The sequence below is a fragment of the Anser anser genome (assembly GCF_964211835.1).
Source record: "Anser anser genome assembly, chromosome: 1".
In the NCBI taxonomy this organism is placed as follows: Eukaryota; Metazoa; Chordata; class Aves; order Anseriformes; family Anatidae; genus Anser; species Anser anser.
The window spans coordinates 4074931-4219109 of NC_139720.1; the positions used below are offsets into that span (position 1 = coordinate 4074931).

At 42.9% G+C, this 144179-nt stretch overlaps 1 protein-coding gene and 1 long non-coding RNA gene across 6 annotated transcripts; one reads left to right on the plus strand and one right to left on the minus strand.

Moving 5' to 3' along the window:
- Positions 1–6220: 6220 nt before the first annotated feature.
- On the minus strand, positions 6221–67366 carry PRKCQ (protein kinase C theta). 5 transcript variants are annotated; one of them, XM_083820186.1, is made up of 21 exons: positions 67047–67366; positions 64633–64843; positions 48592–48746; positions 48347–48500; positions 47083–47208; positions 41629–41828; positions 39852–39912; positions 37940–38102; positions 37413–37444; positions 37188–37273; positions 36005–36134; positions 35229–35338; positions 33182–33305; positions 31122–31300; positions 28477–28650; positions 19091–19182; positions 16715–16777; positions 13030–13168; positions 9648–9836; positions 9052–9180; positions 6221–8228 (listed from the first exon to the last, which is right to left on the minus strand). In XM_083820186.1, exons 5-21 carry the CDS (start codon positions 47198–47200, stop codon positions 8073–8075), a joined length of 2145 nt encoding a protein of 714 aa, XP_083676312.1. In that variant the 5' UTR covers positions 47201–47208; positions 48347–48500; positions 48592–48746; positions 64633–64843; positions 67047–67366; the 3' UTR covers positions 6221–8072. The 5 variants fall into 5 exon arrangements, with proteins under 5 accessions (XP_083676312.1, XP_083676311.1, XP_083676314.1 ...); XM_083820185.1 differs by having other exon boundaries at positions 67005–67366; XM_083820188.1 differs by lacking the exon at positions 64633–64843.
- A 60488-nt stretch (positions 67367–127854) lies between these two features.
- On the plus strand, positions 127855–131577 carry LOC310892833. Its single transcript, XR_014578507.1, has 2 exons — positions 127855–127947; positions 130626–131577. It is a non-coding gene; the product is annotated as an uncharacterized lncRNA (long non-coding RNA).
- The last annotated feature ends 12602 nt before the right edge of the window (positions 131578–144179 follow it).

Genomic DNA, 144179 nt, shown 5'->3' on the forward strand with positions numbered 1-144179 from the left:
ATGGAGATCTTATTCTCCTGTATGCTCCCATGATGATGAAGAACCACTTCACAGCTACCAAGAGGTCCACAGAGGACCTTCCATTTGGAAGATGAGATTTGCTTCAAGATGTTTGCTGCTGCTAAAAGTAATGGCTTGAGTTGATATGTCTGTATCCCTTGAGCAGCTAGCCCATGTGAAGGTATGAAATGGTTGCTGTTTTCCATCAAGAATTTTAACTGAAATCTTAAGGCAACAGCTCAGGTAGCAGGTTCTGACCCTGCTTTTGGCCCAGATGTGGCTGATGTTCTGCCAAATCTGCTGTGGGGAATTTCTATTTATTCCTTTCTTTTTTTGTCCACCTAAACAAAGACAAGCAAGTGTGTGATTTGGTGTGGAGACAGCCCAGCACAAGGAAACAGCTAATGTTCCTCTTCCCATCTGAATTCCAGCGTCACCAGACCTCCAGGAGAACTAAAATGCATTATTAAGTTTTAACATCATCTTTTTCAAGAAAGGTCACTTTGTGTCACTGCTGACTCCTACCTCACTATCTCACAAATGCCACTGTGGTATGGGATTTATTATCCTTATGATAACAGCGTGCTCCGTTTTCCCTATTCCATCATTTTTTTACTCTTTTCATTATGCCTAGTATGACCAGAATTGACTTGATTTGCTGGGTGGATTATTGTTTCTTTTGAAAAAGAGTTGCTATTTTGTCCCTATTTCTCCACTACTTTGGCCCCATGACATTTTGGGGACGAAGGAAGGAAGCAATGAGAGGTTATATCTTGAAGAATTTCACCCTGGTGGAAAATACCAGTGATTTAAAATAAATATACTCTCCGAGATATCACATTACCCTGCTGAGCTCATGTACAGCAGAGATAAAATGGCTTTTTTAGAACAGATTTTTCTTTCCTCACCAGCTGAATGGAATATCAAAGTACACAATTTAAAGTAACTGTTAGAAAAAAAAGGTTATACACAATGTTATCAACAGAAAGGAGTTGAAAATTAAATGGAAATGATTACCAGAGAACTCATTTCCTTTGCTACTGGGAGGCTAACAACAATAATAAAAAAGAATATTGAAGTGAAAGCTGAGATTCTCCCTTTGATATCTGCATATTTTCTGTTTATGTTCCTTTAAGACAAAGGGCCAGAACATAAATTAGTTGCAATGCTTAATTTTTATTTTCTCTCCACTCAAATAACAGGTTTTCCTCTAGGTGACTGCTAAAATCATAGTTTACCTCTCCGACTGCCGTACACCAGCAGGGTTTTGTTTAGGCAGTGGAGAAACATGGTTTGAGAGCAACAGTTGGGTCCCAGACAGATCCCAGTTGCCTTCTGCAGGCAGGCTACAACTGGGCTATGTCCTGGCATATAGACAGACATGCAGGGCTATTATTATTATTATTTTTTTTTTTTTGGAGTGATTAAGCCCTATCTCATTAACCTCCTCTTCATATGGTGTGGAGACTAGAAGAAAACAAATGTCACTCTCATCTTCAAGAAGGTCAGGAAGGAGCCTGAGGGGGACTACACCACTATTCCTGGTAAGGTGGGGGAGAAAATCCTCTGGGAAGTGATTTCCAAACTTTCTGAGGATGAGAAGTTGATTAGGAGGAGTCTGCGTGGATTTATAAAGTGGTGATCATGTTTGACCAACCTGCGTAAAGATCTGCTACGAAGAAATGAATGAGTGGAGAGCACTTGATGCCGTTTATCTTGACTTTAAGGCTTTCAACAGTGTCCATAACAGCCTTATGGACAAAGAGATGAAGTCTAACCTAGGCAATTGGATGGTGAGACGGAACAGCTCTTTGGCTGTTCCTAGCTCTGGTTACCAAACAAGAGTGTCACAGCAAAGACCTCAGTCCCATCAAACAGCACATTCATTCAGGACCAGTCTTAGAACATCCAACTGTCATCTGCAGCCAGCTGAGGCAATTTTATTTATTTCTTATTTATATAGTGGCAATACTATATTTGTCCAAGAGTAAGGCTCCACTGAACCCCAAGGTGATGCACAACGTGATGTGCAAATACACACAGGACAGGACTCACTCCTCTTTCTGGAAGGAGAAGGTAGAGAAAGTTCAGTGGACTACTCTGGGTGTCTGTCTTAAGATGGGATGAATTACAGTCTTAAATTATTTACGCAGACAATAGAGGAAGCTTGGATGATTAACTTGGATGCACCTATATAAGTCCTAATGAACTTTAAAGATGAGAGACTTTTAGGCAACTCTGCTTAGTTCAGCTGTTCCAGGACAGTTGAACAACTAGGAGCAACAGGGCATGAACTATGCCTACTCAGAGGAGGAAAAGTTAAAGCCTTGCAAGACAGTTTGCACCGCGTCACAAGAGATACATATAGCAGAACTGGGTAATAAACCTAGCTCTACAGAGACTCAATAGCACCTTAACCACAAGATCTTCTTTCCCCGAAGTCATGTCTCTTTGCGAAGTTGTGTTGAATATTGTTAGTTCACAGTCTTGCTCTAACCTAAACCCACCGAGAGATCAACTTGACCTTTTGAGGAAATTTCAAGAAGTGTTAAGGGTTTACAATGAGCTTCTACAAGTTTTTCATGGAGATGAGGACAAAGATTTATGGCAGTGTTTTGCTTTGAATTTTTGACTCAGCAGAACTTCAGATTCAAAATGAAACTGAATGTCCTCGTGGAGATTGAAACCAAAGGCAGTCCTCAAAAGACCGTAAATCCCGAGCTTTGTGCCTCTCTGGTTATCAGCGCTTGAGTGTGGGAGAAGGGAAGAGGCTTCCCAAAGGGAATGGGGATATAGTGTCCTCAGGTACCCCTTAATGAAGATGTACCATGGTGACTGATAATCTCCTTCCTGAAGTCTCTTCAGTAACCACAGGCGACATGCTCATGACTCATTTTTGATGTCACTTCTTGCAAGGCTCTTCCTTGACAGCAATAAAGCACGATGGCATTTCCAGTCTATAGGTCAGCCTGGTTCACAGTACAGTGCTGGTAAATGTCTCCCAAACAGCCCTTGCATGGATGCAGATCCAGCCCACCTTCCATGGGTCTCATGCCAGTCACTGTTGGCAGTGACTGGTTTCCTCTGGCTGGAGGGCTGGTGAGCACCACGGTGAAGGCAATTTGTTTCTGGTGCTTTTCAAGACATGAAGCATCCCATGCTGCCCTTTTCACTTACTTTCAAGAAGGTGGCCTTTTATCAATCCATGGAATCATAGAATTATTAAGGTTGGAAAAGACCTCCAAGATCATCTGGTCCAACCGTCCCCCTACCACCAATATCACCCACTAAACCATGTCCCTAACCGTATCCAACCTTGAACACCTCCAGGTTGCTGTAGGGTGCACTCAGTCACTGTCTGGACTCCACTGCCTGCACTGAGCTTGATTCAGCTGCTTACAGAGGTGTCCAGCTGCAGTTTGGGGTGTTTTGGTGTAACAAGGATGAGGAACAAACAAAAGCTTGTAGGAGACACCCAGGTTCATGGAAGGGGCACTGGGATGTCCTCCATGATATCCCAGAACGTCTCAGTGAAGATTCCTGACTTAAGGTAAAATGCATTCCTATGCTGTAGACTTATTCAATTCACTTACTTGAATTGGGATCTGAACTCAGATTCAGGACAGAAACTGAAGGAGATGTCAGGGTAGAAGTGCCTGTCCTGTGTCACCCAGGAGGACAGATTAGAGCTGTTCAGCTGTTCTAATCTCACCTCTGAAATCTCAGGAAATCTTGTGCTTTGGAGTTACTACAAATGCATCTCTGGGAAGATACTGGTGGCTTTGAAGAAAAACAGCAAAATTGTAGTTAAAATCATTGAATGAATTTAAGTGTTGCACAAAAGTATACCAACCTGTATCCCTCCCTTTTCCCCTACTTTCCTTTCCTGTGACTGTTTCATCTTCCATAACTTAATGGTTTTTTTTCTTTGTTTCCCCTTTCTTTTTATTTTCCTATTATTTTATATCCTTGTGAATATAAGTATTAAGTTAACACAGATGATAAAAGACTCCATTGTGCCTGTCCCCAACAGTACACCAGACCTCAGCACGCTCAGGTACAACTGCTGAGCCGAACAGGACCATTGGCTTACAACCAGCACCAGTTACAGAACAGCATGAGCCACGTTAATTCCTTATTTCACAAGCTGCACATGCATTGTCTTGACTGCTGTGATACAGCAAAGATAAAACTTCTTTGTAAGCAAAAAAAGCGGTAAAGCTTCCTGTGGTCTGCACTGAGACCTCTACTGGCTTCACGGCACCGCAAGGCACACTTTGGGCACATGCTGATTGCGATCTCAGCTGCTTTACACGATACTCTAGCTGAGCTGGCACCTCGTGGAGTGAGAGATCGGTTTAGATCACGGCTGCGATCTCTCTTCTTGGGTTTTAAGTGTCTGAGGTGCAAATACAAGAGTAAAGGGAAGAGCATACCTACCTGAAGCGCGTGCTGTTTGGAGTTGTACTGATACAAGTTCAAGATGTGTCTGGTAACCATGGGGTAAAGTTGCCTCTCCTCTCAGCACGAGCAGCAAAAGGCATGGCAGGGTGCAGGACGGAGCTCGGTGCTCCCTGTGGGGTGGCAGCCCTACCTCCAGGCTTCGTGCCGAGGAGCTGAGAGCCAACCACCCTTCTCTGCAGCCAGCTTGGTCCTTGCAGGAGGGCTGAAACCCCAGCTGTCGCTCGCTGGTGACTTCCTTTTAGCTTGACTTATCTATTAGCCTGAGGTTTAGTTTGGTGAATGCCAACTGCAGGGATTTGTGCATCCGTTAAGCAAAGCAGTGAGACTGGCTCCCAGAGCCTGAGCTGAAGCAGGTGGTGCAGGAGGAAGGACCCTGATGTTTGCAGGCACCGTGCTCCTACAGCCGTGCTGTGGTCCCACAGGGCTCCAGAACAGGGCTGGGGTTTTAGCAGATGAATAACCGAACCTAGCAAGCCCCATCTACTATGCCAAGATCGTTATTTGGAGGAAGAGAAAGGAAAAAAAAAATAGAGAAGACAGCTGTGGATGTGCCAGGTTTAGCCAAGGGAAAGGAACGGTTCTGTGAGTGCCTGGGCTCCTGCTCATTTCCGTGCGAGTGTTTGGCTTTCAGCCCTTGTCAACTCCTATCTCTCCATCGCTCTCACCACAGGAAAACGCTCGCTGCTCGCCACGTCACCCCGCGCACACCACAGGCACAGCTGGGAGGGTTCTCAGGCTGTGGCCCCGGTGAGACGTACGGCACACGCGGTGGCTTGTACCCAGCCCTCCTGCCTCCCTCCCCCCATCCTCTCTGGGTCTCCTTTGTTTTTTTAAACCAAAGATGCTCTGCAGAGAGAAGCAGCCACTTCTTGTGGTTTGTGTCGAAAGCCCTGCAGTAAGCCTAACAATGTATCTGCCCTAGCAGTTAACCAAACATAGACTTGCTTGCAAATCACTCGTGTTTGTCTGCTTTTGATGGACAGGACCACAGCTGGAGTGCAGAGAGCCCTCTGTGGTCAGAGAGGTGTTAAACCCTGCTGAACTTCACTTATGCAAGCATGAGAGGTGATTCAGCACCTTCGCTCCCTCAGCTGTGTTCCTAGGCTGTCCCTGCACTGGTGTCAAACATGAACCACCACGCCGTTGCAAGAAAATATCCCCAAAAGGCGTTTAAAGAGGGATGCTGCTCAACTATCTTCAAATGCATTGACATGCAACCTCTGGTTTTGCCATCCAGGCTCCATAGCATGTAGACATTCAAGCTCTCCCAGGAGCTGGCTGATCCATCGTCATTTGCGTGTTGAAGGAAGGTGGCCTAATTGCCCTCTAACACTGCCCATCTCCTCACATCCGGTTCTGCAGCCCCAGTTACCAGCTGTATCCCCTGCTGATAGTGAAAAGGGTCATTTTACTCTCTTCTTGGGCACCTTTCACAGCACCAGATCCTTGCTTTAGATACTGACCTGTTGTTGATGTGAACTACAAGCTCCACGCACTTGTAGAAATAAACACGGTCATATCCAGGGACAGTTTGATCCTACAGTGTGTTTTGTGGCATCAGTGGAAAATGCAGGTAGCATCTGGCTTTTTAATTGCTCCTGCAGCCACAGAGTAGTTACAGTTCTCCAAATGCTTGATGATCCCGTGTATTTATGGGTTGAAATTCCCCTCGGGAACATCTCCCAGAAAGCACAGAGCCTTTTTAACAGCTTTTCCAAGCATCCTCATTTTTTGTCCCCATTTAATCACTTCTACATTTTCCAATTGTACACAACATTTTATTAAACTGTACAAACTGCACTGGCATTTTAGAAATCCATGTTTACCATTCAAATTAAACATGATGATCAGCTGCACAAACTGTGTGTACACAACTCCATTACTCCATACAGCACGAGCAAGGATTTTACAAAAGTCACCAGGATGAATCCTTTCTCAAGGCAATTTGCTTTTCTCGTTGACTTTAGGCACTTCTGCTGTTGGTCCTGCAGGATTCAGTGCCTGCAATTGCTGCCAACGATATCCCACAGTGGCTGCACAGCCTGCAAGGCTGCATTTGTCCTGTTGGGAGGTCCATGTTAAGTGCCCATTCCAGTGGATCCAGTGGAGGTGCCCAAAAATAATCCGAATTTGGGATGACTCACCTTCTAGAACGTCTCTTCTTAATGGGCTGGAGGAGTTCTTGCAACGAAGCTCCAAATTTACATGCCTCAGTTGCAGCCTAACACCAGTTGGGATGACTGCTTAATTCCTTAAGCAGTTATTACATATATATTACAGAATCCTCATTTGGGGCTTTGATTTAATTTTGACCCAGTATTTTTCTAATGTCTCCGTGGCAAGCAGTAATTGGGAGGTTCTGTATTTCTCCAACCTCTGAAAACAGTGCATTTTTATTTAAAAGGATTCTGTCATGAACGGATCACAGACGAGATTGTTTTTAACCCACCAACGTATCCACAGACTGCAAAGAGGTAGAATATGCAGCAAAATATCATGGGGTGAGGGAGAGGGCCACCCTCTCCTGGTGTGCTCTCCTGCGGTGTGCCCGTCATGTCTGCAATGCCCATCATGTCTTCAAGGAGTCGGGACACCATTTAGAGCTATAGGAAGCATATCAACCTTTACAAGGACTGGTTATTAGCATTCCAGGAAGATATGACAATGCTGTGATTGAAAGGCCAATTTTATGATACTTAAAGAATGGTTTGAGGAAAACTTTTCCATATTTCTGATGCACATTTAGAGTAAAACTCCAGAAAAAACAGTGCAGATTTTGCTCTGAATCTGGTGAGTCTGAGGACAGTTAAAGCTTTAGAAAAGGGGTTTTCAATGCTTTCTTCTGTACTGCAGCTTCCCATCTTTTCTGCTCAAGTACTAAGATAAAACCTCTGGGTTTCTGTATGGATCTTGACACTTGCTATTGTTGTGATCTTCCTTCATGGTTGAGCCCTTAGTTTCATGGCCTTTGGTTGAGACATATGAGTGCTGGAATGTGCACCTACAAAGTTTATTTGTCTGAGTAGACCTTATGGCACAGTATTAAATCCCAATACCTGCGAGGGTTATTTTTAAAGTGTGAGGGGAGTTAATTTGCTTCTTCAAAACTCAACACAGACACAATTCTGCACATGTACAAATGGAGGTTGCAAAGACACTCAACCTGAAGTCTTCCCAGATGCCCTCAGGCCCCGAGTTCACCACTCATCCTTCAGAAGGAGGTGGGCGTAAGTGAGAATTGCAGAAATGGGCACTGACAACACTAGAAGAACAAATATGCTTGCTTTTTCTTGTAGAGAAACCCATTGGCTGTAGGTACAAGTGAAGACGAACAGATTTTGGCACTTCATTTTCAGATGTTCTCAACTTCAAGAACATTCAGAAAAGAGAGAATAGAGACCAAAAGATACCATGAAGAGACTTCATTATTAGTGAAGCGTGGCTGGCATCTGCTACAGACTGGAACGAGCTGAAAGCCTCCAGGCATGGTATGAATTTTCACTGACGTGTTTTTCTGGTGGGTTCTTGGTTAAAATAACCATGCCCAGTCTTCAGCTGACAAAGTGTTACTCAAACCATTACAGAGAATTTCTTCAGTAAGACAGATCTCAGGAAAATATTTTTTCCATTTTAGGGTTCACGAAAGAAAAGTTGCGGAACATATTTTGGTCCATGCTGTTAATCAGTGCTCTGTCAGCACAGGATAGTCTAGGCTTTTCATTTAGAAATTCCTTGTCGAAGTTGCTACAGTCACTTGGCGATTTCTTCAAGAAAAGGAAAAAGAAAAAATATTCAGGTCTTCATTATAACAGTATGAGCCATATCAGGCTGTTTCCTATGGGCTCAGCTCAACTAGCTGGAAGCAAGCTTGGCTCAGCCACGGAAACCACAGAGTGTTTGCTCTCAGTCTTTTTCCACAATAGTTGGCTACTGCAGCCCCAACGATGCACAGTAACTTGTTAAGCTGCAGTGAACTGCTGTCTGTCTGAACTCTCAATATTCATCAACCAATGCTAATCACTTGCTTATTACTGTCCTGTTGAAGTAGTGATGGGAATACATCTTATGCAGGAGGCACTGAGGCTGTGACCCGTTAATTCTGCCTTGAAGGGATGTTACAACATTGTAAAACGGCAGATTGGTCACATCAGGTAAAGAATGCTTGTGAAGGACTGCAAAATGGAATTGCACTTGTCAAGTTAAATTTTATTATTGTTATTAATAGGACTGATTCCATCCTGACTTAGCTGACCACCTGCATCTGCTGGATGTGCAGAACAACTCTAGAAGATGGCCCTGAAAGTTTGAGGGCATTTTGAAAGCCTTATCTTGGTGCCTTAAACTCCTAGTTTAAGTATAAAGTCAACACATATCCATCTTTAAGATGCTAGGAATTTGAGGTATGTGACATTAAAGACCCATGTCTGAAGAGTTTGGATCCTTAAATAAAGTGGTTTAAAGTATTACTGTGGGTTCTGGGTTTGGTTTATTGCATGCATGTGCTGGAGGGTATAAATATTTGGGAAGGGAATGATTCAGGAAAGAATGGCATGAGATGGGTGGAAATGAAAAAAGATACATCCTTACCACTCTTGGTTTGAAAGGAGGTTCAATCCTTCTTTCTTCTAAAGCCTCCCAGTTTATTTCCCGGAAAAAGGCATGCTGGCGGATGTTCCCTTTTGCTCCCAGTCTCCTCTCAGGTTCTCTCACAAAAAGCTAAAATTTTGAAGAAAAATAAATACTTTACTCTTTATCAATAACAGTGTATTCATTGGGACAGTTCTACCAGATAGGATCTCAAACTCAAGCAACGTTGGTGAGAGTGTGAAGACTCTTCTACCTTACTAAATTTCTGATTGGGATTCTTAGACTAACATGCCAAAAACAATGGCCAAGATCTGGCCATATTTCATCTTCTCAAGAGAGAGAGTACAGATTTGATGCAGTGATAACAACATAAGTGTCTGAGTGTGCAAGTATGCAACTACATAGCTGAAATCTCTGTATTGCACTTGAAAGCTTTTGTCTGGATGAGCTTTGAGGTGCCCAAACATGAAAGAGAAAGTGACTCTCACTGGCCCTATCATACTAAAGCTGTTTCTCTGAACAACAGGTGGAGATACACGAGCCAAAGATGACATTTCTGTCAAAAAGACTTTTATTTGATGTATGGTAATTCTTACCTTCACCAAAATGTCCTTCGCATCCTTGTCAAGCCAGCGAGGGTAGAATGGGTTATCCATACGGATAGACTGGAAAAGCTCCTCTTCATCTTGGCCATGGAAAGGAGATTGGCCAATAAGCATCTCATACAGAAGGACACCAAAGGACCACCAGTCAACAGAGGTGTTGTACTTCTGCCCCAGCAATATCTGCCCAAAGAGAGGAGTGAAAAAGACAGACACAAAATGTCTGTCATCAGTATTTCAACTTCAGAAAGGTGGCCAGGCCCTGATCCTTCAAAAGCTGCTTTGCACTGAATGTGATAGCAGAGACGTTCTCCCCTACCTGAACCCTGAGCCAGAGCATCTGCCAGTAGAGGTTTTCCAAGAGGTTTCAATTTCAGCAAAAGGAATTTCGAACAGCATACCATGCAATTGTCAGTTTGATGGAGAATAAACTATGTGCTAAGCAGGGAGATGGAACTTTAGGTACATTTTATTTAGGCTAGTGGGATGGGAAAAGAAGACAGAAATTAAATGTCAGAACTGAGTTACAGGTAGAGCAATGAGAGTTTGCCTTCAGTCAGTCCATTGGGTTGTGCTTTTCTGTGACAGCTATAAAATGAAGGTTACATCCAGTGTGCAGTGACCAGGACAGGTTGGTTGGGGTAATGACCTCCCTAAAGACCAGATCTGGAATTTTCTTCCCCTGCAAAATTGGCCAGATACCACCAAACTTTCAAACTTCCCTCTGGTTGAGCAAAATTCTTTTTAGATATACGGTTTGGAAATCAGAAAACTATGCAAATTTTAGACATCCAGCTAAATATCTACCCCCGTTCATCTCCTTCAGTTACTAAGGAACCTTGACAACTTGCTCATATATAGATAATTACATTGCAGATGTCTATGATACATATGAAGACTATGATGTCTAGGATCCTCACTGCAGTTTTAGAGCTGGAATTAAAGGTACTAAAATTAAAGTATAAATTAAAAGAACTAAAGGGTAATAGGTATTTTTAAGCCATGATCTTTGCTTTTGCACCCACAGCCCGGCTGCATTGCCATCCTCTATACTACAATTACAGTGTAGGTATCAATAGCAAAACATGAACATGGCATAACACCAGTGAAAACAATTATCTAGACTAGTGTATATTAAATTGCTGATAGCTGAAAAATTGTGATTTAGAGAATCTTTACTCCTGGCTCTGAGGTATTGTAGACTTGTCTGAGTCATTTTAAAGTGATTTCATACCTTGTCTTCACTGCTTGTAAATGCTTTAGGACAGAGTTTGCCACTTGGGTCTGGATTCATCTTATTTCCTAAAAGTTATTTGTCTTATTATTAAGCTAGTTATCCAGAGTCTTTCTACAGTCAATGGAGGAAAAATGGTGATTTATCTGACTTACATATCTAAGGTAGGAAGGGATGACTCGGCTTCTGGCAAAGCTAGCCCTCCTACAATGCTATAAGGTGCCATCTGATGCTTCTTTTTTAGATGAATTTTCTCACCTAATGTGAGAAGTATCCCCCTTTGATGTACCTGCGGCATCTAGAAAAGCAGGACCTTAATATCAGAAGTCTAAACACAGCCTGATGTAAAGTGTTCATGGTTAACACATCTGTCTCCAAAATTCCAAAAGAGAAAAAATGATGACAAAATAAAGCAGAACAAAAAAAAAACTATTTGAACTTGAGGCAATATAAACAATATGTTTCATCCAGAGTGAAAAAAGGGAAGCAGCAAGTCTCCCTAATACATTTCTTCTGGGCTGCTAATAAACAAAATCATCCAAACCTTTCCTCCTGAAAAGACACATTTCTTTTTTAAGGCCTTACTTTTCAAAGTTTAAAGTATCTGGAAAACTAAATTAAATGATTTATGTTAGTCAAGGAAAAAAGTTATTAGCTTTGTGTTCTCTAAACAAAATGAACTCTAGAAATTTAATTTAACTCTTTTTTTTTGGTCAAATATTTTTTGAGATAAAAAATTGCTTGCCTGCTGACCCCAAATCCCCGTATTTGCACAGCTGTAGCCAAGGTGCTGTGCCTGCAACAAATTACAGTGCTAGCAGCCACATTGAAATACTGACAAGAAGTCCATGGCTTCAGCCTCTGGCAGGAGAGGTGATCCATAAACTCTAGCAGTTCTTTCAATTTGGAGGTAAAACATTTTATACGCACTTGTTGAAACTCTAAAATAAATGATAGCACAGAAATAAAACCTCTGAGCTATTTTCAACTCTCTCCTATGAGTAAAATCACAGATAATGGATTATCACTCAGCTCTCTTTTAGGATCAGAAAAAATAAAGGTTTTTTTTTCTTTCTTTCTTTTTTTTTTTTTAATTTAATAAAAGCATTTTGAAATGGAATAAAAGACAATTGCAGCTTGATGGAAGAGCACACTTACACCTGTTCTCAGGCAATACAAATCCAATTACTGAAGAGACCTGCCCCTGTGTCAGCAGTGGTGTAACTTAGACCAGAATCGAGGCCTTTGGTGCATGCTAAATGATCAATGAATTATAGAGAAGGGGAAAAAAACACGAGCTTTAAAAGCCATTTGGAAAGTACTGATATCCATCATGAAATCATGAAATGGGAGCTTGAAAGGCAAATAAATGGATTTCAGAGTGATGTCGAACATGATGCATGGATAACTCTTAGTTTTCCTCCAGGATGAAGAATGTCTTCTTTGGCCTCAGTTTGCCATCTAATTAGTCAAAGTCTCTCCACAGTGAGAGCTGTCATTGTTTGAACTCAACAGGTTAAGGGAGTTTGTTCTTTTCTGGATGGACCTAGACCGAAAAATCTACATTTGCTAGAAAAAGAAAATGAGAACAAGCTTCTGTGTGGGAAACATGAAAAAATAAGGGGAAGGGCAGGGGATCTTGCTGTGGGAAAACTGAAGTGTGGTGTCTGTGACCATCCAGCTTTACTGCAGGGACACATGAAGGCCAGCTTCAGCTTTTCTCCACCAAGTGTATCAGCTGGGGAAGAAGAAGAGCACCTGTTGATATGTCTACAATGCACGGACCTTGTAGACTGTCTCCAAGCAAGCCCCAGCCTCAGCGGGCAGTACCTCACATGTAGCACAAATATCTTAAGTAAAGAGGGCAGAGCAGGCCCTTAACTCGAGGTGTGAGCTCTGCCTTGCCCTCATTAACTCTAGCATGGCCTGGACCTGACACAGCCACATCACCTATAGTTTTAGGGTCTCCCTCACCTGGAGGCAGCTTGTGGAGTCAAGCTGAAATCTGGTTCCTAGCCTGAAACCATCCACAAGCAGGTTATTGCTTTTTGCATGCACCACCACCACTGACCAACAGCCATGTCTGAAGATGAGTTCTCTGTCCCACGGCAGCTTGCTGACGTCCCCAGATCTGGCACCTACCTCCGGAGCGATATAGTCAGGAGTCCCACAGAAAGTACTTGTCTTCGCATCTCCAAACATGTTCTCCTTACACATCCCGAAGTCAGCAATTTTGATGTGCCCCTCATTGTCCAAGAGGACGTTGTCTAGCTTCAAGTCTCTGTGGAGGAAGAGAAAGGAATCCCTTCTTTTAAAGTGTTACAGAGCCATGCAAGTGATTTTAGCAAAATAGACTCATTAATTCACTAATTGCCTACATGTTCCAATTACAAAAGAAGGCTGAGGGCTAGAGGATGAGCTGCTCTCTCTAGAAGTTCAAAATTCATCTTCCTCATTCCTCCTGTATGAGCACTGACTCGTTTGCTTTATCTAACTTTATCCAAGATATTTGCATCTCTCCTTGGAGGATGCAGAATAGTGAAGCTAAAAATCCTTTGTCCAGGTTAATACTTCTGCTCTAACACTGCCGGGAGAAGGGGAGCAAGAAGGGACTGGCTAATTCTCACTCCCCCCCTTTCCTGGGAGCTTCAGTACTGTCTCTGAAGCTACTCCCATATTTCTCTTCCAGTGTAGGCTTTAGAAATGCTGGATGAGGTAAGGACCTGCGAGCCTTCCATGGCTTGCAGAGGGTAAGAACAATGCTGGACATCAGCAGAACATCTACCAACTTTTCACTCATGCGCTGTACTATCTGAGCCCCAGAGATTTACAAGCCCTTCACACGTAGCTGCCAAGGTGCTATCAGAGGTTTCAGGCTCTGAGAGCTGCTGTGGGAAGCAAAGATCCCAGAAAGAGAGAAAAAAATAATAATCGAATATTAAAAAAAAAAAAGAAGAAATAAAAGCGAGTGAGCTGATGAATCATGGTCATTGACAGAGAACAAAGAGGTCCCCCCATGTGGGAATAACTTCTGAAAGGATAGAAAATAATGTAAAGAAATAAAGAAAAAGGCATAAAGAACAGAAGGCTGGCATAGCTTCTGTGTTAGATTTTTGCATCTTACCTAAACATTTTGATTTTCATTGTAACAATGATTCAGGGAGATGTTTGGATCAGTGATGCTCCACCTCACCTGGGATGTAGGTAGAATTTGCATACCTGCTCTTGGAGCACCCATGCTCCTGTACTGCCTGAACCATGCTCTCAATCACTGCTCCCTCTCAAGACTCCCAGTGCACACAGATAAAACAACCGGATTTGTGCACTGCTGAGGTGACAACTGGTCTTTTCCAACATCTGCTGATTCACAGCCTATACACATTTTCCACATCTCAGGCAAGAGTCCTTACCACGGGGCTGCTATATAGCCACGCTCCTGGTGACAACAGTTTTACAAATACATATTTTTTTTTCTCAGAAATGACCTTGTCCATTTGACTTTTTCAAGAAGGTCACTTCTAATGCACAATTTTCCTCAGTCACCTACAGTTGTGGGGAAGATATGTCTCTTCTTCCTCCCTCTGCAAAGTTCCTTTGTAGTGTCTACAAAACTGTTGTCATCGGGCAATAGTTCGTTGCTGCTAGAATACAGCCAAAGAAAAAGTAGGAGTCATCAATCAAAAAGAAATATAGAGACAACCAAGACATTTGCTTTCCAAGTGGCAGACACTCATGTTGTCACAATTTCCAGCTGGAATGACTTATTCTAGTTACACCATTGAGATCAATCTCTGGCTGCCAGCACTGCTTTTATTCATCTGGTAGTTTGAAGCGAAACAAAAAACCCATCACCTACAGTTCGCTTTCATTATTTTGATGAGTCTCAAACTCATTGGCTCAAGGGATTGGATTTTCTGCCAAAACTGTCTCGGCTCATTCATTAAAATTTAAGCCAACATTTCCAGACGTGGGTGCATGAGACAGAACAGCTGGATTCGTTATTCTTACTACATCACAAGTGATGTAGTTTCAAAAATGATTTCTATTCACTTTTCTAAATGCTTAGTTAGCTCTGACTGAGATACTGATGGTTGTGAGTTCTCAAGTGACCTTGTGGTCATTGCCTTCAGGAAAAAAAAAAAAAGGAAAAAGGAGTAGGACTGGTCAAATATTTCCTATCAAAGCCTGATATCCAAAGCAAAGCCACACTGACTCCTGGGAATAAGCTATTTCTTTGTACCGCCATGTCTAGCTGTCCCATTTTGCCCCCACTTCCCAGCACAGTCTCTCATGATCTTTTGTTTCATGGGAAAACGGGCCCCAAAACCTGGCACAGTATCGGTATACCAGTTTCAAATAAAAATGTGAGTTATAAGAAAAAAGTCATCTTTAACAGTCCTGTCACGAATTCAAAACATCCTGCAGATATTTTTAATCAACTTTTCTAAGAAGTCTAAGTAAGAACAACAGACACGGCTAAGTGGTTTGGGCACTTCACAAAATGCTGAGACCCCAGAGATCATCCTGGCTTAATGTTATTGATATTGATCTCATGTTTACGCAGTCACCCTCACTGGTCAATAAACAGCTCTCACATGAGTACTAATAATGAATAATGAGAGTTTATATGAATCAAAGCTTGAGTTTAATGGGAGAGTGAATTGTAAACAAGCCATTCACTTTCAGCATTTTTCTAGTGTTCACACTATGTGACAAACATTGAAATAAGCTCATTTTGGTTTCAGCAAACATTGCTTTAGTGAACTTGTGTTCTCATGTGTTTGTGACAAGCTATTTAATTCCCTCTTTCACAAAATGCTGCAGTGTAGTAACTAATGGTTGCCAAGAAGATGAGTTAGATGAGTGTTCCCCAGAAATTCAGTTTCTCCTTTCAGCCATCGGAAAACAGACCATTTCCTGATTTCTGCGGCCCTTCTTGCTTCCATCTTGTCCCTTGCCCTTTCATATAGGTCTCAAGCACAACCTTTGTCTATTAGATCAAAACATTCATGCATAACTTCCAAGCTCTTAGGGAAGTAAAGAAGAAACTGGAATGGGCAATTTTACAGTAGAAGATTTTTTCTCTGCAGGATTTGGCAGGCTGATGAATCATGGACTAAGTTCCTCCCAGTTTTGGAAGTCTGGGAGAAGATTCTTCTGTCTGAGTGCAGCTGCCTTTAGTGCCTGACCTAGCATCCATCTGCTCTCTACAGAGCCCACTGATAGAAAGCTCACTTCTCATGGACAGTCTAACACAGGTTTGATGAACTGACACCTGAAAAAATGGATTTTTCTCTGTTTACTCCACTTACTCCAAGAAAGGCTTGGGTGGCTAGCTCAGAGTCATGATGATAAGATGGATTCCATGGGGCTGTGTAGAACAAACCTGTTAATAACTCCCAAATTAAGGTACATTGCTGTCTCCCCATTGCTGTTACTTGAGCTGACCTTTTCACCACTGTTCCAGCGTAAGCAGCACAGCAGATATACCACGTTTCTCATGGCTAGCTTGACCTTATGTATCTTCATCCATGGAAAGCTTAAACTGTGTGCTTATGCTGAGTGCTAAATGAAAGACTTGGTGTAAATGCATCAAAGAGTTTGCTTTAATGTTAACTGAAATAGGACTGAATTCCTAAGAAGGGCTCAAAACTGCCATTTTCTGAGCTCTCTCTTCAAAAGAAAACAGCAGGCCATTGTCAAAAGTGAATCTGCATAGATGTTTGATGACAGTAAGTGCATCCAAGGGACAGTCTCTCAGTCACAATTAGTGCTTGCAGGGAAAGAAGAAAGGTTTAACTTATCGGACACTGAGGAGTAAAATTACCTGTATATTATGCCCTTTGAATGAAGGAACTGCAGCCCACATATGATTTCAGCAGCATAGAACCTGAGTGACAGAAAGAACGAGTTAGAATGGTTGCTTTCCAGCAGCTGCTTTCAGCTAGACCCCCAAAAGATGGAAACTTTGCCTTCACAGGAGCCAAAATTTCATTAAGTCCCCAGAAAGCTTGGAGTGTCTCCAGAAGGCTTGGAGTAACTGGATTTTACAGGTAACCGATGGACAATGCGGAATTCCCAAAAGCACTCCATGTAGCTAGCCCTCCATCCAGCACTGAAACCACTCTGGGAAATGGCAGGGATTTGAAGCCCACTAGTCTAGGAGACAACAAAACATGGCTAGCTGACATTTTTTGATGTGTAACAGTTTCTGAGTACATGCCCTTAAGTACCTAAGGATGTCTCAAGGTCATAAATGAAACAAACAAAAAAACCATTACCCAGCTCCAATTGCGTACCCTGCCTTGCCTCAAGAGATGGTTCCTGTAGCAAGGAAGGAAGAGCGGGTGGTGTCTGCCTCTCCCTTATTTACATATTTCACGTAAATCACTTACTTACAGCAATGCACCAGACTGCATCAGACTTACAGCTAATGCTTCAGAACTCAAACAGGCAGCTGGAAATATCTGTGTTCAGTGGCTGCTGCACAAAGAGCTGAGTGGTGCCAGCATGGGGACAGGCAGGAGGACATCTGGGCTTGGGGACAACAAGCTCCTCAGCTTGTCACACAGATCTCCTCACTGCCCACATCAATGACTTGCTTTTGAAATTTTACCCAAGATGTGGACAAGCTAGCAGCTCAGTGGCCTTCCTGTGGAGTCTTTTAGAGTTTTAGAACTTTGTTCTTAACACGTTTCTGCCTAAAGGACAAAAACACGTCCTGCTGCAAAGAGGCAGCATAAAGCTGAAGCATCACTGCACGATGAAAGTGCTCTGCCCAGAAGGGAACGTAACCGCAGGTCATATCCTCCAGGTATTTGTATCCTTTGCTTCACCAGTCTTCAGTGCATTGGCCTGAGGGCTTAATTCTGAACATTCACATGCTTTTGGAAAAGAAAACACCCAGCAAATTAAACACTGATTTAAATGATTATTTTTTTTAAATTATTAAATAAAAATTAATTCTTATAGTGGTTTCAGTGTTGACTTTTCAAATACCTTTTGTTCGCAGAAGGATTAAAAACACCTTTCATGTATTTGAATTCTTCTGTTTACTTTAAACAGAGCTAAATACATTTTTAATTCTCCTTTGGTGTATTAATTTTTGATTTGAATTTACCTTTTGCAGTTTTGATGAGCTTTTTTTTTTTTTTTTTGACTCAAACCTTTAAAGGAAAACCGAGCATATTCTATTACTTCTAACAAACAAGCGTTTTGCCTCTGATCACTGGACTGTGAACTTCATTTGAAGTGGTGTTATAAAGAACAAGAGGTTGAGATGGCTGAAAATGCATCTGTGGGATTTCTTTGATGATGGCAAAGCCAGGGTGGAGGTTGGGTGCACAATGTCATTTCTGGGGCCTCCGGTGCTGAGCTGAGCAAGAATTAAATGAGCGCAATTGTAGAGCGACCCCAGGGTTGCTGTAATTCAAAGCAGGCACCTGTAGGTTGCTTTAGTATGAACCTCATCCATGAGCCATCTAAATAAGATCTCAGGCATGCTCAAGGCTTTTTGTAGACACTCAAGGCACTTTCAGAGGTAAGATTTCAGGTGAAGAGCCCCCCGGTGAAAGGGACTGATCCAGCAAGCAAAGCAGCCTAAGGCACAGCTTCCATCCAGCCCAGCTCTTGGCTGTGAGCAAGTGTTTGGGGGAATATTCTGAGGTTAGCACAAGCTATGGGAGCCAGTTCACATGCTGGAAGGAGGCCCCTTATTTGTAAGCTAAAGGATGAGACTGCCAGCAGATGTAATGCTGACGAGGGTGTAGCAGCATCTGTAATGCTTCCAGACAGAAATAGCTTCCCTGGTTGACCAAGAATGCAAAACGAGTTCACATCTGACTGCAATGAACTGCGTGGAAGTGCTCTAAAAAGCCTTCTGTAGGAGGGGAAAGATGACAGGGAGAGGAAGTGACTTGCTCCAAGTCAGCCAGTGAGTTGGGGTGGTGACCTGTGCGTCTGTTTTGTTCGTTTTGGAGAGAACTGGGATTGGAAGTGGTTCTGTTTCCAGACTAAAATCCAGCTGAGAGCATTTTGAAGACAGGGATAAGAGACAGAGAGGTCAAGGGATGTGCCCAAGGTTACCCTCACAGGGCAATGGCAAAGCTGGGAATAAAACTAAGAGCCCTGGTGTCTCCAGCTGCTGCCTTTGCTTCTACCATGTGTGAGAGCTGCAAGCCAAAAGGTAATCATAACATCTTACGTGGCTCTGGGAAGGTCGAACTTATGACAATTCTGGATATGGAACATGAGGTCTCCTCCGTTGAGATACTCCATCACAAAGAAGAGATTTTCCTAGAGAATAAAACAAGATGAACATTAGGGGTGGGGAAGGGGGAAATAAAGTTGAAAAAGCACACCCAGAAATCACTCAAAAAGAGGAAGGAAAAGATTACAGCCAAGGTTTTGGAGAGAAAGCAGTTTCTTCTACAAATTCCTCATTTCTGTTCTTTGTTCTCCAAGCCTGTACTCACCCTCTGTGCTTTAATTTGTATAAACAGCATTAGCAAACATTGTGAATCCACTTAATAACCAGTCAGTGCCATTGTTTTTTACCATCAGAGCTCAAGGGTCACTAAAAGGGGATGAGTGACTCTAGAGTGCTTGTTTAATGCAAGGACAGAGGGACAAGTTCACTGGGGGACAAGGCAGAAGCAAAACCCAGGTCTCCTCTGATCCCAGCCCTGGGCATCATCCATCCAGTGAAGTGATCTCAGGCTGGTGTTACCTGCATTCCCACACGTCTTTTATAGGTGAACATGGGTTTGCCCTTTACAAGTTACCAGAGACACTGGCCGAATGAAGCAAGTTTGATTTTAAGCCTGGGAGCTGCTCTGTTAAATAAGGCAGGATTTAACGTGCTAGTGGGAATACTCATGAATAACTCATATTTCTGGAAGCTCATTGGGTGCTTGCATGCCAGAGAAGACTGAGAAAATATCCAGCCCTCCTTCCCAATCACTTGCAACCATCAGCTATTCTACCAGGGCAGTGGAAAACTCGCTTCCTGGTACATAAGAGGGATGGGGGGGATCTCTGAACTGAAAAAAAAGAGCGGAAAATGTCACCTAGGTCTCCCTTCCAGCCCTTGGTGCATGCCATACTGATCCCCTCACTGCCTTCACCACCAGGGAGATATCAGATATTTTTTTTTTTGATTCAAACCAATCACTTTACCTATAAAGCAGGAGCAGCTCCATTCTCTGTATCTGTGCAATGAGCTATGCTCTCAGTCTAAACTTCTATTTCAGTAATCTCAGCTTCTGTGCATAAATCCATGAATAAAATAAATGGATGCCTTATTTTCTCTGTTTATTAAACATCTGAAGTTAGTTATCTCTAGGCTACGCTAAAGTTTATGAATATGCTCCTTTTGTTGCCTAGCACCCATCACAATTTGGAGCAGGGGGGAGAGATCTTTTCATGTGTATTTTTAACAGTTGAAGGAAGATTTTTGTCCATAAAATCCAATGTAAGCATCTCTGGCAGCAAGCCAAGAGCTGGTCATTTAAAACCAAACAAAACAACAACAACAAAACACACAGCATTTGTTCTTTTCAAATAACAGCTGTCTGCTCTAATTTGTGCAATTTCTTTAGCCAGCTCCTTTTAATTACAGTACTCTTATTTAAATGGAAGTCTGGCTGGAAACCCCACCTGTCATCCAAAAAGCACAGGGCCAGAGCTGGTCTCCCAGGGTAAGAATAGACATTTTTTCCAATAAACAACTGGGTGCATATTTTTCATTTTGAAGGTCTGGCATCTGTAGAGGTCTGTTCACAATAAGTCAGCTTAAGGAAGTAAGAAGACCAAATGGAGATGGGCAATTTAGTACAGAAATGCACAAATCTTGGAAACATGAGTTCAGGAGCCAGTTAAAACACTTAACTGATGTTCACTGTGAAGATACACAGGGAGATGATGAGGTTTAGCTAACAACAAACCAGAAGCTGCATGGATCACACTGAGACAGGAGGAACCTCATGGGTCTTCATATGGCCAGATTCAGCTTCAGTGGACTGGGAAGGACAAAACCCTGGGTTTTCCTGGGAGGTTCACTGAGTTTGGCCACATCTTATCGCTCCTCTTTAAGCATAAATTGAAGTCCACACCTAGCAGAGCGAGGAGTTATGCTCTGCTTGCTCATGGATTTGAGCAACCATCTAATGCACGCATTTAATTGAACTGGGGACTCTTATTACATCCTTCTGCCATGATGGGAAAGAAAAAGTGGACAACATCTCAGATTAATTGGCATTCAAAAATCATTATATGAGCTCAGCCTCTGAACTGTCTAAAGATACGAAGCTGAAGACTACAAACCTGATTTGGGCATGATTACTACTGTAGTTCATGGTCTGTAGGGTGCTAGGGATGTTACTTAAATGCTGATGAAAAGAAAGATGGCATAATTCTGAGTTTTTTAATCTGAAATGGGGAGTTCCCCTTTCTTCTTACAAAGGTCCATTGTCTGGCATGGCCTATGGAGAAAAACTGCTTGAGATCAACCTTAAGTACACAGTTATGAGGAGCAAGATGTAATTAAGCAGTGCAAACTGCAATGCACTATTAGAGACAGCTTGCTAAGCCTGAGATCTGTGGAGCCATAGAACAGCTTAAAAATGGGAAGTAGAAAAAACCATGCTTGAAACCACTGAAAATTTAACAGTGTGCTAGAGGGCAAAAAGGATTAGAATGGCACGGAGGACATGTATGTAGACAGGCTGCAACCTACATTTCCTCTTGTCCTGAGAAAGTTTTCTGATGGCTCCTTCTCAAGGAGGGCTCTGAAGTCTGCTAGTGCCTAGAGCAGGTGGGAGAGGGTTGAGAAGGTACGTCTGAAGTTGCAGCTGGGATGGCAAGACTGACAAGAAGATAAGATGCCCGTATCCCCTGTGATGGCCCCAGGTCAGAGGTGCTAAGCAAGAAAACATGAATGCTGTCCCTCAGCGATGAGACCTACAAAGCTCTGAAGGAGCCTTGGGGGGAGTCCCTCCTTCACCCTTGCTGGCTGCCTTGCAGACAGACCATGGACAGCTTGCTGACCCCCTTTGAGAGCATCCTTGGGTAGAAACACTCAAGCTAAACTTCTGGTCACTGTTCCAAACTCATGATAGAACAGAACAAGTCTGCTCTTACAGCAGTTTCGGGCCATCCTTTATAACCACAGAGTTCAAGGTAGAGGAAGGGAATTTCCTACACTCTGCAATGGGTGCTGCCCCAGGATAGTTGGCACTGCCTTGAGGACACCAGTGTGTCAATTCTTCCCTACAAGCAAGTCATCTTCTAGAGACCTTCTCCATTGCTGCAGAGGGAACATGACAAACCCCTCTGTGGGAGGATGAAGTTCTGCTCCTACAGCAGACAGAACTGTACAACACGGTGCCGTCCAACACAGACATATACAAGCACGCATCCTGAACGCAAAATAACACAGTGACCTGTTGAACTCCATCCCACCAGGTGCTGAAAGTCTTGATTACTGCAGGAATTTAATTTCTTGACCTATAAGTCTCTCAGTGCCTGCGCTGAGCTGATCTTTCTGCAGAGCCTCCTGATCTCCCCAGGACGTGGCAGGGAAGGAGTTAAACCAACCTGCTTCTGTTCTGCACGCAACTGTGAGAATGAATAGTCACCATCAGAAACGCTTTCAACTTTATAAACAATGAGTACAAAGCAGGCAGCATTTAAATCGATCTTTTGAAGGTACAGCCTAGAACAGGCTCTAAAAATCCTCAAAGCAGCTGGAAGCCCTCCAGAGCACTTTTCTGTGGGGACTCTCAGATTCTGTTTTCTTTGCATTTGAAAGCACTTGCACACATACAAATATACTATTTAACACCGTTTACTGCAGAGCAAAATTCTTCTTCCCAGGGCTCCCAGGAGGATGAATATTGGAATAATTAATGTTGCAGGACAGTGTAGCATTACCCTTACCCTGTGGATAAGGCTCCTTAGTGCAGACTAAGTGCCCTAACTCCACTGCATGCCTATTGAATTAGGTTGGCCTTTGCAAGAGAAAGGTTTGTCACGATGCAGCTCCTGCAGCTGCTTTTCATCTCACATTTTCCATCAGCTCAGCTCAGCCCTGCTGAGTGGTCTCTCCCCTGCCCTGGGACCCCCCCATGTCTGACTCCAAGGGGTGCTGTGACCTGGGCTCCCATCCCAGCAAGCTGCAGGGAGATGGGGACACCAGAAGAGGTTGTGATGCTGTGCTGCAGAAAAGCAGGTCCTGCTTAGGTTGGATCTCTAGGATTTATTTAAATTGGCAACATCATAGTCATATCCAAAATGCCTATTGAATCCCCAGTCCATGCTGTTCATGAACCGTGCCTGCACATTGGATTGCTAGTTATCACTGGCTACAACCACGCTGAGGAGCACCCTAACAATTCAGTCCTCTGGGTGCTCATCCATGCTTTGGATCTATTTTATTTCATGGGATAAATGACAATCTCTCAGCCCTTCTCCATCACTTCACCCAGTGACTGTTGCTGTCTCATTCACAGCATCCCATCCCGTAGGAAAGCAAGCAATACACAAAGTCCTTGTCGCATCTGCTCCCATGAGGAACAGCTAATTCAGGGTTGCTCCTTGCTAGCAAGTGACCAAGAGAGGTATTGACCTTGCTATTTTCATTGTCTGGATTAGCAATGCCAAATTTATACAAATTAAAGCAACCCCAGGTTTAATTTTGTTCTCTGCTCTAAAGACTTTATTTCTTTTTCTCCCTGTGTAGTATCAGTCTACCTTCTGGAGATGGCAGCATTTCTTTCAGCTGTCAGGTAATTCAGTCCAGTCCCTTGTCTCATGATTTCTTTTTTGTTCTAATCTCTGCACTGCCAGCATTTTTGACTGCACACTAAACTGCTGTTTGGGATGCTTAGTTATACGCGGTCATCTTCTTACTATAAAGCATATGAATATTTTTATATACAGATATAAAGATATATAGGCATACATAAGGGTACAGACATGGCTGGCAATAGCTCCTTTCACTCAAGTTCTGGTATGCCAGCACCCTTCATGGCTCAGAGCAAACAGAGTACATCACTTGCAGTGGTAAATTGAGTCACTGTCAGCCCCGTCTTGCAAGAGAAAGTAGCTTCTCCTGTCAGTATAGGGTGGGAGCTTGGAAAGACACTGATTTTCTCAGTCTGGATACAAATTTCTGTGAAAATTAGGGGGATAAAAAATTTTCCAGACCAAATACTAAGCAAAAAGTAGCAAACTTCATGAAACCCTGAATATTTTGTCAGCTGAAAAATAGGGAGAAAAAATAATATTTTTATTTTAAGAAGTTGATTCTTTTGGGGACAAAGAACTGAGCAGCTATACTGCAGGCTTTTAGAAATCCCAGTCAAAGCTGAATGCTTTTGGGACCAGGAAAACCTCAGAGCTGGGTAACAGAAAGGCAATTAGAATATGTATATTTAATAGATCTATCTTCTATCACCCAAAAGCCTGTATGTGAGCTGGCCCCCTCTTTTCCTTCCCAAGACAATCCACCTGTTCCCTCCATATAGGCTGACACCACCTAGAAGTGTCTTTTAAAGACTTCAGATTTTTGACATTATAATTACAGCTGCTCACATGTACTTTGGCAGAATCTTGTTGAAATCCCAAAGCTCTGCTGAGATGCTGCTATTTCTACTGTACCATGTTGAAATTCTGGCCAGGATCGAACAAGACCTTGCCAGTTTTCCTGCCTGCTTTGCAGGTTGCAAGACGTAAGATCCCCAAAGCCTCCCTAAACTTCCCAGTTTTTCCCCAACTTTTCCATCAACTGGCTAAAATTTGGCTGACGAGACCTGAATCACAAATTTCCAAGATGACTTATGCCCAACATAGGACCAGGAAGGTGGACACTTAGAAACCTTGATCTTTTCTCCTAAATGGCTGAACACCAAAGCTGGGGATGGTTTGTGCATGGTAAAAATCACTGCCTGACCCTGTACTCTCTTCTCTAGCCTTCCTTGTTGGTCAGTGCCAAAATAAAGATGCTGGCTAGAAAGATATCTGGTCTGACCTCACAGGACATCTCATCTTGTGATGAGGACTTTTCAGAGGGTCTGTGGCACAGCCAGGCAATGGGAATGAACATCCAGTGGGTTTTATACACACAAGGGCCAAACCCACATGCTTTGATTCATGTCAGATAATTCAGCCCTGTTTCTTTAATGGCAAGACAAAGAGAGGAGAGAACCAAAATTGCCCTTGGAAAATTTTGCAGGAATTATAATTTTGTCTGACGAGATATTTTGATGAGATCCCCCTGGAAATACTCATGTAAAACACTTCAAAGTCTAAGAATTTGTAAATTAAGACTATGCTCTTTATTTACAATCCTTTTCTCCCTCCTGACAATGTAAGAGATTTTAAAGTCAGTATGAAGTATATTAAAACAACAGAGCATGTGAAAATGTCTCACCACTAGGATTTTGGAAAGTTATAATATACCACTACAGCAGAATAGAAATGTTTCTGTAACATTTGCTTCTAAATTACAACAAAGATTACTTATGTTCTGGGTTGAGATAGTCTTTTATGTTGCTATTTTGTACTACCAGCCAAAAAACCTATGGGTTTAATTTGCATTTAGGTGAAGAGTGTGAATAAAAGCCTGGTCAATGAAGTAAAGAAACAGCTAGAAATGAAAGTGACTTTCAAAAAGGGAAAGACTATTCTTATCACAGAGTGTTAGTGAAATGTAAAAAGAAGAATAAGTTACAAGCACTGGAGTGCTATTCACTGTGTTTAGACATTAACATTTTGGGATATTGCAGAATTATAAACATGCTTTTCCTTCTCTTTAACATAACAGTGTCTCTTTAAATGTAATAAAACAGAACAACTCTCTGAGCTTGCTGTTAAAATTCACACCATATAATTATGTCAGCTGAATATCGGGATGTAAAGATGACTGAAGCAAAGTAAAAGAGTCAAGTTCAAAAACAGATTGGAAAAAAAAAAACAACAAAACAACAACATGTGTTTGAATCTATTCTAATGTAGCAAAACACGACAAGTATTCTGAGTTCTGAAAGCACTGATCATTGAGCCTCCATAGAAATACAAAGGGGCATTAGGTGCCTGGTGCCTACAAAAACCTGTCTGAAAGGCTGTCAAGCTTTATATATTTGAGCATTCACTGATTACCTGGGTTGAGGCCAGGAAGAAATTCAACCTAGAGCTCAGAGAACTGTCAACAGATTATATGACTTTTTTTTTTTTTCCCCTCTGGAGACACGGGGACCGCTGAGGCTCTTGTTTCAGTGTAGGAATTTTCCTGTTTTCACTGTAAAGGACAGCTTCAGTACCCGAAGCAGCTCAGAAATGTTGCAAACCAAAGCACTGGGGATTCAGAAAGTCACTGACACATGCATTTCTGTTTGAAACTACTTATCTGTCCTGTGGAGCCTTCTAAAGAAAAGAAGCTTTTGATATTAAGTCCAGAGAAGGGCCTTAAACAGCATTGCCACGGCTTCTAAAATGATTGCTCTAAAAGATATTACAAATGAACCATGCTCTCCATTGAGCCGTGAAAGACAGTCCATGGCTTGCCACAGCTCTCCTGCTCTGAATGACTCTCACGTGTTGAGCGAGGACCGCTTGGCTTGCAAAGGTCAGAGGAGAAAAACGTAAGCCAGAAATCAATCATAGCCCAGAGCAGCATTGGCCTGGACAGACACCTTCCACCTTCTGTGTTTGTGAACTTGAGGGCAAAATGGCGAGATCCAATATTTTTAATGTGGCAGCGTTGACTTGGGGTGAGATGGATGTAGATTCTTTCTATATGTCAAGAGGGCAATGCTGTGACACTGTCCAGGAGAGAGAGCAGGAAAAGATCACTTGGGAAAAGAGCACTTGTCACCCATGAATTTTTCAGGCACTCATTGCTTTTCCATCCTGAAGATTTTCCTTGACTCAGCCCCATCTCAGCCCTCCCCAAACAGTCAGAAAATCCCACCTGGCTCCTGGCTTAACCCCATTGGGTCTGTCATTTTCTTGCTGTGGTCTCACGAGGCAAATGGACTTTTGCATGTGTGCTTAACAAAAAACAGAGCTGCAGGCTGCCCATTCTACATCCAGCCCTAACCTGTCCTCCGGAACAGGGTTGCACCAAGCTGGATGGCAGACAATAGGGCTCAGTTGCTGCATGTAAGGGTTGTTCATCAGCCACTGGTATCAGCCAGCCACCCCTTGGGCACCTGGAGTGCCCACCAGCCCAAGCAGTTCTCCCTGAAGTATAATTCCCTCATAAAGCTGTGATAGTGGTGAGTATTTTGTATTTTTAATTAAGTCTTGATTTTCTTTGCTTTGTTGGGTAATTTAATTTTTCCACTAAAAGCTAGGGAAAAAAAAAAAAAAAAGAATTAATTCCTTTCCTCTCCAGGCAAGGATCAATTCCCAGGACCTGCTGTCCTCTTCACCAACAGCCCCGGTAGGGTTAAACACAAATGCCTGGCCTCGGTGTCACACCCCTTACGGCATTTCCCAGACATTCCCTGTTATAAATTTAATCTGTCTTTAAACAGGTGCCTCATCTCTTGGGCAACTGGCGTATATGGCAGAGGTTATATTTCTCCTGACCCTGCAGAAGCAGCGAGCTGCTTGCTGAGCAGGTCCTAACCTCACACCCAGCAGTAATTTGTGTCACTAAATCCTGGTGCTGAGCGAGAGCTGGGAGCACCCTAGCAAAATCCTGAAAAAGCAGCCTTGTGAGAGTGATGTTGCTCTGAATTTGAGCTCTGGGATAGCAAATGTCTATCAGGAGTTGTTCTGGTAGCTTACACAGGCAAACAGTCTCTCAGATTTCCTTCCATTATTATTTTTTCCTATTCCAATGTGTGTGCTTCAGCACTAAGATGATTGGCTGTGTCTGTAGAAAAGGCTCTGGAAAGATAATCAGTTTGTGGTTCGTTGTAATTTAGGGCCAGATTTATACATTATTCAAATGCTACTTCAATTTTGGTTTGGAGTATTAAGAGGGATTTCAGGTGAAGATGCTGTGTGCTGCCTCTCTGAACTGCAGCCTTCATCACCAGTGGTCCTGGATGAAGTAGGAAGCGTCTGATGTAATTTAACAGTAACTGAGGTCAAAGAAGAGTCCCAAAGTGAGTGGTAGCATGTTTATTCTCTATAACCAGAGCTTCTTGAGCTAGTTCTGATCCACACGAATCACTGCAGCATAATGGTTCTGCCTCATGGTCCAAGAGGTTCAGATAACACCAGTGTGGGCACATCTGTACCCTGGCTGTACATGTGGCCTTTGCACATCCTTGGCCAGGGTACCAGAATGCAGATGTTAATAGTTTGTCTCTGCATAGCAGCTTCAGTGAGTCTTGGATGCCATAATTCCCAAAAGTCCTCCCCTCCAGGTTAATATAGGGAAGGTAGACAAAATTTCTGGGGCCACTTCCTGAGCTCATTCCTCCTGGAGCCACTTCTTCTTCCTTCTGAAGATCCCTTCCCTTAGCACCGCTTCATGTCCAAGCTATTTCCTAACATCTAGCAGATTAAGCACTTCACCAAATTTCCCTATCTTAGCCAGGCATCATGGAGGAAGGTGACAAATCCTTGTCTTACCTTGGTCTGGAACGTACAGAAGACATGAGTCAGGAACGGGTGCTCCCAAGCTAAGGAGAGGACTCTCTTCTCCACCATTGTGCATTCAACATCATCATCCATCAGCACCACATCCTTCTTCAGGGCTTTCACGGCAAAATACTGGTCTGTGCTCTTCAGCTCAGCAAGAAACACCTAGGATGGAAACAGCTGCTCAGAAAGACCAACATTCTTCTCTCTTAGCTGGCAACACAGCCATGGGAGCTGAGTGAGATGGGTTGAAATGCAGCATTGAGAAGAAAATTTTGCATGGGTAAACATCTCTGAGGGATTCATGAGGGAAGACCTTAAAAAGGTTGATATTTAAGTCTGGATTCTGCTATTAAGACTGTGTGGTCTTTGACCTTCTTCTCCATATCCAGAACAGTTTTATGAAGTTGGACTCTGGGGAAGAACGAGTAGGTCTGGGTAATTACAAGAGCATGGGCTACATGCTCATGTGGACAGGACTTGTCAGAAAGCTGAGCACTTCTGACAACAGAAACCAACTTTATGCAAATGCTCATGAGATACATTTCCTGTTTTCTGACTTTAAATAACAAATCATAAAATATTGCTTTGTCAACATGTGAAATGCAAATACCCTGCACCAGATCCTCAGTAGGTGTAAACCGGTGTCCACCAGTAATAGTTCCTCCCTGTTAGCAGGAAGTCTGAACAGAAAAAACGGGCCCCCGTGCTTCTGCAGGACTTCTCTGAGAAGAGCAAAACACACCACAGAGGAGACATCACTCTGCCTGTTTTCTGTGGGCAGGGAAACTGAGAGGTGAAGCAGAAGGAAAGGCATTTCTAGAGGCCACAAATCAAGACAGACTCTGCTGGAAGGCAGTACCAGTCCTGACCTTGATGCTAACAGCCTGTCAACAGTGTTTCCCATAGACTGAATAAATATCTAAGATTCATCAGAGAGACCTTTGAAATTCTCTACCAGACACTATTTACTGAACAGGCTCAGATGTTTTTTAACCCTGACAAAAATTTTATTTACCTTTTTGGCTACTGTTATATTTCATTTTGCTGCAGTAGACAGAGCCTAGAGCCTCCCTCTGTCTCTGCAGTGAATGACCAGAAATGCTAACAGTGCAGGTGCTGCAGGGACCCTTTTAAACTTTCTTGCTGTGCAGGGCTCTGCTCTCCCAAGCAAACTGGGGAGCACAATACATGTGTGACTCGTGCTGTGACTTCCAAGGCACAGGTAGGCAATGTTAGACTTGATGCAGAGGGTGATTTCTCTTGGGTATGCCCCTCAACCTCCCCAGGTCCATGCAGAACTGGAGAGATCCCTCAGGCGTGGAGATCTGCACACCCCGTCTCCTCTATGAGGAAGTGAATCTCACTCCAAATAGATCAGAGCACCGGGAGCGATACCTACACAGGAAACTTGTGGGTGAGGTTTGTTGCAAAAAGGCATGAACTAGCCCATCCTCTCCACACCCACATGGCGCATACCAGAGAAACGCAGATGCTTACAAGGCTGGAGAGTCCATGTTAGCACAGGGGCCTGAAGCAAGGTGCAGAATCTGCTTCTGTGGAGATGTTCAGGACTCAACTAATCAAGCTCCTGAGTAAGCTCATCTGAGGAGACCTGTTTTGGGCAGGGGGCTGGACTAGATGACCTACAGAGGTCTTTTCCTTCCAATGTAAATGCTTCTATCACATCTATGTTCTTGAGTCCAGGTTAGTTCGGGCTGTGGAATTTGGGGTATTGTGACTTAGCTCTAATTCAGATGTCTCAGCTCTGCTTCACATGCAAAATGTAGACATGCCAAGTGTTTTCAAGTATGGAAAGCCAACACAGCAAATATCTCCCCAGTTTAAGAACTGGCTGCAGCAGTTGCTCCAACTCATCAGGCAAAAAGCAGGCCTTCTTTAAGGCAGCTTTCACCTTGGAAAGGTTTGGGATTTGAGCAATGTGATACATAACAATTCTTTTTCTCCTTATCGTATGTGAAAACACAATGGAGAGTTCCTCTGAAATTATTTCACGCAGCTCTGCGCTGGCACTGAATAACATGAGTCCCCTTCCAGGGGACATCTGCAAGAAGGAGGAACAATCCACCATTCATCAAGATTAATGAAACTACTGAAAACAGGTGGCTCTTGTTTCAAAAGCACACATTCTTGGCTGTTGAGAAATTTGCATTATGCTCCAGCACATATCAGAGCTGGGAAAGGGAAATCAGTGTTCCCAGCTGGGACCTGCTGCTCTGGGGAAGGGAGGTGATCCCCACTCACCTTTCTGGCTCATGCTTCTGCCTCCCACCAAGGTTACTTGGCTAAACTGGTGGGATTAGCTGCATGAGGGAGGACAGCAAAAAGACTTTTCTCACCATCTCTCTGTGGATGCCCAGGGCCTAACAACCTGCATGGAAGGAGTCATTTCTCTCCTCTTCTATCATGGGTGCTCATGAGAGAGCAACTAATAGGGCAGAGGAACAGGTGAGGAGAAGACTGGGTTCAAGACTCAGCCATGCTGGAACAAGAGTTCTTTAAGGGCATAGAGATGTTTGTTTTTCCCTAAGTGGCCTTGAAACCTCATGTAATTTAGTGTCATAACAAGCAATATGCACACCTGCGCAGTGGCTTTGCAGTCTCCTAATGCTTACCTTGCCAAAACTGCCCTTCCCCAGCATTTTGTGCAGGACAAAATCTTCAATGGTTAGTTTTAGCTGCACTTGGTCCTCTTGCTGTACCTGACGCTGCTCTCCTCCCAGGTCTGATTCTGTTAGAGTCTCTCCCTTCCCTGTGCCTTCCACTGGAGTCTCCCAGGAGATGCCCTGTGGCTCTGCAACACACATCAAAGCATTCAAATAAACCCCTGGAAGTAAGGAGAAAATCCCCAGAATACTTACAAGGTGTTTTGAATAGAATTTTAAAAAGTTCTTTTCAAACACATGGAAATGTGGTGGCCATGTCAGGTGAGTAGATTGTCTCTGCTCTCACATTGCCTTCTCTCCAGAGGAAATTTTACTCCAGTGTAACTGCACCTTCTTCAGTGGCATTACCGCCACTTTACAAACTTCTTCATCCGTCTGTCTGCTTCATAGCAGCAAAATATGACCAAATCCTTCATTTCTAGCAGCCTGTGTTCTTCATTCCTTCTTGCTGGTTGCTGGTATGATGGGGTTATGATTTCTTCTAAGACCTCTTCAAGGCCCTTGGCAAAATTAGCATGTGAAACAGATGGGAGGGACAGCATCTTCGTATTGGGTCCCTGCTCTGGTTGTGATGTTCTGATCAAATGCTCCAGCTGTTCTGGAGTGGAATTACTGAGTTTCTTCAATACTCCATTCACTTGGATGTACGTGAACTTCTAAAAGGGCCTGTCCCTTACTGGATTTATCCCACACACTCAAATGCACGCTTGTACTGTCCTAAATCACTGACCAGCAAGAACACTTCTCATCAGACAAACAGACTTATATGTAAACCAGATGTGAATCCATTTGGGCTTTACTATTCACATCAACATAATCAGTTCTACTTACAACTCACAGAAAATAAGAATAGATGGGGACATCATTAATTTTCTCTCAGGGGTCTAACAGCATATATGGTACCAAAACCAGCCTCTGAGTCTCGATAGCCTGGATCAAACCCAGAGCGCTTGTGTAATGTAGCTCTGACATGCTTTAGCCTGTGCCATCTGGCTTTTTCTCTAGTTTCTGTTTCTGAGTGGTTTCAGGATATTAACTCCACATAGGGCAGCACTGAGAAAGACAATGATGGTGAGCTTGAGCTTTGTTTAGGGATAGAGCTAAAGACCTACTGTCTTAGTCCTTCTTTGTTTTAAGTATTGATTCACCTGTGCTTTTCTTTTTTTTCCTCCCCTTTCTGGTATTTTAAAGCTTGTGGGAGTCTGCAAAAACATTGTGTCAGTACCATCATAGGTCTGATGCACTTTCAGTATGGTGCTTGGAGGGGCACCATAAACCATGAATCTGGTCCTGAAAAGACCTTCTATGTGGGACACATAGGTCTTATGAAAGAATCGTGACGTTCCTGATCCTAAAATCCAGAGTTCTCTGACCTGAGCATAAAGCAGACAAACAAGAGATCTTCCCAGGAAGGTAATTTTCCTTGGGTGAATGAAGTGGGGATCTGTCAATGTTTTTCAAAGGGACTGGACATCAACCTCTAACCACAAATCAGAAATCAGAAAGAGAATTAGCCATGGTGATCAGAATGTCTCCCAACCTCCTGTTTCAAGCTGGAATTTTCTTTAAATTTCTCATATATTATGGTCTATGAGTCCCAGGAGAAGAATAAAAACATTATTGCCAGTGGAGGTAAGAGTTATGCTGAAGTACTGGATCAGAGAGTTTAGGGACTAGCTGGATGATTAGTGGTTGGTGTCTTATATTGCTAGAGGCTGTGAAGGCACAGGGAAAGTTATATTGCTAGAGGCTGTGAAGGCACAGGGAAAGTGCAGGTTTACAGAGAAGAAAGGAACCAGGCTGACATCTAGGGTCTCCGCCTAGCCTAAGTGACTTGGAAAGAGCTGAAGATATCCAGGGATGAGGAAGGATACGTCTTGCTCTAGGTAGGAAAGATGCATGAAAGATTCATTGGCTAATACTTTCTCTACCCTTGCAACTCCCACCAAACTGTGTACGGTAGGAAGAAAAAAAAAAGTCTGCTGTACCATACCACTAGGGGAAACTACCTTTTTTTCCTGTTGTAGATGTTGGAATTGCCTGAAGAGGTGTTATATCCTTTACAAGAACTGGGAGGCCGATTTCGAGAGGTCCATCTCTGGAGATCTGTTCTGTGTCACGCTGAGATCGAGCCTGGATTACAGAAAACAGAAAATGACTTTTAAGCCAAATGTTATGTTCTGAGCTTATGGACACTGTTGTTTCTTGACTGTGACTGTCACACAAGCCAAAATAAGGAAGAGGTCTTTGTTTATGAAAGGAGCATAACTGTACCCAATGTTTCGGGGTTTGATGACCTAGAGGACCCACAACCTTCAGCAAGGCTTCTTATGTGTCTGTGTGTGTTACCAGGTGTTTGTACTGCCAATAGAGATACCCTATTCTGCACAGGGGTCTGTGTCCCTGGCTATCCTCACAAAGGACATTTTCATTAACATCTTCCTTCCTAATAGTTCTCTTTGAAGGGGAACCTGGAAAAACACTGTAGGCAGGATCGTACTGCAGTCTTATCTCTGCACACTGCCTGGATGTCATTTTAAGGAACTCCTGTTCTTCATGTTGCAGAGGGTAAGAGTTCATCTGGATTCAAGTGTAATGAGACAAAAGCATGAAAGAGAAATCAAATGAGGGCTATTAAAACCCTAAGACCCCATCTACAGCTCAGGAAGTTCCCATGGCCTAAATTTTTGGAGATAAGAAGAATACTTGGGGGGAAGTATCTAGCGTTTGCCCTCTTCACCTTTCAATGGTGACTCAAAGATAACTGTACGTAGTTCAAGGAGCTGCAGACAGCCAGCAGATAGGAAATGGAGAAGTAAAAGCAGAAAAAATTCCTCTTTGAAGGTTTGGCAACACCACCTATTGAATAAAGGTGAGCTGTATGCAGAGTTAAACCTTGTAGGCAGACTCAGGAAGTTACAGATGGAAAAACACCTGCTGTGTGTATGAAGATTTTGCCTTGGTATACTGGAAGAACCTAAATATGCAGGACTGTGAATCTACAGATTTTGTCCTCCTCTGAGGCTATTCAAGAGCTGAGAGGCATCCTAACAATCCTGATTTGGAACTAGAATCTTCTCTAGAAGTTTGGGGCTTGTGACAGTCTATTTTTCCTTCTTTTAAGTCAATTTGCTGTGTTCACTCAGTGTTATTTACATGATAGTATTATCTAGATCCTCTCTTCAAGGTCCAGGTCTCTTCAGGAGAGTTCCTGCTCTGGTGAGTTTCACAACAAACAGGTCAGAGAGACACAGGAGAAACTGCTGAGTGACAACCGCGGAGCAAGGTCATGACACCAAAGGATCCAAACCAAGTTCCTCTCCCTGTTTCTCGGACCCTGTTACACAACTTAAGCTACAAACATGATGTAACTACAGCTGTACTGAATCAGAGAGTCCATCCAGGTCATGTCCTCTCTGAGACAGGCATCAAGCAGACACCCTGTAAAGATGTAAGGAGAGTGTAAGCATGCCAGGCCAGCTCCTCAAATGATTCTCCCTATCTCCAGAGATATGTGTCTCACAGAATTCCTGATTCAAAGACAATGCTTTTCCATTAACATAATTAATTAGCTTGTCTTCTATGAAGAGAAGCTGAGAGAGTTGGGTTTGTTCAGCCTGGAGAAGAGAAGGCTCCGGGGAGAGCTCCCAGCGGGCTGCCAGGGCCTGAAGGGGCTGCAGGGGAGCTGGAGAGGAACTCTGTGTCAGGGGTGTAGGGATAGGACAGGGGGAAATGGCTTTAAACTAAAAGAGGGTAGATTTAGACAAGGTATCAGGAGGAAATTCTTCACTCAGAGCATGGTGAGGCTCTGTCCCAGGCTGCCCTGAGGAGCTGTGGCTGCCCCATCCCTGACAGTGCCCAAGGCCAGGCTGGACGGGGCTGGGGGCAGCCTGGGCTAGTGGGAGGTGTCCCTGCCCATGGGGACCCATTTTCCACTCTCTGTTTTGAACTAGCTACCCACAGTGCTCCACTCAATGCCTTTATTTCTTGTACTGAGACAAATATTGAACAACTGATCCTCCATTCTGCAGGTCACTCATGGATTGAAGTACATACCTGTTGGGTGCTCTCTATCATTGCCAGAGCTTCAGCCATTAGTTTCTGGTTAACTCCGCAAAGGTTTGCTACTTTTGTCTGGCACTTGTGATGGACGTTCATGTCACATGCTGAAAGAAAGAACAGAGGTGTCAGGACAACAGAAGGTTTCTGGGCTATAAAGAATTTAAGTTCAGATTGGGAAGGAATGTGCTTTGGCCAAAGGCAAAGACCAACCACATAAACACCTCAAAGCCTGGGCTCCACAGCATCACTTATGTCTCATTAGACTGCACTCATGTTGCTTTTTGGTTAGTCTCCAGAGATGCGGGGACTTTTGTAATTATTTCTGGGCATTTCCACATACATCAGCCTTGGCAACTACAGACTACCAAAACTCTACAATGCATTTCTGCTGAGAGATATCTGTGGTCACAGAACAGGATCTCCCTGTTGGCATAGGATCATGAAGGGGAAGTGTCTTGGGTCTGTCTGATAGTGAAAAAGGCATATTAGAAGTTGATTCTAGGAGTGAGTTTGGAAGATCAGAGGTGGGCACTGATATATTCCATTGTCTCTCTAGGAAGTCACTCTTCAGCCTCGTGGATCACATATCCTTCTATAGATCCTCCTTGAAGTATGGTCCTCTTGACCACACCTTCGCCATCCCTGACACCATCTCATCCAGGTTTCAGAGAGAAATATGAGAAATGAGATTTCACTCTTCAGATTGCAGCTCTCTTAAGACAACAGCCTGTTCCCATGCTCAGGCCATGCCATATACACCAGGGACTCACCATCACACTTCAGCCCTTGCCGTGCAAGGCCCCAGAGCAGCGTGCCACAGTGCTCACAGAACGTTGGGCTCTTGTAGTTGTAGACTTTGAAGCGGTGAGGCACGTCAATCTTGAACCTCTCCTTGTGGAACTGTAACAGAAAAGCCATGTTGGCAATTCACTTCTCTCTGCCTCAGCTCAGCATGAAAAATCAACAGCCCCCAACCTTGTGCCAAAGAAGGTGGGGTATGTACTGCTGCTTTATTCTTGGGTATAATCATCAAGAAGAAACTCTAACATTCAGATATACAAAGCCAAATTTTGATACGTAATATCTGTGCAATTCATTGGAAGTTGGGTAATTTAATCCTTGGGCTTGATTTATCTGATCAGGTAGCTGTCTGCATCTCAGCTATTCGCCCAGCCTCACTAATGCACAATGGAAAAACAGGGAATTCAAAAAAATATTCATCTCATCCTGAAAATGGATGTCTACATTTGTTGCCATGAATCACTCCTTAGAAAAGCCTATTTTTCTTCTTTTGGAATATAGGGACTTAAATGTGATGACAAAGCTGGATACATTTACACTGGAGGTGTCAGAAGACAGGTGAGATGATTCTCATCTCTAAAGACTTTAAAAAGATAACAGGTACCAGGGACTGGAGAAAAACATAAGCTGTAGAACACAATTAAGAAAAAGGTAATATCAAGAGCATAAACTCTACTTTTGCCCACCAAAAAAGAAGTTTTATTATGAACTGATAAAAGAAAAATAAAATAAATAATATTGGAGATTTTAGATCTTCCGTTAATGGTTTGGAAATCTCAGATGACACAGACTGGGATGTTAAAGTACTGCTCTGAAAATTCAGTATGACATCCTGCTTAACACTGGATAGTGAAGAATTTCCTCTAGTAATTCTCCACCTCATGTCCATGGCTTTTCCCTGAGCTATACTTCATAAATTAGGAAAACGTCAGTCCTGATTCAGTGACTGCTTATTCAGTGGCAGATTCAAGTAAATCACAAGTAGGAGGTAATGAAACCACTGGGCATACAAAAAACAAAGGATGTAGATCAGATCACACAGATTTTAGTTCAGTAGCATGCTTTGCTTCGTATGAAGTTCTTTTACAGCAATGCAGGAGAGATATGAATGACACTCAAGTGTTTTAAAAGCAACCAAATAATAACACATACCATTGTTTCTCTGCTATTGACTGCTGATCCTGTACACTTGGCTATTACTTTATCAATGCACTTCTTATGAATGGCAGCATTACATTCTGAAAGAACAAGTGTGTCATGGCATTCATGAAAAAAACCCTTAAGAAAAGACCAGGTAAATAATGATAGTAACAAAAAAACAAAACAAGGAAAAAAACCACAAAACAACAACAACGAAAAACAAGCACAAAAACTTACGTCTGCATTGATAGCCTTGTTTATTCAGACCCCTGAAATAAACAGAGAAATGGTTAATTCTGAATTTTCTGAAATTTCCGAATTGCCTCTACATTTGAAAGAAAAGCAACACTTACGAAAGATACAGAATAAAACAGTCTTGATTTTATCCATCTTTACAGAGTTTCTCTAATCTAACTGTCTTCATCCACTCTAACTGCTGGAAACTGGTTTTCACAGCCCTTCCAGTCCATAGTTACATATTGAATTTTGCCATATCTAAATGGCAAACTAGGCTGATTAGAAACGTCCATGCATTTGGCCAAAGAAAAAAGTATTTGTAACAATAATACACTAAAAATGAAAGGAATTTTCACAGCTGGAATTACAACTGTGAACCACATCCTTGAAGTGATGCAATAACTCCTACATGCAGGATGTCAAGCCTCCAGTCCTGCTGACAGCAGGAACACAGATATTCACTAAAGAAGCAGAGCTGCTCCTTCAAGTTGAAAGGGGAAAATGTGCACAGATCTATTTTCATTTACCAGACAAACTCATGACAGACGGAGCAGAAGGTAGGTTGTGGAAAGAAGGTGGCTGTGAACTCGTGACACTTGACATTATGGATTTTGGCCTGTTTGATGGCTCCCCTGCGCTGATGCAAGGAGAAAAAGCCTTCAGTCTCACAGTCAGCTAGGTCCTTTGCATCTGAAAGGAAGCAGAAGATGTGTTATGGTACACTGTCCTGGTCAGGCACCTTGAGAAATTGCAGTTGCCAAAAATACTAACTGACTGAAGCTGATGATTCACTCATGGGAATGAATATTTTAAGGAAATACTGCTTTCTGAAAACTACACAACACTTGTTTGGATGTTTTTATCTACCATTCCTACAGGGACACTAAAATGACTTCAAACTGAGGATTTTAAGCTCCCTTGAATATTCGTAATGCTATTTTGAAATATAGACCAGAAATTTCCCAAGGAGAGGTAATTTGCAGCTAAATATTACATTTGAACTTTATATAGCACTGAAGAACAATAAAAAAGATAAATTACGTAAGAATATCTATTTATAAATGCACACACATGCATAGATAGATGGATAGATACGTGGATACTGAACTGAAACATGGGTATTTAACTGAATCTTTAATGTGTGCGTGTATATGGTTGTGAGTAAACATTTATGTATGCTCTTATGATATTCTTTTTGTTGCTGTTATTTTTCCATGCCAACAGTTGCTTTGCTGTTTCCTGTGTGCATGTCATTATTCACAGTTCACATTTAAACTTCTAAGAACAGAAAACACACCAACTCTGGCTACTCATGCATATATGCATGTGCACTTAAGTACATGCTCATGTCTACAAATCTTGATATGCACACAACATCTAACTCTCAATTTCTGTCTTGATTTAGTCATGCATTACACAGCAAATTACTTAGATATTCTGTGGAAACTGCCCTCCTGACTGATCTGGTGATGATCCTGCTATTTGTAATACAAACGCTACTTGCATTTTCTATGCTTTGGACTCTCTAGTGCTTTATAACACACAAAGAGGAAACAAGAATCTATTCTATTTTAAAGTTGGGAATGGATGAGGAGAATATTGGTATACACATTCTATTAGCTGCTTTCACTACTTCTGTGATTCTGGAAATAAAAGGTCCTTGTAGATATCTACAACCTACAGCTTCATCCCACATCCATGAAAGACTGTAAGAACTTTAGCATCAAAGGCAGGAGACCATGACTGACCATTTTGATTGCAACCCATTTCTTTCAGCAAAGCAAATACATTTCCCATGGACATTGAGCTCAGCAGATGAGATCCAGTTCTCAGTGAAGACACCTAAACAAAAGTGTGTCCTGTGCAGGGTGACTAAGGCCCTGCTACGTCCCTGGAGGTCCAGTTGGTGCAGGCAATGGAGCCTAGCAAATGACTCAGCTCACCATGCAGCAGGCACCTGCATCTGATCCGTTGAATCATTCTCTAGGTTCTTTTCCTGTTTTGCCTAGATTGCTCTTGTTCTTAGGCACCCAACTCACATGTATTTACGTGTTGTCAGCTGTAAAGCGTAACCCATCCTTTATGACTGCACTATCATGCACACCATGGTACATGTTGTATGTATACATACATGTACAATGATTTCAGAGGGAGCAGGCTCCTTATGTATCTATTCCATCTTACTTTGTATAATAAGAAAAACATACTGTTTCAGTGACAAAACTACCAAAAATTTGCCTTGCAAATCACAGATGAACAGTCAGTCTTCATCCCTACCATGCGATAGTAATTGCTTTTCTGTGGTGTTCATTTCAAAACATTATGATAGTTCCTATGAATAAATCAGTAATAAAGTATGCTCTGCTTTCAGTGAAGACACCACATCTGCCCCACGTAACCAGAAATCACATCTATCAATTAGCAAATAAAATCACTTGCCACTGATTTCCAGGAAGTATCTTGCATTCATCAGCATTCGCCCTTGAGGTTTCAGTTCTAGCTGGTTGTGATAAGTGAAAAAAAAAGAAAAAAAGAAAAAAAGAAAAAAAAAAGACAAGTGTGATCATTAAACAGACATTCAAAGAAACAACTATCACTTCAGATGGCTCAAGCTACCTCCATTTCCCAGTGGGAACTGATGAATGTCAATGAATTCTAATAGTTGAGTTGTTCATACTGATGTGGGGGTATATGGTGAGTGGGGAACAACTGTAGATTCTCTTATCAAACCTCTTATCAAACTCTCAGAGCTGCATGACTGAACAGATAAAAGTGACAGCAGGTCAGGACCAGCACATGTATAGAGAAAACTTGTCATTCCCAGTGGATTATACGAATAGGAAGTCCTCTAAAAATCCAGCCAGCTTCAGACAGGTGCTAAAAGAACACTGAAACCTCTGAAATCTTTAGAAACTTGCATCTGCAATTCTAACTTTCATTGGTCAATGTGAGTGATACTACAAACTTTCTCAGGTATTTTTTAGGTCTTCCTACTGGACCCACATATCCAAACCTTCATCCATATGTGCCTTTTTAAAATCTGGGTCCACTTGTCTAGGAAGCAGTAATTCAAGGATTTCGTCAGGCTGAAAACTACAGCAGTGTCTTTCCCACCCACCTCCAGCACAGTCTGAGCTGGGCTACCTCTCTATGCTCCAGGTGAAGCAGTGACATTGTACAGAAAGGTGAGAAAAACGTTTTTCATTCCCATCCTGATCTTTGACGGATGGGATATCTGGGACCAACCTCCTTAGGTCATAACTTGTATCTGGGATTGAGTGAAGACCTCAGGAGATGCTCCCAGGCTAGAAAAAAACAGGACTGTAGTCTCACAACTTTATTTGGTCTCAGATTAGTTACTCTTGCTACGAGCAAGCAGTACTCCGCCTGTGTGCCCCCTCTCCTCTTCACCACACTCCTGCTTCACAAACCTTTGAAGCCTTGGGTTGGAGTTGGAGTGATGCTGAGCAAGGCCTTCCAGTTTTCAGTTTCAACCCTAAGTATCTTCATTCCTTCCAAGTGTTGTGTTAAAAGTGCAGTTCTCTACCAAATCATGCCCTTAAGTCTTTTAAGAAGCCAAGGCCTTTTTGACGTTCCTACTCACTGCTTCACTCAAGCAGCTTAACTTGATAACTGGCAGGAAAAACAAAACAATTCCAGGAAATCACTTTCTCTCCAAATGTCTTTCCACTTCTTAGTTATTCATGACATGGCTCCTGAATACTACATGTTAAAGACTGTTATCAGCAGCTTTCTTGCTTGGACTGTCAGGGAATACAACCTTACACTTAGCATCCTTATGAAGACTGATATTTCAAATTTACTCCACTGTAACTCCAGTGATTTTAAAGGAGTTTCTCTGGCACAATTCTGATATCAGGTAGCTGTGAATCAGTTACTTGATATTAGATTAAATTTTTAAAGCTGTTTCCCCAGAGCACATAAAATAATTCACATTTAGCCACTTAAATTACCATTTGTCCCCAGTGGGTTCCTTAAGCAAAAATTAATACATGGGCACAGCTCACATGAACCAGAATCTTTGCTAATAGAGAGCATATGTTTCAACATAACAGCAGCGGGCAATACAAATGCGCTGTGCTCCTTCTTTTGTGATATGCATGGAGGTCTTTCCCTCAAGATAAACCCAAGCAGAGTCAAAACATTATTCCTCAGCTTCCCATCACATGCTGCAAGAAGAGATAATGATGCTCACCCATATTTCTGTCTTCCCATTGCTCTTTTTACACCTCTCTGCCAGCACCTTGAGTTCCACTGTGGTCTCTGAGACCATTTCGGCACTTTTGTCCTTGACGACGATGTGCATGACCCTGCCGTTGTTGATGTGGGCATCGAAAGTGCTGTTCCATGGTGGGTACATGGTGGGCTTCTTCTGCACGTACACTTGGCCATTTTCTGTCAACAAGAAGTGGTTTGGATTAACTGGAATTTTTTTCTCGTCTCCATTAAGGCCACCATTCTACAATCCCTGAGACAGATTTGTGTTATTTACACACTTTAAGGTCTCTCTGCAGGAAAGGTGTGTAATGGATGATGTTAGAGCGTCTGAAGAAGTTACTGTGTGAAGTGAAAGCTGGGAAAGGATTCATCTCACTTAACTTTAGGTGTCTACAATGTGTAAGTCAATATCTGATCTATTTGAGTATCGGCTGCCTTCAGAGACACTGAAAGGAATTTAGTACATATACATCAATGGAGTTAGGGTGCATTTATTTGACCAAATATAGGCATCTAACTTAGAGAAACACAATTTCTAACCCTGACTACATTAACTTTATTGAGTAGATCTCAAATGTAGAATCCGACACCATAAGATACCCACATTTAATTACATGAATCTCATCACAGATAACAAGTTACATGTGTCAGCTGTCCCACTGCAATGCAAAATGAATGGGTTTATTTCAATGCCCCCAAAAGCTTTGTGATTAGGTTCAGCTGCAGTACACAACCAGTCAGATGTTACTTCTCTGCTACCTCAGGTCTGTTAATAATAAATAACTCTCTTGCAAACCTGCAATCACATCCACAGCAAGGTAGAGCTGTTGACCTAGCAGACCTTTCTTGTACCTCTTCATGCACTCATTCCTCTTCTTTCACAACAGACACATCTTAAAATGATGTAAGGTGTCTCAGAGCCCTAGCATTAGCTGGCAAAGAGTCATCTCTTTACTTTGATATGTCAAATTAAAAGCTTCTCAGCCAGCTTGCTTCATTTCACATGGCCAGCTTTATACCCTGTAAAAGGCTTGGAAATTAAGGAAAATTCTACTTCACAGTTACCCTCTGCAAACTTTCAGTCTATCAAATGTCAAAGCTGATGGAACAAGAGAATAAAAAACAGTTGTGTGAGCAGTAGAGCTGTGACTCCTGTCTCCTCAAGCCCTGCTCCTATTTCCAACAATCCCAGCCCTTTCCCTTAACCCACCAGCTGGAGAAGCACATGTAGCCGATAGCCTGGAACATGACATGTGCTGGAGGAAATCTTTATCTGCTTTTCCCTTCATGGGAGAACTAATTCAGGTTTTTTTCCTCTAATCAGCATTGATTTCCCCAGGCAGGAACTCAGGGATTTTTGAGGCTTGCAGTGCACCTACAGGATGGATTAAAGTTGTGCAACATTCTTCTCAGGAAATGAGAGAACATTTATTGGGGTTAAAACAAATATCAGGGCTGTGAGACCATAACAAAAATGTCTCACCGCCACTAGATAGTTATAATTTGAGAAAGCAACTTGCCAAGAAGTTATGGATGATGCTACAATCAATACCAACTTGCTGAAATTTCCCTCCACAGCCCAGCACTTGACTCTCATGGATCAGTTTTATGCTTGGTTTGACCACATAAACTTGATTTGAGTTGCAGGACGCTCCGACCATCACCATTGGCTTGTAACGCAAAGCTAAGCAGAGGTCACTCCCACAACAGAAAATCACTTTCTGGTATGACAAATAGCTGTGCAGCTAAATCTTATGTTCATACTCAGTGTCCTCGAATTTTAGAGCACCTCAGTCTAAGGTGAATCAATCTTCATCAGTTAAGTGGGGCTGACTTTTCACGTATGAAGATTTAAGCAGTCAAATACCATTGTTCAGAGGCATAACTCATTCCCATCAAACTTGCAAATACATATTTAAGCCACTCTTTCAACGAAAGCAAACAAAATAAGGCAGAAAATGTGCAACAGAGGACAGAAATCTCAGTAAGGACCATTATTCCCTTGCCACCTCAGCAAACTACTCCAAGGATGTGAAACACACCACCTACAAAACAAGTGCTTTGGCTAGCGTTGCACTCCAAAATGTACAGCTCAAACAAACAAACCCTAGAATGCGAATGAACTGGCCAGTGCATGGGATCAGACACGCATCCCCAGCGCATCCCCACTGACGTCTGTGGAGTCCTGCCAAGGATTAGTCTAACCCTTGGCTCCTGAATAATGAAATAGCATCTGTCTTTCCTGGGGAGCAGCTCCCACTGTAGCTGGAAGCACTTCTCCTGCAGGCCTGCTGAGTTCAAGCACAGAGCAGGATCTTTCACGAAGTAAATGTCACCAAGACAGGTGTCAAAATGGCACCAGGCCAGGTGGCTTGGGAAGGCAGAAGCCATTTTTAAAGGACAGATATTTTTACACCTCAGAGGTGCCTATGATCTCTGGAATGGTTTGTCATCAGTAATAAATTGCTATAACACTTCTAGCTATGTGGAGTTGTTTCTTTCTTTCTTTTTTCTTTTTTTTTTCTTTTTTTTTTTAAGATTATATCACAAACTACCAAGATCTTATTTATGACATAAGTAGGTGGCAAAAATATAAAACAGGCAGTCTAAGATCCTTCTTGGGCTCCTGAAATTCTTTAGGGTGCCCTTTTTTTGTGACATCCTTGTGTCCACAGATGATGGGCATTACTCCCAGACCTTGTGTCCTCTGCCCCCGTGACTTAATATAACGGCTGGTGCACATGAGGCAACTTTTGGCATAAACACAAAATGAATCAAACTCCTTTTTTTTGGGAACCTAACATACTCATCATCTATCACTTGTCCCTTTGCAAACAAACAAACAAATACCGATACCCTTACTTTCCTAGTGCCATGCACAGTATATTCAGTCCATAGAAGGACTTTGCAAAAGCCAGAGAAGACACATCTACCAAAATAGTTCCAGAAAAAAAAAATGCAGGAAATTGGGATTGGATCTATCATGGATTCAGCCCTTACTGTTGTATAGCAATCTTCTGATCTGAAGAAATACTTGGCATTTATTAGACAGAGCACAAGTCTGGCAGTCAGGGTTGTTTGTATCTCTTAAAGCCTTTGCAGCAGACACATTTCTGCTTCCTGGACATGTCAATTCAGCCAAAATTTGCATAACGAGGCATCACAATAAAAATGTTTTGAATTTCATCACTACTGGGCCACAAGTGCTCTGTGAAATCTGGGAACTGGAGAGTAAATAGAGAACAAAAAAATCACAAACCAAAATGCAGCTATTTCAGATCTTCTCGACTAACGTTCGTCCTGTGATCCTCATTGCCTTTTGCCTTCTCTGAGCCTGTTTGAGCACAACCCTTGTGGATGGTCATGTTGAGACCATTTCTGGCATTTAACACTAGGCTCATTTCACTGAATATCAGGCATGAGCTGACTGTCTAAACTACCTGCAGAGTCAGCGGAGAGCACAGGGCTTTTCTAGGGTGTGATTCACCAGATCCATTCTAGGTGTCTTCCTTAAGATGAGATGAATCCACTATGTCTGGTTGCTCCCCTGGGCTGTAATGCAAGGGTGGTCAACTTGCTCAGATATTAATATCCTTGCAGAAGGCTGGAAATAGGGGAGATGGATCCCACCATCTTGGCTTAATCACCTTTAGGTGAGGTTAGACATTGACACAATTTAGTAGTGACAGAGGGTGTCTAAGAGCAACAGCTTCCAAGGGCGATTCCCCAAGACTCTAAGATGAATCAGTCTTGTGAGGATTCTGCTGCTATCACGGACATGATGAGGACCAGAGACCAAATTCTCAAGAGAAGAGTCCCTCTGGCTGTTTCAATATGCTCTGAGCAACTGTCAGAAAACTGCAATTACACCCCATCTAACAGAGGCATGTCATTTTGTTTTCTGTATTTGATCCTCACTAACGGAAAAAGAAAAAAAGTTTTTCCAAACACATTTTTCATTTCTCAGTGGTAGAGTATTATTATTATTATTATTTATTATTATTATTATTATTAAAGGTTCTCCAAACCACAGAAATTATAGCCACTAGTTAGTACATTTTTGTTTGTTAGGTGCCAGAAAACACTTTCAGCTTTGTGTAAGATGAATAAATATAGGTTTCTTCTGCCCAAATTGATTTTATTCACTTTTGAACTGACAGAGGCTTCAGTTTGAGTTATGGCTCTTTCAAAGGTCTCATTAAAGCAAACAACCAAGCACAGCAAAGAGCTGAAATAAGTCACATTTTCAGTGAAAAGTGAAATGTTAGTGATATCTTGTCATGCAACATTTTCTTTCCTTCTGAATTTACCAATCACCACATCTTTCAGAATCATTGAAAGTGTAATTTAAACAAAGCCAAAGTTCAACCTGATAAACGTTGACTCTTTAAAAACAAAATAAAACAACAACAGAAACACTACTAGCACCGCCAAAAAACAATGAAATACCAAATTATTTTAAAATTCTAAAATTTCTTTTTTTAAATTACTTTGACATCCCCTGGAGGTTTGAGTCACAGTGATGGGGGGGGGGGGGGCGTACGTCAAGACATAAAAAGGGATTTCTGAGTCAATTTAATCTTTAAAAGTATCACAACAGTCGTGTTAGGAATTTATCCAAGATTTCAGATAAATAACAGCCAATATGAGAAATTCCCTAACATTGAAGGTCTTGATTTCAATGACTGTTGAAAAGCAAATTGAAGAAATTTTCATCCTCTCACTGAGACTGTTTTCATGCATAAGACATATAAGAAATGTTTTCCCAATGAGGATTCATCATTCCTGTTCAACTAGGAAAAGTGTGCAACAATCCATATATCCAGACAGAAAAAAACAAACAACAACAACAACAAAAAAACGGCTTAGCAGAAAGTTTCACCTCCAAAAATATCACACAGTACAGCAATTATGTGGGGAAATTAACTCCCTCTGCAAAGCCTGGGGATGTTTGAGAGCTCTTATTTATCTATCTATTTTTACTTTTTGTTTGTTGGTTTGTTTGTTTAGGCTGGAAGTTACTGGACCTGTCTGTTCCTCAAAAAATGTGATAAACAAGGACTGCCCTCCCAGGATATTTCTAGGACACCCAGACTTTATCTGTCTAGAGCCCCAGCTGACAAAACAGCAACTGCTCATATAAAAGTGAAACTGAATATATCCCAGCTCGTCAGCTGTGTCATATGCTCGGACCTGTAATTCAGTTGATAATAACCTCACACTGAAGACAGAGACTTTGTTAGCTTCATCTTCAAATCAGACTTTTTGCAGGCAGTTCTGAACCTAAACTTGCATTGTGTTTAGACTCAAAAAGCACTTCACAAACTCTTATAAAGATTTACCACGTGTTTCCTACGCATCAGCAATGGCAAAGTAAAGCACACACGTTTCTATAAAAGTTCACATGCACGTTTAACACCTCCCCACTTACCTGACTCCACGGCTTCTTTAACCATCACAGCACAGTAAGGATTAATCACCTCCCCCTGGGATGGCAGGTAAGGGCCACTGTCATAGTTGGATAAACCAATACGCAGAAAGGGAGACATGACAAGTCCTGTGTCAAACAAAAGACAGGCGATATTTGGGAAGAGTCTAAAAATTCCCTTGGTTTTAACCAGCCTCTTATCTCCACCGGACAGGGGTATGCCAGCCGTTAGTTATCCATCCAACTGCAGACTCTCTGACTTCCTCCACTGTCTAGCGAGATGATGGACTGACCAAGCACTGCTTAATGTGCACAAGGTAATGTAACGTAGCTGTCAGCTTAACCACGTAGCTGAACTCATTGCAAGGCTGGAAAGACCCGCAGTAGCAGCTCTGAGGACTAGTGACTCGACACCAGCTGTCAGAAATGAGAACAACAATACATAGAAGCCAAATCAGGACTTTCTTGGCTGGGACAACCTCTGCTGTAATTGATGTTGAGTCACGCATTCACGAAGCTGAATGCTATGAGAATAGAAAGGGTTTCGGGAATACAAGGCTGTTGGAAGCCTGCAAGCTGAACACGAAACCGTGAAATAACTGCACACTATTTATATACAGCAATGAAATGATCTCAGGCATCCAACTGACTGGGTGCTGAACCATATTCATCAGTGAAGCTATAAAGAGAAAATTCAGCTCGTATGAACCACACTGTGTAGGGGGTGGAGCAAAAAAAATAAAAAAAATAAAGGATCTCAAGATAATTTCAAGCAGCTGAAAACAGAAACACATAAAAGCAAGATGGCAGGAAACACAACAAAGCCTTTGGGTTGGTCTTCTCTGCAGGCTCTTTCAGAGCTCCTAGTGAGAAGATTTAGTGAAGCCAACAACTATTAACTGCTGTAGCTGGTGCCCATCTTTGTGCCATCTGGACCCAAGGACTGGCATTTACCAAACAACTTTTGTGTAAATTCCTGAGCTGGTTATTCTTGGCTCCCCTTCTAGTCAACAGGGAGCAAAAGGCACTTTGAAGTCATCTTTAGATGTCTGTGTCTTGCACCACCATAGTTAAATGACATGAGTCCTACCACCAGCTGTTAACAGTCAAATAAATTCTTCAACTACAAAAGCAAAAAGTTGAATGACATGTGGGGTGGGATGCAGCACAATCCTTTTCTCCCTTTTACACATGAAATGTTCTATCCTAAAGACAACTTTACATGTCAGATGATCCATGTTCATTACTGGGAATGACATTTTCTTACCTGTAAATGGTATTTCCTGATATAGAAGTTTAGTCTTTGGCTAGAGGGGCTTCTTTGGTCATCACAGTTGCGGGCAACATGGAAAGGATTTTCTCAGCTGAAAGAATGAGGGTACGAGCTCCTCTGGCCGGTCTGATTTTAAAACTTGGACTCTCTGTTCAAAGAAACAGGAGACAGGACCATCAAAGAGAGGAAAAGTGGAGAAACCAAGACATAATCCCTCACTTAAGCTTCTCCCCTCTTACCCAGCAGTGTGGAGTGATGAGTTTCCATCAGCCCCCTGTGCAAAAGTCTAGTGTGAGAGTAAAAGTCAGAAAAACTTTCTGTTAGCGCATGGCCAGGTCTCAGCAGGTGGTTGTTCCACTTGTCTCTTGGATATTGTGAGACCTTCTTCTTCTTCCTGTTTTATAAAATGAAGAGAAATGGCTACAGTTAGCACTGGGACTGAACCGCCAGCTATTCTGGCCCGAATGTTCACAAGTGCTGAGCAATCACACTGCCACGCTTTCTGAGACTTTTGCAAACTGGTGGCCTGTGCAGCAAACTGCAACTATATTCTGACAGAGATTTCAGTAGGGAATGTTTTGCAGAAGATTCCCTAAATTTGTTGCCTTATGTAAGGCCAATCCATGCAATGAGCAACACAGGAAGACTCTACTTCCCATTTGAGCTCCTGAGTTAAATTAACTAAAAACTGGACTGAGTTTGCAGGAAAATAGCAGGGACTCATATACCCTCTTTGGTAATGTACTTGAAAAGAGAAGAAAACTATTGGGTAAAGCAAAGCTCCATCTGAGGCTGGATGTCGGAGATTTGTACAGTCACATTCTTCTCAGGGTGAGGGCAGAATCTCTTTGAAGGGGATTGCAGACAGACGTTAGCCAAGTTTCTGAAGAACTTGCTCTGGAAAACCACTTGAATTTAGATATTCAAGTATGGGAGCTTTGTGAGACAGGGCATTTGTGGCATTGCATAGTAGTACAGTGAATGGATTATGAGTGGTCCATGGCACAAAGGCTCAAATTTTTGTCTGTACTTACAGAAGCAGAGAAATCTGATCAAATTAGGTAGGGAAAAATCTCTTTAACAGGAATTAAAAGTATACTACTATTTAGGCATATAATAATATGTAACACTATATATAATATATACTACATATATTATATATATAATTTTATTCCCCTTCTGCAATTATTTAGACATTTCCTTTTTTTCAAAATATAAGAAGCCTACTTAGTCTAAAGACAAAAGGAAAAGCAAATCAAAATGTCTCTGGAAGCAGCGTTTGAGCCTGGCATTCATCATATTTCCATGAAGTCAATGTAGTTGCAACACAGATAAAATTGTGAAAACACCTTGTCCTGTGAAATACTCATCATAGAATCATAGTGTATCCTGACTTGAAAGGGACCCATAAGGATCATCTAGTCCAACTCTTGGCACCACACAGATCTGCCCAAAGTTTAGAGCATGTGACTAAGTGCACGGTCCGATCGCTTTTTAAATTCAGACAGGCTTGGTGCAGTGACTACGTCCCTGGGGAGCCTGTTCCAGTGTGCAACCACCCCCTCGATGAAGAACCTCTTCCTGATGTCCAGCCTAATGTCACTGCTACTACTAATGTCACTGCTGCAACTATTATCAGGTTCCCAAAGCCAGTACAGCTTTCAAAAAATCCATTGCATTGTATCAGATCTGAAAGACTTGTGCTGGGACCTCATATGCACCATTCTATCACATGAAATGTTCTGCAGCCACCATGAAAGCACATAGGTTAGGCTCACCTAGTGCTAGCACTAGAAAACCAATAGCTGCCCATATAAACCTTGCAAAAACTGGCCAGAATCAGAGTTTTGTGTTGTACCAGCTTTGTCTGAGCACTCTGCCCTGTAGTGAATTTCTTCACCCTGTCCAATAAATCAGACAGATAACTGGCTTCCTGCTTCTCTCTCACTGTCTTTCCTGAAACCACCTTGGCTTTGGCCCAAACATCTGTTTTCCAGGTCATCTCTCCAGCGTTTGCCACTGCAGAACTGCTACTTGGCTCAAATCCACAGCCATAAACAATTAAGGAACAACACACTCAGCTCCAGCAACGGCTCACTGTAATAGCAGCAGTTTAATTTAACACTAGAAGCAGCTGCAATGGATATAGAGAGTGTCTGCTTAATTTCCCAGTGGAAAAGACACTATAAGGTATCTGAAAATTAAGAATGAAATACATCTTTTTATAAAGGGCCACCTGCAACCTCTCCTCCAATAAACTACCTGATGAAGCTTACTTGGGGTTCATCAATGCTGCACCTTGCATCATCGGCACAAGGGACTTTTGCCCACTCTGGAGAGTAATGCAACATATGGAAACCCTTCTCAGATGATATTAAGAAGTAATAAACTCCTTAATATCCTTAATCAATTGTGGTTAAGGAGAGAGGAAGAACTGAGCTGCTGCTCCAAGTCAGCAGAACTGCACCGAAGACAGCTGCCTTTAGTGGGATTGATGTTTCTGCGCTTCGCTGAATGAAAATGGATGCACGCATGATACGGGAAAGATGGCAATTTACTGAATGAGAGCCAACTGAGAGGGGAGTGGAAATATTTTTGGGTTTGAGATGCTGTTTTGCTAATGTCATCAAACTCTCATTTTCTAGAAGTCAGAGGGAATAATTTCAGCTCTTTCCTTTTTTTTTTTTTTTTGAGGCTAAGCTGTGCATGCTAAATGAATTCATTATCCGAGAATCAGCATCACCAAGAGGCAAAGGAGCCAGGAGTTACAGCTGAAGGCTATGAACTTGTCTCCACCTCCTGACAGACATTTGCCAACCAAAAAAGAAGATCCTGACACTGCAAATATCAGTTTGTATGGATGGTGGAGACCTGCACATCAGCATAACTCAACACACTTCAAGGTCTTCTTTCAGGTTTCAAGGAAGCTCCGCATCAGTGATACTGGATGCCATCACTGATGGATATGGTCCCTGCCTATGCCCCTGACTCTGGATATCCCATAACCATTGTTCTCTTCAAAACTTTCATAAATGACCTGGGGCTTAGGGACATGGTTTAGTGGGTGACATTGGTAGTAGGGTGATGGTTGGACCAGATGGTCTTGGAGGTCTCTTACAACCTTAAAGATCCTATGACTTGGGTGTAGGACTAGAATGTATACTAAGTAAGTTTGCAAATGACACTAAATTGGGAGGAGCTGTTGACACCCTTGAGGACAGGGAGGCCTTGCAGAGAGATCCTGACAAATTAGAAGGCTTGGCAGTCGCCAGCCACATGAATTTTAACAAAAGCAAGTGCCAGATTCTACACCTGGCATGGGGCAACACTGGCTGTACATACAGACCCGAGGGAACGGCATGGAACTGGGACAGGGGAGGGTCAGGCTGGGGGTTAGGGAAAGGTTCTGCACCCAGAGGTGGTCGGGCACTGGGACAGGCACCCCAGGGCAGTGGGCACAGCACCGAGCCTGACAGAGTTCAAGAAGCGTTGGGACAATGCTCTCAGACATAGGGTTTGGTTTTGGGTGGTCCTGTGTGGAGCCAGGAGTTGGATTCAGTTGTGGGTCCCTTCCAACTCAGGATATTCTGTTATTCTGTGCTTCTATACCCCATGCAGTGGGAACAGGCATATAACTCCCCTGAGTGACTTTCATTTTGTGTGACCGTACCATCTGTTATTTCAGTGGAAATCAAAACAGCCTGTTTGTAAAGGAGGAAGTTCAGACACCCTCCGGGTTACACTTAGTGTTTCTCACACTTTCCTTTTACAATGGTTTTGGATCCGGGGAGGAACAAGAAAGGGAGGGAAATGTAAGTAGCTGTAAAATTTCCCTGCTCTCCAAAGTCAGCTACCCCATTTGCAACCAGGCTCGCAAAGGCAGTGGAGGGAGTGGACGAGAAAAGGCAGGATCAACTGCCATCCCTGATGGGATTGGTACAGTACCAGCCTCCGTCCAACTAAGGAGCCTCCCAAAACTTCTTGGAAAGACTTGATTTCAACACACAGGTGATGCTCACCATGCGAACGCTTCCCCATGGCTGGCAGAGCCAGGCAAAGCATTTCTTCTGGCACGTGAAAATCAGGCTTCCAGACTTTTCTGGGGCCCCCACAGCAGGCATGTGAATGGGGGATTTCCCTTTAAATGTCTGCGAACCATCTTGTGATGCTATGTTTAGGGCAAGCTGAGTGTATTGCTAACTGGCCACGGTCTCCTATATATAGCCTTAAAACAAAGCTGTTTGGACTCCACTGAATTCACGTGGTTTCTTCCTGTTGCATTCATTGTGCACAAGACAGGACAGGAGCCTTAGATGTATTTTCTTACGAGTAATTTAGCTAAGGCAGAGTTTAAGCAGGTGAACAGATTTACAGTTGTATGAGGGTTGGTATTTCATCCCACAGAAAACAGGATGCTGGTAGTGCCAGTGGTCACTGCATGGACTCTAGAATGGGATCTACAACACTTGAGGCAGATACTTGTATGGGTGGGTCTTAAAAACAGGAAGTTTGTGCTTTGTTATCCTTACGTTACCACTTGACAATTGCTTTAAGCACACCTAAATGCAGGCTGTGTCCCAAGATACTGTTAAGCCTTCCACCCCATCTCAGAGGGCAGGTTCCCAAACCTCCCCCAGCACTGTGTCAGCTGTCGGTGTAGGGTATGGGACCAGGGAACAGGTTACTCTAAAAGCCCTTCTTTTCCTTACTTGACAAGTGAGCTTGCAGCTGGAGCTGTTCCTTGATCTGACTGATCCTGCAGCTGTGCAGACATGGGGGACTGCACGAAGCAGCAATGACGGTGTGGGAAAGCATGCAGCAACTGTGTGTTGGTAGGGATAAAGAGACTGGGAAACTGTGGCCTCTCTGCTGGTGAAGAGTGGATCCACATGAATATATGCAGACAACTGAAGAGCTCATCACCCCAGCTCCCATCTCATTCTATGATTACCCATTAAAGAGATATAAGTGCTTGTAGGGCATGCTTCATGCCCTCCTGAAGAAGACATCTAAAATAAGTTAGGCCAATCCCATCCTGTAATCACTATTTCCCTGCTAGCCAGTATGATTACATCTACTCCAAAGAGGCCCAACATCAGACAAGTCCTACTTCTGATGTCTAGTGTAGAGGGCACAGACCTTAGGACTTGATCTGGGAGCAGGTGCATTCATGCCTAACAGTTGTAATAGCCTGAAAGAACAGTGAAATACAGCTGGGTGGGGACCCCACTCTTTCTGCTTGGCTGGGGCCAAAACCATCCGCTCTGAGAGGCAAGCTAAAAATGGAAAGAGGGTCCGGAGCAACGCTCCTCAGCACTTCTTAATTTTCTCATGTAAAAGAGCCAAATTCTCCCATCAAAAGGACAGTCTCTTTCAGATACACCTTTTGTTTTCCAGGAGACAGTGAATTTCTCTCTCTCTGGAGAGGCAAGATTTTAAAAGCTAAAGCCCTTGTTATTTCTGTAAACTAGAAAGAGGAGCAGAGCAGACCCACCCAAAAGAGAAAGCCAAACCTCTATTGGCAATAGCTTTCCGTCACTGAAGCTAGGTCTGAACCCTTTTAACTCCACCTTTAGTAGATGTTTGTCATATATGCTCCTGAATCAAAGCAAACTTGCACCCTTACCTGTCCTATCCGAAAGAAGCACAATTGTTCAGTTGACTCTCCTTCGTATATCTTTTCTTTTGTGTGTGTGGTTTTTCTTTTTGTTTGTTTTGCTTTTGGGCCCAGATTATTAAAAGCAACTTACTGGTTTTACTTTCTTATTTTCCTAGAGAGCTCTGGCTAGTTTAATTTCCTGCATCGCTTCATTTCTGCAACATTTAAGCCACACAAACACCAAAGAAACGTTTAAAAAATAACTATCCCCATTTTACTTATTTATAATTTTTAATACTGAATATTCTTTCAGGCTTTATCTGTCTTCTAACAAACACAGGCCAAACTTAAAATGACAGTGCCTAGCTTTTCAAAAACACTGCACACAAAACACTTTCAAAGAGCTTTCCACTGTAATGAGGGAAATAAAAATATATTGAACCGAGATGTAGCTATCTCCTTTCCTATGTCACTATCGCCTTTCCTTTGCTCTCTTGTTCGTTAGCCCAGCAGTTCCTGTATTTCTTGTAAGATTTTGATACTGGTTAACAGACCTCTTGCTGTGTATTATTTGTGTGTGTGTTTTTAAATGACACAAGTGGCATTTTCCTGAAATACTTCACCATCATGTACCAGAACTGGTAGTAATGTTCTGACCTTCTTGCCAGTCTGCACTTCTTTTTTTTCACTTTTTTCCCTTAAAATAAAAGAAAATAAAATAAGTCCAGAGGAAAGGGTGAGATCATAATGGAACATATTAACATCCTTCCTTTTGCAGGCAGAGTTTCATGCCTGTGTTCAACCTTGTTCAGCGGTAGAGGTATTTCATGTATTTATTTAATCTGGAAATCTGCTAAAGGTATTTGGACCTAGAATCATGGAAATATTGGGCTGGAAAAGAACATTTTGCTCATCCCTCTGCCTCCTGGCAGACTATGTCTACATCATCCTTGATGTATCTGTCTAGCCATCTGTCAGGAGCGAAGCTTATGTGCTTAGTGTTATCACATATTCCTCAAAAACGTGGCCAAATTTGTCACAGAAGAGCCTCAAATTGTAACTGGAATCCATGTTAAACAACCACACCTTACTTGTGTGTGACACAAAGGACTTCAGAAACATTTTAGAAAAGTAATTTTGGTCTAGGATTGTCCCTGTTTTCTCTACAGATTGCTCTATTATTTTAAAGCAAATTAGTGTTTTCTTCCTGCTCCTCTCCAGCACTGGACATGTCCTCTCAAGTTCAGTGGACAGGAATTGCAAGAAGCTGGCTGGTTGCCAAATCTCTACATTTCAGGCACACCAACAACTTGGGCTTTATTCCCGTGAACACCTGGCCCAGCTCACACTTTAAAATGAACACCACCATGGATATTTCAAATAATTCAGATTTTTCCACATATTTCAAGTTTACTCTGCTAAATGCCTTAAAAGCAGAATACCTTTTGCATGACAGAACCTGGCAGACCTGCACTTTCTGCCTTCATTCTTTGCTCTGTCAATCTTTGCCACAAAGGTTTCACCAAAATCACCCCCTATGAGTTTTTAATTTCCATCAGTCTCAGGGCTCTTTCTGTAGATGCCACACTTATGCCCTCTCTTATCAACACAACAGCAGGACCAACCTGTATGCCTTTCCTACTCCAAATGGCTCTGGACTCCAGACACCTTCATGATGAAACACGTTATTCCCTCTTCCGCAGTCATACCAGAGCTCAGTTTAAAACCACATTTCTATTTAAACAAAGTAGCTCTGGCTCCAGCTGGGCTGAAAGCCTTCTTCCCACTTAGAGTTTGGTGTCCTTTCCTCAGCATCAGAGACTCATGAGGGTTCTTGAGAGACCTTCCATCTCTCTCTCTCTCTTTCTCTGTACCTTTTCACTCCACTTAACATTTAGCTCACACCAGCTCTGAGAGGTCATTTCTCCACCAGTTTATTTCTGTACTTCTGCCCTCAGTTATCTCCCCAGCTGGGGGGGATATGGGAGGCACAGTGCATGGAAGAAAGGAATACAAATGTCGATCAAAATTTATTTTAGACCAAAGTGCTGAGAATCTTTTTTTTTTTTTCATATATTGCATCTTGGCAATGGATATTCAAGGGCAGTACAGAGGTACCCTTGATACATTCACAAAATCCAGAACAAAGCCATGTCACCTCTGTACAATGGTATGAGTTACAGCCACAGCAGTGACTGCAAAGATCCAAAAAGCAATTTTTTCTTGCAGTCAAATGAGGTACATTTTACTATGATCAGAAAAGAAAGGTCTGACCAAAGAAATCATGGAGGTGTTTTGCTCCACGGTTGACAAAAAGAGAATACAAAGGCTGTAATCAGTTATGACCTTTCCTCATCACAGTCCCAAAGGTAAAATACTCCCTGTTTCTGAGGTGAAAGCAAAGCTGATGTCTAATATATAGCTGCAGAACCAGAGTTTTCAGAGGTGTTGTGCATCTGGGAGCTACACCATGAAGCGGCTGACCAGTATCACTGAAATTTTAGCAAGAACCTCAGGCATTACACCTAAAAGGAGTAATCTCTGAGGCTCAGATCAGTACCATGGCCTAAAGCACATTCAGCCAACTCCTTGTCTTGCTCCTCTATCATGTCACTGGACTGTTTATCGCTGTCTGTCGTGTCACTGGGTGAGGGGAGTGACTGTCCCGCTCTGCTCTGCACTGGTGCTGCCTCACCTTGAGCACTGTATGTGGTTTTGGTTGCCACAATGTAAGAAGGACATAAAAGTATTAGAATGTGTCCAAACGAAGTCTACAAAGGGGAGGAAGGGTCTAGAGGGCAAGACGTATGACGAGCGGCTGAGGAACCTTGGTGTGTTCAGCCCCGAGCAGAGCAGGCCGAGGGGAGGCCTCATGGCGGCCTGCAGCTCCCTCCCGAGGGGAGCGGAGGGGCAGGCGCTGAGCTCTGCTCTCTGGGGACAGCGACAGGACCCGAGGGGACGGCATGGAGCTGGGACAGGGGAGGGTCAGGCTGGGGGTTAGGGACAGGTTCTGCACCCAGAGGTGGTCGGGCACTGGGACAGGCTCCCCATGGCAGTGGTCACAGCACCGAGCCTGCCGGCATTCAAGAAGCATTTGGACAATGCTCTCAGACATAGGGTTTGGTTTTGGGGTGGTCCTGTGTGGAGCCAATTGGACTCAATGATCCTTGCGAGTTCCTTCCAACTCAGGGTTGATTCTATATGTCTGGGATTCCTGACACTTAACGTCACACTACTGTCTACTCAGTATGAATCTGCTTACGGACTGGTCATCCCAGGTTCCCTTCAGGAACAGCAGAAATGTGGGAGTGTGGCCATGGGGGTCGACAAGCCCCATGGTTGGTGATAACATCGGACTCTTAACGCTGAGACCATCAGGAATGTAAAGAGTTCAGAGGGAACAAAGAAGGGAGACTCAGGAGACGCCTTGCCCTCTGGGGTTGCTTGTTCTCCAGCCGTTAAGGCATGGAAGTTGATGGGTGTTTACTGTTGCCCAGGCAAAGTTGTTGACCAATGAATAATTAGTGGAAAAGTACTGCTAAGGGGGCCTGTCCTCAATATGGGGATGCAACAAGGATAATGAAGGTGTGTCCTCAATATGAGAGATGAAGTTAGGCCCTCAGTAAGAGACAGCTGAAGTTATGTCATCAATAAAGTAGCAGCAGTTACTGATCCTAAAAGAACCCTGGTGTCCGTGTGGTCATTATGCCACACAGAAAGAAAGAGGACTCCTGGGTTTACAATTCCTCTCTTCCCAATGTGGCTGTCTAATATGGGCAAAATGCCTGCCCACCTTGAATGCCCTTCTCTCCACAGCAGAGACCAGGCAGCTAGTTCAGGTGGAGGTGTTTGTCTGTGGCTTTGGAGACATGAGCACGTGGCTCCCAGCTGTGTGTCTCACCAGTCAGCGATTAAACAAAATCAGAGATCATCTTAGATCATCTTAGTTTGTCTGCATGCAGACCCAAATGAATTAACACACATTTTCCAAATAGAGATGAACAAACCGAGGACATGATGCTGGTCTACAGCTTCACCTAAGTGCAGTAGACTCTGAAACAAAACTCACTGAAATCTTTGTTTAACTTTCTATGGGTTTTGAATCTTGTCTATAAATAATGAAAAGGACACTGCTAGAAACTAGAAACTGGAAAAACTGAGCTAAACTCTATAACTCAGTTTTCTAATGATGAGATTTGGTACATGCACCATCCTTTCAAGTCTTGCTAGAAAATACATTACAGAGAATCACCTTGCTTTGCAGGGGGGACAGGGAGAAAGAGGGTTGTTTTTCAGATACCTTGTATATTGGAAATAATTTACTCAAAAGTTTTAGTAACAGTGGCTACGGTTGCCTTGACAAACACCCTCCCCTTGTAGGAAGGGAAGGAGGGGACAGAAGAGCTGAAAACGGAAGCTGGGGGATGCATGTTCTTCACTGTTTTACCCATGTTATAAATCAGAACATAAATAGCAACTGTCACTGCTCTGTTGCAGAAAGAAACAGTGGGAGGGGAAAACCTGGCTAAATTCAGCTCTTAGTAGGTGTATAGTGCTTCAAGAGAAATAAAGGTGACTCCCACATCAGCACTTGTCTCTCTGGTTTCCATGGATAAGTAGGGTACAACCTTGCCTAAATCCCATTCACAAGACAGAACAAATGTCTGTAAGCCTCAGCTGTTCTTTCTGTTCTCAACATATCAAGTCCAAAATGCCTCCGCTTTCACTCAGATGGAATCTTCTCCCACTGCAACTATTCCTGACTTGTGTTATATGCTCACCAACATACAGAAACTTCACAGCAAATTCAAATGACCACATCAAAAAACTCCTGAAAAGAAAAGGCTTGAATGTAAGTGAAAAATTAAACATTAATTTTACTTTTGAAAAAATATAGAAGTTAGGTTTCTGCTCCCAAAATGCTCACAGAAGTCTGGAGTGAGGTTCCCAGGGAACCTTGGCACTAGATGACTTTAAAGCTTGGCCTCCTCATTGTTGTGACAGCCATCCTGTCTCTGGCTGTGGTGTCCTTGGGTATCCCTGAAGATTGTCTGCTACTTCACAAAGTCATGGGGTCACTAAAAGACTAAGCTGTATTACTGCTTCACTTGTGCTAAAGCAAAGCTGCAACAAGTCTGCAGGCTTCAGAAAGTTACTTACACTTGTGTATTTGCAAATAATCCTACTGCCACTAGCCTCTCTCTCTCTCTCTCTCTCTCTTAAAAATAGTATTAAAGCCACATACATGGGCAGTTTATTTAGATTACAGGCTAAATTTGTCCTCTCAGACGCACACATTCAGCACACAGTGAGGCTACTGCTGCTGTCTGTTTGGTGCTGAGGACAGAATTTGTCCTGAAGTATTGAGCTGCTGCATTAATTGACAACATGGACAAAGTATACATCTACCAAACCAAAGAAAAACCTTACTGTCAGTCCAAAGCTACAGGTACATTTTTAAGAGGGGTTCTTCTCCCACAAAACACCAGAATAACTCCACAAAACAGCTAGCTAACAAAAGCCCTACAGCCAGTCTGCTTTGAAAATGTATCGCTCTTGATCCATGCACCCCTGAGATGAACTGCCTTAAATCCATGCTCTTAGCTAACGTGTGCATTTGTAGTGGTGCAACAGCACTTATGCTCACTGGGATGGGCTGTGCTTATTTTGTCTTTGTTTGTTTCCAGAAAACATCTGGTACAGTGACACGTAGGGGAGGAATTGCACTTCCTGGCCTGGGTGGGTGTCTGCTCTGGAATGAGATATCTAGATGTGACGACAGAAAAATGTTTGTGTTTGACTTAGAACTACAGTTTGGATTAAAAGTTTTATGCTCTACTGTGTTACTGGATCTTTCAAATGCCTCACACTAGCAAACAGAGTATTCCATCCACAGCTCTATCCTCACAGATGACTTTTTAGGGCCATGCTTTAGACTACAACATCTGGTGACCAGGAAGAGACATTTGTCTTTACCTTCCTTGCTGAGGTCCAAAACTTGCCACGCAAGGGCAGTTCATCAGTTTCATTATCCCTTTCTGGCCACAGCCCTTCCTGAGAGCAAGGGCATATCTCTTTTCTGTCCTGACTAGCACATGTACCATAAACCTGGTCATTCGAGGTCATTAAGGTCCCACTGAACCCAAACTGGGCAGTTTGAGCACGTGAAATAAAGCTAATATCATTGGGATTAGCAGTGCGTGGGCACATATGTTCTACACTGAGTGGACCAAGATGCTTCCTCTGGTCCTGAGAGTAAAAGCACATCCATTCCTTGGGTATATTTTCCTTCCTTGGAAGATTCTCGTCCATCCTGCCTATAGGGAATAGTTCCTATTGTACGCTGTGACTTAAAGCAGACCTGCCAGAGTGCTGCTCAGACCACAACCAGGGACTGTGCTAAACACATACATGTTCTCACTGACTGGGGCACAGTGCTCAAGCCTCCTATTTTATTAGCATTGTCAGTAAATCCAGACATGTCATAAAGAACTGGACACATTTGCCCTAATCTAGTGGCTCAGCAGAAAAGGGTGGGTAGCAGGTCCCAATCCTTTGCTTAACACCAAAGATATGCCAGCAAGGAGCAGTATTGCTGCAGACATGTTAAGAGATCGGTGCTTTATTTTGGGACTGGGTTTTGCTTTGGACAATGTAAGATGAACATATGAGTTTACTAAATTCAGGTTTATCTCTAGGGACCACCCTGAAAATAAACGATGGCTACATGTTGTCTACAAATCGGGAGTTTGAGGAAGAGGAATGTTTGCGTTGCTGCAGTCTGAATGGCTTTGCTGTAGTAGTGGGGCTACAAGACCTCCTTTCTGTGAAGAAGTAACAGGCAAAAATGTCTTTTGTCTTGTATATCACCTAAGAGGACGCAGTTACCTCCAGAAAATGTGCCTAGGACGGACTGAAATACCTTTCTTTTTTTTACAAGGAACAAGGAACAAGAGTGCTTTAGTCTTAGCCATTCTGGTAAGGTGTGTAGGCATCAATCCTCATGCCAAGGAATGATGCTAATGAAGCCAAGGAAAGAGCAGAGGAAACTGAACAGTACTTCCCTACTGCATGCTAGACCTAAATACATGATTCTCCAGCTTAAACCTTCACCTTTTGGCAGCAGGGAGAAACCTATTAGCCACCTCCAGCCCCATAGTCACCACTCACCATATACCTATCTATCCTCCACCCATCTCATAACCATCTCCTTCTTCTTAGTCTGTCTATACAGGGATTTTCCTGTCCCAGATCGCTGATGTGTTGGGTCTGAGGTTTACCCTATCTCCTCCACTCAGTGATCTACTTCTGCAGGCAGGCTCACATCTTTTCCCATGCTACCCCCAGCACCTCGAATGACCTCTTCAACCCTTTTCCTTTTAAATAATAAAACTCTCCATGGACAGCTGGTGGTGAGGCAGTGGTTTTTGTTGTCATAGAAAATTCTGTCAAATTTTTTGATACAGAACCACTTTTTCAACTAAAAAAAAAGGAAGTATTTTCTGAAGAAAATTTAGCTTTTGCTCTAGGAAACTGATGTGCAAAGTCAAATGTTTTGATTCAGCCAGCCTCATGGCTGAAACTATAGATATGGTTCCCTCATATCCTCCTTCTTTCTGCCAGGCAGGTTCATCCAGAGGATCACATCTCCCATGAGCACTGTTTCCAGGGGTGCTGGGACAGGGCCAGCATCTTTCTGCACCACATAACAGAGGTCACAGTGCATCCAGGAGACCAGCTGAACAGAGGAGTGCACACCATCCCTAACTAAATTCCTGTGTCACACAATAACAGCACTCAGAATCAAAATGGTTTTTTTTCTGGACCAAAATATTTCCACTAAAAAAACAACAAAAAAAAATCTGTACATTGGAAAGGAAAACATTTTTATTACTACTATTTGTTTCTCTTGTCCATTAAAACCAACCAAGGCTGTAACCCTGAAGCTTCCTTTTTCCTTCCACCAACTTCACTCATGATTTCTACTTCCATATGTGTAATGGCTTTGCTACTGCTGCTATAACGTACCTTTGCTCCTACGTATGTTTTAAACTTATTACGACGATCTTTCCTAATGCTTTCCTCCTGCATTATTTCATCCTCGTCTCCTGATATGGAGTCCTTCTACTGTCATGTTTGCTGACAGTTATGATGTGCTAAGTACAGAAGTGTTGTTATTGCTGTCTTTGAATGCCTTTACACACTGTGGAAGCCGTTTCAACCATCTCCTATAGGCACCTTTCTTTGATGTCACATCACATTTTTTCCTTTAACTGTTTATTGTCTGGCAACCCTGAATGAAAATTGTCTGAATTTTTTTCATCATTGTAGCTGCCTTGTTGATGCTAGGAGATTATTTCAACGTAGCAACAATTTGCTAAAATACGTATTTCTCGTGAAAAATCTGACAGTTGTGCTTTCTGTTTTCTAGTTCATAGCCAATGTGGATAACATGCAGGGCTTTTTTCTTTTTCTAATCTCGGGTATTCATCAGGCATTCCTGATGAGATACAAATCAAAAATTATGCAGTGAAAGATACGGTTTCTCCAGAAATAGATAGCAGAAGAGCTCCTGGAGAAGTGGAGTCATCTCCTGATGGAAGGGCAAAAGTTCCCTGGCCTTGAGCAGAATGGGTCAGAATGAACTTTTCTGGCCTGTTTCATCTGAGGTCTACACACAGCCCCAGGAACACTGCTCAGTGAAGTTCATGGCCTGGTTTTGTAGATATGCTGAGGTTTTTCACACTGTTCTGGTGGCTGAGGCTCCTCTTTGCTTACATAACTAACCTCCCAGGCAGTTCAGAGCTACTTTCTCTGTAATCTTTGTGCAAAACATGAAAGTTTTATTGCTGTTTTATATCCAGGTCCAGACTGACACACAGCCCAGGTCCTCAACAGCTTAGTGACGGCGTGAGTCAAACGCTTGTAGGTTAAAACACTTGGTCATGCAGGAAATGCATTGCAGAGGATGCTGCATGAAGCGCTGACATGATGAGCTGTATGCAGCAGCCCTTCTATCCCTGTAGAACTGGCAGGGTGAGGATGCCCTAAACTGGGTGCAGCATTAGGACCCCCTGCACTTCCCTGATGCAGGCAAAACAGGAGTCACAGGAGGAACAGAATCAGACTGAGTACTATGCTCAGATGGCCACAAGATTAACGGCATCCTTGTTCTCCGTCAGTTATAGATTGGAAATATTTGTCTTTTAAGTTTGTTATTTCCTATGCATATGCTCTGAGTATATTGTTGCATCTGTTGGAGATAAGCAGGGCATTTGTACTTGACAATGATAGCGAAAAGGGGATAAGCGTCTTCTGAGTGAAAGGCAAACAAATTAAAAGATGTAACAATTGAGGCAGCTAACTACTGAGAAGCATCCCAAAATAGGTCAGTACGGCAATGACCATTCACAAAACCCATGAAAAAGTTACATAGAGTTTATCATCTGTAAATCTCAGGGCTCTTTATGGCTCAGATGAATATCATGAAATTCATTTTAGAGATAACTGAACCCTACATCCGTACCACACGGCACCACGCTGATGGGGTGAGAGAGACAAGGTACAGCTCTGTGAAAGCTGCACCATTTTCCTTTCATCTCATCCTGAATACATCCTATACCACCACATGCTTCTTCCATTCAGCATTTCTACCCCAAAAGACCAAACACAGGAAAGTATTTTTACACATAGGTGGAACTAAAAATATCCCCAAATGGGATGGCACAACTCTGCCCCAGCAAGCTGCCTCAAAGTAGTGGTGATGCTGTAAGGTACCATACAAACCAGAGGAATTATCTGTTCCTAAGACACCTGTGCATAATTTAAAAATCAATCCGTGTTTGTTCTTTGCACATCATAGTTAATAAATGCTGTCTCTTCTGCTGGATGTGATCTGGTAGGTGATGACAAATTAAAAACTTCCAGCAGGCCTAACAAATCACAAAATGAACACAAACAAGCAATGATACGGGAAGCATTCTGCAGTTGTCAGTGCTCTCCTTCTAGCCAGGCCTACAAGCAGGAGTCAGATGCTCTGGTTAGGATGCAAGTACAGACAGAAAACAATGCAACAGAACAGAAACTCCAGATGAGCTTGTAGGATCTCACAGACTGCCTTCTGGTGTGCAGCAAGAATATGATCCCGTGAACATTTCTGTGTGAGGGTTGGCAGGTGGCACGTGAGTAACCCTGCAAAGGAACTGTTCATGCATTTGTAAGGTGCACATACCCGTGATAACAGGATCAAGGTCCTGGCTAGTCCTATAAACACTTTCATGCATACAGGTTTTGGGTGTTCGTACCGCTGTATTGACTTTCTCTTCCTTTTCTATTTCAAGAATCCCTTTTTCAAAGCTTAGGCAAACAACAACACTCCACTTACTCAAATCCTGGTCTCAGCAATGGGAAGCAACAGCAGAATTTGCAGCCAGGTTTTTAAACTTAGATCCGTAAACAGGTATGCAAAAATCCAAGAGCAGCTTTTAGAGCAGCCCTTCTGACAAAGCCCTGGAAGACAGTTAATGTTTCTCCTCCTTCCTAGGCTGCTACAGAGCTGCCTATTCTTTGCAATTAAACCCAGGCAGTAAGAGAAGGAACCAAAAAGTTGCCACCAAAAGTTATATTCACCGTATCACTTCCTTCGGAACAAGCAAAGTGGGAGGATAACAGAGGGACTAACCTGGAAAAGTTTCAAAGGAGGAAAAGCAAGAACTTGTCATGCTGGGAAACTAAGCTGCTGGGGCTCTCCTTTCCTCCATCCCTTCTTCCTTGTCTCTCCCTCTAAGCTTTTCTTTTGAGGCCCTCCACCTCTGACGTGATGCTGAGGCGCACAGTGCATCCGTGAGAAGCTCTGAGAGCCGACTGAGTGACTTTCTTTGAAAGGAAGCACCCTTGAGGCAGAAAAAAAAAAAAGTGTTAGCTCCACCCAGGCTGTGGAACAACCCTCGGTTCATAGCTCTCCTTGCTGTGAAAAAAAAAAAAAAAAAAGTGAAAAGTTTTGCCCAGTGCAGCAGGGTGATTACAAAAACAGCCTGAGCAGAGGGGGAGTGCTGAGATGCAGGGTGGAGGTTCAGGACAGGGATCTGAAGCCTTGACGGGGCTTTGGAAAAAATCCCAAAGGATATGTAGAAGCAGGGAGAAAGCCCAGCTGAGCTTTGCATCACCTATGCCAGTGCAGCTGTGCCACCAGCTTAAAAGTGGGCAGTCTTCAAACTCTGAAAGCTCTGAAGCATGATATGCTTCTTTCATCCTGTGTCCTAGGGGCTGGCCAGAAAGTCATGAAAGGAAACTAAGGAGTGCAGCATGGCTCAGGGAGCTTGGGGAAAGCGAGGGCTGGTGGATGTCAAAGTCTCATGATCAGCCTAAACACCGACAAAGAAACAGAAGCAGGTACCCAGAGCCCCTACTGGGTTCCAGATTCAACCAACGTCAGGTGCACAGCTCGGTGGGTCGCTGAGCTCCAGGCAAGCGACTGTCCTAGGAGCCCCTCTGATGCCTCCAGCTCCGTGCAGCCCTGCTCCACCACAACCAGGCGGGACAGGAACCTCCTTGGAGCAGCTGCTCCTTGCTGGTCCCTCCACTGGGCTCCTCGCATGCGTTCCCCAGATACCCCCAAATGCTGTGTGGCCTCAGCTGGGATGTGGGGTCCTTGTCCTTTTTTTTTTTTTTTTTTTTTCCCCCCAATCAGAAACAAACAAACAAAGAAGAAATATCAAAGGACAGGTCCAAGATCTCAAGGATTTGTCTGTTGAAAAATACGAGAGTCAGAACATCGACCTGTTTGCTGCAAACAGTTCTGCTTCTCCCTCCCCCCACCATTTTTTTTTTTTTAATAGCGAGTTCAGTGAAACTTTATCTCTTCCTGCCCTAGTAACCTTACTAAATAATCTGCTCTTAGCATGACTCAAGTGAGTGGCTTTCAGCTGCTAATGTCCTTTTCTTTGCCACTGCCATTTCAAAAAAGGGCCCGTAAAAAGCTTTCTGCCCTGGCAAAGTATCACAGTACTGGAGACTGGAGAAAAGTACAGCCGAGAAGTTAGTTGCAATACAGCGATAAGGGCTCATTAAAAAGGATCCGATTACACCCAAGAGTTTAACTTCATTGGCATTCAACGTGCGTGGAGGGAACATAACCCGAGTCTCGAGACCAAGCAGCCGGGCTGGGTTTTCGAGTCCCCTCCTTCAGAAGGAAATGCAGCTCACAACACTACGCAGCGGAGGAGGGACGGACACCGCTCCTTTCTCTTTACCGCTCAAATCTGCTTTCAAACTTACCGCACTGCTAGTTTGTTGCATATTGCAAATTTGATCCAAAAAAGATTTACCCAGCAAGTGAGATACATCATCCACAGTAAAACTCAACTTCTACATAGCTGTCTTACTACATACTGCTGCAGCCAAGAAACACCTAGAATGCATCAAAGACGCTAGCAGAGGAAATTATTTTCCCTCTCTCTCTTTTTTTTTTTTTTCCAGTTTGTTTACTGTGTGTGTGTGTTGAATAACACTCTGGTTATAATCCATTTTCATTGTTTTTCTCATTTTCCCCTCTTCTTTGTATTGCATGAAGTCACAAGGGAGAAAAGAACACTTTTTAAAGGGAGGAAAATGTGATTATGAAACCACAAACACTTGCAACAGACATCAGGTGTAGGACCTGAAAGTAATATAAACTGTTATTTAAGAAATGAAAGAAAGAAAGAAAGAAAGAAAGAAAGAAAGAAAGAAAGAAAGAAAGAAAGAAAGAAAGAAAGAGAGAAAGAGAGAAAGAAAGAAAGAGAGAAAGAAAGAAAAAAAAAAAAGACCTCTGGCTAGATTTCAAGTTGTCAGGCTCTAAATCCTGCACCAGAACCAAAACTGATCGCTGAAGCGGAGCGTCCTGAGCAGCATCCCGAGTACATCCCAACAGCACCAACAGCGCCCCAAACTTTCTTTTTGCCGGTGCCTGGGCAGCCTCATCCGGGCCCGCTGCTCGCCAGCTTTTTTTTTTCCTCCCTCCTTCCTGCATCCAGCGCGCAAACACCGCGCAAACACCGCGCAAGCACCGCTCACCGCCTGCGCCCGGGGATGGATGGATGCCCGGCCCGGGGGTACCTGCTGCCCGCACGGCACGGCTCGGCTCGGCTCGGGGAAGCTCCGCTTGGCTCGGCGCAGCCTGGTTTAACTTGGCACGGCTCGGCGCAGCCTGGTTTGGCTCGGATTGGCACGGCTCGGCGCAGCCTGCTTTGGCTCGGCTTGGCACGGCTTGAGCGCAGCTCGCCCCGGCTCGGCTTGGCACGGTTTGGCTGGACTCCGCCCGGCTGGACTCGGCGTGGCTGAGCCCGATCTGGCTCGGCTCGGCTCGGCTGAGAGCAGCCCTGGCTGCCCCCGCCCCCCCGGGGCTGCCCTCGCTGCCTCTTCCTCCTCCTCCTCCTCCTCGGCGCCACCCGGCTCCCCCTGCCTCCCTCCGGGCTTGACCCCAAAGGACCCCATCCCCGGGGGCTTGGAGCAGGCTGCGAGATGAGCATCGAGGTGAGTATTGAGGTGAGCATCCTATCCAGATGAATACGCACATGAACCATGGCAGCAAAAGAGGTGCTCATGCTCCTCGTCAATTTGTCCCACCGTCTTGCATTCTTGGTCATTGGTCTTTGAGATGCATCTCTTCCAGGCAGGCCCAACCTTGGACCAGGTTTTTAGCTGAAAAAAAGGATGGGTGGTCCCCATTTGGTGCAGCCTTTTTGGGGCTTGAGGGTATCAGAGATGGGTTTTGACCAGGACATCCCTTTAGGGACCTTCTCAGCTCCATTCTTATGGCCTCCTCCTGGGCTGGAAGGTATGGTGTTGGGGATTGCTGGCAGGTGGTTCTGGAGGAGGGACACTGGCCTGGGATCCTGGGAGAGGAACAAAAAGAAGGAAAGGAAACCCCAGAAATGTGGGCATGAAAGGATTTTGGAGAAGATCATCGAGAATCCCCTCCATCCTGCAGGAACACGCCAGCCGTGAGACTAGTGGATGTCTCTGTCGGTAATGGTCAAACAAATATTATTACAGATGTGTCACAGACTGATGGATGTCCTTCACTCCCCTGACCATGGGCAAGAAGTACGCATAGAAGACAGGAAGGTCTAGCATACAGACCTATGGAGCTAAATAGAGCTCTAATACATAGGTACCTTCTCTGAGTCCCAACACCTTGGTGAAGTATCTCAAGTGCTGGTTCCTAAATGTCAGTGCACCATCAAACATGCAGAACATGCTACTTGCCAGAGCTGCAAAAGAGATGTTTTCTTTGAGATCGTACAAATGAAGTGCTTAGAAAATTTAGGAGCCATAAGTGCTCACTTTGAAATGCTGGGATGGTTCTTTGAATACTGCTGTGGAAAGGGAAGATGTGATTGTTTTGCCCTTGATGGTAATTCCTAAAATGCAAGCTACCCATTAAACTAAAGAAAGGGAAGGTAGAGCAAGGCAAACAGAAAGGTTGCTTTTTGGAAATTGAGGTAAATGAGTTGCTTTCAAAGATCATTTCTCTTCTATTCGCTGGAGCAATCTGAGCTGAGTATAATACATATTCCTGTTACCAGCGGGAGAGGAAAAGGCATTTTGTAAGGCAGATGATCTTGCATTTTAATTGCTCACATGCCATTAACTTACATACCCATCCTTCCTGTCTGCATAGGAAAGCATTATACTGGGGGGTTTGATACTGCTAGCACGCAGAAGTTCTTTCACCTAAGTGAAGGCAAGCTGCAGATAATTAAAATCCCATGTAATCCCACCCCAAGTTTAATTTTGCAGATCCACTGGTTGCTGATGCTGTTGCTACAGTTTGGACAGTAGCATGATGAGTGAAGGACCGTCATATCTGCCTGCATGTAGACTGGATGAGTGCAAGCTTTGTGGTGGCATATCCCCAGTTGTGATGAAGCCCCTGGTCTCTCTCCCATTCCCTGACCCCTTTGACATTGCCAACACACATGTACGAGATCCTGCCAGGGGACCCAGCAGTAACTTATACAAGGATTGCTCTTCTTCTGGGAGATTCTGCAGGTCTGCAACCACGGAGGCTCAGGGTTAGCTTTTGGATATCACACACAGCACAGTGCATTGGGACATCAAGCCCCCCAAAAAGACTAGCATCATGTCCTAGCAAAACATTTGGCTCTGCAATGACAAGGTCTCAGAGCAGGAAAAAGTCCTCAGTAGGACATCTTCTATCCCCTGCCCCAAGAAAAAATCCACATAAGCCCTTTCTATGGGGCATTCACCCACTTCGTCCCTCCGGATCTCCACACCTGCCCCTGGCAGGAGCTTTCCTTCAATGTCAAAGAGCATTTCCTTCACGTGTAAACTAAACCATCCGTGCTGAGATTTAAGCCCACTTCTTGTCTTGTCCACCAGGGAGGGGGAGAACAGATTTTTCCCTTTTTCACAAAAGCGTTTTGCATATTTAAAAATGGCAGCGCCGTAGTCTGGGAGGTAGCTACCATATTAATTACCCAGATGACACAGAGCTTCCACTGAAACACACATCAACTGCTGTATGTTATTATTGTCATTTAATTTGACTTGTACAACTAATCAGGCATTGCCTTTTACAACAGACGAGGCCACTCCTGTGGGTGTAGGTATTTGGAAACCAAAAGCCCTTAAAGCTGCATCTTTCTGGTGGAAAATATCACCACAAGCCATCGTGTTTTCTTTCCTGTATTTGAAAACCACCCACATTTTCAGTAAGAAAAAAAAAAAATAAAAAAAAAAAATTAAACTGATTGAGCGTTTTGCCCAGGCAGTGGGCTTTTCTGAAGAGTTTCATTCTCAAAATATTTGGTCTCTGTTGTTTGTTTTTTAAGGATGGTTATTTACAGTTCTTTGTTAATTTAAAAGAAGTGTGGGAAAAAAAAATAATTAGGGGATGCATGTAATAACTTCTCTGAAAGAAGGCAAAATATTCCTCTTTGCCTTTGAATTTATTGAAGCTCGGTTAATGAGCTAATGCACATGAAAATAAAAAGAGGAAGAAAATATAGCAGGCTAGGTCATTTTCAATGTTAAAATAATACTAAAACTGAGCTTTTTTTTTTCCACTTTTTTTTTCCCCTTTTCCTTTCTCCCTTAAGCTTTCCATTTCTGCTCAGCATGCGCTGCATGTTAATATGAGGTTTATATTTCAGTCTCATTATCTCAGTCATACAAAAACAGGTTTGGAAAGAATCAGGGAGGTCACTTTGTCCCCTCTGCTATACGGTGGGTCCAGCGCTCCCCAAACCAGGGAGGTTCCCGTGAGGTCTGTCCGCCCCTGCCCTGCCATCATTACACACTTCCAGCCCGGGAGCTCCCTGGCCTCCACAGAAGAGGACAGGAAATGCAGTGAGCAAATCAAACCACTTGCAAAATACTGTGTGACGGTGCACATCTCGCAGGCGCTTCACCAGAAAAGATTGGGTAATTCTGGGAGAACCTTTCTACAGGGTACGGTCTGATTTTGCTTCCTTGGGCATGCATTATCCCCTTCAAGCTGTAAAGAGAAATAAATCGTCTACAGTGTGGGTTCCCAAAAATTGTTAGGACCAAGGGCAACCTGAACAAATTGTCGTCCCTGTCCATAAAGTTTGCTCAGCTGTAATTTTGTAAAGTTTCATCTTGGGATGGATGCTATGGGTTCTTAGACACCGAGAGCTGCTGGCATTTGAAATAATGAATTTAAGCAGCTACTTAAGAAACATGATAAGGACACGGGAAAAGGGGAAAGCCACTTCTAGCCCTTGCCTGCTGGTTGCCACTCTGCCTCCCCAGATGCCTGCGCCCTGCCACCCCTCGCTTTGCTGACTCAACCGATCACCGTGCTCTGAGCCAGAGCAGCAAAACGGCAACGGGGATTGTTTTCACAGGGCATGGCCACATGAAGGGCACAGTGTGGTGGGGTGGAGGTGAGCTGGGCGTGGGAGTGGGTGAAAACTTCCCCAGACAGCTTGATAGCCAAAAGGTTTGTGGTGTGGGACGGCATGCTCCAGTTTACGCTGCAGCAGAGGTGTGGTGCTTTGAAACTGCCAGAAAAGGCACAAAGTCATTCGTGAGCAAAAGCTGCTCTTTTTTTTTTTTTTTTTTCCCAGAGAGCAGCGTCCCACTGCAAAAATAACCCTTCACTCAATTCTGCACCGCAGCTAGTAAGTCTCCTTGAAATGGACATCACTCAAGGCCAATGTGAAGCTTGACATGTCCCTATGCCCCTCCCCGGCCACTAGATGTTCACCACTCTTGGAAACTCTTGGGATATCAGAAGCAGAGTCTACAGTAGCCATCTCTGAAATCACAGAATCACAGAATGGTTGAGCTTGGAAAGGACGTCTGGGGATCATCTTGTCCAATCCCACGGCCACCCACAGCAGGTTGCCCAGGACCCTGTCTGAGTGGCTTTTGAAGATCTCTGAGGTAGGCGACTCCACAACCTGTCTGGGCAACCAAATTACATCGGGCATGCTTTGTAATCTGTTTAGATATCTTCTGTATGTATTGTTTTCCCAATTAAATGAACTTCAGTTTAAATTCAGCAGGATTAGCAGAACTCACTGCCCAGGAAGGGTTACAGAGGTTAAGAGCTGAGCAGGATTTCAAGTGTACCCACATTTGTCTGTAAATCATATTAGTTTTTACCATAGAAATTTGCACCTCCTTAGAGGGTATTCTAAAGACAAGAACACTGGGAAGTTGATCAGTCTTCTGCTGTCGCTGTGCTAACAACAACAAAAAAGCTGTGCTTTTTGTTTTCAACATGGAAGCTTTTCCAGTTTTAGATCTGGATGCCTGGGTTTTGAGCCTTGCTGCTGACAGCTCGCTCCATGGTGTCCTCCCACGCCTGATGTCTGTATCAAGATTTAAGCTGCAGCATAAATGAAATGGGAAATGAGCATCATACCTAGATGAAGCACATGATGCCTGCCAAGGGGGGGCAGATGTTCTCCTTGGAGGCATAATCACCTCCTTCAAATGAATGGGCTCCAGCAGCCCAGCTGGTAGATTCTTGCATTTCATATCTACTGATCTTGCACTCATTACAGGCTTGAGCCTTCCAGATTTTTTTTTTATTTTATTATATATTTTTTTGCATTGCTCACACACTTTCAGTAGACAGTCGCAGATTCCAGTCGCAGATTCCTTTTTTTTTTTTTTCAAATAAAATGGTTTGTCAGAAAGAGCAATAAGACATTGTAAGTTTAATACAAATTTGGGTCTTAAATGCTGTTTCATAGTGATGAGGAGCTGAGAGGCTTTTTGCCTGATAACTTTGTTTCTGGCTTACACACTACAATAACTCAAAGCAGTTTATCACTAGCATCTCAGAAGTTCTGTGTGCCCAGCACAGAAACCTCTTCTTCTAGGTGCTGTACAAAACGCAAAAAGGGACCATCTCCTAGCAGCAAATCGCCTCCTTTACGCAGGGAAGTATAGAGGAGGAAAGCCCAGAACAATAGGTTGTCTAGGCAGGATCAAAGTCTCTCATATCCCGTTTATTAGCACCTCATGGATTTTAATGTGTGCCCTAAAAAGGAGCAGCTTTTCCCTTTTTATATACACGGGGCTGAGGCCTAGAGACAGAGAAGGGCCATGTCTGGCTCTTGGATTAGCAGTCACCCAGTGAAGTTTGCAATTTCATGGGAGAGAAGAAGGTTGCTCCCAGGGAGAGAACAAGCAAGAAAAGTTAAATAACCCTGTCACTCCCTGCTGGGGCTTCTTATCCCAGTGCAGAAATTCAGATCTCAGAGTCAGTCGTCTTCTCCCCAGATACAGCCCTGCAGTTACAGGCTTTCCCTAGATAATGTGAAATCCTTTTTCAACATACACTCGTTCCCATTTGGAGAAGGACATGGGTGAAGATCTCCCGCACTGCTGGAGAATGACCAGATTGTTATCCTGTTGGTGGGAAGCCCTTTTCAGCTATTGCCCTCTAACTAGTTACACTGGCACTGATCTCGGGGCTAAGAGGGACCTGGTCCTTAGTGAACTTGTTTCATGCAAGGATACGGCTGCAAAGCCCTATTTCTGATCGTAAGTCTAAAAGCCATTTTTTCAGCCGAATGGCTTGAGAATATACAGACACATCCCTACGCTATAAAGTCCCAAATGTCTTGTTTCAAGGAGTGTTTTGTGCCTGGATCCATCTGGAAGGCACAGGGTGAGAAATGATGGGTCAGGCCTGGTAGGGGAGAAGACAAGAGACCTGTCCCACTGGAGAGCCCTTTCCAAGGCGTGGTATGAATTAATGTCAGAGGCAGCTCAAGGTGGTGAAGGCTTAGCCAAGGAAAGAACTGATTTGGTGTTGGATTTCTGGTGCACGACTTCAGGAGCTGTGATATCCAGTAGATGTGCACACAGCCACTGCTGGGAACATAAGCACCAAGGGGACTCCATCACCAAAAGCATGAGCAGATAGTCATTAGTGGTCTTCACAATCTCAGTGGTGCTTTTTCCAAGAAAGGTTTTGAGAAAAGCCATCAGCGGTTGTGCAGATTGTGCTGTGAAGCTGAGACAGCTCCAAAGGCATGGTGGCCAAATCCTGCTTACTCAGCTCACTCTGCCTCCCTCCAAACGCAAAATGAGGATGCTGAGCAGCCCCTTGCTCTGCTGTCGTTCTTCTTCTCTCAGATGTGTGTTGAGACCACACTGCCACCCTCTTGGTCATGCAAAATGAGCTCTGGTCTACCCTCTGTGTTTGGTTTGCACCAGCATCAGCTCCTACCTGGGAGCAGCCAGCAAAAGAAAACAACAACAACAACAACAACAACAACAAAAACAGACAAACAATAAAACAAACAAAACACAAACAAATGAACAAACAAAAAAACAGTCACTTTGGTATGAACCAAAGATGATCTGTGAAGTTTTTGTTTAATCTCTCTGAATTCTCCATGTCTGTCTTGTGAATGGACCTGCCAGTTCTTTTGAATTGACCTATTCAAAATAAACAAGGAGGCCAGCAGGCGGTGTTGAAATTTTGCTAGTTATGAGTTATTTATTCAGTTGAGTTCTGTGGTGTGCGTGCTCCTTCTAAATTTCCCAGAAATCTGTCTTCTCCACTGCAGAGTTAACGTAAGCTGGGGTGAGCAGAGGCTGCTGACAGTAACATTTCTGACCTGACCTCCTTGTGGTGAATATTTTGGGTGAGGAATGGGTTTGCTGCCTTTGTTTCTCTTAGTGGTTAAGGTGAAAGGTCAAAACTTTTTCTTCTTAGTGCTACGAAAACGTCTGGTGTGAGCGCATTTACCATCAGTGCCGGTTGATGGAAACATGTCAGGCTCTGATTAAGGGAACCACTGTCACATCCTTTCTATTAGGGCCACAGAAATCTCAAAATGATGGCTTTTCATGGTAGCCTCTGTTCACAAGAGGAGGCTATGTGTTCTGGATGCTTTTTTTCATCAGTGACATCAGCTTTGGGACAGTCAGCAAGAGGCATGACGGACTCTATTTTCTGCAGCATGGAAGAGAGCAAGACCAGATGCAGAAACACATCAGCCTCCCTCTGAAAGCCCAGTGTCAACTCTGGCAGCCAGGAAAACTGGTCCTCAGAGGTAGATGCTACCAAGATCTCAGTTAGGATCAGGAGGGGAAACTTGGAGCAGTGTCCTAAGCAATTGCAACATTAGGAAGGGACATGGACAGCCCTAGTAGAGCAAGAAATGATCCTGTATTTCTATCACTGTCAACATCCAGTGGTTTTTAACCAACTTAGGTAGCCAAGTGTCTGCAGCATTGCTAGCAGGAGCAGAAATGTGGTTTCAGTGAGGGAAGAAGCAAAAGGGAGATCCCCAAGCATTTCATGGCTGTGGCTTGGATATGTGCTCTCTGTTCTTTAAGGCTTTCCTAGGAATGGCTGAGGATCACCCCACTAGCCCTTCAGAAACATGCCTCTGCTTTGTGCGATCCTCATGTATGCTGTGGTCAAGGGGTCTGGCAGGGTAGAGAGAAGCACCAAACCCTCCACAGTCAAGGTAGGAGACCAGAGGAGAACAGAAAGAAATTAAGGACAAATTAGTGCTGTAGGTGGCCTTTGGGGCACTGTCTAAACATGCGAAGCCAAGAGGGTTGTGATGGAGGGGACAAGAAGAGCACACACTCACTGTGATGGTGACTCAGGGTAGCACGCTTTGAGGACGCTGGCTTTGGATAGGTAAGAACACAAAGGATGTTGCCTCACTTGTGTTGGTTTTGGGGATGCCGGGGCCACTGCCTGCCTTGCAGTACAGTGCAGAAATACATGAGCTTGTTTGGAACACGCTCTTGAAGCTATTTCAAGGAGTTGCTCTGCGACAGTACAGATGTGGGGGAGGAAGGGTTGATTGATCGTACTGAGAATTCAGGATCTGCGCATTAGAACACGGTCTTCTTCGTAAATTGCCCTTAACGCTATGGCAGTGAAAATGCCTAATAATAACCTAATAGCTGGCCGCAAATCCTCTGGACCGTTGGCATGCAATAAAGCTTGTGCCGCTGCGTCTTTGCTGCTCTTGTGTGCCGGTGACAGATGAAACCAGTGGTAGAACTTCATGACGTAGTCACACCTCTGTTTTGAGGGGGTGAGGAACAGGAGGGTGAAAAGATCCACCAGCATCCTTTCCCTTAGGGTTTCTTCTAGGCATGCTTCAGGGGCCTTACACATTTATTCCACCCACCCAGTTCTGGAGCTTGTTATTAAAAGTAGGTCATCATGGTAGCAGCTGGGGCTATTTTGTCTCTGGTGGAGTTGGTTTGAAGCACTTTGCTTTCCAATGATAAACGTGACTGTATATGAATCTTTTTACCTACAGCTTCATTTGATTCTTACAAAGCCTGGATGGCTGAAGCCTGCTTGCTAGTGCCTGCTAATGAAAGTAAAAATAAAAGATGGAAAGGAAGAACAAAACTACAGCTGTTTTTCTGCTGTCCGATCCAAAGTATTTATCCAGGACTGTGATTTCCTTTAGGATACAGAAGAAAAACCTCAGTCAGACCCTGAAATTAAATGACTATATCATAGAAAGTCCCCCATGCAGGGGGCAAATGCAGCACTCTAGTTGTACTTGAAGTCTATTCTGAAAGTTTAAGTGGGTTATAAGGTAATAAATAGGCTTTCTGTTTTATCTTTCAGTACAGCCTCGCAGATTTGGACTTAATCTGAGTGCTTTGAAAGGCATCAAGGTGCAATACCACTAAACATCTCAAAAGTAACGATTGAAAACAACAGATTTTTTTTTCATTTTTGCCTCTAGTTTGTACTCAAATACTCTCTAATAATTGCTGAGCACTCTCCCATGCACAGTAGCATTAGTCAAAAGTCCTCTTCCAGATGAGGGAATCCAGGTCTCCATTTATTAGCAACAGAAGTGATTTAATTCTCTTGAAGTCCCAGAATAAACATTGCTAAAGAACCACAGGAATCATGCAGTACCAAAAATGATCTTAAAAGGTCACCACACGTAACCGAGAAAGGAAATTCAGGTCCTACACACCAACCCTAGGAAGTGCAGGCGCTTGTTTAACATTCGTTGTGGGCTTTCCCTAAAAGTCAGTGCACGTTTAAAAATGTCACTGCACAAACTCTCAATTCATGCTATTTCTTAAGCCATTGCACGTTCAGTAATGGGGAATCAGCTCCGTCTTGCAATTGGAAGATCACACTACATACAGGGACCCGACTCTTTGTAATGTCAATACACTTAGCACTGAAGACTATGCAGGTGGTTTTGTAACTTCATTCTAGTGGTGTCCTCCCTTTCCCCAGTTCCTTGTGATTTCAGTCCTTAAGATCTTTAGGACAGCAATCGTTACTTCTACAGGTCTGGACAAGTTCTAGCATGATATCTTTTCACCTTGGCACGTGTCAGGATGCTAGTGAAAGATGAATGTTAAATAATAACTGTGATCATAAGGCAGTATATATTCCTTTTAGCCTTATACCCTTGGCTTCTGAAATTCGTGTCGAATTTGACTTTAATGAAAAACTGCCAGTCCAATTCACAGACAACTTGTCAAGATGGTAAAGTCAAAGTGACAGCTCCATGGTAAGCACACCTCCAGTCATTTTAAACAGTTGGATCAATAGAAACGCTCCCATGATTTTAGTTCAGTGTCAGTGAAATGACTTGTCACTTCTGAGCCTCTAGGGAGAGGGGTGTGATTTTAGGAGAAAGAGTGGTGGGAACCAGAAGTTAAATGAAGAACTGGTTTGTGTTGGGGTTTGCCAGGAGTCTAATGCGAGATGCGGGCTGAGAGATTAGTTTAAGAGGAAAAACATGCTTTTTAACAGCCAGTAACCTGTGAAAAGTGAAAGAGCAGTGCAATAATCTGAAGGCATATAAACAATAAAAGCAATTCTGTTCATGCATTCAAACACCCATGCATACATATCCACGTGTAACCTGCAGAAACGTCTATGTAGGGTTGCAGCAAGGGCATTGCCTACGTAGGATACCAAAAGAGCCTGTATATATAAAGAACAACCGTAGACACCCCAGGATATATCCATAGGTGTCTGCATCTGCATCCAAGAAGAGGATCTTGCTGTCTGTAGCAGCAGGGCAAGCAGGAGGTGGCAGCAGCTTAGAGATATAAAAAGAGATGCCCAGATGACAAAAAAATGCTACAGTAGTAGAACAGTCTTGTGTCCCATCTGCCAATGTGACTATTTATACTTGAGTATATTTGCATTCTCCACCAGTCTCGCCATCGTTTTTGCAAATATTCTTACTGCACATGTCCAGATGTTGGAAGGTGTGAGAAATAAGAGCATTTGTGGAGAATAGAGGGGACATATTTGCAATAACAATAATGTGACTGAGCCAGGGAAGCCGTTTCAGGCCATTATACCATTTTCCCTCTCTAATGTATGGACGTAGACAGACTGACTCTTCCATGCTTGAACCTTTAATTCATGCTTCAGTGCCTCAGTGCAGTGTCTGAGTTGCCATCAGTCTCTCAGCAGAGATGTATGGACACAAGGGAAACAGAAAAATTGCAAAAATGGTCACAGACACAGGTAGAGTCAGTGTAGGTGAGCTTTCAGAGGATGCACATCTGTATTTGGGGCGTCAATCTGGAATAAATGGAGCAGGAGTGGGAGATGCTTGGGACCTACGGCACTGGCCCAGGCTGATGTTGCACAACCATGTGCTTGTCATATAAAAAGCTGATGCAATTTTATTTTACGGGTTTCCTGATGAGGACTGTGAGGCTGTGGACAAGAGAGCTGTTCCTGCCTAACATGGCCAGGTGTCCCCAAACATCACATCTTGTTCTCCAGGTTCCAGCAGAGATGACACTAGCTCCCTGGGTGACCAAGAAGAGGGCTGCCACCAATCTGCTGGAGGAGTTGTACTAACTTACGCTGCCAGTCCACTCACTAACCATGATCTGGATCTGACCTTCCTCCTGCTGCCTAAGTTTTGAGGTGTCATTTTTATAATTGCACATCTATTTGCCTGTTCTTCCTCAGGCTGCTCTGCTGAGCCCATTAACAACCGTTTGCATCCCCTGGTCAAATAACCTCTGCAACCACTTTGTTCAGATGTGATCGGTTTGGGCAGGGGTTGGTTTTCTGCATTTGTGCAATGTTCAGCAAGACCAAGGGAGAAAGGGGAAGCGATCACTTGTGGCTGGGCACTGGGCACTATAATAAGCAGAGGGTGATGACACATGTGAGGCTGAAAAGAAGGCAGGAAGTGCTCATTCTTACATGAGTAGGTTTTATTCTAATTCATGTGACATCTGACTGTGTTAGTCTGGGGTCAGGCAGTGACATCCTAGTGTGGTGAGCACACTGAATGCCAAAGCAGAATAGAAATGGGCAAACAGCCCCATCTGACCTGCCAGAGACCCAGACAAGTGTCAATCCGTCTTTCTAGGCAGCTCAGCGATCAAACTGTAGAAGACAGAAAAGCTAAAGGGTTCATTTTCATAGGGGTGTGTGTGTGGTTTTCGCTTTGAATCCTTCCGTGTTCAATTTGACAGAAAGAGAAGAGTAAAGCAACTACTGCTCAGCACAGCCCGGCAGATGAAATGAAAAACCAAGGGCTTCACTTGCAAATGAAAACTGATTTAATGACTGCCTCCTGGTGGACAGTGCATAAGCCAACTCTTTCATGGGTATTTTTGGAGTGCCACTGGACAACGTTATTGAGCATGTTTGCTTCTGCTAGGTTCCTCAGATTTTAAAATAATTCAGGCAACATCCTTGACATTTGTAAAAACCAGATATCATGCAGAGAGTTTCAGTTTCACTGTGATTGCCTTATCTGGATACAAATCTGAACACTGCACACACTGATAGACATCACTTAGGACATGAAAATATCTAGCGAGCTGTTTACTGCTGTACCACCAAATCATGTTTTTCTAAGATATTTTTTTCACTGAAAGGTTGTTGGCTTACTACTTCCTAGGGTTGAAACACAGCGATTTGAGTTTACTGTTTGCTGTCATGGATTTGAGCATTTACATAGCCATCATGGTCACGGGACACAAAAACTGCTCCTGGTGCAACTCCAGTGAGGAATCCTAAACATCCTAAAAGAGCTTTTACACTTAAGAACAAACCTAGAGGCCACACTCTAAGCTGTTGTAGATAGAATATAGCAATACTTTACCATGCTGGGTGAGGCTCTTTCTTTAAAGATTATTAGTATTTCATTACCGATGTGCTCCTCATCGTGGATTAGAAACCCTGTGTTCCTGGTGCTGTGATCTGTAAGAAACTTCTCTTTCTGATTTTTTTCCATATGAATGTCACACACCTAACCCCAGCTAAACTCCTTCTACTGGATATAGTGGGATACGAACATTTCCAGCAGGAGTTCCCAGTTATAGCTGAAATAGAGCTCCAATATGGAGAAAGGTCATCCCAGTGGATGCATAGGTGAAGCTGAAGGATTCATGTTTAATCACTGATGAAAAACCTATTGGGGGATTTCTGATCACACCCTTGTTTTGAAACCCTCACCTACCAACCCCCTGCAAACCTTTAGCAAATGAGCAGTCTCTTCTTTGAGCATGGAAAAGCCAACATTTCCAGTGCAACTTGTCACTGAAATCTGTGGGCTGTTTTTGGTTTTTATTCCCTCAGGACAGAAAACAAACAAACAAACAAAAAAAACATAACAGAAGAAAGTTATTGACATTTAAAGTAATCCCTTCTGTCAATAAAATCCAAGCATGTTTTGACTTCAACAATTTATAGGGAGATTTGCACACCTCATTTCAAGTGTCATGACATGGTCCTGACTCCATGCAACAAGTTCTTTAATTAGTCACATTAATCCGGTAAGTGATGGCAAAATGTTTAGTAATGATGTCTAACTGGGGCATTGCAAGGGAACTTTGTTGTTTAATTAGGAGATAATTGATTATAGTACAAAGAGTACCAAGTTATAAAAGGCTTTTGCATGTCAATTGGGCTTGTGCTGAGCTCAATACAATAGCTTTTAAATGGCCTGTTCACATTAATTGCCATTATTATTATGGTACATACATTTAAGAGGAACTATTATTCACAATGAATTTTATTTTAGCCTTCCTAGCTCATTAGAGGTAGGAATAATGAAAGTTACCTGGAAGGAATGGAGAACTGGTGAATTAGCCATCTGACATGGAATTAGCCATAGTGGTTGCACCAACTGAAGAGTCAGCTCCGCAAGGGATCTTGGACGCTGAACTCCTGTTGAGGTTTCATCTTCCTACTGCTTTTAATGGATACTGACGTAGGATTTAGGAGCCTGAATACTTGTGTGGATGTGGGCTGTGGAATCTGGGTAGATGCTTGGTGCTGAGGATGGTTGTGTCTTAACTGAGTTGGTGAGGCCTGTCAAAATCAAGGTCCATTTTTTAGTCATCGCCACCATGGAAGTTGTTTTGGGTGAGCCAGGTCCCCCCAAGTCAGTAGATGTCCCTTCACGGACAACAAGGGCTTGCTTAGGGTCAGGGCCTAAACGAGGTCTGAAGGACAATACTCAGACAGAAAGGGTGCTGAAGGGCGAGGAGGAAGCCTGCTGTGGATCCTTCGAGTTCTTATAAGCTTGGGACAGGAGGGAGCATCCTGGTAAGCAGAGCAGCAGCGTTAGATATTGATGGGTAAAGCATCTGTTACAGGGCTCTACTGAGCACAGGGGAACTCCGGTGATGCTCCTGAGTTCCTTTCCTACCACAGTGCAGTGTCTTGTCTTCGTTTCTACTCCATGGTTTTGCACAGCACAGGCACTGACTGCAGCTTTGTTACACTGTTTGCATAGTCAGAAGAATATATGGAAATTGAACTGGTGTTGTGTGTGCTTGGCATCAAAGAACGCATTGGAAAAGCAAGTATTTGAAGGCAATAGCTCAAACCATTGTCGCAGCATACCAATAGACTGATTGCTAATGATTGCTAGTTTTGCTAAGGATGGAAGCTCTGCTTTGCCTTGTTTGACTCAGATGAGTGGAATTCATATTCTCTAACTTCAGTTACTCTCCCATAAGGAGGCTGCTGAGGCTCCATGGTTGTCATTGGAGATCTAGTCAATAGTCAGTAAGTTTAAAATGCAATTTAGTTAACTGAATGTGGACACCTACTTCAGAGTAGGATGAACTGCACCATGAACAGCATCGATTGCTTGCCTTCCTTACACATCTTCAATCAAGCTCGTTTTTCTTAACATGTAAGCTATTTCAACATCTCACATCTCATTGGGTTTACCAGTAGAAAGATTTTTTTTTTTTCCTTTATATCCAACTCAAATCCCTCACAATGCAGCTGAAGCCCTTGATTTCTTATCCCGTGATATGACAGAGTCCTATAAAATCATGAATGACACGGAGACAACATGTAAGAGAGAACTGCCCAGTCTTTTTCAAGAACAATCCAGCATCAAATCAAAAGAAAAAAGTAGGTTCAAGTAAACATGTGGATGAAGTTCTTCATGCAATGTGCAAGACCTGTAATTAAACTAAGGAACATCTTACTGGAGGATGTTGCAGCCACTGCAAGCTTAGGTGTGTTCAAAAAGCACCTAGACAAATATATGAATAAAAATCCCTTGAAGATTATTACATTCCAATAGACCCTTTCTGGCTTATGAAACCCTGGAAACACAAATTGGTGAAGGATGGGAATATTGCAGGAAGTACTGCTGCATGTTTGGCCTATTATGCTTTTCATTAGTCATTTGTTGTTAGTAAATCTCAGAAACTGGGCACCTGCTTGTCTGCATTGTTTGTCTTGTCTTAGTACTAAATTACTCCAGTTTAGTCCATTGTTTCCCTGTAGATGATGTTTTCTCAGTCTTTGGGGTCTTTCTTGCCACCCTTTTCTGTTCCACACTTTTCCTGAAGAGTAGGCTCCAGAGTGAACCACATCCTCCACAGGTACCAAGCTGACACCAAATACAAAATATTTAACTCATTTTTATTTCTCTTTTTTTTCCTTTTTTTTTTGTTTTTTTCCCCCAATCACTGCTGTCATTTCTACGCCCCAAAATGCTGTTTCCTTTGAGTATAAATATCTCTTACAAACAGATGTGTGCTGGTGTAAATCTATGGTATGCAAATCTATGTGATATAAGAACATCTGTTCTGCCAGCATGCTCATAGGGTAAAGAAAGGGAAGGATTTAAAGTCCTTTGAACTTTCTGGATAAATCCATTCCTTTGAAGATGTGGCTATCCACCTGTAGTTGTTCTCACTATGTACTGCCATGTCCCTGGTAAATGTGGCTGGTATTCTGAGCAGCTGGGAGAGAAATGCCTGTTATACATTGTTAAAGGCCCAGTGCATGGTTATAGGACACCCACATTTATTTCTTGAATCTACTAGAGACTTACTGTATGATCTCTATCTCCTGATGCCTGAATTTAGCTGGTGCCTGTGTCTTCACACCTGCCTTGCCTGTTGGGATTGTGAGTGACCCTGGGTGCTGAGACCTCCCTGTGCTGCTGTTAGTCTTATTTCTAATTTGTTTCTGATGTTTTATTCAGCAAGTTCACAAGCCTGGAGCTCCTGACACTTTGCAAGATGTAAGATCCAGAGCCAGACTCAAACCTTTAGGCTTGGGGCCATTTCCTACTTATGAGACAGATGTTATTTGCATATACTTTCTTGCTTCAAAATGATATGATCCTCTAAATTAGCATAGGTCTAATGAAGAACATTTATTTCAGGATGCTTTCTAATAATTCCCAGCTACGTTTTATGGCAGATATTATAATCTAACAAATACCCCCTATAGAAGCTTTGCCTTCCAGTGCTTCTGAAATCCTGTAGTGGGTGGAATGTGATTATAAGGAAAAAAATATGTAAAATATGCAAAGGTTAAAGCAGACAGTTGTCGTGAGGTATTTTCAGATCTGAACATCTTGATCTTTGTGATAATTTGTATTCAGACATGCCACATTTGTTAAAGAAAAGCTTAAAATGAAAGTTAGTAAAATATGGTAGCATGGGACTAGCCGGTTGGCTGTGAAGTGCCAGACTGCTCTTTAACTTTTCTCAGCATTTGCTGGCTTCTCACTTGCTGGATTGCACTTAAATGTCACATTTGCTGCAGAAAATTGAACTGATTTCGTAGCAGAGTGCCTGGACCTGGAGGTGCCATACAGTTGCTCTGTTGTAGGTATCCAGTGGCATTTTAGATGTGCCTGGGTATCATGTTATCACACTCGGCCTCCAGACACAGGTCTGGAAAGGAATGGGTCCAGATAAAGCCAGCTTTATCTGAATGTCTCAGGTACACTGGGTATCTCAGATGGCACCTTGTATCTATGCATGGGTAAGTGAAACAAGCCCCAGTTTTTTTTCCACGGAAATTCGATTGATTAATTGCTTATGTTGGAGCATTCCATTGAAATACAGAAATAAATAAGGCAATAAAAACATGTACTGTGCTCTTCACTGAAATGCTCATCTTCAGGTGTTTCTTTACACTTTTGGCCTCTAGCCTATGGTACCTGTTTCACCACTAGTTTTCAGAGTTAACATGCTATGGCAAGGGAATTCCCCCACTGAAGGCTGTCTGGTGCTCACTGAAAATACAGGATATGGCTTCGGTTCATATGTCTCTCCCACTTTCAAATCTTAAACTTGTAGGTAGAAATAAAATTGCTTTCTCAGACAGAAACTGAAATCCTGCAGCACAATTTTCCTGGAAGGCAAAAATTTCACCGACTCATTCTCTGCCATCCGAAAAATGTTCTTAAATACGATGATTTCTACCATGGTTTTTCATGATTATCCACCTCCCACGTTCCAGTCAACTACACTGGTTTCTTCCTCTCCTCACATTGACTGGCCTCCTCCTCATCAAGGAAATGAAATTATTTGGTGTTCTGGGGGAATCATTTTAGACTGGGGAAACCATAGGCTGTCCAAATGCTAGCAGAATATACAAGAGCTTCTGAGGTGGATTTTGGGTCTCCTTCTCTTAACTGTCCCCTACATCTACCTGTCCCATGAAACCAGAGCTGGCACTTGTGTGGCTTTAAATTGTTGCATGGTAGCATAGCGTGGGTGATAAAGCACCTAGCTCAGGAAAACTGGGGGTCTTCTTCCCTTCAACAGCACAGAGCAAATTCCCTGTTTTAGTTTCCCTCTTTCCCACAGGAGAATGCAGTGCTGTGGTGGGCCATTTCCAGGCTCATAGTTTAAAGAAGAAAGAAAGAATTTGATGAATTTCCCGTGGATTTGCTGCAGAGGACTGGCTTCTTTCACCCACTTGCAGGACTTGAGCAGCAACAAAGGGGTTTGTCCTGGGTAGATTCTTCAAGGTCTAACAAAGGTTATGTTTTCACTGCCGGCTTTGCAGGCAGGTGACAGGTCTCCTTTTTCTCCCTCCCGTCTCCTTCAGTGAAATGTGAAATGCTCAGAGCCCTCAGTCTGCCCCCCCTGAAGCTGTCCAAAAGGTATGGGACAAGGGGCAGACATAGGTTCTGGCTCCATAAGCAGTATTGCTATGTGAACCGAGGTTGAGACACGGCACTCAGCATGTCCTCCAGAGAAAGTATTGCCTTGTATAACTGGAAGAAAGCAAAGATACTGCCTTCAGTACTGTGCAGCACTGCAGTAAATCCCAGAGGTGGCCTCTAGGCCAAGAGGCTGGCAGAATAAGACCACACTGAGAAAAGAAACACTGATCTAATTAGTAGAATAAATTGTTCCCATTGCTGCAGGGTTATAGGTCCCTTTTTGGCACTGGGCACAGTGTGCTTGGTCCTGAAAGAAAAATCAGCTAGGCAGGTCCATTGTGGTGAGGAACATGGCTGCCTCCTCCAGCTGTTCTGGCCTAGGACTGCTCTTGCTGGCTATGGGTACAGACTGGGGGATGAGAGGCTGGAGAGCAGCCCCACAGGAAGGGATCGGGGGGCTATGGTTGACACCAAGTTGAATATGAGTCAACAGAGTGCCCTGGGTGCCAGGAGGGCTAGCTGCATCCTGGGGTGCCTCAGGCACAGCATGGCCAGCTGGGTGAGGGAGTGACTGTGTTGCTCTGCTCTGCGCCGGTGCTGCCTCACTTTGAGTACTGTGCGTGGTTTTGGGTGCCACAATATAAGAAGGACATAAAACTATTATAGAGTGCCCAAAGGAAGGCTATAAAGATGATGAGGGGTCTGGAGGGCAAGATATATGAGGAGCAGCTGAGGGCCCTGGGTGTGTTCAGCCCAGAGCAGAGCAGGCCGAGGGGAGGCCTCATGGCGGCCTGCAGCTCCCTCACGAGGGGAGCGGAGGGGCAGGCGCTGAGCTCTGCTCTCTGGGGACAGCGACAGGACCAGAGGGAATTCTGTGATTGACTCCCAGCTGGCACCAGTTGCACTCACACACACACACAGGTCTCAGCAGTGACTGGCAGAGAAGCCGCGCAGCGCTCGCTCGCTCCAGTAGCTGCACCACAGGCCAGGGCTGCCCGCTCCCCTGGCCTTACTACAGTAGCTGGCACCAGTTTCACTCTCCCACACACAGCTCTTGCCAGTAGCTGGCATGTAGTCCTTGCAAGACACATACACAAGGGAGAGAAATTGTTAATACACAGAGAGTTAGGAAAAGATTTAATGAAAAAACATGAGATAGGACAGACTGTGAGGATCGGGCACAGGGCTTAGCCAGACAAGGGTACTGACCAGTGCTATTTAACACGTGATTGTCCCTTTTTATACTCCCTTTTTACTTAGCTCCTCTTCATTCCTCCTGCAGCTCCCACATCCCCCTGCACATCTACTCTCCATGGGTTTGCTGAGCTCTGCAGTTTCCTGCACCCTTCCCAGTCCAGGCACCCCTCTCCTTCATTCCTGCTGCTGGTTCACAGTCTTACCAGTTGTACAGTCCAGGTTGATCTTGCTACAAGTGGCACCAGTACTTTGATAGCTCATCAGTTGGTGTGGCTGGGAGGTTTGTTTCTTGTCATTGTCTCCAGTTTTGCTTTGTTAGGTCTGTGTCTCAGCGTTTTGCTTGTTGGTCCTCCTTTGTTTTCTCTTCTTATCGTGATTTAGAAGTCCGTGTTCAGGGAACCTTGCTGGAATAAACAATAATACATTTTGTCTCTTATTAAATAGTACAACTATACCTGGTCATTGCCTTTGTTTCCACCAATGGATCAGGTTCTCTGCCTGTAAATGTTTGGTTTTCCCCCCTCCTACTTTGTTTTCTGATATTTTATTTTATTTTATTTTATTTTATTTTATTTTATTTTATTTTATTTTATTTTATTTTATTTTTAATTTTTATTTTGTGTCTGTGAATCCCTTAGTCAGACAATTTTCCTTCAAAGAATAAACAGGATCACACTCCACATATCCTAACACACTGACCTTCCTTGAAGCACCGAAATGTTTGCACAGACAGTGTTTTCACATAGTCAAATGTGTCTAGAAACACAGGAGAATAACATCTGAAAAATAGAAGTGACTTGGGGATGGTTCCAGGCTATGTCCACATTTCATTGCACTTGGCCCTAGGTCTTCTGCATGCCATGTCTTGTCTTCCCATGGTCCTGAGACAGATTTGTTATCTGCATTATCTTTATTATCTGCATACTTTATTATTTTGTTTTCAGGTCAAGGTCACAAAAATAATGCTGCAGAGGAGGCTGCTAGAGTGATGTTCCATAGCAGGAACCTGAAGTCTAATATTTTATACCTTAAGATGCGTCACGAAGCCTGAAGGCAGCAGCCCACCCTTTGAGCTTATTCCTGGTCCTTCTTTCATTTTACAACATATGCAGAGATGGGAGAACCACTATGGGAATGCTCCTTGCAGTCTGCCAGTTTGATGTCAAACAACTGAAAACCGTTCTGAAGAGAGACAAGAATGTGATAAACCTTTCTCGTGCTCTCTCAGCCACCTCTTCAGCCTGGAAATGAGTCCGAGGTTATTTAATTGTTACTCCTCGGGTTGCTGTTCCACACTTTTTGATCATCCCTGTCATCCTTCTCTACACTTTTCTTTTGAGCTGTAAAGCAAAGCTTTCTCTTTCATGTTATTTTTACAAGTAAACACAAGACATGAAAGACATGTTTACAGAGAAATTCTTTGTAATGTATTATTCATCTGACTTTTTAATAGAGTTGCTGTAGCCCTGATGTCCTGAGGATATAAGTAACACAAGGTTTATAGAAAGAGGTAATGTTTATATTTAAGCAATGGTTAAATTTAGGGAAGAAAAAAAAATAATAAAAAAAACAGACCAAGTTATGGGCATAAAAGCCAAGTTTAAAAGGTTTGTTTGTTTTAGAGAACGGTGGTTTTTCATAAGTATGAACGTATCTATTTTCCAGCTGCTATCTGGAGTCATACAAGATTTAACATCTTTCCTCAACTTTGCTTTTTCTATTTTTTAAGAGAGAAAGAAACATATCTGAGAAGCTCAATGGAAAGGCTAAAAGATGTGCGTTGCTGTTGACTACCAAGCTAATTATTCCAATACAGTTCTGTCAATACAAGTTGCTGGGAAGATGCATTTCTTTCATTGACAGACTGATATGTTTTGGTTTGCCTTTAATCTGTTTCCCTGAACTTACTCTACAAGAGAAGATTAATTACCTGCTTCAAAATAAGTGTCCATTTGAAGATTTATATTTACTTTGCTGCTTGAATTTCACTTCACACCTTCAACAATATAATAGTGGTTTCCTCATGTTGACAAAGTTTAGGCCTGTGTGTCTGAACTGTAAATAATTTACAAGTTAATACTCGTGGTTTTACCACCCCCTCCCACAGCTGACCAGTGGCTTTCACTACAGAGTTTCCTAGAATAATTGAAAGCAGTACAGAAGAGAGATTTTACAGGAAGAGGAACAGGACTGGCCATTTGTTTTGCCACCTCTGCTCCAGGGCTGGGAATATCTGGTGGAAAGGGGCAGGAAGAGATAACAACATCTGAAACACAGCACTGCACATAGCTTGATCCTTTGTCCTTATTACAGGGGTGCTGAAGAAAATAAATCCTGGTGGCTGCAGTCCCCTTGGGTTCCTGTGAGTTTCTGAATTATCCTGAGATGTTACATTAAAAACAAAATAAAACCAAACCAAACCAAACCAAACCAAACCAAAACAACCAAAGCAAAGGAACAAAACCAGGGGAACAGGAACTGAAGAGGAAACCAAGGAAATACTTTCATACTTTCAACTGAAATTTCCTTTGTTGTTTAAACAGTAAAAATACAGCCAGACTGGATGTAATGGACAAGTCCCATTGAACACACAGGGTCCATGAAAATTGAGAGTTTGCTGTTTGAGTGCAGCCTGGGAAACTTGTATTGAAAGGCCTGACCACCTAGATGTCATCTCTTTAGCAGTAGTGTGTGCCTGATGAGGACTGAGGTTTCTTGAGAAGGAGACCAGAAGATGGTAACAAGGATAAGGGTGTAGATAACATGGCTATGGCAAAGGATGGAAGCAAATGGGGATGTCGAGATCCAGAAAAGCAAGCAGCAAAGCAGGATATACCAACAACTTTCAAATATGCCAATAATAGTGACAAAGAAAAGGTGTATCTTTTCTCCAAGTCTGCTGAGAACATCTTGGCCTGAAATTGCAGGACTGTATGGGTTCGACGTTTGGATGTACTTTCTAATACCCCTCTGAATCACTGATCTTTAGAAAAGAAGTCCCCAGCTTGCAAATGGTGCCAGTAGCCTCCCTGTCTCCTCTTGCTTTTAGTTGTGTAAGGTATTCCAGGAAGCCCAGATTTGCCTGTGGTAGACTGATAACTTTGACCAATGGTTCGACCTGATGTCTTTGTTCAGTTTTGTCCTGAGATATGTAGATTGCACTGCAAGTGAAATAATCCTAACAATGTGATAATAATAATGATAGTAAAAATGATATTTTGGTGAGCATGTTTACAGAGAAACATCTGTAGCATTTGTGACTGAGAAATCATATTGAGCTTTTCATCTTGAATTGTTGGTTTAAATGTTGAAAAAGCTTTTTAATGGTAGGACTGGTGATATGTTGGAATTGGTTTAATGGAAAATAAATGGAAACTCCTTTATTTCTTTTTATTTTCAAAATAATTTACACAAAACTTTTACTGAGAAGGTGTTGAGTAGGGCTGATCTTGCCTTGTGAAAGATGGTTAGAGAAGATGATTTATAGGGCTCCTGCCAGCTCAGTCTCCTGCAATTGTGCCTTCATCTTTTCAGCCTTTCAGATATCACGCTTTTAATGAGAATCATGTGCCTTTTGGCTAAAATGAAACTAAAGATCAGTGCTTATTTTGGTTTGTGTTCATGAGTAGCAATTTCCTGTGTCTGCTGTATGTGTCTGAACTGAAATGAGGTGGAAGGGCTGCAGCTGGCCAGTCCCAGCATCTCTATCTCCTTGGCTCAGGCCAGACACTTGTCCTGGGAGTGAGCTCCCAAGGACAACCAACCTTTGGCTTCACAACTGCCACATGTATGAATCACAAGGCTTGAATTTTGTCCACCAGTTAAGCTGACTTACAGTTCTGGATGTGCTTAGGTCACCTCCCAGGGTTTTTTTTTTTTTTCTTCTTTGATTTTGCAACCGTTATCAGCTGGTCCATGTATGTTGAGATGATGAGATCGATGGGGATCATTAATGGACTGTGATGGGGAATAGACAGTAGAGTTAAATACGATAAAGTCATCATGACACCAATAAATCCTACATGATATGAGTGCTAAAGGTGCACAGCAAATATTTGTATGATACCTGTCCTCCCTGAATCACCCCTATGTGGTGCTAGATATGGTCCACACAGTAGGTATTCCTCAACCCCGCTAGAAAAGCATTGAATGATGTAGGGATGAAATTGGAGGAAGGTGAAAATGACCATTTTTGGGATTGCTAATGCACAGTGCTCAGGTTGAGTTGAGGTCTGAATATCTGCTGGTAGACTGAGCTGCCACAGTCTGGCTGCATTGAATCCAAACAGGTTGGATAAATCAGAGCTGGGTTTATGCAGACGCCATATAGATATAACTCCCAGATTCTGCAGGATATGGGCCCAGTGAGTCCTCAAAATCAATCTTGGATGCTTGCAGCAAATGCAAATCATTCACTTTAATTTATGTGATGTTTTGTGCCTCAGGTGAAAAGTTTAGGTCAATGTTTATATTCCCCATTACGTATTATACGATGAAGTTAAAAACCAACCTCAAATCAATCACCCTTGCAAGAAGTCTTTGAGGAATGCATTTTCTGTGAGACAGTGAAGGGTTACGGGTGCTACAAAGCAGAAGGAAGCCTGACTTTCAAAAGAATAAGGGAGTTTTTATAGCAGCCTCATGTTGTACCATATGAAGTTAAAAAAATAATGTTCCCAGCTGAAAAGCCTGGGAATAAATAAAACTAAAATAAGCCTCTTCAGTTTCATGCACAGAGGAGACTTATTCTTCCCCCAGTTGCATGTTTCATGCTGGTGTAATTCCAAATAATTCACTGGGGTTACTCCAGTATTGTGCCAGGTTTGGGGAGGGGAGGCTCAGGCCCAAGCACTGGGTTAATGATTGACTTATAATTTCCATTACAGAAAAAAATAATAAATATAGTTTTAATGGTTTAACCTGGCTTTCAAACAGTAAAAATTATGTGTAAGTGTGTGTGTATGTGAGTGTATACATATATAGTTATGTGTACGTTCTTTTGAATTTCACCTGAACATATTGGATGCTGTTTTTTTGGACGGGATCCTGAAATGTACTGCTTAAAGAGAAATGGTGTTCGAAGCAAATCTCACATGTGAAATTTCTAAAGATTGCTTGACAACATGATATGCTGAAACAAAACTGATGATGCAATTTCTAAAATTCACTAGACAACAACACATTCTGGTAACCTATTACTCATGTAGGTTTTTGAATGAATGCAGATATTCTTCTATTTTTATGCAATAATTCAAGGAAAGGCTGTTTTACCATGAATTTCTACTGAAGTGTGAGGATCAATTCAGGCTGCAGATGTTTGGGCTTATAAATCATGGCCAAAGCCCTTGAACATCTAATAATCTTTAAATGGGAAGAAAGATGTTTCTATGAATGAATGTTGCCAATATTTATATGTCCACAAGCTTACTGGAATAAATTTTTTCAAGTGTTTGAAGGATGGAGCTATTAATAAAATAAGAAGTAGTATGGGCTATGCTATAGTAAACTACCTTGTTCTCTTTTAATGTTCTAGCACTTCTTACGTGTCTTTCTCCTTCCATTTCCTATTTGATAATAAGCACTTATGGGGAAAAAGTGGTGCCTTATTATTTTATATATACTTCCTTTGTAAAAAAGGATTTACACTCTAGGCAATTATAACCCTAAAACTCCAAAGAGTGTTTGCTGTGTTGTGTGTTCAGTGGCTCTGTTGGTAGGAATAGGACTGGCAATAATGGGATTAGATCACAAGTAGGGGAAATTAGAACAGATATTGGGGATAATGTTTCATCAGCTGTGATGAGAAGCCCTGAACAACTTTCTGCAGGTGTGTTGCAGAGGCTCCATCATGGGAGGTTTTAAGAACCTTGGGCAAATTTACATGTGTACAAAAAGTTGTGGACATTTTTAATGAGGAATTAAGCAAACTAATACAGAGAACTGAAACACGTAGAGCTGATCGTACCCTGGGACAGATGGTGGAGGAGATACCCTCTTGAGATCGTATTTTACTGTGACTTTATGATTTCTCCGAACCTGGACCTACATCACCTATAAATCTAGCCTATTTTTTTTTTCTGTAAATATTTTTGTACGGCACAAATAAGAGCAATTACCGTAGATGAGAAGCACAGTGCATTTCAATGGACTACGCAGGGTTTCAGCCCACATTGTATTTAATGGAAATTACGCATCTGAGTCACAGACCAAACAACGCCATAGAAAACAAAAGGTATTAGAGGACTGTCTGTACATTTGGATGTTGTAGAAAAAAGGTTTTAATTATGGCTAGCTTAGCAAAACTTTGCTGTTAGCTTGTAAGCAGTCATTCCTGAGTTTAAATTCCTAAGACTAGTTAAAATGTGCATTTACAACAGTGTAATGGGGCACTGCATGAAAAATCCCTTTAAGCATGCGGACTACTGATTTACATGTTGAACTTTATAAGGTTTCCTTCCTGATGATAGGAAAGAGTTTCTCCTTTTTGATCTTAATGTTGTGGGTGTTTTTCTGTTTCAGAAAAGTGGGCACTAAAGAGGAAATAGCAACATTTAATAGACATGATCGCCAACACTGAGGTCATATTTAAATTGACTTTGAAATAGATAAGCCATGAAATGTCAGAGATATGTTTACTTGAAGTCAAAATAATTCATGCTGAACATGTCTGGAGAACCAGAGTTCAAACCCTAGAAATTCAAGCCAAGAAGAAGGAAATTCAAGCAGTCGTCTTTGGACGAGGCTTCCAGAAACCCTTTGGAGCTGCTGATGGACTGTTATGCCCTTGTGAAAAGTTCCTTATAGTGAAATATTTAAAAAAAGACTGAATGTCATCCCCTGAAAGTGATGTTTTATTAAAATTCCTGTGCTGAGTACCCTAAAGGGAAGCTTCCCAAATCACTGAGGCAATGTGATGGAGGTGAATCCTTGTGAACATTAATTTTGCAGGGATTGAGTAACTGGAAAATGTTTTAAGGAATGAAACTCTCTCCTCCTTAGAAACTTTCAGGCTTTGAGTTATTGACTGACAAGGCTGGCAGGCAGCTTAAACATTATTCTTGTGGCAATCTTACATACATGTGTATTGTAGATAGGAGCAAAAATCAGGTCATGTATCTCATTTCACAAAATAGTAAAGAGCCAATCAATATGTCAAGTGATCTGAATATATTTTTTCAGAAACAATGGAAGCCATTATTTTGGAGAAAAATATTCTTTGTATCCTAGGATGAACACAGAGACATAACAACATCACATTTACTGAAAACCACCAGCCAAGAGCATGACATGTCGGGTAGCTTCAGTTAGCCTACCCCTAAGTACAGGGAACAAAGAGCTTTGCATTCATGGCAAGCTGCCATGAAGTAAAAAAAAAAAGAAACACAGAAGCTCAGGAACAGCTAGTGTTATGATAACACTATTCTACTAAACAGTATGTTTCATGTGTGCAAGCACCTTGATTATACAACGCAAAATAATTGAGACTCAAACCCTGAAGAAAACAGGACCCTGCCACATCCCTTGGGAGTGATTAATGAACATTTCATGGTATGAGGAGTAAACTGAACTAATAAAAAGTAGCGATATACTGCCTGGAAGACAAACCTGGTTATAAACCCTAAGAGAACATCAGGGAGAGAGGAGAGCCACTGCCTCATTTTGTATCACCACGTTAAGCCTGGCACTAAAAGGAAGACAGTCAGAAAGTTGCTCTATTTCTGACAGCAGCTGGCTGTAAAATGCTTTATGCTTTTAAGGTTTTTCAGCTAACTCAGGCAGAGGAAGTTAACTATGAAAGTGTGCAGCAGGAATGGAAGGAGTACAGAACTCCACATCAAGACGAGGCGTATGAGAGCGATGTTTTAAAACAACTATTATCAAAAGAAGCTGGAAACACAGAAGACTTTATGACCAATCTGAGATTGAAGAGAAATTCTTGCTTTGTGGGAACCTAGATACCTTGATAGGAGATCAGAGTGTGATGGTAATCAGAAACTAAAAAGTCAGAAAGTATTGGCAGATCAAGAATTTACCCTTGACCACAGTTAGGATTCAGTAAGCAAAAAGTGGGAGAAGGTTCTCTCAGAGCACAGCTAGGGCTGAATTTGCACCTGAACTACTTGACATCATTAAACCCCATGTGCAGCTGAGGATGTAGTGAGGGGTTTCTAGCACCATCAGCACTGGTGGTAACCCATGTTTCCGTCCCTGCCGGCAGTTTCAGGCTGTCTGCACAGGCAGGGACGACGTAGAAGCAGCCTGTGCATGGGCACCGCCGGGTTTATGCAGAAAGCTATTCGATCTCAAGAGTATAACACATGCCTACATAAATCCTGTGGAACAGCTGTCCATCACCTCATTCTTGAGGCCATATCCAGAATGTCTCCATGAACACGATCTGACAACTGGAACAACCAACTGGAGTGTCACTCTGTAGCAGCGTCTAACCAAGATGGGACGCAAGCCTTTGCAAAACTTTTCAGAAAATGGAAAGGCTCATCACAGAGGTCCAGTATTACCTGTCAAGAAGTATGGGCTAAGACGCCCATAAACACTTCCAAGAAGATGCATGAGAATAAGAGTTCAACTCAAACCAGTACTAGGTCAGAGCAACAGATGGTGTTCGGAGACTTCCTGTAGTTGTAGCTTTATATTTAATACTCTTTCATGGGTTATTCTTTCACCAATTTATTTGGTTGCTTATTTGAATACCAGTGACCTTTCCATATTCACTGCATCCCACAATGAGAATGACTGCTTTGGCCTAACGCAATTAATCTACTTTCCAGCATCACCACCGACAATGTGATTATCGCATGGGAGATCTGAAAAGCCACTGACTCAGGAATCTCACTGAACTGTTTAACCAAACCTTGATAGTTAGTGCTTGCTTCTCATTGTTTGAGCTTGGCTTTCTGTTAATGTTGACTGTTGTTACTGTTATCACTCTACTGTGGTTATTACAGACATGGGGGTCTGCCAAAAGAATACGTGCAGAACTGTATTTGTAAGAGGTTTTTTTTTTTACAAGCCTGGTGGACCCAGGACTGTAGATGAAACCAGGACTTGAAGTATGTAGACCTTCGCTGGATTACTTAGCTCTGAGTCACTACTGAACAAAGGGACCTCTCAGAGATGTCATGCCCCTGGTTCCTTTTGGTTTCAGCAATCGATTTCCAAAGTTATTACTTTTGCCGAAGTATCCTGGGCTAACTGACACCCTCCAAAGCATCTCCACATCGCACAGCTTGTGGCGATGTGGTGCAGCATTGAGGAGCAGGATGCTGTGCCCTACGCCCCACCGAATGAAACCATGAACCACCACCACCCATCCCTCCACCCAAACAAGTGCTGGGGGGCTGTTCCCCCCCCTGTGCTCTCTGAGAACCGAGGCTTGGTTGCAGGTGCAGCCTCTCGGCTGCTCTCCTGCCTCCCCATCAGCGAGGAGCAGGAGCTCAAGCTGAGAAAATGCGTGGACAGAGCTGGGGCAGTCGTTAGTTTCTAGGCTTGGTGGCTGAAAAGAAGAAAAAAAAAAAGTGCGAATGAGAGAAGATTTTGGAGGAGGAAGATGTTGAGGGGTATTCTCTGGAAATTAACAAAGTAACCGGAAGGAGGTCACTTTAAGTCAGACTGAATTGTTTTCTTCCAACTCAGGTTCAGTGGTTTCTTTTATTTCCCCTGTGTTTAACCCCCTGTTTGTTAGTCTCACAGCTAGCTCCACTTTTCAGAAGAAACAGGCTGCTTGAAGTACTGCTGGGTCATTTTGGAATCAGAAATATAGCATCCTAACTTTTTTCTCTCTATTTTCAGTGAGTTTCTTTGTTGAATTCTGCCCAAGTTGCTGAGTACTTCTGTCCATCTCAATTTTCCTGTCATTCTCTGCCTTGCAAACTTCCAATTATCAGACAGAGTACCTCTGTGTTCTGTCTACCCACCCCACCACTCTCGCTCACCATTTCTCATCCTAACCCCACATTTAACTGAACCAGCACCACCTGGGATGGTGGCTGCAAAGATCTGGAAAGACCTCGGTCTGAGGTTCAGAGACAGCATCCCTACCATGATGATGACTTCTCATTTTTACTCTGCACACCCCCTTGGGAGCAATTAAAATATCTGGGAGCAATGAAAATAACTCCCTTTGGTCAAATTAAATATCTGACATCTTTTTGCAAGGAGTCTGCAGGAGCTGGTTATGTGATAGCTGATTTGGGCATAACAGCTTAATGGTTGGTGAGACCTCACAGGCTATAAATGCTCTGGGCTGCTTTGCTAGCCAGAGGGGGTTTAAGCTACTGCTGCTCTCCATTGAAGAGTTAGAGATGAGATGCTGTGCTGCTACTGTGCTGTGGGGTCAGGAAAGCATCCTGACCCTCTTCCCCTATGTTGATTTAGCCTGACAGGCCAGTCCCTCTCCTGTATCTCTGAAGCAATGGATTTAGATCTCCCCAGGTCTCGAGGAGGCTCTGAATCACAAAGTTTTCCACCAATTTGAAATCCTCCGATCAGGCTTCCACTAGGGTAGTTCCTCTTTATCCTCCTCATAAACAAGTACCATAATCTTCAATTTTCCTTCTAGGAAAAGCAAAAGGTCATGAATCATGCAGTACGTTGGTTATGAGAGCAGTTCTGTTTCACCTTTCACTCTGGGTGCCTCAGAACAGCCTTTTGATGCCTATTTCCTGTGGCAAGTAAGAAAAAAAAAAAAAAAGATGTACGGGTACATATTTTTATTGTTTTTCTTTTACCCTGGTTTTGATGATTCAGTAGCACCTGTCAGACCCCAATAGCTTCCCCTGATCTGTGTTTTTTTTTTTTTTCTCTGGGGTGAAGGCAGGGAAGGGAAAATGGGAAGTGGTGGCTAGAGGCCAGCTGTGGATTCAGCAGGACTTGGAGCAGCTGTGCCTGGGAAAATTGCAGACCCCCATGGACAAGAGCCCCAAGAAATAGATGGGACAGGCTGGGAGACCACAGGCTAACTGCTCGTGAGGTTTCTACTCTGATGTATCTTCCTGTTGCCCACGAATCTCTGATGGTGAATGAGTCAGGGGAGGTGAAGGAAGAGTGAGAAACCCTCCAGCCTCTGCCTCCCCATGGAGCCCAGAGGAAGAAGATATTGTCTCTGTGGTTAGAAAACCAGACACGTGTCAAACGCTTGTGTTCAAGTCCTCGGAAGAAACAAATTGTCATACGAGCTGTATCACAGCTTGCGGCAGTGCTTTATCTGCTGGGCCCACCAAAGACTGGTTTGAGGTGGAAAAATGTGACACCCAAATGCAGCTCTTTGTTCCGTGCAGACAGAGAGACTTACAAGTTTTTCTGTCTCAAGGGTTTCAGGGGTCTCTCCTCGGTCAGAGCAGAGCAGAGGCTGAGCATCAGCCTTTCTTACAGCGTGGCCTGTGGCTCCAGAGGAGAAAGATAGACAAGAAGACCAAAGCAACTGTCTGAAAATTAGACTTTTTTTTTTCTTTTTTCTTCTTTTTTCTTTTTTTCTCTTTCCTTCCTTCCTTCTTTCTTTCTTTCTTTCTTTCTTTCTTTCTTTCTTTCTTTCTTTCTAAGAAAAATGAATGTTTAGTCTTTTTTTTTCCTTTTTTTTTTTTTTTCTCTTTGTTCATGGGTGAAATTCAACTCTTTGATGAATGTATGTAAAGTTCATTTGCTCTGTGCTGATAAATAAGTATGTTTCATTCTATGACCGTTTTCCACAGGTACTCTTCACATTTATTTCTACACATGGACTAGAAAAGCATCCTTCCGACAAGAGTCCCTAACCTCCACCTCTGCATAGACCTATGCACTGTCCCAAAAGCACCTTTTCCATGCTGACCTAGCACACAAGAATTGTGTTGGTATGTCTGTGTGTGTATTTCTTGCCTCAGACACCAGGCGGGCTATGGCAAAGGGCATGGGGACAGAGGAAATGTCCTGACCCATTTAACTGACTCCTACCGGCATAGCTTTGCATGTCTTCTTGTCTTTCTAAGGCCTCTTTTAGGTCATTCCTTGTACTTGTTTCCATTACTGGGGCTCTGCGTGACCCAGGACACACAGGGAAATAATGTTTTTACCCCCAAAGTTTGCTTTAGACAGCACAGGGTGGTTACTGGTTGAGATGTCTAATGCACAGACAAGGTTTGCTCCTAAATGTGTTGATGAGAATAAAATTGACACTTTCAGAAAAAAATTATTTCCACCCAGACTTACCGTTGCCACTGAAACAAAAACTGGAGGACAGAGCGCACAATGTTTGAAGTGGGCACGAATCATCACATTTTGCCTCAGCAGATGGTTCCTTTACAGGAAACAGCCACAATTTTTGTTCTGTAGCTGAACAGATCACAAAAGCCCTCCCCACTGCCGCCTCACTCATCCGCGTCAGTGAGCAAAGCTAAAGGAACCATTTTCTTCAGCTTTTTGGGGGCTAGAAAATTCATCGTGGACCATTTTGTAAGTCTCTGTTGCATCTCCCCCTTTCTGATGCAGTGTGCTTGCACACAGTGGAGCCAATATCAAATGCACCTGAGAAGCGAGTATTTTTGGATGTTGGGGGTTTTGGCATTGGCATCATGGGACATAGAAAAGCAGCATATGTATTCTGGTCGTTTGTGAGGGAAACACCAACGTTTTAGTGGCTGGACAGTTACTGAGAAGAGAAGGCTCAGGGGAGACCTTATTGCTCTTTACAACTACCTGAAAGGAAGGTGTGGGGAGCTGGGGGTCAGCCTCTTCCCGCAGATAACTAGCGATGGGACAAGAGGGAATGGCCTGAAGTTGCACCAGGGGAGGTTTAGGTTGGAAATTATGAGACATTTCTTCTCAGAAAGAGTGGTCAGGCATTGGAACAGGTTGCCCAGGGAGGCGGTGGAGTCACCGTCCCTGGGGGTGTTCAAGGAAAGGTTGGACGTGGTGCTTGGGGACATGGTTTTGTGGGTGACATTGGTAGTAGGGTGATGGTTGGACCAGATGGTCTTGTAGGTCATTTCCAACCTGAATGATTCTATGACTCCCCAAATCACTGAGTCACTTGTGAGCTCTAAGGAGTCTTATTCACATTTGGTGAGACTTCCAAAACATCTGGCTAGTTTCACATCATCTTTCTACCAAACTGCGATTGTCACAACCTTATGGTGTGGGACATAGGCTGCAAAGCTGAGCAGTGACAACTGGAGAACATTAGTGCTGTTTCTTTTATTGTTATTATTATTCTCTATCAGAGAACTAATCTAGATTTTTCTTTGGTAACAGCTGCTCAAATAGAAAATGTTATATAAAATTGAGTGACTGCAATTGCTCAGGCCAGACCTGGCAATTGTTTCCCACAGGTCAATCACTTCTGTTTGTAGGGAAGGAAGTGGGTCACCATGCAGGGATTTCCAGGCTCAGCCCAGCCTGGATGTGTGCATCACACAGCACGGCTCAGCATGGCACTGCTGATGTGGGGTGCAAAGAGATTCCAATCCAGCACCCTGGGGCTGAGAGTTGAACCGTTTCTGTGGTCTCTTGGGAAGTTTGGGATGCTAATTCTGGGTCTGAGATGTTCTTCTGACCTTTATCAGACAATAATATATGAAGAGCAAATATGAATATGAATTGACTTGAAAGATCTTTTGACAACAGCCTAGAGCAACCAAAAATCTGCGATGGGCTGGCTGGTCCTAGCTTAACAAGTAGGATCAAACAGGGGTAAAGGAATATTACACATCCTTTAAGTGACTAATATTGCTTTCAGAGTGGAGTAGATTAACCATTACCAATACAAAATAAGAGAAATCTGCATTTCTCAAACATATGAATCTCTTCAAAACCATCCATAATAGATGTAGGAATAGTTTCTGGGCTTGTACCCAGCAGGTATTTCTACAGTTGGCCACATCTGGTGAACTAAAAATGCTGACTTCTTTTAATATCACAAGACACTGTCTCTTTTTCATGGCAGGTGCCATCCATGAAGAAAAGAATCTGGTGAAAAACAATTCTGCACAGATGCTTTGTTGCAAGATGGGAGCTGTCGGTATTTCTTTTCAGGGTGGTGGAAGAAGCATCTCACTGTAATAAAAATGCATCCTATTCTAGATGGCTTGGTGAACCACTACCCTAAACTATTGGTTATATGGGTTCTGGGTCCTTTCCTAGGGCTGAATCTCCACCGTTGGCTAATGATAACTTAGATAATAATTTATATTATAACTTATAGTGATAAACTCCTTCTTCTTGTCCTTGTGTGTGCATTGTGAGCCTGCAAGCCTGGGCTCAGACCCATCTGAAGCATATGGGACTGTTAAGTGCAAGCACATTGGACAGGTCAGTGTGTCACCAAGCCCAGATGGAACCACAGACCACTGCAATATCACCACGAGGAAGCCTTGTGGAGCATGCTTTGCTTACAGATGTTCTCGGTCTGGCTCCACCAGAGCTGGCAGACACAGCTGACCCTTCCTGAAGTTGATGGAAAGTTTAACAAGCAACCTGCAAAAGGCCATTGAAGTGGCTTAGAATGAGCAAGAGGAGTTTCTTTGTCCTCCAAAGCAAAAATTTATAGGAAAACTGTTAATTGTTAAATGATAACCTTATGATATACAGATGCCTGAAGAACCAATGCTGATTAAGATGTGTAGGTTAAATGTGTGTGTGTTAGATTGTTGATAAGCCCGAATTATAAATAAAAATGTGATCAGACATGGGATCATGGTTTCCATCTGGTCACCATCAGTCAGTTAGAAGGGAGTATGTGCAAAAGAAACAAACTCTTATCAAGTCACTGTGAAGCTGAGCAGAGACACTTGGATGTTTACGGAAATAAATTAACATATGTTATGTGTGAAGGGTGCAGTTATTCTTTAAAAGAACCAGTGACAAAAAGCTAATCAAATGACAGTTATAATGACTTGAGCCCTAAGGGAGCTGTTACAATAATTATACAACATGCAGAGGATTGTAATAGCAGGGCCTTACCCACTAAAAGATGAAAGGATCATGTCAAATAGAAGCATTTGAATTCTTAAAGATGCTACAGAGAGAACAGAAAGAGAAGAGCAAAGGAAAGCAACATCAGGACTTGATTTACCTGAAGTACTTTTGGCCCCAGGGGCTGCCTGGCTTCAGCTGTTATTCGAGTTGAATGTGGATCACCTGGTGCAGTGTGTGCACAGGAATAGCAGCTCCAGCCTCAGACCAAAGGGACTTGTGGAGGATCCGGGTCTGCAGTTGGGGTGCTGATGGCCTCAGTCACCACCTGTGATCTTCAAGGTAGAAGATTCCATTTTTTTTATAACATCATTCAGTGAAAGGCATCTTTTGTCCTCACATAGATTATCTTTGTTCTGTCTATGGTGGTATTTGCAATGTTGCTGAGTGATGCTCCCCGAAATAAAAGAGGTTCAGAGTGCAAAATTGAGTCTGGAACTAATTTAAGTGTTAGCAAGAAGAGTTTGTTTCCCATAACAGTTGTTTCTTAACTTAAGATGACCTCCTTGATTTTTCTCCATCTGTTCAATTCTGTTGCATAAACCCACTGTTGCAGAAAATAATAATAATAATAACAATAATAATAATAACAACAACAACAACAACAATAACAACAACAACAATACAGATGCCATGGCAAGACATCATAGCTAAATTTCTTTGTGTACTGTCATGTTTTCTTATATAAGTAGAAGCAAAAGTACGAACTAGAGATCCGTAAGCTTCAGGTTAGGCCTGTGATAACTTTAAAGTTGTTGTGCCCCTAGCATTGATATGTATTTAATTATAATATGAACAACATTATGGAATATTAGAGATCATCACATGAAATGAGAGCTTTGTTGAGAAAGTTGTATGACAAGTCTGATACACTGTGCTTCATAAGTCGAAAAATTCTACCATCAAAATCTGAAGTTACCTCTTCAGACTGGAAAAAAAGAATACTTTCTTCCTAAATGCTGCCTAATTTTCTTAAATATATGCTAGCTTTACTTTTTCTCTAATTGAATACTAATAGTATGTGTGATTTGCTTTCCCTTAAAGACTGATTTTCCTAGTAGCAAATAGGAACACTTAATTTCATTTTTTATACACCTTTATATCCTTTGGTCTATTACCTTCATCTTCACTTGGGTGAATGAACCCCCCTAACATTATCCCAGCATTATTCTCAGATTTCCAGGAAGAAATGAAATAGCTGTTAGGCAGCCAAAAAATAGTGGAAATAAGTCTGAGACGTGGACTTAAAGTTTCGTTAGGATGGAAAAGGACAATTTTGTAATAGAAAGTCCATGATGCTGGAACCAAACCCACATGTTGGACCTGCGTATTGATGAAGGTAAGACCACAATCTAGCCAAGTCAGCTTCATTAAACTTTCAGTAGTGGAGGTATTGTCACATTCACAATGGTGCACAGTGAAGGGAGAATTTGGCCTCATGGTTCTGTCCATTTGGAGCTGGAGGCTGTGAATAATAAGTTAGCTCTTGTAAACTGATTCACAGTAAGTGCACATGTTTTTATCCTATGGCCATCCATAGTAAATTTGTGGTAGTATTTTACCCTAGTAAATTTACCCCACTTCTCAGAATAGTATGTCTATTTTTCCCATTGTAGCTCACTGTTGTTGAAAAGCTCTTGTATTCAAAGGGACTTATCCACTCCTAACCAGAACTGTGTGAGAACTAGTCTAGAGTGTGTATATATGACTGTGGATAAGAGACAGTGGCTCAAGGCCAGCTTAGAGAAGGATTGATGTCAAGTCCAGCTTGGATTGGTTCTCGATTGCATTTCCTACAGTAAAAATATAAATAAAAATAAAAAATTAGCTGAGATTACCATTAAAATCTCAGTCTGAATCTTGCCTCTTTGGTTTCCTTTAACATTTCTTACTCTGAGTGCTATTAATTCTGCTAATTTCCAGCTGTTGCTTTTTGAGAAGCATGCACTACGATCAGGAAACAAATGTTTATTCTCTTTTGGCTGTGGTACCTAGCTATTAAAAGATAGTTCCATTAATGCTCTACACTGAGTCTCTACCACTGCTTGACATATGGTGTAATTTATCCCTGTTGACAAATGAACTGAAATCAGCACGTTCATTTTATAGCCTAATCCTGTACTTCACATTAATGTGTAAACAGTGACACATGAGAATTTTACTGCTTGACATAAAACACATCAGCACTGAGACGTGTCTGTGTCTTGGAGGGAGGTTCTCTTGCTTCAGGGAAGGCTGTTTTTTTTTTTCTTTTTTTTCCCGTAGAAGTCTTGAAATAAGATCAAACCACCTGGGCTGGAAAAACAAACAAATGTAATACCGAGAAAAAAAAGAGATAATACCTATCTATCTTTTTGGTACCCTAGTGTACGTTCAACTTAAGTGATCTAGAGCACAAGTACCGACCTATCAGTTTGATGGATGCTCAGCATCCACTACAGTCCATTGAGATTTAGTGCAGGTAGCAAGCAGAGCCTAAAGAACAACTCAACATCATCCTGAAGCAGATGACAAAGGTCACACAAGGCCAATACCGTTTTAGACGCATCCCATTTGGTCTCCAGCTATCGGTCTGGATGGTTACGGTCTCCTCTAAGTCCTATACTATATCTATCAGCCCTGTGCTGACATCTTGGATAACTCAGGGTATCTCAGATGCCCAAGATGCCTTCATTTAGGCAATTAACTTGTATCCCAATGCATGGTCAGCTGGTCACCACTGAGTATATTGTCTCAACCGAATTACCTAAACACGGTGACCCCAGCAATAAGATAACCTAAGGAATTTGTTGCCTCTGCATTAAGATCACTTCATCACTCTTATCTACAAAATAAGCTTAACTACCAAATGTATGTGAGGACATCTCTACAGTCTGGGACATATTCAGCTCCAGATTCAGGCACTTAGATTTGATTATCTGGAGTGGAATCCCACTCATTTCTGGTGACAAAGCTTGATTAAACAGACTTCTACTTTGACCTCATTCAGCTTCATGCTACTTCATGACATACAGTTTGTACCCACAGCACCTGAGTGCAGATGATGCTTATGCACTCTGAAGGAGTCCTCTTGAAGCAGTGGTGTCCACCAAGTGGTTTACCCTGACCTGCAGCAGTCACTGGCTATGCCCTTTCACAACCATTTCATCTGATGCTATGGAAGAAGGTTGCATCTAGGAGACAATATCAAAGTTCCTGATGCAAAACCCCAAAGGACTAGGACAAGTCCAGAGGAGGGCCATGAAGATTATCAAGAGGCTGGAGTATCTCTCCTATGAAGACAGGCTGAGGGAGCTGGGGTTGTTCAGCCTGGAGAAGAGAAGGCTCCAGGGAGGCCTTACAGCAGTCTGTCAGGGCCTGAAGGGGCTGCAGGAGAGCTGGGGAGGGACCCTTTGCTGGGGATGTAGGGATAAGACAAGGGGTGATGGTTTTAAACTAAAAAAAAAAAAAAAAGTAGATTTAGATAAGATATTAGGAGGAAATTCTTCATTTTGAGGGTGGTGAGGCCCTGGCCTAGGCTGCCCAGAGGAGCTGTGGCTGCCCCATCCTTGGCAGTGCCCAAGGCCAAGCTGGATGGGGCTGGGGGCAGCCTGGGCTGCTGGGAGGTGTCCCTGCCATGGCAGGGAGTGGAATGAGATGGGCTTTGAGGTCCCTTCCAACCCAAACCAGTCTGGGATTCTGGGATTCTGTGACTTCAGGAAACCTGTCTCCTTTTGTAGCCAGGGCAAGGCATTGATTCACAATGTACTTGTATGTTATTAGCTTTAATGACACAGGGCACGTAGGAGGGGCATTTGTGGGACTGTGCCAAGCATTTAAGAATGAGCATGTCTGAAAAACAAAAGCTCTAATTTCTCTTAATTTTTTTCTGTCCTCTTTAGGAAGAGGAGGAAGCTCATAACTTCTTGTGGCAGTGCTGTCTACTGTCTACTTAGCTTCTCTTGGCACTGCTGTAACTATACCATGAGGATGGGAATCCAAATGTCCACAAGGTGCAGAAGTCCCCACATGGCTGAAGACCCTCCAAAGTGGGGTTTATGAGGTTCCCCCTTTCAGCTCTGTCCAGCTTTGTGGCTTTGGGCTCTTCCACGTAATGAAGTCAGTGCCACCTAGTGTTGTTCTGCTTCAGCACAAAGGAGATGGGTTTCAGGGATGTTGAAGAGGACAGGAGTCACTTTGTCTCTGCTTAAGCATAGCTGGATTGGGATCCCCTGCTTGGCCATGACTGAGCCCAGGAGAGCTCGTTGTTTTTTGTTTGTTTGTTTGTTTGTTTGTTTTTCTGTTGAGGGAATCTCTAACGAGCTGCAGGCATGGGAAGCATTTTGTAGGCATGGGGTATGACTCACAGGCAGATGCCTGGCTCTTAGGGAAACCTCACTGCTCTCCTTTGTGATCTCCTGTGCCTGGCACCAAGGCTCGTCCTGACCCATGTGTCTCCAGCCAAGTGCACTGGATGCATCTGGCAAAAGAAATCACTAATAAAAAATTACTCATGCCATTGCAGATATGTCCATGCATTGCACTTCAAAACTGTGGTATATGAAGCTGTGGACATAAGAAACCTTCTAGAAATTCCCCACTCGGCTGTTGTCCAGCATCATGCTCCTTCTGCTGCCACAATAGCTGAAATCTGATGCATTGCCCTCATGGGGCCTTGAAAAATTCAATGCTTAAGGTGAAATTGAGGTAAAAACACCTGCACGCTGACACTCAGCTGCTTTAGCAAAGGGTTTTCCTGCCTGTGCTGTGGAAGCTGTCTGCTTTTGAAAGTACAGAAATGAGAGCAGGAGCCCAGCCTTGCTGAGTCACTTTTGTTTTCAGCATGAAAAATTGCCCGGGAAAAACAATGTAAATGTTTCTAGGTTGTTATTGCTTCCTTTCCTCCTCACAGCCACTTCTTTTGACAAACTGTTGAAATGTTTCCCATGTACAAGGAAAGCTTGGGGAGCAGAAGCTTTTCCCACCAGGTAGCCAGCTGAAATGCTGAAGATCTGAAGAATGAAACTTTATGGCCCAGCAGCTCAGCTATCACTGTCTTTTGCAAAGGCACAAATCAGAGGAATTCCACTCCCTTTAGTTATTTGTCTGATTTCTGATGGAAATATGGTTGAGAGCACATCCTGCTGGTCTGAGCACTGATCTGCTGTCCATCCTCCCCTGCTAACATCTGAGCCCACCAGCAAGGTGAGCTGAAGCTTAACGCTGGGATTGCAGCATCAGAAGTTTACCCACAGACATTCACAGCTGGATGCAGAGAAGGTAGCTGAGATATTTCAAGGCAAGGATGTCGTGACTTAAGAGGAAACTGAAAGTAGAGTGGGCAAAATACTTCTGTGATGTGAGGCTTACAGAGGGTTGGGCAGAAAGATGGGGTGTATGTGGGAGGCTGATGACACAAAATCATAAGGCATCAGACTTCGTTGACTAGAATAATTATCCCTGAATGGATCCTGATTGCCACTCTGTTGTTTTTCATGTTTACATAGTAACTCAGGAACAAATAAGAACCCATGGGATTTTTTCTCTCATGACACTTTCTTTAGCTAGGAACAGATTAGAAATATTGCCCATCCCTTCTCAACCTCCTCTTTTTTTTTTTTTTTAAATATATGAGAAAGTTGTCATGTGGTGAACTCAAAATATCAAAATATGAGTCAGAAGATGCTCTCGGTGTGTTGGATAAAGCTCACCCATAGTGCTAAGTGGTCCCACTGGCTTTAAGAGCTTCTTCTGTTGGTCTGAAGATTGGGACTGGGGGTCTGTGACTGTGGGTCCCAACGTTTGACAATCCCTCCTGCTATGTGTAGCACTGGCTGTGCCTGGCCACAGGGCCAGAGAGAAGACGGGGCAGAGGTAAAACCTGCCTGAGGTCAGAAAGGCTCCATCCTGTTAGCTCTGTCCCCAGCAAGCAAGACGTGGCAGCCTTGCAAAAGTGCCCATATGAATGAGCTTGGTAGCCTTCACAACACTACTAACAGAAAGGATTTCCAGCTCAGGCTCCAGAATCAGCATCACCACAGGCAGGGCTGTTTGGCAGAGGAGTACCACAAGGGACAACTCCACAGCTGGGGCACAGCATCCTCAGGTATCTGGGGATGTGATGCAGGAAAATGCCGCAAAGGAGGAGACAGACTGGGACAGTGATGCTCCGTACACTCAAGGGATGAGGCAAGCACTACAGAAAAATCATTTAAAGCACTTTTGGGGATCTGTTTCTAAACCCTTTTGGCCACAGAGTGATCTACAGGTGACTGTTTACAAGTTACCTTCCTTGGTTATATGAAAAAAAAGCTAGATAGCAGAAGGCACAGCTTTCTGGTTGAAAACTGAGTAGCGTTCCTCCCCTCGACCAAATTACCGTGGCTGTTGGGACAAGCTGGTTAGTTGCTGCTGTAAAGCTGCTGTCCCTGTTCCCGGACTACATCCTTACTCCCGTTCAACCAGGAAGATCCAAAGTTCAGCCCCGTCAAGCCCTGGCTAAGCAATATTAATACAGCGTCTGTCAAGCTGTTTTGAATAGCCACTAATATCTATGCTTCTTTAAGCTAAAAAAAAAGCCTTTTCAAGTGTTGCATACATTACCAGGAACAGTAGGGAAGGATGTTAATAATTCATTCCTGCTCTCAGACTCCGGAGTGTGCTAGATCTTTCAACTTATAACAATAGACATCACCCTGCAGGCTGTCATGTCCTGCCTTTAACAAAGGAAAAGAAAAGAGAGAGGGTGAAAAGGCGGAAGATTTCCTGGGTGGAAAATCTGAAGCTTGATGAAGAATTAAAGCCTGTTAAATGTGTACTTGATCTGGCCATTGGGCAATAAAGCCTATTTGCAACTGGTTGTTGGAAGAAAGAGCTGTGTGTGTAAGAAAAAGCATTTGTTGGGAAGATGCTAGAATTGCTTTCCATCAGTTGTGGGGTATATCACCCCCCTATGGCTCTTGTTCAGATGTTTTTTAGTTGTTGTTGTTTTTTTTCTCTCATTCAGCCCAGAGTAGAGATAAAAAAGGCAGGAGATAGCCTAAGAAAATATATGTGTAGAATTGTTTCCAAGTGACTGGGCCATCTACAGACCCTGGCCTTATCTGAATTACCTCCAGCTACAGCCTACACACAAAGCATCCAAACAGTGGATATCAGAGAGTCCCATACACCTTCTTCCAGCTCTATCAAAATTAAAGGGAGCCAGAAATAACAAATGTTAAGAGGACTTTTTTTTAATTTTATTTTTTTTTATTTTTTATAGGGCAAAGAAAGAAGGAAAGCAGCCAGTGATGAACGCAGGGCCAGGATCTTTGGGCTCGTGTCCATTGCCGAAGTGTGGCCTCCCCCAGCAGCACTTGTTGTGCCCATCACCCATTTCTTCAAAGCTTGTCCCAGCTTTTTATCACTGCTTTTCTCTCTTCCTCCTTCCATGAGTTGCTCACCCCTTGCTCCATCACTCTCCAGGTGGTAAACCTCTACCTGCTGTGCTGGGAAACACCACAGTTTCCAACGGTTAAGGAGTGTCTTTGCCGTGGTTGAAAATCAATTTTAAAGAAAAAGATTGAGGTCCCTTACGCAGTGGGTGCTAAATTACACCCCACAAAACCAACCAAACAAAACCAAAACCAACCAACGAACCAAAACCAAAAACAATATAGAGAGAGAAGCAAAGTGTGGACCATCAGAACAAGCAAGGGAGGGTGACAGAACTGGAATGTTTCCTTCCTGGGTAGGCAGAAGAGAAAGAGATAAAATTTAATACCTCTGATGTCCAACTAACCTCCTTATTTCTGTAGCTGTGTCAACAGTTTCGAGTCATTTAACAAATTCCTGATGCGACTCCCCTCATTCTCATTCACAGTTATCCCAAATTTGATGACAAATGGAGAACAGGGCTTAAGTACTACCACCAGTACTAACGTCTTGATGAACCCCCTGGTTTCCATTGCATGCTCTGGCACGCTGAAGACAGTGTTTTATTCCCTGGAGTTCATTTGCTGATATTTCCCAGGGAAGAAGGCTTCCCATGGATTTTTTGCCCTACTTGAGATAAAGAAAAGCAGTGCTTTAATTCCTCCCTTGTACAAGTCTGCACGCCCGGTACGGAGCATTTGTCTTATAGAAGGACAGGTTCCCTCGAAGCAGAATTGCAATCTGAGCACTGCTGCACATAAAAACAAATTGGAAATTTCAAGCCTGCCTCACTCTGTTGCATTGTTCAATACAAGCAGGTTTCTGCTGGAAAGATATTTACAACTGTTTGCAAAGATGCTGAGCGCCTATGAAGAGAGGAATGGAAACACTGGTGCCTTGGAGAAAAAGCCATGGGGAAAGCACTCCACAAAGCAGGGAGAAAACGTGGCGAGCAGTTTTATGTAAACAGCTTAGCAAAAGCGGAGAGAAACATCCAATAAAATTTTGCCGATGCATTTCTTTTTTGTAGACACAAGCGGAAAATCCATCTGGATGGCTTGCACCTCTCATGGCTGTAATTTGAGTTCTCCCTATGGTTGGGATCGAGTTCAATTTTTACTATTCCCACCACTCCGAATGTTCTTTTATGTTTCCTGCTCAGACTGACACAGATTTCTTTAAGAGGGGTGGGTGCTGAAGTTGTTCTTCCCCCAGCATTTCACATCCATGGGAAAGCTTCTCTCTACCTCTGTGGCTGTTCAATGAAGAGACAACAGAAGAGATGGGAAAAGCCTGACAAAGTGATGTAGCTTGCCCAAGATCATCTAGAAAGGGAATGGTGGGGTCAAACTCACATCCATCTCTCTGTACGTGGACTGTGGCTACAGGCAGATAACCACTGGAATCTCACCTCTTTTAGCCCCACTTTTCCCATTTTCCATGCCTTTGTGCAGTGATGGAATTAGGGGCAGCAAGGGGTGGCTTGGCCCTTTTCAGCAGCAACCCACATTTATGCCAGATGACATCACCTGTCAAAGCACATATCACCATGAGGATTCCCAAATGAGGGGTGGAGATCCCAAGTTATTCACTACATGGTCAGCAACAGTGGGAACAGAGCTGTGACCCTGACATATAAGAGAACAAAGAATTGGGAATTCAGATAAAGGGTTGTGAAATAGGAGTTTCTGAAGGACTGTGACCATAAAGAGAAGACGGCAGCACAGACACATCCCTTTCCCCTCCCTGTCTGCTGACTGTCTCCAAAAAGGTCCTTTCAACCTGCAGGCAACTCCAAGTCCAAAATGAAACGAGCCCTCTGAGGACACACAGCCTCTCGATGGGTATTGTTCTGCTGGCTGCTACAGCAAAGGGCTCGTTTACATTGTTTGTGTGCCTGTGCTGTGATCATCTTCTGTCCATGCTACAAACAAAAGCTCGACTAGAACAACACTACCAGCTGGGTTCATCTTGTAGCAAAGGCAGTCCACAGGCTGGCAGTTGGTGCTGATTTTTTTTTCCAAGAGATGCTGCTCACAGGGCTGGTTGGCAGCCAGCAGTGAACTACTGCACATCAGGGCAGTTTTGCTCAGTCTTCTCCAGAAAAGTGAAGGAAGGGGATTTTTACGTGAAGACAGCTGCCCAACATGCAAATAAGATCTAATTTAAGACCTTATTAACCTTGAAACTAAGACCTGTGCCATGGTGGACTGTGATAAGCATCATCTTGAGAGCTGAAAGGCGTGCAGCCAAAGGTTCCTCCATTTACCTCATCCACGAGTATGTGAGACCAACCTCGTGTCCAGAGATGCACCAGCGAAGTGCTGGCAGGTCAGAGCAGAGTTTTGGGGCTGCACAGAAGGAGATGGAGCTGTGGCTGAAGGCAGAAACCGGTCCCCCTTCTTCAACCCTTGCAGATTCCAGCTCCCTGGTCTGCCACGCACGGTGTCTGGGGGGGGGGGGGGGGGGGGTGACAAGGTAAGGGGAGAAGCTGATATCAGAAGGGCACTGGGGCTCAGGGGAGTGCAGGTGACATAGTAATCCCTTGAAGAAGCCTTCTAGGACTCCAGGCTTGGTCTTGCAGAGCTAGAACCATCTCAGGATGGTGACAATTTTACTGTGGCTTCAGTTTCCCTGAAGCCTTCAGTCCCTTAATTACACATTGAACACATTTCCCAAGGAGCTTTAAATTAGCTGTAGGGATTTGGCTGTTTGTTCCCTTGTTGGCCAGCCCCCCGGGCTCCTTAAAGCCCATTCCATGGGGCAGAGGGCTCCTCACATGGAGGCAAACCCTGAACCCACCAAGGTGGCACTGTGCCTTTTGGGCATATGCTAGGGATTGAGGGATGAGAAGCTGAGAAGCTGGCAGGGAAGGTTTCACAACAGGCTTCTTCACAGCACATCCTCACCTCCCAGCACGGACATGGAGGTCTTAGAGGAAGAGTTTAGCACCATGCCTTCCCTTGGTCCCTCTGTTCACCCTGCCACCCTCAGTGTCTCTTCTGCAGAGGTGCCAGTATGATGTGACAGGCTTGGCATAAGAATCCTACTCTCTTTTTATTTCCCTCTGCAGGGACACGCAGCCAAGAAAGTGTCAACTGCATAACTCTGCCCCAGCAGAGCCCCGCAAACTTTCCCAGCCAAAGCAGCTGAATAGGAAATGTGATGGAGCTGGAAACATCTCCTTGTCAGCTGGGTTCTCCACCCAGCAACTCATAAAAACCCCGATGTGAAAACAGCCAGGGCCATTATAACTTACTCCTATCTGAGAAATGTCGTTCAGATCCCTGATTGTTTATTTAACTCTGCACAACAGTTGTGAAACATCATGTTGCTCTGTCCTGAGATAATTCCACAGAGTGGTTTTTTGGCTAAGGAAATTCCCAGGTCAGACTGCCAGATTTTGCTGCTTTGCAGAGCTCTGCCATACGAGTGATTGTTTTGAAAAAGAAAGCCCTCAGCCCCAGGGCTTTGGAAACCAGTGGAAAAACAAACGCACATACAGGTTTGGCTCTATTTTTATTTTTATTTTTATTTTAGGTACATTTGTGGTAAAGCACTCACATTGAGCTTAACCATGCAGAAACAAGCAGGAAAACCCAGCCCCCAGATACAGTGATTTTTTAACAATCATTCTTGTTAAGGTAATTTGGGGACTTTTGAATCTTTGGACTGGGCTATTCTTTTACCCTTATTACACCTGTATGACTGGATTTCCTACTGAAATCAGAAATCTGGAGCCAAGGAGGATGGCACAGTTGAGAACAGGATTTGGGCTTATGTTCCCCAGATAGGACTTTGTGAACTAGCACTTCAAAATTTGCTCACTTTCCAAAGTTGAAACCATGCAGAAAGGAGCTGGCTTGAATAAAATAAATTCTCCACATGTTCAGTAAACAAAAGGGGGAGGATTCATTCTCTACAAAGCATGGGCTGAAGAGATTTTCTTTGCATGCCGTACTGGAACATATTTTTTGTGTTTACTCTCCTGTTCCCATTTTGGCAGAATGTAAGCACGGGAATTTAGACTTAGGAAATTTGCTTGCACTGAGTTACAAGTTCACCAATAAAGAAAAGTTCATTTATTAACTAGAAAGTTTATAATGACTTTTTGCTAGTGTGCTCCAATATCTTCTGCTTTGATTATTTTTTGTTGTTGTTTGTTTTATTTTGTTTTATTTTATTTTATTTATTTATTTTTGATTTGGCTTGATTTTGTGTGTGTGTATCAAGAAATTTGTTTTTAATATTACCTTAGCACATGAAGAACAGATATGTTTCATAAAAGTAACTTGCATAGCCGCTGAGAACGACATTTAAATGTAATAACTAATGTGATGAAGAAATACAGAAAGTGAACAGGGATTGTAAATTAAATAAAGTCTAAAAGGTGTGCATAAGGTTAGGTTTGGTATTTTACCTGGCATAGTGTTTCTGGATGACATGTTATCTTCTCACTGCCAAGCAGTGCTAAGACAAATATGCCGAATGATTACCGTAAAAATGCCAACCCTACCCTTTGATTTGTACTTAGGCAAGCATGTAACTTTGTGTAATAATTCACAGTCAGAAAAGAACATGGGAAATGTTTGGTTTTCATTCAAATATGTTGCAAACAAAATCACAGAAGAACCTCAAAGAATAAGGTTGTGAGTCAGTGAATCTTCTGCCCCTAGGGAGGAGGAACTCCACTTAAGCTGTTCCTGAAAATAGGTACTTAAGGTATTTTTAGAAAGCACCTCCAGTGACGGAGAGACCACGACTCCCTTGGGCAGGTGGTTTCTTTGGTGTATCACTCTCCTGTTTGAAATTACTAACTACTCCGTCAGTGTTACACACAGGGAGTGAGCCACAACGCAGCGCTGTCTGGCCAACGTGAAGGCTGCCGGTGCTGGCCCCAAACCCGTAGCCTTGTGGCTGCTCTCACAGAGCGCAATCAAAGAAGAGCCTCCCACCCACAGCCCTTTTCCCCACTGCACACATGGAGCAACAAATGGTATCTAAATATATGACAAGCGATGGATACAATAAGCAGATGGTGGGAGAACAAGGGCCCAGAGCCATTAGCAGAAATCTGGATCAACTCGCGAATGATTCACCAACTCAAATCCAGGGTAAATACATAGCAGGCGCTCCACGCCAGCCACAGCCCCAGGAGCCGAAAGTCTTGAGCAGCAAATCCAGGGCTCTTGCATCGTTGCACGTGTCTTTTTGCAGTTGTACACAGGAGGGCAGCAAACATTTACTCAGCGTTGGCACCGCATCTCTTTCTCTCTCTAACCCTTGCCATAAATAGATGGTGTTAGGATAACGTAAACTGTCCAGCATCACGAGTGGATGCTCACTAAATAACATAATAATAATAATAACAACAACAACAACAACAACAAACAACAACCACCACCAACAATAACAATAATACAACTGATCGTAATTAGACACATTTAGATTGTCTTAGATTTTCTCCTGTTGTTGGGCTAAGTTCACACTCCAACAGATTGTCTCTGGATAGTCCTTTCTTCTCCCTGCTTCAGTTTTATAGGGTGTTTGCTATTGTTTGTGTAAATTTTGCAGTGTTGTTCATTCTCCAGGGAAATTACACTTGTATTCTTCCCATCAAAGTGCTGACACAGGCTATTCACATGTGTTTGCTTTCCTTGTTTCCTGATGGAGAGTATATTGGGGGTGGGGGAAGATGGGAATGTGTTAAAAATATGCTGTAGTTCCAGCAAATGAAGCTTGTAAATGAATATGAAAATCATTATTTGGGTTTTGAAAATAAAGGCCTGCAAGAGAGTGTTTCTCAGACACACTTCTCATTATTTTTTAAGTGGATACAATTAAAGCAATTTTCTTTAGCCTGCAAATACATCCACTGCCTCGTTCCTGCTCTCTGCCCCACTACATTCATTGCTTTGACTTTGGCTTCTTGGTAAATTTGCCCATTGTCTAGTGCAAGCAATTTTGTATGTTTATATTGATACCCACTCAGGCTGAAGACTTTCGGGTATATCAATATATTTTGCCTATAAATTTGCTTTGTCTGATTCTAATTATAATGTTAATTGCCATGTAGTTGAATTCCCTTCAGATGTCCAAAAGGAGTCCAGCATAGGTGTCTAAGGTCAGACGAGCTACCTTCCAGAGTCTCCTCACTGCTTATAAGGGGAGCCAAGGGCGACTAGCCACTCTCATACATCCTAATTGCAGACATCTAAAATTACACTAGATGAATACAGGCACAAAGACCCATTTTATTTCCTTTTAATTTTGTACACCAGACTGAGGGTCAAAGTCTGGGGTACAAAGCACCTCCACAGGGCAAGGAGACTGAGCTCTTGAGTAGTTTGCACTGCCCGCTGAAAATAGCCGTGTTCTTCAGAAGTAGAGAGGAATCTCAGGAAACCACACCTTCAAGTAAGCACTTAAAACTAAAATTAGAGTAATCCAACCCCCGAAAGTCCGATTTTTTTTTTTTTTTGTGGCTTTGGGACACTGAAATGAATGGTATTTGGGAATTTCTGTGCTTAAAAGAAAAACAGAGTCAAACAAACTGCCCAAGGTCATATCAATAAACTCGTGATGATAATTCTGCATCCTGGTTAAATCCACTAAGAGTATTCATTCACTCTATGAGATTTAACATCCTTACAAACACAGAGCAATCCCATCAAAAACAAAATGTGTCAGAATCCATTGTGGGAAAATGACTGAAATTGTATGAAATATTCACTCTGCCTATTGCTGTAATCTTTAATACGATAATGTCTTTAGGGACTGGGATTATGAGAGATACCATGTGGAATGAGGCTGTCTTATATCACAGGAATCTACTAAGACAAAACATACAAAAAGAGAAAGCCTGACCAAGCAAAACCCAAACATTGTCCAGCTGTGATTTCACAGCAACAAATATGATTGGGGATTTTGCTTATCTGGAAGTTTTATCCTGCCTTTTGTCACACAATTTCAGCCCAAAGCTATGAATTCTGATTTGGGGAGTTCACCTCCTGTAACAAAAATATGGAGTCCGGGGGTGCCAGAATACACGAACAGTGTTAGTATTTTAAAATATCTGGCATGGTTTACTCAAACTGATATTGGGAATATGATGTTAAATGCTACATTAGGCTTTGGACAGCTAATGAGTAAATAATCCTCAGCGGATTGGGGTCTTAATTACCTGATTTCCTTTAACATTTCCTCTAACCCACTAGGTCACTGAGACTAATTTCAGAAAAAGACAGTACGCTATGTGAGATCTTTAAACATGTCCAAGGATTTCTAAAGGTGTAAAAGGAAGTGGAAAAAGGTGAAAATTTCAGTGGAAATTAGATGCCTATGCCTAGTATAATGATCTAGAAATAATCCTTTGCTAATCACTTATCAGCCTGAAAGCCTGGCAATGCATCAGTTCTTGCACCAGCAAAATACTGCCCCAGTGAAGCGAAGGAAGCATCTTACCTGACTTCAGAGGCCTTCAGCATCAGCACAACTCACCACCCTTGCCCTAAACACCTCTCAGTGATGTATAGCAAGTATTACAATTTCCTATTTCTCTCAGCTGGAAGCCAAAAATGTTGTAGATCAAGATCTCTCCATCACTGAGCAGAGGAAAGGCATGTGCCTACTGATGTACATCAGTAGATGCATGGGAAGTCAAGCTTGGTAAGGCCAGCACTTGGATTGACTGCTTATGCTCCAAAGCTTTAGCTCTTTCTGCTATCTGACGCTTACTGATCTTTACACCTTGGCAGGTGGCACCAGTCCCAGAGAGTGATGCTTGCTCTTGGTGCAACTCCTTTGAAATGATTTGCATAGCTCTGCTTGTTTTTATTTTGTTTTGTTTTGTTTTGTTTTGTTTTATTATATTTTATGGGCTTCAGTTGGATTATGCTCTGCACTGTGTTTATCCAGGGAAAAAACATGTTTATGCATGTTTGTCTGGCCTTGTTCTTCATTTTTCTTTTGAGGAGAAGCATTGTACACTACACAGTGGTGAAAATCAGGTTAGAATGAGGTCTCAGAACCAGGGGCCAAAATCCTTGCTGGGCCTGGTGAGGATGATAAACCATCATCATCTAAGGTCTCCTCACTCTGTGTTATTACTGCAGCAGGATGGCCAAAGGAATTTCCACTTGTCGCTCAATATCAAAGCTGTAACTACATAGAGATGGCCCCAATTCAAATGAAATATTGATCTAAAATAGCCCCATTTTTCAGATAAAGGTCTTTTGCTGTTCTCGTTCTTTTGTTTGGGTGTTATCTTGTATTCTATGCTCTTCATTTGTTGTCTCCAACTCTCGTTTCTCTAAGAGATAAGAGAAAAAGGAAAAGAAATGAAAGAGAATCAGCAGATTATCAGTGAAAAGTTAGGGTTAAGAATGAGTTGAAAAAGCTCACCAATTTGTAGGTTGTGTCAGATTCTTCTCACTTTATTTGTGTAAGAGTTAGGCCTTTAGACTAGACTACCTGTATAATATACATGGTAGTAGACACGGACAAAGACCTAGACCTAGACCTAGACCTAGATGTAGACGTAGACGTAGACGTAGACGTAGAGACAGAGACAGAGACAGAGACAGAGACAGAGACAGAGACAGAGACAGAGACAGAGACAGAGACAGAGACAGAGACAGAGACAGAGACAGAGACAGAGACAGAGAGAAAAAACACAGACCTCTCCAGAGAACTGGTATGTAAGACAATTTTTCATTAACTGAATGGTCTCACTGGGACATATGCTGAGCTTGAAGTGACACATATGCCTAAATGACTGACTAGGAACTACAGTTATTAGTAGTGGAAGTTGATATTCCTTGGGTTATGATGACATGTAACACCATTTTATGCTAGGCAATCTTGAGTCATATTTTGCTGTAGAAATCTGTACCCACATATTCACAGCAGAAACAAGGTCTCTTCCAAAACTACCCTTGAAAGTTATTTGTCTAACTATTCTTAAAAACCCCAGTAATGGAGAATCCATCCCCCAAGTGAGTGACAATGCTATGCCTATCATCATCTTGTACTGTTACTCTTCTGAGTAGATTATCTTAGTACTTTCTGGTTTTAGCAGAATTTATTATGTTTTTAACAGATGTAGATAATGATTTTCCATCTTTTAAGCCCAGAATGAGCAATTTTGATCACTTTGTTTGATCTCCTAACAATAGCCACCCATAGAATTACATCCACCTATTCCTGAATCACAGAATCACAGAATTGTCTACGTTGGAAGAGACCTCCAAGATCACCTAGTCCAACCTCTGACCTAACACTAACAAGTCCTACACTAAACCATATCACTAAGTGCAACATCTATATGTCTCTTAAAGACCTCCAGGGATGGTGACAACCACTTCCTTGGGCAGCCCATTCCAATGCCTAACAACCCTTTCAGTAAAGAAGTTCTTCCTAACATCCAACCTAAACCTCCCCTGGCACAACTTTAGCCCATTCCCCCTCGTCCTGTCACCAGGCACGTGGGAGAATAGACCAACCCCTACCTCGCTACAGCCTCCTTTAAGGTACCTATAGAGAGCGATAAGGTCGCCCCTGAGCCTCCTCTTCTCCAGGCAATGTAACGTTCAAACATAATACATGCATTTCATAAGGACAACCAACCTTGAATAAGGTTGAAATCCAAGTGAAATCCAATCAAGCTCCTGATTTATATGCTGATTGCTTTTTTATATACAAATACAGAAAATTTGAAGAAAAAATGAATTTAAAATTAAGAAGTACACACTTTTTTCCCCCAGAATAATGTAAACAAGATTGTTCAACTCTCTTGCTTCTCAGCTACTGATCTGCTGCTCTGACCTTGTAATCAGAGAAGACTGTGAGCCCTGCGCTTGTCTTTGAAGACTGCTAATAATTAAATCCTATTGTTTCATTGAAACAGAACATGACTCTCACAATTTGTAACCAGAAGCAGTATAGCTGCAAAGAACAATGTTGGATAAACATGCCCTTCAAAGATCAAAGGATGGAGGGCTTTGTCAATTAAAAGGAAAATATCAGCATAGCTAAACTGCAGTTTCTCAGCAACTTGGTGTGGGTTCAGATCTGAGGCTGCATAGATTGCTTTGCTTTCATTTCACAATCTCAAGGGCATTTTTATTCCCCAAAAGTGCAGGGGAAGCTGGCACACCCAGATGTGAATTGAGCGTCTGTGGGCAGAGGGAAAAGGAGAGAGTACCCCCCTCATCACTAATTAAATGTTCAAAGGATTCCTGCTCTCTCCAAGAAACATGTCTTTGTGACATGAAATAAAAATTGGCCTCAAAGAGAAAACACAAACAGAATATGTTCAACAAGGCAGCAGGCAAGAGGATAACAGGAGGATCTGCCTTTGTATTGATACTGCTTGCTTTGCCTTCTTCTCAGCAAACCCAGGATTTCCAGTCAGGAGTTTGTCTTTCTTATCACCATCAGAAACTCACCTGCAATGCCACTTCAGCTATGCAACTCCAAGAGGAGAGAGGAGAAGCCAATGTTGCTTAGGGATTTCACTACCTCCCATGAACAGCCATGTGACTTATGACCAACTAAGCTTTCTTGAACTAATTGCAATCACTGACACTCACTAGCTGCTTCCTGGTAGCCCAGGAAATAAATAAATAAATAAATAAATTTGCATCAGATAAGTTACTGCTAAACCTTGGCATGTGCATTGAGCATTTCATAGCCCTTCTCTCTGCTGAAAATTTTCCTTGGACATGAGGGCTTCCTTGCGGAAATGTTTCTACTCATGCAAGGAGGGGTCACTGCTGGGAAGGGTGGGTTACATTCTCCATGTCCTGACCCTTCTGTCAGGAGTTGTGGGGTACAGTCTATCCTTATATCCACCTCATAAACTTCTCAAGTTTCTACTGGCCAAATATATGTGTGCATGAACATGACCCCAGCACACAGAGGTAATTGGCTAAGGGGTTGAGACAACCTCACCAGCAGCAGCGCAGACCTAGGATCTACCTACTCTCTGTCAAGCTTCATTCCTCATGGCATTGGGCTAGCAGTGGACCTGCAAACAGATAGAATCATAGAATCATTAAGGTTGGAAAAGACCTTATTCCCTTTCCATGGCAGATGGGGAGCAAAAGTCTGATGGAAATTGGAGGACATCTCTTTTTGTACTTAGATGTGACCATAAGGTTTTAATCTGAAGTAAGAAGCAGGGGAGGAAAGGGCTGTTTTTTTCTGAGAATGAGGACAGTATTTGCTCCCCTTGCTTTGTGTCATCTGGATTCCCATATTGCAAGTATGTTGTGTTCCTGTACATAGATTTATGAATGCATTTAGAAGTATACTAAGTATGTAATGCTGAACCTCTGTGCAAAAGAGCTATCTAACCCAGCTAAAGAATTTCAGGTATTTGTTGTTTGTTTGCCATACTTCATGGTAAAGCAAATCTAGTCTATTCTGCTTCGTAGTTATACTCCATTTCATTTCCCAGCCCCTAGACATTATCATTCCATTTTGGAAAATGTTTCAGAGTTTCCTTGAAATAAATCGCTCTCTCCACCTTCCTGTCTATTAAAGACAAAATTTTATTTTAATGAGTTAAATTCTAATATCAGTTAAACTGGAGAGAGAATCTGGACCATAAAGTTTGACAAATGATTATCATAAAAAAAAAAAAAAAAACATGCATATTGCGTCTAAACACAATTGACCTCAATCCCTTCAGATGTCCTGATGTTCAGCTGCTTGGAAAGTTTCCTCCAGGGAAAACCTTTATTAAATGATTTGTGCTTCTTTTACATTTTGTTCCAAATTATCTCACTCCCTTGTTTTATTTCTTCTTCAGGCTGGCTGCTTGCTACAGCTAATTTGGTTGTCCTTGCTGGGACTATCATAAATAGTCTTTCCCAGTAGTACTTTGTAAGCTGAATTAGTCAAGTGATCTTGGCTATAACATTCAAGAAAACAGTCGATATGATTAAAGACTGGGAGAACTTTATGGTTGGAGACACGGTTTTAAAGTCACCCATAAAGGTGCATGAGCAAAAACTGCTGACAAGGCCAAAACATTTCATAGATGCTCAAACTGCGACCTTCAATGTTGCACTAGAAGGCATTAGTGTTCCATCACTTCTCTCCCTACAACCACCGCATTAAAGCAGAACACTCTTTTTGGAACTCCAAACAAGGGCCCTTCTATACAAATAGGTGAAAAATCAGATTAAAAACAAGGTGATAAAGCCTGACCTTCAAACTGAAAGACAGAGCACTGAAACCTGCATTAGTCTCCAGGTGTATGGGGTTTCTGTCCTTCTCTGATTGTGATGTGCAGAGGGTGACATCCCACCTGGGCTAATCTGTGCTAGAGTCATCCAAAGCAGTATAAAAGTTGTTTATTCTTCTCTGTCTTTACTCTCCAGGTTCTTATTTCCCCTGACAGTACCTGGGACTTCAACCTGTGCCATGGCTCTTGGACAGGAGTCCTAGGTGGATAAGTCTGCTGTTGGCTTCAAAGTTGTACTGATTTGCCATTTTCTACAAAATCAGCAGTGGTCACTCTGGCATGTGGTTCTGCATCACTCTACGCAGACAGGCTCGGTATTTGCCCTTACAATGGTCTCATGCCTTTCTGAAACGTGGTCAAAACTCTTGTCTTTATTTTAGAGATGAATAAACTGAAATGTAATTCTGCAGTAGCGGAGGGTGGTGATATGGTTGAAATTATTCGTGACTTTTGGTAGAATAAATGAACATGTTTCTGTCAAAAAATCCTTTCCTTTTTTTTTTTTTTCTTTTCTTTTTCTCTTTAACTAGCCTAAGCACTAGTTAGAGCATTTCGTTTCAGCATTTTCAAAAAACAAACGTTCTCCCTTTTCAGTAGTAAAAAGAAAATAAAAGCAATAAAAAAAAAAAGTCTGAAATTGCCAGTACTTCATTTAAAAGACTTAGAGGTGTTATAAACACCCCAACAGATACACAAAATGTTTTGACTTGAGATCTCTCTCTTTAATTCATAAAAAATTACTCTTCTTCTGTGTTTTTTTTCCAAATTTGAACAATATGTCCCCCCCCCCTTCCCCCCCCCCCCCAAAAGCATTTGCAAAATCAGCTCTTCCCACATTTGCTCAAACCTTTTGAGACTCAATGGACAGATCTATTTTCAGTTCAAGATTGACTTCAGGTTTGCTAATACTAAATTGAAAAGGGTCAGACCTCAAAGTGACCTATTTACATTTTTTTATTTAAATTACAAAAAGTCCTAAATTATCCATATTTTTTGTAGATTCAGAAGTCTGTATTTGCTTAACTCTACTCAACCACATAGGATAGGTAACTCTTTACCTTTACAATAGATTTTTTACTGTGAAAAGATAAGTCTATCCATGTTACAGTAAACCTGGAAAATTCTAGGGTGCAAAAATGTGTAGCATAGCATAGACATGATCTGAGACTTTTAAGGTACAAGCAACAGTTCCACTTTTCTCATAACAGGTGATGCTGCTTGAGGTTAGAACAGGAAGTACCTGTTGCCCGTGCTGTAATATCTCCTGCAAATAGCTCCTTATTTGTTGCATTGATATAAAGGCTGTGTTTTATGGAGCTTACCCAACCAGCTTTTCTATGTCAGGTTATCACAGATACATTTTTTTTCCAGTTCATTTTGAGACCAACTGCTGGTAAGAGGCTGTAACAAGGGATGTAACTTGCTTCTTTTCACTTCCATTCAGGCAGTTTGAATAAACCTACATTTCAGCCTTTTATGGTTCCTCTTTCCATTATATTTATTTTATTTTTCTCCATGGGAATTGAACCATTTTATTCAGGTCATTTTCTGCAATATCATGTTAACCCATTAAAATGTCAAATAATTTATTGTCCGTTAACTCCAACCGCCTGTCCTTTTCCCCTAAAAAGCGCAGTCATTTCTGTAAGCTCTCCATTCCCCTGCTTGTTCAAAGGGCCTCATGGATCTCCTCATGTTCTCATTAAATCTCGATGAAGAACAGTTGCCTTGGAAACCAGGGAGCTGATCCAGCAAAGGGGCTGAGCATCTTCACCTTGCCATGACTTTGGTGAGAGGTGAAGCCATTCAACACTTGTGAAGGGACACTCAACGCCTGGCCAGGAGAGAAACTATTATGCACTAACTACTGTTTTGCTCTAGTTTCAGGATGACAGGAAATGATGCTGGTCACTACATGCTGTCCTATCCTCTGCATCAAGAACAGAAGACAGAAAGAGCTGAAACAGCCAATGCTTTTCTGGCATCTCTGAACTCATCCATAATTGCAAAGCCTTTGGAAATGTGAATGCATTCTAAATATTAGTCAAAAAAAATAATATCTTTTTCTGAAAGCATAAGAGGACTGAGCTTTCTTTCTGAGTTACTTACAATGTGTCAGTGCATTTGTAAGGGAGCTACCAGGGTTGCTACAGGTGTGGAGTGGAATGAGAAATGATCTTGTATGAAAAAGAAAATAAAGAAAAAATCAGCAAGTCTTAGACGTTCTTTGAGATGAGAGAGCATTATTCTAAGGACTCAATCAAAGTGAGTACCACATCCCAGCATTTCAAGAAATAACAAAAAAAGAACAGGCTTTGGAAATTTTCCAGCGTGGAAATAAAGTGTAGGTTGAGGTGATAATCAAAGCAAGAGATATGTTTTATAAATGAACTATAAACTATACCTTAAGAACAGAGCTGGGTTTGCTCAGGCTACCTTAGTCCATCAGATTCATTATCTCAAGGCAGAGCCAGACAAATGAAGCGGATGTGCTTCCAATGCCAGCTCAGCCCAGAATCAGGCAAGGTGCCTCCCCAGAGGTTCCCCTCAGTCTCACCTGACCCCACACAGAGATATTTCTTGTGTCTGCACCTTGCTGAAGGTACCAGAAGCACTGTCCAGGAGACCTCCAGAGCTGAAGCAGGTCTGCATGAGCAGAGCAGAGGGACTTCAGTCCAAAGCATCTCCATGTGCACTTGCAGGGCTGAGTGTGAGTTGAGCAACTGTTCTTAACTGAGAAGTCATGACCATCATGATTACCAGAATATTACCGTTATTAAACGGAGTCCACTCTAGACCGTGAAGAGTCGTAGGTCATAATATTGGCTGGTGAAATCCTGGTACCGGCCCTGAGAATATCCCATCTATCTACAAGACTGTTTTCAGATACTGTGAGTATATTAAACTTGGCCACTGCTCTCTTTATTGGCTTTCAACAGGCAGTTTTAAAGTCTTGGTCTCTGGTTAATGAAGAACTGAGAACTATTTCCCTTCCCACTTCAGTCAGAGTATGAGTAGGTGGGAGCTGGATCTGTGACTTACAGACAGCCCACCATTATAAGGATGTCTCAGGTGACTCTGAGAACATTTGTTGGGTTTAGAGGTCTCGACCACCTCACTGGATCTTGCTCCTGGTCCTTTTGGATTGGCACAAAAAGGTCCTTGTGGTGAACGTACGGGAGAATGCCTCCTTGACTGAAGGACAGCTGGCTGTTCTATTCACACACAAAGGAACTTTTTAACCCCCAAAAAAGAAGGTTTCCTCCTACGAGATACAAATATTCCTCTAGGCTGTCCCTAGAAAGAATAGCACCATCTCACCATCTTCTCATCTCTCCTAGCCCTTAGAGGTACAGAACTGAATTCCTTGCTCTGCTATATGCTGAATTTTTTTATTTTTTATTTTTCCTGACCTTGGGCAAGCTGAGATTGGACCAAAAGCCCAGTGACATCTTGAAAATAAAAGTAAATGCATTTCTGGAGAGCAAAACAGACAGAAGTCTCTTACTTACAGTAGAAGGCACTGTGGAGGGACAGGTCAGGATCCCAACCTAGAGGGGATTTACACCTCTCAAATAAGCTTTTTGTACTGACAAATAATGCACTTCTAATTAAAGCTGTTGCTGTAAAATCTCTAATCTGATAACACATTGTGCAGGAAGCATGAAGACATCTGTTCATATGAACACATCGATATTAAGGTGGATGCTGGATGCAAAATTCTCCCCATGCTGTTTAATAAAGCCACTGACAGAAGACGTCTCCAGCATTAATATCTGGCAGCAAATGTTTCACAACAGGAGCATGTATTCCATGGGGGATTGTGTGAACATAAGATCTGATTTTCCTCAGCAAAACATCCATCATATTTTCTGAAGTTTTCGTGGAAGACAACACCTCCCATCAATAAGCAGCTCCCATCAATAAAATCAAGTTGGTGGGTGAAGCAAGACTACGTAGGCACAGAAACATGCTCACCTCCACAGTTAATGTCTGTGGCCTCTGTTTGGGACTTCCTAAATGGAAATCATTGGAGTTTGGCGAGAACATATAAAACAGCACCACTTTGGTGCTTGTGTTCCATCTCACAAAGGTCTCTGAGGGTTGTATTAGTGCCATTAGCCTCGTGCCATTCTTAATTGATGAAGTAAGGAGGACCAGCAGTGGCAGAACCTGGACCTTGGGCAGGGGAGAATTGTGGAATAACATCAAGTGAAGGGAAGCATCCATAACAAAAAATAAAATCAAAACCAGTCACCTTGGGAGGTATTTGTAGCACTGGTAATTTGCTGGGGAGGCAGAGAGATGGTGGAGGTGGTCTTTGTTGCTGAAGGTGGTGGAGGGGTCTTTGTTGCTGAAGGGAAGGGTTTGGGGCAGGTGGAGCTCTGTGCTGGGGACAAAGTCCCACCACACTTGTAAGGAGAGATGTCCAGGTGTGGCCCCATCGTGTGTCCTCTTGCACAGCCTTGTGCAGCCCAGGTCAGGAGTGAGCGGAGGAACACACATAGGTCAAGAAGTTGGTCCTTTCAGCACACAGGTGCATCTAATCCCCAGGACCTTTTGCGGGATCTCAAAGCTATTCCAGAAGGGAAGTAGGATAACAAAAGGCTGATTTTCCCAGAGCAGCCCAAAGGCTGTACTGACTCAGCAGTCTGTCTCCACCAAAAGCTTAGTGATATGGTTTAGTGGAGTACTTGTTAGTGTTAGGTCATGGGTTGGACTAGGTGATCTTGGAGGTCTCTTCCAATTCTGTGATTCTGTGATTCAATAGCCAAGCACAAATCCTTTGTAGTGTTTCAGAGATACAAACTCCACAAGAACTCTTTTTCCTCTAACTATTTGCTGCTCAGAGAATTGCAAGCCAGAGTTAACACCTTTATATTTAACTGCCCTCAACGCCTTTTTCTTCCATGAGTTTGTTCTGCTGCTTTTTGAACCCATAAAAAGTTACGGCATCCACATCCAACTGCAAGAAAGACTTGCACCATGGCGTAGGTACAAGCTAGGGGGAGAACTTGACATTTCTGCTTTCTTAGGCCCTCACTGGGATCTGATAGTTTGCTCTGAAGAAGGCTTCAGCCTTGCAAGGAGGTTTGCAGGAAGCCGTTAGCATTGGCATTGCTCAGCAGCACCAGTGGATGGCAATCTCTGACTGACTCTCATCCTGCTCTCTAGGCAGGTTTATTTTGGGTGTTCAGTTGGGGTTGGCTCAAAAGTGCACTGCTACGGGTACAGAGAGTCATTAGGTTTATGTCAGATGTACTTTTCCCGTTAACTTGGTTTTCTTCTATGCAAATACGAAAGCAGTTTCTGTTCTCAACACACAGATGTGTGGGTGTCAGTGCCCAGCCCCTAGAAATAGTTGTGCTGCTGACTTCCAGCACCACACTTGCTGGTTTTACCAGGAATGGAAGAGGAAGTTCGATTAACCACACATATGAGGTGATAAAAATAACCCCCCAACACACTTATGCTCTAGCAGAGCAGCACTCGGCAATCAGAACGATGCAGCTGACCTTGCATATGAAGAAGCAGGAACAGTGGCTGATATAAAAGATTTTTTCTTCTAAAGGGCACCTGCTTTTAAAACAGAATAAATTCAACAAGTGAGGGGGACTCAAAGAAGTGCAAAGAAAGTGTTTTTCGTGGAGATGGTCCTCCATAAAGGGCTGGTCTCCTCTACAAGGCAATGCAGACCTAGAAGTACCTGCTGAAGGATCAATGGGTTTCAACATGCAGAAAACCGAGATGTCCCTTTGGGACCCCATCATTATCACAAGTAATTATTTTGGAAGTAAATTACCACAGAAAGCTATCTGCTTAAGAACAACTCGCTAGACATCACTAATCCTGGTGAAGCTCCCCTTTGGAATATGTGCAGGTTCCTCCTAGGGACTTAAATCCTTCTGTGGATTTAAACTAAATTTTGGCCATTGTTGGTGAATCTTTAAGGAACTGTGTGAAAGCAAAGCCTGATCCATATCCCAGCTGTGAGTTCAGGCAGCATTTAGCCTTAGTGCATAAGGTAAGTATTCAAAAAGTGGGTTTTAGGGACTGCAAGCTTCAGGGAGAGAAATTACTAGGGCCTTGTAGGACTTGCTCATTGCTGCTCACTACTGCTGCTCTTTGTTTTGGTGTAACACAGTGTGTCCATGGCTCGCTGCTTTGCTGAGAGCTTCAAGGGATGCTTAGCTCTCCAGCATTTCAGGTCATCGTATAACTATGGCTCTCGTGTATTTTATACCTTCAATTCATTAGCAGAATGACAAGAATGGGACTGGCAGCAGAAGAGAAGCCCAGAGTGCAGTAACACTGAATGATGCAGGAAGATGTGGCTGCAGAGCAAGAACATCTCTGAGACTGTCCCCGAGTAGGAAAACCTGTGTCAAAACGAAATGTTTGCACTTCTCAGTCATCACAGTCACACTGAGGCAAGTTGGTGGGTAGGTTATGAAAATTAGGATCAAAATACTTGCACATCTGCTTCAACTTTGCTTTCTTAGCCTTTTAAAATAGTAACCGTAAGGGTATTGATTTGCAGCCCAGATACCAAAAGGATTTCAGGCACCTAATTCCCATGCTGAACAAGAGAAATATATCAAAACAGTGAACTAAAAAGGAATTGGATGCTTCATAACAGTTAAAGGAAGAATGCTAAAAGGGAAGGAAAATTGCTGAACCAGCACTTTCTGTCCCAGAATTGTATCACAGAAAAATTTCAGCTACCTTCCACCAGGTATTGTGACCAGGCTCACAAGTAATGACCAGCATTAGTCCTGCAGGCACCTCTGTGCTGACATTCAGTGTTTAAAAGATTTTAAAGCTTTTTATATGTGTTTAGTAATTTAATTTGGAATTTCCTATGTTTTTTTTTTTTTTTCCTTTTCTCTATCTTTTAAAATCCACAAAAAGAGAGGCTTGACTGCAGATTTCAAACTCAGCCTTTTTGTTATCAATGCTGATGATTGTTGGTGTGAAACTGCCAACTCAGATAAAGGAAAACACTGAGTCAAGGTAAGAAAAATCAGGAGACAGACAAAATAATATGAGTTTAAAGAGAAGGGAAATGTTAAGGACCATCTTTGTATGCTTTCTGGTTTCACCCACGCCATGTTTTAGAGCTTTTCTTTGCAACTCTGAAACCAGATATATATTTTGATCTGAAATCTGAGAGTCTCTTCATTTCAGAACTACTTGAAAACCATCGTAGACCACTAGACTCAACACCACCATGAAGTTTAGCAGTGTCAAGGCAAAGCACAGCTGTGTGGTGTAATCACGGCAATCAGTTGTCTTTAGAAAGAAGGTAAGAGCTGTTTTCCTCATTAACAAAACCTCATTACTTTTGCTTATGGGTTGCTCCCTTCACTTTGCTTTTGTATTGTTTGCATCAACTTTTTGAAAGAAAGGTATGCCTTAGTGCTGGTACAATCCTGACAGCAGTTGCTGGAAAAATAATGGATGGTTCTTAGGGTGTGTGATGTTGTTCCTAGTGTACGAATGAAGAGATGGATCTGTTGAAGGTGCATGACCTGGTGCTTAGGGACATGGCTTAGTGGGTGACATTGGTGATAGGGGGATGGTTGGACCAGATGATCTTGGAGGTCTTTTCCCACCTTAATGATTCTGTGATTCTATGATTTATATTGTGAATTAAATACAGGTCCAAGCTTGCTCTGAAAACCATACCTGCCCATTGCCTCTACTGTAAAGCCTTTGGTCGTGCTATAAGGTCATGTCCTGTAGCTCTCTGGAGGGAGAGAGATTAAGTGGACCTCAGATGTCCTTCTTCTTGCCCACGTTGCCTGGAGAGGTTGGGTCAGTGTGTTGCAGCCTCTCCATCTGCCTGGCTTCCCATCTCAGCATTTGAGACAAAGCTATGGGAGGGCGAATGAGTTTGACCTGCCTAAGCCCATTCTCAAACCTGCCTCCATCTTGCATTAAATAAAATCACAGACCTGCACTATCTGCATCCTAGGATATAAGGCATCAGATCCACAATTCGCCAAGGTCAGCAGGAGTCTTTGCATTAACACCATTGAGCTTTGCAGGGCTGAGCCACAGCAAAAGAACAGAAGTGCCTGTAATTTTTCACAAAACTATAAGAAATTGTCAGAAACCTTTTCCTTCTGCAGTGACCTTTGCTGGCTTTGTTGTTTTTCTTTTTCTTTTTTTCTTTTTTTTTCTTTTTCTTTTTTTTTTTTTTTCCTGAATGAGGCGAGAGTGGATGTTTTTCTGTTAGCAAAAAGTTTCCCTGGAAAACAAACGTCCCACTGTCACACCAAGAGTCCACGTGAGAGTGGCCAAGGTTGCTTGCTGGTGGTGTCACGTGTAAAATTCATGTGGCTCTATCCATGTGCGAGGCACCCGTGCAGCCTGGCCAGGGAACAACACTCACACCTCGCAGGCCAGCACCCCCTCCGCAGCTTCCAAAAGGTTCCCTTCCTTGCAAAGCCAGGCGAGACAGAGAAATTCCCAGCTCCCTGAAGAGCACGTCTCAGCGAAGAGATTTTCTCCTCGGAGCCAAGAACGCTGAACTCCTTTACCTTTCATTTTGATGGTTTCCATGGAAACCATAACATTAAGCTATGCAGTTACTTACTGCAACATTACATAATCTGCCAAACGCTCAGTTCTCTTCAACAAGCGTGTTTGTTCAGGGCTGCTTTTTTTTTTTTTTAATATTTTTTTTTTCTTGCCAGTACGATCAGTCCGATCCGTGTTGATCTGATTGAACAAGGAGCAACAGTGTAAAATCAGGTATTAAAATGCAACTTCTGTTGGTTCTTTCCAGAAAATGACAGGCTGCCTGCTCCCACCGGTGGTTTATAGCTGCAGTTAAGGTATTATGGCATCACTCATCAACCCATCATAAAGATGAGGTCAGATTGTTGAGGGTCCGATCCTGATTCTGACCTCAGTGACAAGAAATAAGTTGCAGCTCCTGGCTGCTTCAGTTTATTCTCATCCTTGCAAACAGTATGCGAAATCATTTGGTCATACCCAGCAAACTTTGTTTAATTAGGACAACAAGACGGAGTGGATTGGACTGACTTCAGTTCGGTTTCCCACCTGGACCTCAGAGATCAGATCTCACCCAAAATATTTTGGACAAGAGCTGCGGAATATCCTCTAATTTTCATTATGAAAGAAAAATCTCATTATAAAGCAATGCTAATATCCATTTTTCCATGTTTCTGGCACTCAGCCATCCCTGTTGGAGCTGGACCAGAGACGGCAGCAATGTCTGGGATGAAGGAAGCTGCTGCACAATCACTCTTTAACTTTTGTGGCCAGGCTCATTATTTTAAATAGAGCTCAGAAAAGCCAAATAGCTCTTCTTTGTTTTGTCCAGGACACACAATCCTGCTACTGCTGAGAATAATGTCAAAACTGTCCTCACCACTGGGGAGCATAAACTGTCTGTTTTGTAACAGCAGGGGGCAGAGGAAAGACCTCAGCTGGACCTTAGGGTTTGCACAGAAAATCCAAGGAGAAAAGGGAGATTACAATAATATGGTGATGTACAAACAATGTCTTAGGAGAAGAATATGATTGCAAGCATTGGTCCAGCATCCATCAGCTTCCCGGTGCTGTGTCTCTCAGGCTGCATCTTCACTACCAAACTAAAAGGAGCCAAAAAGGGACAGGGTTATGCTCAGGCCAGACTGGGTGAAAATTTGAGTGCTCCGGTACCACTTGGGTCCTGTGCCAGCTCTCAGACAGGGCTCAGGAACATGCAGATATGGCATAGAAGAGGACAACCTGTCTGGGGAGCAGGCGAAAAGAGAGCTCAAGAGCCATGCCATTTGCCCCAAGGGACAGAAATTGGCTCTGGTCCATTTTATTTACTAGAAAGATAAGGTGTAATTTCAAGAAAATGTTCAAGTTCAGCACAGACGGTGTAAATTAACCCTGACAGAGATGCAGTCCCTTCTCTTGGCAGCATCCTTTCATGTCTCTCTGATCAATTTCTCTTTTCAGCAAAATCTGGCTTCCTCAAGCACTGCTGAACCTTGGCACAGCACCCTGAAAATCCTGCCTGGGGATGCTGCCCTTTGTTTTTTGAAATGTTGCCGAGAAACTCCAAGTAAAGCCAGGATGACTCCTCACACCACTGACCATGTTTGCCATCAGGTGACACCACAAAACCACGATCCATATCACTGGAAAATCTGTTTTCTCATGGGTTAAACTTAGTCTGCCCTGGTCTCTTATCCCTTGCTGGCTTTGTGTAGCATGTGGGGGAAGTGATCTTAGTGTGATATAAAGACATAAAATGGTAACTGAAACAGCTGATGGTGCATCTTTTAAAAGACACACATATCCAATAAAAGAGGCATTTGCATCGTCTGTATATAGTTGGAAACAGCAGATAACTAATTATTTGAATGCCAGCAAAACTCAGGAAACCTCAGTCAACATAATGACAAGTGCCATGGCTAATAACTTCCAACCTGAATGGGGCTGAGGAGGGAATTTGAACAAACTGATGGTTTCCTGGATTTGCCAAAACAGTTAGTCCATTTTTCCCATTTCAGTGCTGAACATTGGAGATCTTTCTCCCATTGAATATTTATATTCCTCTTTGAAGTCAAGAGGTTCAGCTAGAGTAAACCGTCATCCCTGACAAGAAACTTGTACGCCGGTGGAGAGGGTGGTTCAGCAAGCCAATGTAAGCACTGCTTGTATCTCTTGAATTGAGAGAAAAAGGTATATTCACTTGGACTAGGTAATAAATCTCTGCAAAATAAAGACTGCATTTAGCATCTCTACGGGGTCTAGACTATTGAATTTCTTGGTTTGCTGTCTCTGTGCTTTCTAGTATTGCTTGATGTAAAAAGCTTCCTGACTTTATGGATATATTTTCTACTGCACCAAGCAGTATCAGTGGTAAAGGATATTAAAAAAAAAAACAAACCAACAACAACAAAAAACCCCACCACCACCACCACCACCAACAACAACAAAACCTAAAAATTTAACCACAAAAAAGAATCATCACGAAGTATAAAGAAAATATCAAATAATTCTAATATTGGAGTTTCTTTACTTTTTCCTGAAGTGGGTTTCATTGAGCCTGCAGACAAATCTTCCTGTTAACATCTCTGTCCAAAACCTTGATGTGTCTGGATGATAAATATGTAAGCTTATTTATTTTCCAAATCTTTTCTATGTAGTTTAATTCCTTTTTAACTTATTACTATTTAATTGTTTAATAAGCTGTTTGTGTTTACTAGCTCAAAGACCAGATGCAATTGTTATCACCTTGAATTTTTTGTTTGTTTCTACAGAGGATTGTTCAGAGACATTTCTCTGCTACATCAGAGTAGTGTAGTTACTATAGTTACTCTGGTTACTACCCCTGTTTCCTCCCTGAATGATTATTTAAGCCACAAGAATTTGGAAACAGGTGGAATGTGTAACGCAGCACATTCAAAAACAGAGAGAGGACAGCATTGCTCTGGTATCAAATAGCAATTACGTAATCAACAAGCAATTAACAGAACGGGTCTTGTGTTTTAGGAAGAGTAAGGGAAAAAAAAAAAAAAGATCAATGGATCACAGAAATGAAGTGCTGCAACTGCTGGATGGAAAAGAATGAGGTGAAACACAGCAGCCAGAGTCACTGAAATTGTAAGAAATGCTAGTTTTAGAACATACAGGATTATCAGTCCTAGAATATTCAAGGGGCTTCTTTGAAAGGAGTGAAAAACACAGCTCCAAGCCCCAGATGCTCTAAGGGCTCCCACTCTGCCCAGCTGCTGCAAAGCGCTTTAAAGTTCCCTGTGGGTGAACAGAGTGGATTATTATTTCAGGGATGAAGGTGATCACAACAGGCTTACAGACAGAAGGAAGCATTCAGAGCACTCCTGAGCATCACAGGTCAGTGACGCACCTGAATACACAATGTTACGCTTAAAGATTTTAATTTAACTGTGGCAAATTAGAGTGTCAGACACTGTATTGACATTCACCTTCCCTGTGGTCTCATCTGGAGGCTTCTGTCAAGTTTGGGTGATCCTATTTCAGGAAAGATGTGAACCAGCTACAGAAGTGCCCAGTGGGTATCTAGAAAACATGGCCCAGGAGGAAACAATGGAGGAAGTGGTTAATTCAGAAAGGGATGTTCAACTGGAAGAAGAGAAATCTAAGCAGAGTTATGATAAAAAAAAAATTAAAAAAAAAATCTGGTAGGAGGCATGGTAGGTGGTTCACAAAAAGGAAGGAAGAGGGAAACTTCTACCTTAATGATAGCAAGGATGAAGTGAGATATTATGAAAAATTGAGAGGGAGTGGGATCTGTCACTACAGCTTTTACTTTAGACAAACATCTGTCAGAAATGGGTTTTGGTTTAGCTCATTGCTGAATGAACGTGAGATGAGAAATTTTACTCCGTATTGCAAAGCAGGTGTGGAATTGGATTAAATCTCGAGGTCTCCACTGCTCCTCTGACTTAATATTTTATGATCGTTGGAGTAAACTATCCATTTACTGCAAATCAAGGGTATGATACGAGTCCTGCAATTGTGAGAAGAGCATTGTGATGAATCTCCTAGCTTGGGAAACAGTATCAAAGAAAACTTGGAGTCACAGTAGTCCTCTGGGCTACTCAGGGTCTTCTGTGGGCATGTACCACTGGTCTTAGTGCTTCTGCTGTGGTGGTTTCATTGTCATTGGTACCGGAAGTGGCTTGGATAAGGCCTGTATAGATATGTCTCCTCACGCTGTAGGCAAAGCACCCAGCTGGCACGTCCACCTCTACAGGTGGCCTTCTGTAGGTTCAGGCTCTGCTGGAGGTCAAACTGAAGCCCAGTGGCTTTGGTCCATCCAGCCAACCTGCTAATATGATCACCTGTGCTTCTGTAGACAAATGACAGGTGTCAGTCAGCAGCAACTGCAGAAACACTACAAATTCACTTCCTCCACCTTCAGGGCAGCTAACATTGTCCTTTCTCTGGTCACACAATGTTCTTAAAAATACAAGGAGTCAACAGAGCAGCCATGCACAGGGCAGGCCTGTAGCATCCCAAATTCCAGGGTTTGGCTGAGCAAGTATCTGATCACGCTGAGAATAGCAGATGCTGATACTAATCTCATCCTGGTGGTATCAGCATAATGAATTCGGCCTTTGAATGAAGACAGTAAGAGAGGAGCTTTGCTTCTTGAGGTCAAAACCAGTTATCAATTGAAGCAATTTTTCTTGCATTCCCATGTCAGTGGAAAACATTGCTCCTTGGAACATTTTAACTGGGTTGAACACGAGGATAGCAACATGTAGGTCAACTCTGTAGGGAAAAAAGACATCCTCCTTTTATTTTCAATAGATTTAAAGTGATTTGGTGAGTTGAGTTGGGTCCAGATTTTGATCTATGTAACACACACATGGGATTTGCCTTCTGTCAAAGCCTAAATAACTTCCTGAGTCTTGCAAGGCAGCTAATGTCTTTCTTTTAGGGTGCCATTACCTTTACCCTAGGCAGAAGAAGATCAAATCTTCAGAGTTGGTGTTTCTGTATCAAATCGGTGTTAATTAGCCCAGCTGGGAGATTGTGAGAGGCACACATAAGGGAGGATGACATGTACAATTTTAGTGTCAGTTGTTCCAGATAACAAGTTTCTGAGATGTGTTACTGCTTTTATCTCTTGGACATGGTGGCAGGTGGGTGAGAATGGTAGTATCAATTATGAGACTGATATCATTGAGTCAAGAGGGGCAAGAAAAGCATGTAAGCACTTATGTAAGGCTGATGTAGTAATTACATATTTCCTTCTGAGGCTAGGTGGTTAAAATTTGGTGAGCTTTGCTTGGGTCTGTTAATGGTAACCTGGGAGAAAGAAAACACTTGAATCATTAACTTCCATTCCTACACTCTGCTGGGACATGGTCCTGGTGCCTACCTCTCTGGATCTTGAAACATACAGCACACAAAATAGACACAAGCACCAAACATGCCCTGCTGTAAATCAGGAAAGTAATTACCACCATGGTAATGTCCTCTTTCCAAGTTCTCTGTAGATGTCTACATTTCTACAAGGTCCTCTGCATGAATTGATAGATATAGAAGTCCTCAAAATGTGGCTATTTCTTGACTACTTCATAGGCCACTGTAGGTGTTTGAGATCAAATTCCATGTGTAGCACTCTTGCACCGCTGTTTTGATGATACTGTGGGGGTGTTGCTCATCAAGAACCAGGGTAGTGTTCTTACACTTATGGGAAGGACCCACAAAAACAACTTATCAAAAGCATGTTAAATTCTCAGCTTCAGGCAACTTCCACTGCCTCCACCATTAGCTCTCTTTGCCCTGGTGGATGGCAACTCCATTCACTGTGCTCTAGATCAGACCTTTAATGTTTCCCTAGGACTGTTAAAATTTGCTTCTTTCTTGCATATGAATGTAAGTCAGAAACTTATGATCTGATCAGAATTGAGCAGGTTTGTTAATGCTGAACTGAGAGAAAATTCAGTGTAGTACCAGGACCTATTGTCTAATTTACAGAGATTTTTTTTCTTTTTCTTTTTCTCCAATTTATTGGCTCCTGTAACTTTCCACTTGAAGAGCCCTGCCTAAGAGAAATTCTGGTGAGCTAAAATTAGATTTGCATTTCTTAATCAACTTTGAAGGATGCTTATATATTCTCAAGACACCAGAATAAACCCATGGAACACCAACTAAAATTCACTGGTTAAAAGAATAAAGTTCTTCTGGTACATCAAATCCTGAGTGCCCACGGGCAGTGAAATGAGAGATTGTTCCTTGAGAATTTTTTATTTTTATTTTATATTCAAAAGATTTAAGATTCTTTTCTTACTTCAATATCATAGAACATATTGCTCAGTGTTCTTCTGCATGATAAAATTGTCTGGTGTCACAGTAGTGGTGTAGTTCTGCTGCCTAACTTTCCTGTGTATTACATTCCCTGAGTTAACTGGCTTTAGCTTTAAAATTATATCAAAAAGTTGAAGTTTCAGCTGTCTGGGCCACAGTGAACTTTGCATGGTGGCTAATGGCTTATTTAAATCAGAAGATGAAACTCTGCTTTTGGACATATATTTCAGAAGAGTCATGGACCTTATTGCCCCTATAATTTATCTATCATGGGTGTCACGTTAGAAGAGCCACTTGAATGAGAAGCTTGTGTCAGCGGAAGTTTTTCAACCAGTTATTAAGCCAAAGAAACTCTTCAGTGTCTTTTCTGACATAGTGACTTGAAGTGGATATGTCACATCTAGCTAAGCTTGCAGAACATTATTGTGTCAACCTCACACAACCTCTCATAGTGTCAAACGAGAAACTATTCTCCTTTGTAGGAGAGAAACTTCCTAAAGAAAACAAATCTTATTAACAATTCTTTTAGAGAAGTCTCCATAACATTCAACTTTTGGAAGAAAGAACATCATGAAAGCATATCTCCTCTACTGTGCTCAACTTCAGAGACACTTCTCTATGGATATCAGCTCAATACAGTGTTAATTTGTACTAAGAATGTCTTGAATTGGGCTAGCTCAGAAACGGCAGGCTAAGCCAAGACCCAGTGAAACCTCCCTAGGTGTCAACATCCAGTGGCTTTGCACCCAATGATCAAGAGTTTCCATCCCCTGGTGATTCCAGTAGGAAGGTTGTCAAATCTTCCTACAAATTGGGTTGTTGGACAAGCCTAAAATCTGGGAAACGGCAAAAGGAGCTTGAATATTTCCTCAGTCTCTCCTTTCTAAATAAACTCCAAGACAATCAACAACATCAGGTTATGAAGCAGAGGAATCAAGCCCTAATTCCTACAGGACTGCCTACAGTCAGGTACATATAGAAAGGTATATATATATATATATCATATATATGATATCATACATATATACATATGATATACATATATATGTCTCTACAAGTTTAAAATACAGATGACTTCATGACCCTGTGTGACACACATGCACGAATCCATGTATTACACGTATCTGTGTATTAAGACGGACAAAGCTGAATAAAAATACAAACAGTTGTAAGGTGTGTGTCTGCATGGTTATGTGTAAAGTAAATGCATAGAAATATTAAGGATTTATTTCTTCAAGGCTAACAGGATTTGTAACTGGACTTCTGTGCATAACAATTTCCTCTTTGTTGGTGAGGGAAATGTTTGTAATGCCTTGTAAAATCCTCAATTCAAAATGCACTCTTCTAGTTAACACTTGCTATAGGTGCTGTAGGTCATAAGACCAAATGGAGCCTTTGACACTGCACATGGTGTACCACCACTCATAACAAGAGGAGGTAACAGATAGATTATACTGAAGTTCCTGATAAACAAACAAAAAAGTTCCAGCAGGACACTATTTGCCAGAATGGATTAAATTTTGATCCAACCATGTTTTCTCTAACTGCAGCTTCTGCCCACGTAAAGAGCCTGATACTGTAAGGCACAGAGCCCCACAGTTCCCATTGCCTCAGCATTATTCCTTGATGACTGCGGTGTCTTCTTGTTCTCAGTGACTCCTCATATATGCAGAGACACCAAAAATTTCTCATTACTGAGTTGCATGGTAAGTAATTGTCCTTATAATAAAAATATGTATTGCTATTATTATTATTACTATTGTGATATTATACATGGCCTGCCTGTAGCATTTTTTACAGGGAAGGCTTTCGCACTCACATTGATAACATTTGTACAGAATTTGACCAGATACATCACAGAATCATAGAATCATAGAAACACAAGGTTGGAAAGGACCTACAAGATCATCTAGTCCAACCATCCTCCTATCAACAATACTACCTACTAAGCTACTAAATCATATCTTGTAGCACCTTGTCCAGGTGCTTCTTGAACACCGTGAGGGATGGTGACTCCACCACCTCCCTGGGCAGGCCGTTCCAGTGCCTGACCACTCTTTGAGAGAAAAAGTTTTTCCTGCTATCTAATCTAAATCTCCCCAGGCGCAACTTGTGGCCATTTCCTTGAGTCCTATCATTAGTTATTTGAGAGAAGAGCTGGGGACATGAGGGAAGCAGAGGGGGAGGCTCGCCCACGATGCCGAGCAGGGAACCTCTCCCAGCCCTTCCCATCCCTCAGATCCCCCTCCTCTGCCCGACAGGGGCAGGGCAAGGGGTCCACCACCAGTTCATAGAATCATAGAATCATAGAATATCCTGAGTTGGAAGGGACCCTTAAGGATCATCAAGTCCAACTCTTGATACCGCACAGGTCTACCCAAAAGTTCAGACCATGTGACTAAGTGCACAGTCCAATCTCTTCTTAAATTCAGACAGGCTCGGTGCAGTGACCACTTCCCTGGGGAGCCTGTTCCAGTGTGCAACCACCCTCTCTGTGAAGAACCCCCTCCTGATGTCGAGCCTAAATTTCCCCTGCCTCAGCTTAACCCCGTTCCCGCGGGTCCTGTCACTGGTGTTAATGGAGAAAAGGTCTCCTGCCTCTCGACACCCCCTTACGAGGAAGTTGTAGACTGTGATGAGGTCTCCCCTCAGCCTCCTCTTCTCCAGGCTGAACAGGCCCAGTGACCTCAGCCGTTCCTCGTACGTCTTCCCCTCCAGGCCTTTCACCATCTTCGTAGCCCTCCTCTGTACACTCTCCAACAGTTTCATGTCCTTTTTATACTGTGGTGCCCAGAACTGCACACAGTACTCGAGGTGAGGCCGCACCAGCGCAGAGTAGAGCGGGACAATCACCTCCCTTGACCTACTAGCGATGCCGTGCTTGATGCACCCCAGGACACGGTTGGCCCTCCTGGCCGCCAGGGCACACTGCTGGCTCATATTCAACTTGCTGTCTACCACGACCCCCAGATCCCTCTCTTCTAGGCTGCTCTCCAGCGTCTCATCGCCCAGTCTGTACGTGCAGCCAGGGTTTCCCCGTCCCAGGTGCAGGACCCGGCACTTGCTCTTATTGAACTTCATGCGGTTGATGATCGCCCAGCTCTCCAACCTATCCAGATCCCTCTGCAAGGCCTTTCCACCCTCATTCGAGTCCACAACTCCTCCAAGTTTGGTGTCATCAGCAAACTTGCTCAAAATACCTTCTATTCCTACATCCAGATCGTTTATAAAAATATTGAAAAGTACCGGCCCTAAAATGGAGCCTTGAGGGACCCCACTGGTGACCGCCCGCCAGCCTGACGCAGCCCCATTTACCATAACCCTTTGGGCCCTGCCCGTTAGCCAATTGCTCACCCATCGTATGATGTTTTTATTTAGCTGTATGGTGGACATTTTGTCCAGTAGGATCCTATGGAAACCGTGTCAAAAGCCTTGCTGAAGTCCAAAAAAATCACATCAGCTGGTTTCCCTCGGTCCATCAAACGGGTGATCTTACGGGAGTTGTGGGGTATCTCCCTGCCGCCTCTCCCTCTGGCACACCAGGGAGCTACTACACCACTCAATCTCCCGCTCACAGTCCCTGATGGCCCTCAGTCTCTCAACCTCCTCTTTCAGCTCTGCCAACACGCTGACCAGATCTTCCACCTGCTCACCCCTCACCCGGGTGGAAAGCCTCCTGGAGGCTTTTTCTAGGCAGAGGGCAGGGGCACAGTCGCCATGGCCCTGGCAACACCCACTCCTGTCAGCTGCTCTCGCAAGAGCCGGCGGGTGCGGCCTGGTCGTGCTGCTGTCCCGGGCCTCCCCTGGTGAAGCAAGGGCCTGAGGTCCCCCCTTAACTCCTGGTCAGGCACTGCAGCTGTGGTTGAGCTGGCTCTGAGGCGGCCGACCTCGACTACTGACTACATGATCAACATCATTGAATATAAGAGCATCCATAGACTGATAGGCCAACCCTCTGCACTCTAGAGAATCATCATAGGGGAAATCTCACTACTTTCCAGTCTCTCTTTACTAGACCTCTGACGTAAACAGGTCAGAACTTAGCCCAAAATTTTAGTTAGATTGCCAGGTGAAGGGAAAAAAAAAAAAAAAGTTGCCAGGGCTTTTTTGTACACTGAGCCAAACTGTTCTGGTGGCCGTCTTCGTCTCTGCAGGCCAGAGAAGATAAGAAGGAATAGCTTGGTGCTATCAGGAAGCCTGAGTATGTCAAAGTTGAATAGGAAAAAAAAATAAAAGATCCTTGGTGAAATATATCGTAGAATAACTTGGTCACACAGCTTTACATGTCACGTTCTGGGGGTTCAGCTGAAGCTAAATCCTGAGCAGTGGAGACCTGCCGGCTCCTATCAGAGCTCACTGGAAATGAACCAGTAAAGTCCCCCAGGCTATATAGCACAGGAATAATTTGTCATGAGATGGATTGATCAGATTCACCTGTCTGGAATGACTTGGCAGCCCTGACCACTCTATTTACTTCTGGCCACTCCTTAACAGTTCTTTCCAAAAACATGGTGTAAGAAAAATGTGAAATAAATCAGAAGTAAACAACAGCCTTGATGAGAATAATTTTAAGAATTAGCAAGGTGCAGGCTCACACCTGGCACTCTGCTTTTCTCAGGAAGCAGCACTGCTGCTTGTTCTCTACAAGTGGCACTGCTTACCAAGAGAGACACTTGCAGTGTTATTTTTATGCTCCTCAGCTTTTGCATCTGTCTGAAGAGCAGATAGGACTCGTCGCCTCCCCTCCCACACAAGATCTTCATTCTAGCATTGAAGAATCTTGTGGTGTCTGGGATGTAACAGACTCAAGGCTGAATTTCGAGGCTTCCTTGTTTCTAGTTTTATCGTCCTGCTGGCTGCCATGCCAGGTACTCAGTGCCAGGTGCTTGGATACTTAGCACTTGCTTTTGATGGCCAACAATCACATTCTAAAATAATCTTCTCATGGTTTGAGTGATTATATATATACATATATATATATTTTAAATAGCTGTGTCTGCTTTAATAGCAAAAAATGCTTGTTTTTCTTTCCCTTTGTCTACATCCATCTCTGTCTCTTCCACCTGTGGAAGAAAACATGGCAGACAACTTGATATCACAGACAAAATTTAACTAGGTTACCATTCCACAGCCTGGCTCTCACTGATAACAAAAAGTTAATATATACTATGACTTTTACAACTGTCATCAAGACATAAATCACATCTAGAGGAATGGCGTCTCCCAACATCAAGCACATCATGGTGAAAGATCAAAGTGAACAAAATTGCTCCACTTCTCAGCAGTAATCAGGAGTAACTCTATTGCATGTAGAGGTTTTGCCTTGATACAGAACTATGTGAAGAAAGATCTATGCAGACTCTCCACATACATACATATATATATATATATATATATACTTTTTAATGAGACATAAAAAAACCTGAAGGAAGTCTAATTTTTCTATCAAAAAACAAAGTACTTTTACTCAGATCGAAGCCATGGACTTCTGTTAATGGAGTCTGGCAAATTACCAGCCCAGGTCTATCTCTACTTGAATATTTTCAAGTTTCTTTTATTTAGCTAAGAAGATAAATACCAGCTGTAGTCTTTATCAAGTGCTAAAATTTTCCCTTGAGGACTTTCATGGCAATACCTTTATTATTGCTCTTAAAGAAGAGCCAGAGTCTAACACCTCTATATGGGCTATCAAAGCAAACACTTGAATTCTCATGGATTTGAGGAGGATCACAATATTTACCTTCAGGAAAAAAATTCTTTGGGGAAAACTACCCCTAGGCAAAGGCTGACATACACGCAAAGTGTGCATTAAACGCCTAGCAAAAAATCTGCAAGAGCCTAGAAAATGAGTACGTCTTTAGTTAGTTAAAAAATTATCAAAGTGGGGGATAAGGTCAATGCAGGAGTTTCATTTGCCAGTTCTGCAGTAGTAAAACTGGGGGTCGCATGCTGAGATTATTAGGAGATAAAAGTACTTTAGTGCTGTAGTAAGTGCTGGAGCTCACTGCCACGGTGGGCTGGCTGTGAAGGCAGAAGGGATGAGCAGATTCAAAAGAGAACTGGACTCTTTCATGGGCCACAGATCCACCATGATACTGATGGGTGAAACCCCTAACACCCTCCTTCAACTGCATGCTCGGAGGTACAAGAGGAACATTGCCCTGGAAGTGGCCAGGGCTACGTGCTATCCCTGAATAACCTCACACATTCCCTCCTCGGGGACATAACACTCAGCTGATGGAGCTGGCCTGGTTCTCCAGAGCAGTTTTTAGGCTCTTATGTTCATTCAGGCTCTTTTTGAAAGGTTTATAGCACTTATCTCCAGTTCAAATTACTGTTTTTGTTCCTGCACCATGGAAACACCATTCCTGGCCCCAAATTCTCTGTACTGTCATCACCTCAGCATTTCTGTCAGATTTCCCAGGGTGGGCATGGCAAAAACGCTTTTCATTATTAACTATATCTGACCTCCTAGGGCTGGGGCCCATCCAACTTCGGCCACATACCTGGGCATCTACATGTGTGTAGTCACTCAATTGCCCTTTATTTTAGGAAAGAAATAGGTTGCTTCCAAAGCCTGCAGGATTTATTATCTGAGAAGGAGAATGGGTGTCTTGTAGATGCACTGTGAGAAAGACTCACCCTCATACCTAGACAAAAAAACAGCTATTTAATTAAAAGCCAAACACTTCTTATGCTGAGAGATTGGCCCTTTCTTTCTAACAGAGCCCAGACTTGGATATACTTGCCCATAGATAAAGGTGGAAATATCTCTTGCTCTTCACCACCCTGAAGCACATGCCATCAGCTTCTTTTACCCCAGACCTTCCCTAAATTTGCAGTTCTCACCCTGGTTTCCATGCTGTCCCACCTGGGTATCATGACAAGGAGCAGGTGATACAATATCCCTGCACTTACTTGATGCTGGGTCCTGGAGTTGTTCAGATTTGGTGTTTTTCACACACTGACACCTAAAATAAAGCCTCCTTGTAGGGTTTGGGCCATTTAAAATATTTAGTGTGGCTGTTTCTTTGCCCTTCGTGCTTGATCTCATGCAGAAACTCTGACAGTTTCTGTATGATTTCAAAGGAAGCTGGAAACCATTACTGTAATGTTGGTAGTTTCCCTTTCACCTTTGTGAGTTTTCTTACATTATGAATGTGAGAATGACCTTTAAATCAGAGAGATTTCGGTTTTCACTCGTCACTGTCTAAATGAGCATTTCTGCCTCAGCAACAGAATTAAACTGGTACCCTTCTCCAAAAGAAGATCAGAACTCCTTTGCTTAGTAAACTCTTGCAAAACCTAAAGTTCTGCTAAGAAACTACCATGATATTTAGAGCTATCTTTCATTAGGTATATCCATAACATATCTTGTTTTCCCAGTGTTTTATGGCATGATTCTTTGCTGTTTAGGATTACTTTTTCTAGGTGAGAGAAAGTATTGCCTAAAATGAAAGTCTAACTCCTCCTCTTGTGCTGGAATTTGAAAAATGTCACAAGTTTTTGTCTGGATCAGGTTTGTGGTAGTAAATAAAATGAGCTGGGGACCATTTTCTGGGGAGAGATAGCACAGAGCAGTTTGTGTCCACAGGACTAAACTCTTTTTTCCTCAAACAAGCCTTGTCCAAATTGTGTCCTGGGAGCTGTCTATGGCCCTGGCCATCTTCTGGAGAAGCTGAAACCATGCCAAATATGTTAATAAACAAAAAGCACAGGTGATCACAAGACAGGGCTCAAACGCTGTTTCCCACCCCATTTTACTTGCAAGTGTGGACACAACTTCTGCTTACAGAAGCAGAGCGTCCGCCTATGGGAAGGGACAGGACTGGGAATGGGAAGACGATGACATCCCACCTCTCTTATAACTTCAGCATGGATTTCTACCAGACTAAGGTGACCGTATGACAACATGATACTCAAAAATAATACCCTTTTTGTTGACATTATATTTATTCCTGGGCCAGTACACTCACACAGCAGAGTAAAGGTGTGTAGCAAACTCTGAGGCTGGTACAAAGGGAACAAATGGGAAAGGGCATCTGGAGGAGAGAAGGGAAGGGGAAGGACTGCAGGCACCAGTGATTAGACTGGGTTAGGCTGGTGTGAAACTGCAACCTCAAAGCACAATGTGTTGATGGGTCTGGTGGCATCCTTTGGAGTAGATTGACAGTGAAATCCCTGAAATTATGTGCATGCGGAGAGCACTTGCCTTACTATGAGCGTAGTGAGGCACTGGCACAGGCTGCCCAGAGTTGTGGATGTCCCATCCCTAGCAGTGCTCCAGGCCAGGCTGGATGGGGCTTTGAGCAACTGATCTAGTGAGAGATGTCCCTGTCCATGGCAGGGGGGTTGGACTAGATGTTCTCCAAAGGCTCCTTCTAACCCAAACCATTCGGTGATTCTTTGATTTTGTGATACTCCACATCTCATTAGCTCTCCTGACATGGGTAGCTGACTTCTAGTTCTAACTCATTTCTTTTCCCTTCTCTGTCCATTGTTGCCACTTCAAAAGATTTTGTGGTTAATATCTACCCTTTAAAACTACTGCTTCATTTTTTTTTTCTTCTGCAAAAATATTAATCTTCAGTGAAAAGCTGCTGAACACAACATACTTTCCCTGAGAACCCTGCATCTCAGCAATATGAGCTGTTTTCAAGCAGTGACACCATCCTGGGGTGTTTGGTTAGGATATGCTCTCTT

Coding starts and splice junctions, on each gene's coding strand:
- PRKCQ (XM_083820188.1), bottom strand. CDS start 47,200: ATGTCTCCCTTTCTGCGTATTGGTTTATCCAACTATGACAGTGGCCCT. Junction 41,829..47,082: donor TAAAGAAGCCGTGGAGTCAG/GTAAGTGGGGAG, acceptor TCTTGTTGACAG/AAAATGGCCAAGTGTACGTG. Junction 31,301..33,181: donor ATCTACAACAGGAAAAAAAG/GTAGTTTCCCCT, acceptor TGTGTGTTGCAG/AGCCACAGGGCATCTCCTGG.